The 142,809-nt window shown below is 41.2% G+C and overlaps 2 protein-coding genes across 2 annotated transcripts; one reads left to right on the forward strand and one right to left on the reverse strand.

Annotated features, from left to right (window-relative positions):
* Positions 1–3,183: 3,183 nt before the first annotated feature.
* LOC122780684 (cadherin-2-like) lies at positions 3,184–99,876 on the reverse strand. The gene is given in 17 exon segments (XM_044043833.1): positions 3,184–3,398; positions 10,391–10,552; positions 15,881–16,020; positions 19,859–20,092; positions 21,997–22,230; positions 29,347–29,380; positions 29,382–29,490; positions 33,662–33,915; positions 40,937–41,122; positions 42,111–42,248; positions 43,920–44,092; positions 44,999–45,143; positions 47,163–47,318; positions 51,930–52,103; positions 59,074–59,303; positions 90,300–90,435; positions 99,699–99,876. Coding segments are annotated over 17 exon segments (2,769 nt in total). The 5' UTR covers positions 99,756–99,876; the 3' UTR covers positions 3,184–3,191.
* A 27,156-nt stretch (positions 99,877–127,032) lies between these two features.
* On the forward strand, positions 127,033–139,271 carry dsg2.1 (desmoglein 2, tandem duplicate 1). Its single transcript, XM_044044364.1, has 14 exons — positions 127,033–127,154; positions 130,664–130,792; positions 131,840–131,995; positions 132,119–132,260; positions 132,463–132,623; positions 132,710–132,844; positions 132,948–133,133; positions 133,381–133,772; positions 133,881–134,023; positions 134,670–134,891; positions 135,234–135,476; positions 136,141–136,271; positions 136,521–136,844; positions 137,043–139,271. The coding sequence occupies exons 1-14, from the start codon at positions 127,107–127,109 to the stop codon at positions 138,144–138,146; spliced, it is 3,516 nt and encodes a 1,171-aa protein (XP_043900299.1). The 5' UTR covers positions 127,033–127,106; the 3' UTR covers positions 138,147–139,271.
* The last annotated feature ends 3,538 nt before the right edge of the window (positions 139,272–142,809 follow it).

Consider the following 142,809-nt stretch of genomic DNA (forward strand, 5'->3'; position numbering starts at 1 on the left):
ACTTTTTTGAGCAGTAGAATTCACTTCTGAAATTTAAACTTAATAAGTCTTACAAGACAAAGGCAGGACTTCACACTGTTTACGTACTTTAAAAGAGGGATAGTGACTCTTCTTTATACATTCAGATTTGAGAGGTTTGAAGGACATGTAATGTGAAGACGTTGGCCTTCCCTCCGTCTCACATACAAACTGAAAGCTCGAGAACTTGTCCTCTCATTGAGAATGAAGGTGAAGTCTGAATTTCCTCATGATTCAAAACTAAATTCTTGTAAGAGCCTCGAGTGCTTTAGTGCGCTGAGAAAAATTAGAAGTTTAAACAACGTAAGTGAGGACACGATGTGTTGAACTGGTCATTAAGCCGCAGCACTAAATTCTGGCCGACGCTCAGTCACTTCCCTTTCTGTTAATGTTCTGTTGTTGCTCATTAAATAAACATATGCGTCTGTAAATATAATCTCTGTACAGCGTGGGTCTGCTGAAGCCGCACCAGTCTCTGCCGGTTTCCATTTGTCACTCTGTTTTCTCCTCGCGTCGCTGTTGCCTCAGTTGTGTTTGATTTAGTCTCGCTGTTGACCCCCTTTCATTGTTGCTGCTTTCAGTTTATTCTGCCTCTCGTCCGCGCGAACACACAAATAGAAGTTTTATTTCATTGCCGTGTGTTTATCACCACTTTGATTATTTAATTTGCCATTCAGCGAGTAAGTTGAATGACTTTCCGCTCATGAAAGCACAAGGACACGACCACAATATTCTGACCGCACTCAAAATAATGACTTCTGCGTGATTCAGAAAAGTTATTTGAATTCATTATGGCACTAAATGTCCTCAACTATCTAAAATGCAGCTTCCTTTCATTTATATAAATTCGATCAAAGCGTTGGCCTGTGTGTGATATTGAATAATAAAGAGTGTGGGAGAGCGGAGAGAAAATGAAAACGTCTGATCTTGGCTTTGTTAACGCAGACGCAGCTGGAGTTTTGCTGTAACACTAAGAACGGCATTGAATGACTACGTTATACAGTATATGATGAAAACACCTGAGAACGGGGCCAGAATGTCACTTCAGGGACGAATTTGTTAACGTGTATGTTTTTTAAAAACTATCTCTGAATCCGTTTACACCCTAATGTTAACCAGATTTTGTTTTGAATTAGATTTGACTAAGAACAGAAGAAACACGTCAACTCCACACACAAAGGCCCACATTTGAAACAGCTTTAGTTGACAAAGTGTAGATATTAATTTTCATGTTTTGGGGGCGAGAATAAATTTAAACCAGTGCCCTTTTTTGTGACGCAACAAAGCTAACCACGATGCTAACGTATGGCCCTGAAAAACCCAACAGACAAAGAAGAAAACAAATGCAGCTACGGTGAAGCTGTAATACTCAGTTTTCTCACCTCTAAACTCATAAATATCTTATATCATAAATATCTTGAGAGCTGCTTCCTGTGTTTACTTGCTAATGGCTACTAGCTGTCGCTAACTCTTCTTCCACAGGAGGCAACTGTGGCTCAGTGGTGGAGCTTTTTTATTCTTTTACTGAACGACAAATTGTATTTAATCTTTCACTTGGAAAGTCAGGGTTTGAGTCCACATCCTGTTGCATACCTGTTGAAGGCTTTTAGAGGTTTAGGTTTGTAAAATGGAGATAATTTCAGTACAGAAAGTAGCCGTTGGCGCTCAAAACAGTCGCTAGAAGTTAAAGCATTTTACTTGACGTGAGGAAAAACACCCTAAATATGTTTAGATGAACTTTCTCCTGTCGATTCTTGCCTCTTTTTTGTTTGTTTCCTCCTTTATCCCGGCATTGCATTGATTTATTTTAGGTTGTGCGAGTCATTTGCAGTCTGGACGCGGAGGACTGGTCCACCTGGTCTCCAAAAGTCTCCAATAACACCAGAAAAAGTCGCTATACTTGTCGCTAGTCGCTTTTTTTTGTACTCGCTAAATATACTGACAAAGTCGCTGCACTGCAACATTTAGTGGTGAAGTTTCACGTTGCAGCTGTATAGGTCTTTTGTAGATGAATGATAAATGATAACAGTTAAAGGCAACAAAAAAAAGTATTATTATTTTATCTTCAATTTCACCTAAATTTTACACACTGGGCCTTTAATCTCAAATTGCCACTGGCATGTCTGACGGATGCGTGATAGAAAATGTGCTGCTGTATTAATGTGTGAGTGAACGCTATTAAAAAAGCAGTGTAAAGCTCTTTGAGAGATTACAGACCATTTACCGATCGATACTTTCTTGACGTGTTGACACCTGAACTATCATGTGGTCAATCTGAATGACATTTTAATACAGATGTAAATGGATTATTGATCACTTTAAATCCATTTTCTTTTTTTGACTTGCAGCTTTGTGATTGATTAATTCATCATACATGAATATGTGTGTACGTGCAGCTGTCACTCTTTTGACAGGAAACAGAAGCTATTACACCCAGAGCTGTACAGTAAAGCTAGTTTTTTTTTGTTTTTTTTTTCTTGCTGGTTAGATCATCCAAAACGTCTTATGTCTTATAGTAGGCATTGCCCTATAGAGCGTCCATCCAGTGTGTCTCCGTGGAAATGATTCACACACTCTCTCACATACACCCACACACAGGTAATGAGGTGGGAACCCAAACGCACACATGCACTCGTTATCATGGCAAAAACAAAACTAAAATAAGAAAAACAACGCTCCTCCCAGTGCCGTCGCGGAACAGCAGGAGCTTTAAAGCAACATAGAGAATTCAAGACGGAACACAATCAAAAGAATGTACAAAAAGGCACATTTGACCCCAGTGCTCCTGTACTGTGAGATTCAAGTGTAAATGAGCGTCTGTAGCGTGGCTGTTGTGGCTCTTCATCATCACAGAGACAACGTTCCCTCTGAGCGCTCCGTTCTGGCTGCTCACACATGTTTTAGCTCAGGAACTAATGCTCAGACGATAATGATAATTAGCTCGAAAGTGTCCTCGCTGACGGGCCTTGCCAGGCCAGGAGTCAACATGGTCCCAAGTGTCATCGACTGTCCTTCGAGAGGCAGCAAGTCTCTTTACAAGCTGTCCTGCGGTTAATACCCAAGTGCTGATCCAAAACCCTACATTTATCTTCACAACCCCACCCACACCTGAGCTGCAGAGCACAGGGTGGGGAGGGTGTTTTTTTTTTTTTGTCGGTCGGGGGTTGAACGTGTTAATCGTCCCCTCCTCCGTACAGGTCGGCTAGCTTCCGGAACCGAGGCCCCCAGTCGCCGAGGTAGTCGTAGTCCTGGTCTCCGTAGCTGGAGGCGGAGTGCAGGGAACTGAGGGAACCGGCGGTGGAGCCACTGCCTTCATAGTCGAACACCAGCAGGGAGTCGTACGGGGGAGCAGTGGGGTCGTTGTCGGCCGCCTTCAGGCCCTGAAACGATAAAGAACGTAGACAATGGAAGGTGAGCAAACACTGTGGTGTTTTCATTTGAGAGACCACCTCTTTCCAGATGATAAGGTTACATCACAGGACGCAGATTCACTTTTAGGCATTTATTGGATTTGTTTCAGAGAGTTCTAATGATGAGAAACAACAAGAGCAAGGGTTTCTGTTATACTAAACTGAAACAGGTGGCAGCAGAGCTTTTGGTTCACAGCTGCTGGTCTTGTTGCCTAACTGCATCTTTGTTTTCAAAGATTTGTCCAGAAGGAAACACGGCGAGTCCAGAATGCTCGGATGCAAAGTCGCTTGAAAACATGGCGACGGTCAAACTAAAGCTTATAAAAGCTCAAATTGTGGCTCAGTCGCTATGTATGAGAATTTCTCCTGACGATTAATAATGAGTACGAAAAAAGTTAGTTTGAAGTTGGATATGTTGAATAAATCCACTCCTCCACATGCAGCAAATGAAAAACACTTAATTACACATCAATTCATTGATTTGCTTTTCTCCCGTGGGGATGAGCCAATTAATCGGCTGTTTTGTTTGTTTTTCCCCACGCTTCAAACTATTGCTATTATATTAGCCTTTAAAAATGAGTTGACCTCAAATTTAAACACGCACAGATGATTTGGAAGTCCCTTCACGAACCCCTGCGATGGAAACGTGAGAAAAACAAGATGACTGGAAAATAACATTTCTCATTTTAACCATATTTCTCTTCCATTACGATAGATTCATGATTAGATAGTGACAAGGCGCGGCGCTACATGGTTGGTGCTCACTTATCAGTCACTGCTGAGGCAGAGGAGTAATATTACGAATAAAGAAACCTTACAAACGAGTGTGTGTGTGTGTGTGTGTGTGTGTGTGCTGGCAGATAGAAAACCTGAGGAAGTGCATAAGATTGCGTTAGTAAATGTCCAACCCACGGAGCATTATACGACACGTATGCTAAGAAGAGCCGTCAGCTCTCACCTCATTAAAATGGACGCCGCATCACCGCTGCTCCAGAGATTTAGCAGCAACCCACGCACTCAGGCTGAAGTAAGAGGCGAGAGTTGTAGGTTGAGGAGGTTACAAGACTCTAGAGCCAGACTGCAGTATTGCAGTGAAAGTAATAATGTGAAAATAATGTTTCTATGGAAACTGTATCGTAAATATGCTCCATAGAGTGCAAGTAGTTCCTCCCCATTACAGCCAAATGCTTTCAAATTAAAGGAACTAATGTCGGGTTGATGGCTGATCTCAGCTCCGCTCCATCACTGCGACCCCTGCATGACCCAGCTTGTGTTTCCTCCTTGTTACTCCTGGTTCACAACTGTGCGTTGTCACAAATGACATGAAGAAGAAGAGGAAGAGGAGAGAAAGTGCTGTCAGTTCGAACTGCTGAGACACTGGGTTCACCTGTGGTTGTACGGTGGGATTACAGAATCCCTGCAAACATTTCATCAACCCAGCGGCTGAAGGCAGGTCTGTGGCACAATGTCTCCCACGACACCGGCTCAAATGATGAATCTACAGTAAACAAAACAATTCAGCGGCTTTGTTGGAGCCGTTGTTGTGTCGCAGCCACGGAGCCGTGCTTTCATACAAAGGCATGAAATCGAAATCGAAAATGAACTAAAGTCAGTTTGCAAACAGCTCCACTTCTCAGCATGCTTTGGTTTTCAGGCAGTTTTTGTGTTTTGTGAAACGTTAAAAAAACGACTTTGCAGACATCAACATGTTTGTTGCGGTGATGCTACTGCTCTCACGGTGCCTTGAGACTGAAGTAAAACACACTAATCTGTTACTAACATTACAATTATTAGTATTATTTGAAATTTGTTAAAAAACTATGTTCAGATTACCAGGCTGAAGTGACTAATAGCTGATTTTTTAAGGGATTGATGTAGGTCAGATATGCATTAGCTCTGTAGCACTTCAGTATTATGCTCCTAAATCACATAAATACCCGATATGTGACCACGTCAGATGAGTGAAAATGTTCATATCTGAATCAATGTGCCAGTGCAGGCGTGTGAAACTAAAATTATAATGCAATTTCAAAGTAAAAGTGTTTTTTTTTTTAAATAATCACACATTTTAGATGCAAAATGAACTTATTTATTTCTAGATGAATTAACAATGTGGACAACTGTAATTAAAACACCAAATTGAATGTCTTATCATTTCTATTACACAAATGTGTTGAAAGGAAAGAGGAGGTTGTGGTCCATGTTTTCATGATAACAAGATATTAAGTGGTGTGCCACCTGTGGCCCGCGGGCCGCCAGTTTGACACCTCTTTGCTAGAAAAACATAGGTGTTAGCCCTTTGACAAAGTGCCACCGTCCCGGTGTAAACCTGGTTCCTAACAGTAGATCTCACAGCCACACGTTTTTAAATATAAATAATTATTGAATTTTATTGAACTCATGATATGTTAAAAAAAAAAAGTTAATGAGATAATCAGGGTCGGTATATATATATATATATATATATATATATATATATACATGTATATGTATATATATATCCGAATCCGACCCTGTATATGTATGTGTATATATATAGATAGTGTTTGTTACGCCATAAAAGGCTCAACCTCAGTATCTGTCGTATTAAGGGCGTCTCTGTGATGTGTTTACTGAAGAAAGGTCGGCGTCAGGTCAGGAGTCGGACGTGCTCACACGACGTCACTGCAGCGGCTGTAATCCCTTAACATCGCAAAACTTCCCTCTTTAACGTTTGGCGGAATTTTAATGAGCCGACTCCCACATTATGTTTTTACCTCTTATTTTTTGACTCTTCTCAACATTTGAAAGGAGGAAAACTCTTCATAGATAAGTGAGATTCATCAAATGTCAACGTGCTTATCATAAATCAGCCTCTGCTTTTGCAATCCCCAGCTTATCCAACACAAGAATGTGTGTGTGTGTGTTCCAGGTATTACCCATGTTGTGGGGACCTAAATCTGTTTACGCCAGTGGCCAGTAACTGGTGGCCCATGGGCCAAAACTGGCCCGCCAGCATCAGTATCAGAGCCCGGCAGATGATTTAACAAATTTGATTTTAAATGATTTGCTTATCTTCACAAAACAATAGAAATTTCATAAAAACACTGCTGTTGTCATGGAGACGGCCATGTTTGGGCGAGTAAATGTCCGTCAAATAACTACTTGCCCGTGTTAGGCTGAAAGAATAAGCTGCACAGTAAATATTGACAGCACAAGGACGTGTCTCGCACACATTTGTCTTTGCAACAAAGCTGCTGATTAAAGACACAACGTCCACATTATTGAGGCAACAAATAAGGCAACAAATGTGGGTTTTTGAAGACTTTTTAAGGCGACTCTTGTCTGATGAAGATACAACGTTTTGGCCCAAATATTCAATCAACCACATTCACTCGATGATCCCTGGTTGATATAATGTCACATTATAGGGACAAAGACAAGTCCTCACCATGAAATTATTACAATTTAAGGTAACAAAAGGTTGCATTGTTCAGATTAGGCCAGTAGTCAGAGTTAGAGTCACTCCTCCAAAACCTGGACCTAGTGAGACAGAACCTCTGGTTAGAAGATGTTTGGAGCTAGGATTTGAATTGTGGTTCGGTTAATGTTAGTTATGGTGAAGGGTGAACGCAGTGTCCTAGGAAGAATAGCTGTGCAAACCTGCTTGTGTGTCTGTGTGTGTGTGTGGAGATGGACAGTAGGGAGTGCGCGGAGAGTTAAGAGGAAAGGAGGGATTATGGTGGAATGGACAAGAGGGGAGGATTTGGGTCACGTCTGACAGATGCCGCCTCTATCTCTAGGAAGAGAGATTCAGCAGATTACCCAGCGCAAGCCTTTACTTAAACACACCTCCCACACATACATGTTTCATGTCCACATTTGTCATGAGCTCGCTCACGCTGTGCACGAGTTCACCATCAGAAAAAAAAAAAGAAGAAATCGTGCCCCCTGTCTAACAGTCCGGAACACGGGCGTGATTCTGCTCGGAAGTGTTGAGATGAGAGCGGTAAATCTGATAAGCCGTGTGAACATTTTATGGGCCACGTCTGACTGAAGACGTTCTTGCTACTTCGACACTCGGTGGGAGGAGAGAATTAACGCCGAGAGGGAGAGGCAGGGGCGAGAAGCAGCGGCTTGTCATGTCTGCCGGATTAAGCTGTCTAGATCGGCTTGCAATGTCTGATAGCTCCTGCTCATTATTCAGAGCTGTGCTTGGCAGATGTCTTTATACGCATCCCAAACAAAAAGGCACACACACACACACAGGATATTGGGAGCAGGTAGCGCACGGGGAGCAACACGCATTGACAGCAATTATTTGTCACGCACGACATGACACGATGTCACTTATCGGCACTGTTGACAGAAGATTTCAGTCTCATTAAATCTGTCTGTTCATCCAGGGGAGAGTGAATACGGCTTCCAGGAGGGAGGAGCAAGCAGACGCTGAACAAGAATAAGACGTCTTCAGACACACACTGTTCACCTCTGAGACAAAAGACGGACTCGTCTGCATCGGCTACATTTAAGGCAGAGCTCAGGTCGTTTAAGGTGCTTCTGCAGAGTCGCTGTGTGTCACATACAGAAGACGCAGTTCAATATGCCGCCTGTCTGGAGAGGGAGACGGGAGAAATGGAACACGATTTACTGCTCTGAAACACTGGGGGATGCAGAAAACACACACACACACACACGTATAGACATACGTCTTAGTGGGGACCAAAGCAGCTGAACACCAGCTTTTCTTTGCAGCTTATTGACGTAAACGCTCCCTTATCCAACGTCCTCTTCAAAAAACCTTTTTGGATACATTTTAAACAACATACTGTACATAAACACAGTGCGGCTCTCTGTCTCCCTCTGAGTCTATCAGTGGTACTGCAGCCTCACAGCAGGAGTCGGCTCTTCTTTCCAACTTCATTTCCTCATCTTTAGGAATTTAATTTCAAAATAAACTGGTAGAGCTTATGTGTGTGTTTTTTCGGGACAAAGACATCTCAGCTGCCTCAGTTAGTGTCGGAGCAGGTGTAGTAACTCACAAGTGAACAGCTAAACTGCAGCTAAAGCTCGATTGGGGTTTTTCTATCATTACAGTGTTTAATTAAGGAGTTATGTTAACTATTGCTCTGGAGTGTCATCGTTATTTGCCATATTTCAGACACTAAATCCACAGTTGTAATTCTTTTCACACGCTCTCAGACTCTTTTCTAACATCTGCAACACGTGAAGTGGAGAAACTCTACATTTGCTTTGCAAGCACTTTAACTGTGGGGGAATATGTCGAGAAAACACTGTGCCAAAGAACAGGGTTGTGTGTGTGTGTGTGTGACAGCACAGTCTTTTTCTTTCCCTCACTTGCTCCCGATTAGGGGCTGCCACAGTGGATATATCCGCATTTTTGATCTGGCATGGATTTTACGTCAACACTCTCTATTTATCCGCGCTTTGGGACGGGCACCAAGGGCACACTAGTGCATTACAGTGGCTGGATCGTTGTTTGCGCTGTCCTTGTTCAAATCAAAACAATGCAGAAATCGTCTCCCTCTCCAAACAGGCAGCGCTGTCCACTGCGTGTAACACACTGACTCTGCACAAGTGCCTCATACACACCCCTACTTGAAAACAACACATCCTTTTAACACCTGTCATCCACACTTTACGTGCCCTAAAACGGAGACACTGCTCGAAAACTGCTGGAGCTGCATTTCAGTGCGGACAGGCAGAAACAAAGACCTTTTAAAAAGTGATGGTGCAGTAACTTGCGTTTGCTTCCTAGTTGTTTATCAGCTGTGAGTGAACCAAAAGCAGTGAGTGAAAAACACACTCATGTCAATAACAGCTGCAGCTCACGGAGGTGACGACCGCGTTAGTCACGCGGATGAAGCCTACATTTAGAAACTTTGTGAAACGCCACCAGCATTTTTAGTTTGTACACTTTAGAGTGAACTCTGGAAATAATCACCCTGTCACGCACATTATCCTCCTGATTGAGTGTTACCAGTCATGGTCCAACTATCTGCAGGGACTGCAAAGCACTGCCACACTTACGTTTAGAAAAGCCATTCCACCGCATTGTCTGTCAAAGCAAATAATCCCGACAAATGTCAGCTTCTTTGCATATATTAAGAAAATGGAGCAGTTTCCAAGGCTTTCAGGAGGTGTGAATGTTCTGCAGCCAGTCTGTGAGATTACTTAAACTCAATGGTTTTACCGCTAATTAGTTATCCAAGCTGTGGCCACGTCTGAGGCCAGCTAATCCTGACCATTAGCAAAGCTCATTAAGAACTACCCCGGCACTGTTGTCTGTGTTTATGTGCCTGCTACTCTCTCTCTGAGGTTGTCTGACAGCAAACACCGCGCATACTCATCCATTTTACATCAGTGATACTGATAATCTTTTATACCGGGGCATGGTACAACTGAGCGTAGACCTGAAGAACATTTTCAAGTTGCATCCTCTTCGTGATGGTGCCAATGTAAGCTTCCCTGTTTAAATATAGGTTCTGCATTCTGTTTTAAGTAGCAGTCTTCAAAGTCTCTGAAAGTTACATTGGATGGGTTTCCATACTGGCAGCTCTGCTGTGAGCTATGAGCAGCAGCTGTTTGAAGAAGCGTCTGAACTTCAACATCCCTAAATCCTGTAAGATGATGAGGTAAACTGCTCACATCCTGCTCACGTCTTTGATGCTTTAAACCAAAGTGTTCAGAAAAGCAAAAAGATCTAACATTGGCGAATCTTTTTCTGGAGACAGTGCTCGCACACTGCCCTCAAACACATCCTGTTTCACTCATGTTGATTCATCGCTTCCTGTGTGCCGAGAAGTTCGTGTCCTTCACCAGAAATGAATCTCTGTACGCTCGTCCCTTGCAGATTTAGACACAAGCGCTGACAATGAACAGAAACATGATGTAGTAGGAGTTTAAGTTGCTTAAAGTAAACACGTGAATTCCTTGAGTCTGGTGTGCGTGTGCTGTCATACCTCATGGATGAAGTCTCCGATGTCCCCTGGGTGCGGTGCAGCAGAGCGGACTGGGTACTGGTGGTCATGATGGAGGGGCCTCTCATCCAGACGTCTGATCCCCACTTTGACACACTCTGGCTCCAGGGCATCGGGCTGCTGCAGCTGACTCAGATCATAGTCCTAAAGACACAAAAGCACACATTCACACGGGGCTTTTACAGTAACATCAATTCAGATCTATGATTGGACACCCAGGAAACACTGCTAACCACGGAATTCACATAATACGTGTACAATGATGTCATCATCACAAAGACCAGCAAAGTCTGTACCCAACTGGAAGGCCTGGACAAGGGACACACTATTGAAATCCAAAATCCTTTGCCACCTTCCACTCAAGTGATGAGAAACCACACTGGCAAAGCAAGAGTGAAACAACAACAGCAAGGCTAAGGTGATCCGCAACATCACATGCGAGCAACCAAAAAAACGACTGCCCAAACAATGTGATGAACTTTAACACACTTTATATTAGATTGGATCTCCTCAATAAAACCTCAGCAGAAGACCTGCCAGTGTCCACGGCAGACGTGAGATGAATTCTGTTGAAACTGCAGATAATTCATCCAACAATGGGTTCTAAAAACAGATGTTATTACTGATGTTTCAGAGCGATCAGTGTCACGATTGCCATCTGACCATTCTCTCTGTACCAATCCAGTCTGCAGGGTCTGGTCTCAACAACAATTTATCTGGGGCTTCCACCTCCGTTCTGATGAAGAGCTTTGAGAAGCAAGTTCTCCAGCATCTCAACGACAAGACTCGCTGATGGCAGTTACATCAGTGCAAGCAAAAGTGCTATATTTTGAAGAACTGTATGAGGGATGCAACATTTCCAAGCAGCAAGAACCAAACTGTTGCAATTTCTACAAAATTGCATTCAGAACCAAGTGAGGATGACATTTCCACCGTCCTCCACTGTTTTGACACCCAGGCCCAGTTGTATGACTCCACTAATCAACAGGTTTTCAAGGACTGCGTGGTTTAGACCATTGAACTTATTCCATTCATATCTGAATTCCTGAGTCCAAGAGGAACATTCCTGCCAAATTTGAAAAAAATAAAATTCTCTCAAGGCAATTTTTTATCACAACCAACCAACACAACAAAAAAGATGTGTGAGGTCACTCTAACCTCAACATTCGATGACTGAGTTCATTGTTAAGTCTTTGAAAGAGATTCTTGCGATATCATGTTCACAACATTTGAATGGATGAACGGACAATCCAAAGGCAGGCATCAAAGTAGAAACATTGAGGCGGAGCTGGTGATCAATCTCAGGGTCAGAGGGAAACTGTATCTAATATGTCCAACCTGGGAAAAAAACTTGACTTCTGATCTTGATCACTGAATGTTGTCCTTTCAAATCTGAAATGTTCATGTAGAACATTTCTGCCAAATTTGAAAAGAAACTCTTGAAGCAGTTTTCTGAAAAGTGCTGACACACCAAAAAAAAAGTTTTGTTTGACTGACACATTCAAGCTGTTGAAAGGATCCTTAAGGAATTCTTGAGATATCATGTTCATACAATTTGGATGAATGGACAATATCTCCAACCTGGGAAAGGATATTAAGAAATGACTCAACTTCTGATCTTGACAAATGAATGTTGTCCATCAAATCTAAGCCGTTCATCCATGAGTCTGTGGAACATTTGTGCCAAATTTGAAAAGAAACCCTTATCAAAAGACACCAAAAAAGGTTTTGGTGAGGTCACACCAATCTCAAAAATGACCAAGACTGATTAATTTAATTTATTAATAAGTTGTTGGAAGGTTTCCCTCAAGAGTTTCTTGAGATATCATGTTTATAAAATTTGGATGTATGGATTGTTGTCACATGTCTAACTTGGGAAAGAATACAAAGAAATGACAAATGACTTGACTTCTGATCTTGACCGTTGAATGTTGTCCATCCAAATCCAAGCAGTTCATCCATGAGTCCATGTGGAACATTTCTGCCAAATCTGAAAAGGAAATAATCTGAGGTTTCCCTCAGGAGGTTCTTGACAACATGTCCAACCTGGGAACGAATACTCTGAAATAACTGTATAATTTAGGAGGCTAAATTCTCACGCTACATTCTCCTTCTTCTTATTCAGCCATCAGATGAATTTAAACTGGAAACATCTCAAAGTGGCGCTTTAATGTGCGCAGGGCCAGGACAGGAAGTGTCTGCAGTGTGTCATTAAAACAGAATGTCATCAAGAATTTACTGAGCAAATGTGAACCAGCAGCCAGTTCACCCTGCTGCCGTCTGACAAGTGATACAGAAATATCCACTGCTGTACCACCGCACTCCATGCCGTTCATTTGTTTTACAATTTCACTCATTCATTAGTGAGAAGCATATAGTTACACTGGTAAATACTACAATGTTGTTTTGTATTATGATAACTGAAGTGAAGCGTGACTCTAGGAGGCAAATAAACACCTCAGGGCAACTTCAGTAATCACTCCAGTGACAAAAGCAATCATTGGTTTTATATATTTACTGCATTACATGTATGATTTTGTCTTATTAAAGGTGCTAATTTTGAGACTCGTCGTCACGAAGCTGTAAATCATAACACACCGAGACATGGACACAGCGTTCTGAGACACAAATCCAGTTTCAAACACAGAGATAATCTGCTTTAAATTAAAGTCTGAGGCGGAGAATTAATCGCCAGCTTGAACTCCGCGACGTGACAGGCAGGTTTATTAACGTTTGCTAATAATGTATTCTATCTAATGTCAGGTGCGCCGCGTGTCACTGGCTGTGAAATACTGAAATACAAAAAGCGGCGGCGCTCATAATGAACTTCGTTGATTGATGAAAGCACTGGTCTTTATCAGGACACGGAACAATTCACTTTAAGTAAATAGAACCGTCGCCATCCCTGTGCTTACTCTCTGTATTGAACAGTTGATGTAGTGAGAATTTCAATGAATCATACGAGCTAACGGAGATCTGATGCAACCAATGTTCCCTGCAGCCTCTGTCCTGGGGGGGGGGAGTCAAGCCGACGCTTAAGCTATCTAATTAGCATCAGCGCCGAGAAAGACTGTGTCTCACCTTTACTTCCACAAACATCAGCAGAGAGGAAGTGAGTGTCACGGCCTCCGATTAGTTCATGTTGACTGGTACTGAGTCACTTCAGTTACCATTCAGCAACCATTCTCATGCTCTCTGGTCTCCATGGAAATGAACTAAAGCAGGACCGCTTTCAGCACAATCGCAGCATGCTGTGGACTGACCTTGGACTTTGTTCACAATAATGGGCAAACCAATAGAACTGTCTCCACTGAAGAGCAGCTAAGAGCCCTGCAATAACCAGGCAGCCAAAAAGGAAATGATGTGTCTTTCTTGTATTTAGAATTCCCAGAAGAGACATTTTGTCTGTCCTCACGTACATAAGGTTTCTGTTTAGTGAAAGAGCATTTGTGCACATTACTGCGTATTAATCATGCGTATGCTTCACAAGCTTTTAGTTTTTGGATTATTTGAGCGCTGATGTTTCCCATTAGCAGGTAATTAGTTGTCATTTCGCTGATTAAGTCAATTTAACCCTGTGCCGCATTACCACACATACCGTATGTCATACTATTTCATGACGTATATATAAAATACTGAATATACTGTATCTAGAAACAGATACCCAATGCTTGTGCTCATTAAAATGATGTTATACAGTGCACTGGTGTTGTGACAATTCATACTTTTTAATTATGAACTAGTTCACATTCATTTGTTAAGTGTTTGAAACTTTTTTCTTTGGCAAACCAATAACGTCATCATTTTGACCATTTTAAATGTAATAAAGGCAGTGAGGCAATAACTTGCCAATAATGTAATCATGTTTTTCATTTTGCCAACAATGTCATAAGTTATGACTAAAAAAATCCTTTGAAAATGCAATAACTGCAGCCGAAAACTGCATGTCTTTTTTTTGTTTTGCAGTTTCTGTGCAGAAGGGAGAGTGGATCCATCGTATTCATCACATTCAGTCATTCATTCATCAAGGATACGTACTATGCAGCACTCTCTCTCCTTAATTATGGTTGTAAGAGCTAATTTGAGAATGACTATTCTGAGCAGAAAACAGAAAAAAATAAAGAAATATGCATATATTATTACATTATTGGATTTGTCTTCTAACGCTGAGCGAGTATATAATAAAAAGATTTTTTTTCAAACGCTAGGCCAGTAATGTAATAAACAGCAAATAACCTAATGAATTATGACATATTTTACTTATTACATTACCAGCAAAATGTTAATATGTTATTTGTTAAAAAAACCTTATTACATCATTTTTGTTTTTACATGGTAAAAAAAATAGAATGACTCGTGCTTGGCATTTTTATAGTGTAGCCAGGTTAGAGTATGACGGAAAACACAAAGAAGTGTTCACTTCTTGTCTAGAGATACACAATACTGGACTTTTTGCCAATATCCGACCTGCTGATATATCAGGAGTTCTTACGGATATGGTTAAACATAATAGAGGTCAAGGTGGTATCTTCACCCTCCACCCGCCTGCTGCACTGCTGGTGTACGCACAAACACAGAGTCAGAATAACATAAAAACAACAAGAGCAGCAGTTACACACTGCAGCTTTAACTTCCACCAGCTTTGAAACTGAAGGTTGTCTTCATACCTTCAATGTCACAGTTCCACCTGTGACTCCACGTTTCAGTTCTTTTATGCACCGACGCCACAGGCTGCTTGTTTTCTTTTCTTTCTTTTTTTTAACCAAAGCACTTTGCAGTCCAGTTAATGGTGTTGCTCAAAAGAGACAACAAAGGAGACGGTAACCATGGAAATGTGCTTGAGATAATGCAAGCAGGCACGGCACGGCACGGTTGGTTTTTGTCCGTCTGACACAGTCACTGAACTGAAATACAGAGGCAGGGGTTGTGATGCTTTGTTGGAGATTAAGATTAGTCTTTTTAACTTTAATCTACAGTTCGGCATTGTTGGCTTTGATTCTTGTGCCGGACGTCGCGCTCATGACTCTTTCAGTGACGACACTCTCTGACCAATCAGTGGCCCGCAGTCGTATGACATCACGCATAGAGCAGGTACGTGCCGTGCCGAGGCGAGTCGAGTCATGCTGGGACCATGTAGCAGCAATACATACTTCACACACTGGTATAGTGAAATTAGATGGAGTGAGAGATAAGGTGACTCTAATGACTATTATTTAATAACAAGTTCTACACACTCCTCAGCTCCACTCTGATCACATACCCCGGTATAAACACGAGAACAGTATTTCTGATCGTACCGCCAGAGGAAGCTCGCGTACCACGAGTTTATCTTCTAAGGGAACCACGTCCATAGAAGATAAAATCAGTCGAAAAACAAGCACAAATCTAATCAAAAGTTAACCTGTGGTCAGCAAACAACCACCACAGAGAACAATATATATATTGAGTGTGTGTGTGTGTGTGTGTGTGTACCTGGTCTTCCTCTCCACCTCCCTCCTCGTCATATTTGAGGATGTTGTCCCGGACGTCGTCCTCTGGGTCGATGAGGAGCTGCTTGGCCTGACGCTCCTTGTCCCTCCTCTTCATCCACATCACAAACAGCAGCACCAGCACTGCAGACGTGGGACAGAGAAGATGAGCACAGAAATCTGTCTGAAAAGTCTTCACAGCTCCTGTAAATCTCACATGGGGAATCAGGGGCTGGTGGATTTGCAAACTGTGCTTTTCATCTCTCACACTCAGTCAGGTCTTGTTTTATACATTCACTCCTCTCTGACTGAGCGATGAAACGGTGCTGATGCACCATGGTCGGCGTGTTGCATCATTTCTGATTACCAGCGTCGGTTAACGATGGGCATTTCGTGCAAAGCTGCTGATCGTCAGTGACTGGAAGTGGGAACTAGTGGATGAATAATGAAAGACGAGAGTGTTGTTTGTTGTTCTGTGGCTGCGAGCGGAGCTCCCGCCTTCTGCTGAGTGCTTTGTTCTAAAATGACTGTGCACGTCCATTGTCGACTCGCGATGGAAAAAGTTGCACGCAGTATTTTTTGACAGCCGCAGTCGTCTCTGCGTGTTCCTCCTGTGTGGCTGTGGAGCAACATCTAAGTCAGTCATTCCCACAGACGGTGGGGGGGGGGTCGGGTCCCAAAGATGTGTCAGGGAAGATATTTTTAGGTCACCAAATTGTGATTTATTCAGTAAAATGCATGAATTAACTCTGGATTAACTTGTCAAACGTATACTTGTGTCTACGTGTTTAGAAACGGGTGTAAAAATAGAACCGTGTGCACAAATTTGCTCTCGTCATGATTTCTATCGGGGAAATGGGTCGCAGAAAAAGTTTGCTGTCTTTAAAAAGTGGGTCCCCCGTTTGAAAAGTTTGGTAGACACCGACTAAGCAATTCTCACATGTACCGTATGTGGCCGAGTGGAAGGGGCTGTAACTGGTGGGTTGCCAGTTTAAATTTCTGCCCAGGTCAAGGGCGCTGGTACCCCTGAGCAAGGTAACCCAATCCTCCCCAATGTTGACTGGACACTCTGATTTGACCCCAGCGGTCCCAAGCCTGGATAAATGGGCAGGTTGGATCAGGAAAGGGCCTCTGGTGTAAAAATATCTGCCAAATCAAATCAATCTCGGGGCTGAGGCGACCCCGAGAGAGGGAGAAGCCGAAAGCAAAAAAAAATAAACCCAAAAAAGTATGTCACTGCTTGTTGCTCTGCAGCAACCAGAATTGGCACTTGTGTGTGTGTGTGTGTGTGTGTGTGATATACACAGTGGAAGGTTGCCTTCATTTATTATTTTAAGCACTGAACCTGAAATAAATCTAAGATTATTAGCGATGGGATTTATTACAGAACTCTATAATCCTGTTCAGAACCGAGTTCTTTCATGTTGTTGAGCTGGTACATTATCATGAAAGGAAAAAGATCTTTATTGTTATTATTCAAATCAGAACTGCGAGGTCAGGTGGAGGAGGGTGATCACAGCCGCTGCGTCTGAGCGAAAACTAAAAAAAAACATTTTCGTTCACTGATAAGTAAAGACGTTTATAAAACAAACTAATATTGTAGTGAAAATGTGCTTGGTTTTGTCTCTGTAAATGTGTTTCATCCATAAGGTTCATATAAAGTGTATTATTATTTATGTTCATGTCTGTCTTTAGTCTGTTGGTTATATTTTGTTTTACCTTTCACACAAACTGCATCCAACCTGTTATATTTGATTCAAGGGTGGTTGTTCAACTTTTTAAAATGGCATCTTTTTCTGGGTTTTTTGTGACCCATAATACTTATTATGTCCCTTTTACATCTTGCACCTGGCAAATATTCCACATTACAAAAAACTACAACTAAAACTAAGCATTTTCAAAGATTAAAAACTCAAACCCACTCTAACAACTAATTAAAACAAACTAATTTTATCCAGAACTATTACAACGTTGGTTGGAAACCCAACAGAATTAGCACTCAGTGTGATATATACTCAGTGGAAGGTTGCCTTAACCTTTAGATTTCTTTTTATTACATTACCTTTATTATTTTAAGCGGTGAACATGAAAGAAATGATTTGCTTTGCTATGGGATTTATTAAAGAACAATATAATCCTGTTCGGTACTCTGTTCTCGTGTTAAAATAAGCCAGTTTTCTGGGAGACGTGAAACGTGATCATGAAAGGAAAAGATTTTCATTGTTATTATACAACCAAAATGGTCAGATGCAAAGTTGATCAGAGCCGCGACGCCACCGGGGACCAAACCTGAGCGAGTGTGTCTAACATTCATTCATGTGTTCACGGTGGGAGGAAACCCACGCAGACACGGGGAGAGCATGTACAGCATCTAACCCAGCACCTTCTTGCTGTGAGGCAATAGTGATAACCACTATACCACCGTGCCAAAACTGCAAAACCTCTCTTCAAGTGAAATCTTCTTTTGGGAGTTATCTAAGGAAAGACACAGCTCTTACTTTTGACAGATTTTAAAAATTTGATGCGGAGCTTCACTTGGTGATGCCATAGCAACAGTCAAGAAAATCTGACCTGAAAATTCACATACTGACAAAAAAAAAAAACCCTCATGAAAGAAACATGCAGCCCTGGAGTTTATCCTATGATGCTTCTCTGAAACGCAGTGGTACTTAATTATTTGAAGTAATTGACTGCATGTGCGTTACACTGTGTGGGAGCAGAAGGCGTTGCTCTGCAGCTCATGGCTGTGGTTTCTTCTCTTCTGGCTTCCACTGTTGGACTTCATCATCGGGCCTGTCACTTGCTGCACTGATAAGTTAGTGCCGGAGCTCACTGGAGCCTGCAGCGCTGGGTCTGTTTTCAAAAATTCATTTTGGCCAGTGCTCTTTGATTCTGACTGTCTAATTAATCAACATGTTGATTTGATTTGGAAAAACATCCATCAGACCAAACCATTTATGAGTGAGACAACCGTCTTTATGGCTCGCTCCTGTTTTAGAAATGTGATACACCGACGTCGGGGTGGTAGCTCAACTGAACACTCATCATTTTCTGCACAAAGTTTTTTTTTTTTTTTGCTGACGCTCTTATTGTCTGCTACATTAAGTCTCAGTCCACCGTTATTTCATTATGACTGTGCATTCACACGTACATGCTGTGTAAGAGACAGAGCTCACAGTGGGGGCTACGTGAGCTAGAACACGTAGCCCTGCTAGCATCATCAATCCAAACGTTGCCGATGTTTCTGGGCCACAGGCAGGACACAGAAGGGACAGAAGGACAACAGTGCGCTCATAACCTTCCTGTACGCAGCTGGGTCACAATGCTAGGGGGGCTAAACGAGCTAGCATGTGCACTTGCAACGTTCCTGCCCACAGCTGGGAGACAATGCTAGCTGGGCTAAATGAGATAGCATCGTGCACTCGTAATGTTTCCACCAGCAGCTGGGTGACAATGACGTAGCGTTGTGCACTCACAACATTTCTACCCACAGCTGGGTGACAATGCTAGCTGGACTACAATAGATAGCATTTTAGCGTGTTCTGGAAACCATAGCAACTACAGTGTTTTGAATTGGGATTGCCTTAACCATTTTAAACTCTAAAGGTCACTGTTGTACACATTTATAGTATATTATCCTCTACATGGCTAGATTTATGTGAATTGTGGTAAGGTTAAAGTTACGACTAGTCAGTCACTGGTAATGGCATGGTCCTAACAAGGGTAGCTGTGACAACCTGTGTGTGAGAGAACTTTTATTCGTTAGCTCTTTAGGACTTTTTTTTTTCTGGCATCAGTCGGTCCTCAGAGGGACCAAAAACTAATGAGGCAGAATCTCATTTCTGAGCATCTGGTTAAGTGTGGGGCTAAGATTTGAATTGTGATGAGGGACAAGGATTTGTTTAGACGGTCAAAAAATGATTGGAATTCAACTGCGTGAAACTCTGAGTGTGTGTGTGTGTGTGAGTGGGTGGAGGTTCACCTAGTAGGCTGATAATACAGATGAGGATGGCAATGATGGCTCCAGTGCCAAGTCCTGTGGCAATGAATCGTTCCATGTCCACGCAGTCTCCGTGGTGATCGCACTGGCAAACCTTGACCCTCAGGTAGGATGTGTTGGACATGGGAAGGTTGCCAGAGTCTGTGATGGTGATCGGAATCTCGTAGATCCCACTGGCCAAGGAGCTGATCCTCAGTCGAAGCTGAGCATACTCGCCTACATCGTGACGGATAAAGACGGAAAGGGTGTTAAAAAAAAAAAAGAAACAGTGGTGGTTCTTCACCTGTCATCCTGCTTCATATTCATACTGTTCCACTCAGTCACTCACTAGGAGACACACAGGAAAGCCCAAGTCTGCTAATGATCCTTGTGCTTTGCCAAAAAACATAACAATGGCAGATTCTAAAAGATAAAGTCCTGCATATTTTCCTCTTCACAACTTTAGTTATTTATTTGTTAAGCTGGAATACCAACAATAAAATTAATAATTCTAAATAGGTTGAAAAAAGCCCCATAATCTATTAAACACCTCCTTCCTGCTGCTTCCCACCTCTGCATCATAATTATCAAAACCACTATCTACCATGCGCACTAACTCTGGGACATTGTGTGCATTATTTTTATATTCACACATTTATATTCTCATGCCGAAGCTCTGAACATTACATTTTATGTGCTATTTATGACGAATAGATGCGTGTGAATGAGTGTGTGTGTGTGTGCATGTATAATGATTTTATTGGGGCGTTGCAAAGCAAATTTCATTTCAATTTCGATTTCATTCCACGCGGTGACGATAAAGTTTTCAATTAAATTAAATTTGATGGTATCTTGAGTCAAAACAGCTTAGCAAATGTGCTTATGAAGCTGCAATCTCGAATGCCTTTGTGGTTAAATTTATCCGCCGAGCATTACAGAGTAACATAATATGAGGTGTATCATCTCATCAGAATGCAAGAGTAGAAATGTCACCGCTGCAGCTGCTAACAAGGCTGCAATTATTCATGTATGAGCTTCCAGTGACTTTGAGTGACAGTATGTAAACAGTAGGATTTGACTTCCCTGAAATACTATCACTTCTCATTGATAATAAAATTTTAGCAATTTTAACAAAATTTAACAAAATTCTCATGTATGAAACCGATGCCTTCTTAAGTCTACAACATCTAAGCAACATCTACAACATTCAACTACCTCCTTTGACTAAAATGTGACCGTGTGTCACTTTATAAACCCACTGCATTATTAAGCTCAAATGTGTGATTTGTTTGACTTTTCTGTTTGAAATGCTTCTGTCGGACTCATTAAACTTGGCCCGCGATGGATTTGAGTTTCACACCCCTGCCATAGAGAAAATCAGTGTTTTTAGTTTGCCAGGACGCAGGAGCTGCTGGTCTTTTGCTGCCAGTTTGGTAAGATTTTGTCACTTAATAAATTTGGAGTGGTCACGGGCCAAAACAAAAATTTATTAAAACACCTGTTTTAATTTGGCTTGTTTTTGTCTTTCCATTAGACATTTGTAGTTCAGCTTTTCCGTAGGAAAAAAGACTATAGTTTTGTATTAAAATTATTTCTGAAATAAATAGATTTTCTACATATAAGTTTATTATTTAAAAATTAAAAATTTTGTTCTACTTTGCTGCTTGCTCAAACATTACCTCAAGTTGAAAAATTTTGGGCTCGATCTAATTTTTAAGATATGATATCTGATTAAAATATTGTCTAAACATAAATGACCAAAAAATTAAAAAAATTGTATGTGGTGTAAAGGTAGTACTCTTTGATTACCAACACCGCCTCATACCTCAAAAGAAATACCCTTTTTTTTTTTCTTAAAGCACAAACATATTTTGTCTTTCCATTTTTCATAAATCTTTTACCTCCTGAACATTTAAGGATCATTTGTAATAATAACATAATTATAGTCAATGCACTATTTAAAGTAACATAGATTTATTATAAGGCAACTTTTGTTTAAGATCAATTCAGCAATCGTAGCCACATAAATTGTGCAGTCCCGTCATACAACTACACTACAAAAAATGGAAAGTGATGATTGAAGGTAGTTCAAAGTTCACACACACACACACACACACACACACACACTATCCTGAGCTGACCGTTGTGGCGACTGAGCGTCCAGTTGCGGCGAATGTCTGATGGGCGACTGGCGAGCTCGAAGGCGAAGGGTCCGGCGTTGTGGGTCAAGTCGGCGTCACTGGCTGTGATGTTGATGCCGTTGGGATTCGGCCTCTCACACATTTCCACCTCAGGTGGGTAAACATGAGGGGCGTTGTCATTGATGTCCAGCAGATACATCTGAAGGGTGCCTGTCCCACTGGCCGGCGGGACACCTGCACACAGAGAATATGAAACATCCACAATATTCAATTTTTTTTAATAGTAAAGGCACATTTATTGCACCAAATAAAAAATGAAGTGTTTTTTTTGGAAGTTGTACGGGTTAAAAATGCCACTGCTACAGTCCAATTTTTATTCTCCCGTCAGTCCTTCCTTGACACCATTGGCATTGGTGAAGAACACATTCATGGTGCAAATTATTTTCACTCCACGAATCTAAAGAAGAAAATTAGTACAAGTTTAAAAACCTCGGTAATGCTGCTCATTACACGCCACAATGAACCTCATAATAAAATATGCCCCGAGGATTAGCGTTAGGTTGATTAATGTACCGGTTATTAATGCAACAAGCAAATGGCAAATTACATCATACGACATCATTAGTGCATTTTGGCCGGGGACAGGCACGTGGTGTAAACACCAGAATACGCTTCCAGAACCAACACATATGTGGATTCATTCTCTGGGGGTGACGGCACGGAAAAAGTCGACATCAACATGACGCTATACAGGAGAGGCCGGTTCATTACTGAGATCACTACGGGATAAGACGACGCCAACGTTTACTTGGAAAAAGGCTGAAAAATCCACAGTCACAACTTCCTGATAACAAATATAGTAACCAGAGAAACCTACATCACGTGTGTGACAGCTGCAACAAAGGCTGCTCCTGACTGAAGTCTTACTTTATGCTGTAGAATGTAAGTGATAAACACAAACAAAGAGAAAGATCAGCCAAAAAACAAGCAGGTGCTCGACGGACACAGGAACAAAAGCACAAAATAACGATGAAAATCCACCGAACTCTGACATGACTTAACTTCGATTTATTCATGAGCTCATTCATGAATAAATCGAAGTTAAGTCATGTCAGAGTTCGGTGGTTTTTCCATTGTGATTTAATAAAACAAATGTCTGTTATATTCAAACCATTGTCAAATGACTTCACGCAATGATGATTAAGTCTGTCGGCTCCACACGACTCTTTCATGATGTTATAAAAAACAACAAAAAAAACAGCTTATTGTGTTAGTCGGACTAAAACCAGGCCTTTTCAGGGCCTTTAGAAAGGTTTTAATATAAATATCTTTACAAGCCTATATCCATGTCTCGAGGTGTCCTGTGTGAACAGTTTAACAGTTTAACTCTTTTACTATTGTGGTCTATGGGAAAATTGCTTTTTGAGCCCCTATTGCAGTGCCACGATTGGCCACTGGAAAAAAAGAGCTGTGGTTGAGTTTGAGATTATATTTGCATCTAATCTTATTGTTTTAGCCAAAGATTATGAGACAATATACAATATAACAACTATATTTAAGTTCCCATCCTTCTAATTTGTGAACATTTCCAGTTTATTCCTGTTAATTCCTATGGAAAGTTTGGAGAGTTTTGTAGCCCTACTGAGGAGCAGTGTTGGGCATATTACTTAGTTCTGTCTTAGTTAAAAAGAAATAGTTATAATTATTTTACCTCTCCCAAAAAGTTACTGCGTTAGCAGGGAAAGTAACTGTTGCTTTACTTACTAAAACATGTTCACATAGGAACAATTCTAATATCTAATCCTTTGACATATGCTGTCAAAGAATCAGGATTTGCCCTTCCTTAATGACACTTATTATTAATAATTGAATTATTTAAATATATTAATAAAACTGAATATTCAATATGAGTGAAATGGACACACTATTTCGATGTGAGACAATTTGAAACAAGGCAGGGTTACATTATACATTCTTGGCTTTTATCTCAGTGAGGGAAAGGTAAAGTCTGTACTTCCAGTTTGAAAACGCTGCCGCAGAATTCTCTGGACAACATTAGAAAAAAATAACGGCCTTAATTTTGATGCCGTTTTTCCCATCACTGCTGGAGGAGTAAGAAGAGTCAGTGAAGAAGCCGCCTCGAGAGGTGTCTGTGTGGGTGAGTCACAGAACTGCAGCTCAGCTCATGTCTGTTTTTACTTCCAGCCGTTAGAATTTGTAATTGCCGTGAAGCGATCAGGAGAAATAACTTTCTTCTTTGCCTCTGATTCTCGGCCCGCTCTGATTTAGTGGAAGAAGTTACTCACCGCAGCTTTAAAGGAAACATTTTAAAACCTACTTAACAAAGTGAAAGTACACACACACACACACACACTCACACACACTCTAACGACTCAATGAGGCAAATAAATGCAATTCGTTACTTCCCCTGCTTCTGTAATAACTCCTTCTGGTCTAAAATATTAATGAAGGCAACATTAGAAGAGAAAGTCTCAGTTTCTGCTTTCTTTTTGTGTGCAGCAGGCAGATAATGGAGAGGAAGAGTGCAACATGTATTTATCGGCAATGTGCTGCCTCTTACCTGCTGTTTTTGATCTGTGAATAATAATCAGTGTGTTCTGCTGTGATGGTCTATGGAAAAACAACCACGTCCTCCCTGTGATCAGCACTCGGGAATCATTTAATATTGATACCGCTGAAACACAGCCAGTAATGATGACATTTGCGGTCGCAGTAATAATAATAAATTACACTTATTGCACTGTACATAATGGTGTTTTCCCCGTCTGCTTTTATCCTGAATGCAATAGTCTCAGGGAGGAGAGAGGGGATGTTTTTCGGAAAATATGTATATTCATTTTTGTAAATGTGACTCTGTGTGGGTTGAGGTTGGATTTCTATAAACAATGTAGATGTATAACAGTATAATAAAATCAAATGTATGGTTCACACTTTACTTTACAAACAGACGATTAAAACAGCGCGATCTTCATTCGTCATTCTTTAATTCCAAGTGATTTAATTGAGTTTATTTGTTGATTAATGTATTTCATTTTGAATTTTTTGTCTATTTTTCACATGATTTCACATCTGCAAGACCAACACCCAACTGGCTGATTACTACATGTGATTTATGATCATATTCTCTCCACTATTATGATGATTATATTGAACCACTTTTATCCACATACAGTAAAAACACAGTAGAGATACACTGTCACACTGGGTCATATGTTGTTGTTTTTGTACATTACCACACACACACACACACACACACATGCACCGTCCTACTGACCCAGATTGTCCCTAAAGCGCCAACGAGCTGCTAAAAACTGTAATAAATAGCGAAAAATGTCCTTTTTTGTTCTCACGGATTAAAGACTGAGCAACTTTAAATGAATTAATGACAAAATGTTATCAATAATTATGCATATAGATACCATTCCGATTAAATGGATAAATCATGAAGTCACCCGGTGATACAGTGGCTGGCATTGTTGCCTCACAGCACAGGGGTTTCAGTGAATATGTATACTTTTTTGTCGGAGAGGCTTTGTAGGGGACCAGAAACTTACAGTCCTGGCATATGTACTACAGCGCCGTGTTTACAGGGGTAAGAAAAAGATTGTTTACGTTTCATGCCGTTTCCATCTGGACGTGGCCTTTGTTAAACCCCTTTTTTGTGGAATTTGCATGTTCTTGTTGCGTGTGCTTGGGTTTCCTTCACAAAAACTTCTATTTCCTCATCACAGGTTGCAGCTGATCGTGTGAGATCTTGCTTGAATAATAATCATGACGTTATTCTTGATCAAATTTTGGTCCTAATACTCACTCTAGACTGTTTCTTTTTCTTCTTTCATGGGGATTAAAAGACAAAGAGAACACAGAGACAATCACCGGCCTTATTCTTTAAGCGAGTTAAAGTTTCAGAATGTGCGAGCGCATTAAGTTAAAATCCCTCTGAGTTGATGAGTGAATGCAGCAGACACGAGGGTAAGCAACACTGTGAAACGCCAATCTTCACAGCTGCACATTTTTCCACAGCAATTTCAAAAGAAAAATGGAAAATACATATATTTCTATACGGTTTAAATAAAAACATCCTTATATATAAAGTCCACTAAGCTGGGGAACGGTCGGCGCAACATACGGCGGGAAACACGCGGCAGAGGTTGCGTGTTTGTCCTCGTGTCTCAGTGAGTCTCTGTGTCGGTGAATGTGCTCCGACGAGCACAGAGCTGCTCTGTGTGCAGACAGTGCACGGCTGAGACGATGGACGGACGGACGGACGGACGGAGCCGCTGCTCAATCTACATTCCTCTTCCTCAACAATTTTCCACTTTCAACAAAGAATCCTCTTTTCTGCGGCAATAAAGCACAGCTGTGATCGCAGCGAGAGGGACGACTCTGGACGGACAGGAAACCAACTCCATTACAGATTAGAGCGAGGAAGTTACAGGACTAGGGAATAGTAATGTAATAAAAGGTGGACAGTGCAACCTGTTGTTTAGAGGAAGACGTCTTCCATAATGGAATAAGTGGAATAATCTAAGTCATGACATTTGTGAACCCACACTGAGGCAACAAGAAAGTGTCAATATTCCATCAATGGGGGAGTTGTTTCAGTGACTTAAAAATAATAAAAATAATTTAATTTCACAGAATCGACAAGTTTCTAGCTGAACACGATCATTGTATTTATCTTCATCCACGTGGAGCAAATAAAGCAGAAAATACTCACATTTAAGAAGCTGAATGAATTTCGTGGGGGATTAAAAGTTGCAGCTCTCCTGTTTTCTTCAGCTGCTGTGTCTCATGTATCTCATGCAGCACAGCTCTGTTAAACTCATCACTGTGATATAACACTCGTGTTGCGGTGGGACAATTTTCACTCTCAAATTTATGCCTCTGCTCATTACATTATACATTACACAGTATATTGCTTTTCTCCAGGTATTTCAGTCCAGAGATGATGCAGAACGGAGTTAGATTGGAGACCCTAAAATGACTCTGGCGGGAATGACTGTTCTGTCTTTGTATGACGGTCGTGTGAGGGACTGATGTGTCTCAGCAGTGAGGACATGAAGTGTCTTCAAACGTAACTACTGAAGAGTCAGACCTGATCCTGAGCGTCTCTGCACATGAGTTTAGGAGAATCTGCAAAAGCTTTGCATGGTAGCAGCTTTTTATCGACATAAAACCAGTGTTTTAGGAGCCTTAAAATCTTAATTTTGGAAAACAGAGTATTGTCGACCTGTCCACAGTCTTCCCCGCCTGTAGCCCTATATCAGTCCCCCGCAATGACCCTCATGTGAAGGGCAAAAGGATAGAAAATGGATGGTAGGGTGGGTCCCAGAGTGAAAAGCTGCTTATATACAGTAAATGACATTGTAGTTCTATAAACACGTCATCACTGTTTTTCTCTAAACTTACTAACTTGATACAACTGTTGTATTTCTGCTCCCCCATGTTTCCTTTCACCCCAACCTGTCTTGGCACATTGCTGCACATCTTTGAGTCTGGTTCTGTCAGAGATTTCTTCTTCTGTTTTTAATCTCCACTGATGCCTCTAGTGTTTGATCATTGTGTGAACTGTTGGGTTTCTCTGCTCTCTTTAATGTTGTTTATGTACAGAGCCTTGAGATAACACATGTTGTGATTCGGCGCTTTACAAATACAATTGAATTGAAAAAAGTGAAAATTGCAAAATACACCTTTTTCCATTTTCATGTACAGAATCTGTCATAGCTCCTCCTCTTTCATGCTCTTCTTCTTCTTGTGTTTGAGATTCTTCATGTTCTGTGTCTTAATTTGTTAAGCTTCCTGTTTCCTGTTTTGCTGTGCAATTGTCTTTATGGAGGTCAGCCAGTCGGCTGGGCGGAGCCTCTGAGTCACACACCTGCAACCCATCACCCTGTCATCACCTGCTGCTTCATATACTCTGGTTTCTCACCAGTGTGTCTGGTCTTCATACACGGCCGTACCAGACTTCCTCAGTGCAACTATGTGTTTGTTCTTTTGTTACATTTCCTGTCCTCTTTACAGTTTCCTGACTCAGAGCTCTTTCGATGGGACTTGATTTTGTGTCCTGTAGCTTTTGTTCTTTTGTAAATAAATCCTTTTGTTCCCTTACTGTGTTTTAAAAAGCAAGTCCTGCTTATTTGGGTTCAGTCAGTCTTTTACTTTTCATGTTTTGGAGGGGTTTTGCGTTTGTTGAAACAATGAAGCTTTTGAGAACAAAAGACAAGAAAAAGACCATGTGGGGAAAGTTTTGTTTCCATGCGGATACGTACACGTCTTTCTGCCCTGAAGCCATCCTCAAATCCAATCACAAAATCCACATTTGAAGGTGTTTTTAAGACGTATGCATGACTACAATCTCTACTATCTCTAGGATGGATTAGAGGCCGTCTCCTCTCATCTGGCCAGCTACAAATCCCCTATTTCCTTCACTAATCAGCTCCCATACATTAATTTATTTGCACCCACTGCAACATTGGTTTCCGATGGTCACGCTGTTTCTTTTCACTCTCATGGGTAAAATCTGATGTCATGTCACAGCAGCATAAGTATTTGTTTGACTCACTCGGGCTTCTCCCAACAGACAAACATCAGACAGATCTGTTCGGTCTGAAAAACTCTAGTTTTGTTCTCTCAAACAGAGCAGAGGTCAGTGTGTCTTTGAGAACAGGATCTGACGTGATCTGGTCACACAGGAGACACATCCAAAACGCATTACAATGCCTGATGCAGACGTAGTCATACTTGCCGTGATGCGATCACTGAGGACGGATGTTAAGATACGATAAGATATTTCTTTAGTCGTGGTGGAAAATCACAACAAGTTAGAAAATAGGAGAAAATAGAAATAAGGTACGCTGCATTGGTCTTTACCAAAATAATTTGGTTAATACGCCAGTATGTAGAAGCTCTTCAACCATAATGATATTTTTAACGCTAAAATATAATAATATTCTAAAGCACATCATTATTTCTTGATTAAGATGTCAAATTATAGTCATTTACTTGCATTCCTGAACAGAAAAAAATTGTTTTAGAGGTTGAATGTTGTGCTCGTCTCAGAGAAGAAGCCCAGTGAGCCGACACAAATGTGGGTATTAAAAGGTGATTTCACCAAATAAATAAATAACAGGGTTTTTTTTGAAAGATTTCTAAAACGTTTAGGTTTTACTTATCAGCAGGTCTGAACGGGGCCCGAGTTTCTTAGCGTCTTGGAATCGGCTCCATCGTAAACCAGCACTTCTGTTGTGTCGTGCAAAAGCCACTGAGGCGCAGAGTGAAAACAATCCACCTCTGTCTGAGGGGGAACAGGGTTACTGCGTGTCTCACCGCTGTCTGAGGCCATGAAGGTGACGTTGTACAGGGTTGTTCTTGACATAGGGAGACTCTCGGTCGAGGATGGCGATGGTGGAAATCCGACCGTTAACCGGGTCAATCTCCAACCAGTTGGCAGGGTCGTACAACTTGGAGTACCTGAATCCAGACAGAGAGGGAGAAAAGGGGGGAGAGAGAGAGAGAAAGAGCATGAGACAGCAGCACAGAGAGGCTTCTTTATCTGCTTCACTGGCTACAGGCCAAGCTCGTACTGGGGAGTTGATATAGGGAGCACTCTCACGAGGCAACTCACCACTCAGTCATTTATTCTTGCTGGAAAGGATTCTGCCTTTACCAGACAGATTGAATTATATCACATCATAAACTTGTCTGTAGAGGCAAAATTAGAATTGTCTTTGACGCTTGGCAATTCTCTCTGCAATTGGCTGATGAAAAGTGCTTGGTGTATTTATCTCAGTCGCCCGCTCTGCTGTGACAGAAGTCACGTTTCCAAAACAGAAACAACTTGGAAAACGCCGCCACCACCAAGCACCCCATGAATGGGGATTATTAATCGATGTTGTGCATTTTTAATTGGAGAGAAAAGGAGAAGATAGTCACAATTATGAACACGTCCAAGAGCAGCGGCGACGACAGAATGTGAAGCCACAAAAAAAGGAAACAATCCAGAGACCAAGCGGCTCTTCCTGGCCCGCTCTATAGTCACAATACACTTGCTTTCTGTGTGCCAGCATGTGTGTGCGCGCGCTCTCTTGGTTTTGTGAACACTGTGCATCCACCATTGGCTGTTGCTAGGCTACAAAGACTTCAGCACTACATTTAGAAACAAATAGTGGGATGCGAGAGAAAGAAGGATGGGGACAAAAAGCAGCAGTCCTGCAGGCTCTCTGTGCTCCGGGGCTGCTGGTGGTTGGGCTGTTAGCTCAGTGCAGTTTCCTTTCCTTTGAATAACATAAAAAAAAGAATTGAGTTGCAGCCATCTTGTCTGCTTTTCTTCTCTTTTATTTTTTTAATCAGAAAATGGAGTTACAGGGAACATGATGTCCCTTTTTTTGTGAGAAAGGAAACAATTGCACCAACAAAATGAAACATAAAATAACACAAAGTGTTTATGTGTGAGGAGCTGAAACTCAAAAGTTTCAGTTCAGACAGACTTCGGGGCTGTTCACATTCATTTCTTGAATGTTCATCAGTTTGAATTTAAATAGACATGGGTCATTGAAAGTGCTTTAATTTTGTTCAAGAAAGAAGTGAAGTTGATATTTTAGGTAAATGTCTCCCTTGTCTGTTACAACGCCACCTACTGTCTCATGCCCTGCATTGACAAACATGGAGTCACAATCACTAGCGGCGTTGTGGACACTGTTGTCTCTCTCTCCACCGTTGACGTGAGATCAATGCGCGCAGAACAATGAGCAAGTAAAGTTAAAACAAGAGAGTCTCGCCAAACGAAAGACTGACATTGACCCAAGTTGCCCTCCAGTCTTAAACTGTGTCGGCATATTGGGTCCTTGAATTTGATGTCAACCAAGGTGTGGAAACCCTGATATAATTTTCACTAAAAGCTAATGAACAACACAAAACTCAAGTGCTTTTAGTGCATCAACTGATTTGTGTTCTATCATCCAAACAAAACTCCTGAAACCTGCAACTAACCAACATTTTCACAAGGGATTAATCTGTCGATCATTTTCTCGATTAATTGAGGACTTGTTTGGTCCTGGAAATGTCAGAAAATCAATGTTTCCCAAACCTGGAAGTGATGATGTTCTCAGAAGACTCATTTAGTTTGAATGATTTCTTAGGAGCAAAGAAACTGGGAAATATTCACATCTAATTAGAAGCTGGAAAAAAACCCCTGACTCAAAGCAATCGAATAGGTTATCAAAATATTTGACATTTGAAGTTAGTAATTGATAAATAATCTATTTGTCACTCAGGAAAAGCATTGCTGTGAAATCTTTGTTTTGATTTTATTCTCAGTTACATGGTGCAATTACCTCAGTGAAGCTGCAGCAACAATTTCGGTTGCTTAATAACCACGGACACTACACAAGTGTAACCTGACACTCATTCTATGCACTTTTCAAGCCTCTTAATCTGCTACATGTTATTATTTAAACTGTCCATGTGGGGACAGGCGTGATTTCATGAAAATGGTGTTAGCTCAGTTTTTGAAAACTCCAGGACTCTTTTCGTCTTGGGCGGACAGAAACAAAGACCTTTTGAAAACGAAAATGACTGAAAAAAAAATGTCTTGGTTGCTTCTTAATGGCCACATTTCTCCAATCAGCTGTGAACAAAAAGCTCCCCAAACAGTGACTTTCTGTTCCAGTTTCCCCGTGTAATTGGCCTCATAACAGAAATCATTCCTCTTAATTTTCACCACGGTTGTTTCTCATTAGTAGTACCTTCTAAAACTAAGAAAACAACTGCAGAGGAGAGAATCCGGCACAGAACATGCCCCAGTATACATGAATGGCCATGTAATTTACAGTTACAGGTATGTTTGAATGGATGCAGATCACATTTATCTGCAAATACAATTTTAAAATCTCTCTCTCTCGCTCTCCCGCATACAGAAGAAAAGTATTTCTATCTGGTCCCTAAAGAAACAGACAGTTTTCTGACAGATCTGCAGCCGGTCACACCAGCAAACGTCTGCAATTTGTCTCCGCCTTGTTGTTTTTCCCTGTCCAGGCAATTGAAGGCTGTTGCCGAGACCACACTTGATCAGCTTCAAGTTGACTTGCTTCCTGGAGTGGAGAAGTAAACAACTGTGTTCTTCAATTTCTGCTGGAATCAAGTTCATTATTGGCTCCGGCCTGGCATCCGCTCGCACTGTGTCCAAGGACATAAAGTTGAGCCTCTCTCAACATTCCCCTGTCGTGTAGCTGTGAGCTTTTAGTTGAACTCAGAGAGGGACACACGGGCAGGAGAGCCAGGTCTCATTCATAATGAATGGCAGCCTTTGATGCACCAGCAAGTTATTCTCATCCTTGACTGACTCTCTTTTCAGTCTGAAATAGTCGTGGATGCACTTTCTCTCCAGTCTTGTCTCCACTCCCCTGCTGCTGCTGTCCCTCAGACTCTCTAAAGCCAAGTTCACACCACACAACTTTGAGAGTCCTGGGATTCTTGTGCACCCGACGCTTGACGACACACTGTCTTGTGTTCAGCAGTAGCTGTGAGTTCACGCAACACGAAGGTTGTGATTTACAGTAGTGTAATCTGGAGGTGATCAATGCATCAATAGGTTTTTGGAGACATGTCTGTGCTGCTGGAAACAGGATTTGACAACTGATTTCATGTAAATGACCAAAGTAACAAAAAAGTGAGTTACTGTCATGTAACTGTCATGACCCACAATTGAAACGTCAGTTCTGAGGCATCCATCTGCGGATATCTTACAAACAGTAAATATATGTTGAGAATTATTGATATTGTGTCCATGCATGAAATGTAATGTAATCGAGAAATGGAAATGGGCCCAGTACTGAGCCTTGGGGCACTCCACACTGGGTACTTATAGAAAACCTGACACCAGCTTTACCTTCACTAAAATACTGGTCTTTAAAGTTGGATTCAAACCATAAACATCACATTTTGCAATATATTAAATCACAGTTGTATTTAGTACACGAGTGGATGTGTTAGCTAACCTGCAAGCCACTTCACAGAACTGTCATCTCTACGTTAAGAGTTGCTCGCCCTTCGGCTTGTGTGTCATTTCTCTGGACCTCATATATTATAGTTTAAACCCAGCAGAGGGCACCCATCAACCACAACACAAGCGTAATTAGCTAAATAAGATGAATGGGACTTCCCAGTTTAAATAGAAATTGCTGTTAATTCTGTAGGGATTTAAATGAAAATGTGGTCGATTTTACACTTGGGTGATAAAAAATTCAGATTGATCCGTGAAAAATGTGGACAGGGATTTGTGAACAGAAGGACAAACAGAAGAGAAGTGTGCCACTTATGTGATCACAGCATTTCTACCATATGAAGATATAGACTGCACAAATGGATAAAATGTGGTGGCATTCATGACGAGGTTAACAAGGTAAGAAGGTTACGTTACACACTTAGGCTTTTAATGAAACGCTGCCAATGTCAGTGGCAATTCAGAAACAACTCCATCCAATGAATGCAAGGCTAATTTCAAAGATGACCAGAAGAGAGGGTATAGAGACATTCAAGGGTTTTCAAAAGACTCTTATCAAAGGATTAAAACTGGTGGCATGAACGCACACACACACTGAGCAGTACATAAAATGAATACTCTAACTCATGATGAGGTTCTTACCGGACAGTTTGTCTCATGAAGCGATCGGGGTCTTGCGCGGTGAAGGTGGTGAGCAGAGACCCGGCAGGTAGACCTTCCTCTAGTTTGATGGACTTGGGGTTTGGGCTGAACTCTGGACTCTCATTGATGTCCAGGATTCGCACGGAGACCGTTGCTGAGGACTGACGAGGCAGGTGGATGCCTCTGGCCAGCGGGACCTCATTCTCCGCCTCCACCGTCAGCATGAAGGAGCGAGTCAGCTCGAAGTCTATCGGCTGGACAGAAGAAGAGAAGGAGATGGTGAATTTCTCTCCTGGCAATAAAAGAAACAACCCCGCTGTATGCTGCTTGAATGTTGTATTATAAAACAGACAGCAAATTAAAAAGACATTTAAGAGATATTGAGGTCATGGTAACACAAACTGCAAGAGAGGGAGCAGAGGTACAAGTGGGTGGAACAATAAAAAGGGGGTTACGCCCCTGACCTACAGTTACATTGACCTCTCTACAAGAGTGAGCGTCAAACTTTCCTTTTTCCTTTTCTATAATCTACCAGCGCGTGCTGATTCAGGTCTGTTTGGACCAGCTCTCAGTTCTGCTGTTGTAGGCTCGGATCGTCTGGAGACACGGCACATTGAGCCTCTCCTCTCTTCTCTCGCTCTTCATCACATAAATGTTTCCTCACAGTGCCGGTGCTTCATCGCTGCACATCAAGGATCATGGATGCAGCCGCGGCCGTGCATCGTTGACTGAGGTGGCAGCTGATCTTAGATAATGCTCATAACCAGTTTTTAATATAAAACGTCACATCTTACTATTATTAGCGGCCGTATGGCTATCAGCACCACTTTATCTGTCAGATGTTAACTTTTACGCTAATGCTTCAAACACTATTTTATCTCTAGGCACCGTTAAATCGCCCTGCATCTAATTTTACACATTTATGTTCACTGTTGCCACTGTTACATCTGCACACTGCATATGTATCCATCGTTAAATACATCGTCAACTAAATAATTAAAACAAGCTCTCAGATTTTTCAGCTGCTTAATTGTGAATAATTCGTTGCTCCATGTAGCAAAGAAATCGTTCAAACTGATTGATTTTGGTTTGTCAAAACAAGACATTTGAGAACACCATCATTTTTGAGGTTTGGGAAACACGGATCAATATTTTCCCAAATCTTCTGACATTTTATGGTTCCAAACAACTAAACCATTAATCAACAAATTAATAATTCATGAAAATACAGCCCCGCCCTAAGCGTTTAATCAAACAATTTCAGGGAGGAGATTCCAGGGATTTGGTTATGGTTTTAAACAAAGCGTTCCCGTTCAACTCGCTCTCATTGGTTATTGCGGGTGTTTTGCTCACGCCCCCCAAACGCTGTTGGGTCGTAAATATCAAACATGTTTAATACTTATGATTTCAAATCGATAAACCGTAAAACTGCATAAACTATGTACAAAGATGCTGATTCTCCGGCTTCCTGCAACAGCGTGAGTGAAATGACCGTAATAACCACACGTTGGCTTTGACGTGCAACTTCTCTGCTTTCTGTTGGAAAAAAAAAAAATCATGTCAGCATCTGGACAAACTCATAAGGAGGTAAAAACTGTTGGAAATCTGTCCAATTATCCTCTAATGTGGGGTGGAGCTTAAGTGTTAGTTACAGCCCTGCATACAGTATGTTAAAATGTGGTTTGGTAATTCTCATCAATGCAGCCTAACTTGGCTGATAACGGACATGAAGGTAGGGTAAAAGCAGCAGGAGATGGTAAAAAGGTAGTTAATTTTAAATTTCTGTCATGTCAGAGGAGTAAAATGAGTAGGACCTGCACATGTCGCACACAAGAATGAAGAGTAAACGCTTCCTCCCACTGAGCTCAGCTGCTGCGTGGAAAACTACTCTCAACATGTGAGCAACATGAGATCAGGGTTCCTCACTGTGATGGTAAACATTCACTTTGTACTCAGACAACGTGAGACAAAGTAGCCTTGTCAGAAAGGTGTTACCGACAGATGTACAAACATATCTGTGTGATGCCAGGAAGGACTATTCTTCCTGCTTTCCAACAGGACACAGACAATTGCTGATTGCTCTCGCCTCTGTGAGCAAATTTGTTTCAAAAAATGTGAAAATCATGTGCAAAGAAAACAGAAAACACTAACATAACATCATTCAAACTGCACCCAGGGTCAAATGATTTTGTGAAGAAGCAGTCTGAAATTGTGAGATGAGACTGGAGTGATGTGTTGAATAGATTTGTTTCTGTGAACGCTGATGTGTTTATCAGTGCTTCTCTACCGCTAATCAGAGGAGAGCTTCAACAGACTGTTGGTACTGAAATATGACTTTCTGCTGCTTTTATTGTTTAGTCAGTGCACTACATTTCAAACTGGCGTTTGAAAAACAGTGTTCAGAAAGTTTAAGGTCACCTGTACCAAGCTTTAATCCTTTGAAAGATCAGACCATCATTCTCCTCCGGCCGGAATTAGCCACTTTAACTTCTACTCGAGGCTAATGTTGTGCACTAGTTGTAGCCGGAAGTTGAATTTCCAACTCAGAAACTAGCAGCAACCTCGCCAACATGGGGACACAAGATGGCTGCCGATGCTACTTTTCACCATTAATCGCACCTCTGTCTCATTTGTTTCACAGTAAATCAGTCGCACACGTAGCGATGTCAAATTTAGAGCGTTGTTATGGTCTGTATTTTTAAACGGAGGTGACGTCAGTACGGACCTCTGACTTCCAATGTAAGTTGAAATCCAGCAAAGTTCTGTTGCTTGTAATTATCAAGGATTTAGAAAATAAATTAGAAATGCTGAAAGAATGGATTGATGGAGAGAATGAAAAGGCAACTAAACAAAAAAAGTGATTATGTTAACGTTACTGCAGAGCTGGGTCAATATTCTCCTATTTTTCATCTTCAATGAATGGGAATGGCATGATTTGCTTCTTCTCCTTCTCTTTGGTTGGATCAGTGGAACTTCTAAAACATGCAGGGTTGAAAAACGTCAAATTTGTTGAGCTAAAGTAAAGTGCTTGATTTTCATTTATTCTGTAAAACGACGTTAAGACAGAACTGTCTTTTGAGGACTTGTTTCTGTTGGACATTCTGTGAGACGCAGCTTGATGAAGCTTGACAGTTATCCTGGTAGGAAGCAGGCTAGTCCAGAGGCATATGTTTCCATGGTTACTGAGCAGAGACACGCTGGTTTCACACATATGCGGTGGAGGCGTCAACTGGAACGCCTTCTCATTCACTCTGAATAGAGCAGCCTCAAGCATTGCAGAACTGCATTGTGGGTCCGTTACTTTGCTTTTGCATCAGACATGTTTTTATCTTCCAAACAGCATCAGCCAAATCAGAACATGTCATGAAATCACATCAGCACTGACGCTAGCCAATCAAATCATGTTTAACTGTTAAACTCCAACACGACACGGCTCAAACAGAACTCTTTAAAACGATTGTTCTCACAATTGCTGATTAGGTAGTTAGCCATGACAGGCACTGCTCTGCTAACCTCAGCTAGCTACCTTTAGCACTGTCTGACACACACACACCGTCAAGTGTTGACGCGAGCAAATTAGCTTTCACTGAAACGAGACAAATTTATGAGAGGATTAGCCAGTTAGCCACTTCATATATCCTCTGTTTAACTAGGGAACTGGTGATATACATCCTTGAAGAAATGCTCACCCACTTTAAGGCCAGTACACACTCCCCAAAAACAGAGAAGGTGGTAAGAAGAAGAACAAATCCTCCTCATCGACACTACAGTAGATCTACATCAGACTGCTTTTTAGATAAAACAGATCAAATTAAATTAAAATTAATTCAAATTTGGCCCAGCCCTCAACAATATTTACTGTTTCTCATGTGGCCCCTTGGGGAAAATAATTGCCCACCCCTGATCTACATTATCCAAAGTTGACCGTTCAGTTTCTCCCTCCCCTCAGGTTAAGAGTCTGGGAGTCATCCTCGGCAGCTCACTATCATTCCGACCCCACATCAATAATATTACCTACATTATCTATGCAACATTATCCGCATTATTCCCCATACCACTTCTATCCTTGTCCTCAGCCACGTCCCCCCCTTTTCACAAATCCCTCCATAAACTTCAACTGGACCAGAATTCAGCTGCCCCGCATCATCACCAGAACTCCCTCATTTCACCACATCACCACTACGCTACACTACAACAACTCCACTGGCTCCACGGTTAAAATTCAGAATCCAATTCACATTGCTCCTGTATGCTTTCAAGAAACTCAAGTGCAGAACTCCTGGGAATTAAGTTCTCATATGGAACGACAACATGTCTGCATTAAGTTGTCGGACACACACCACACAAGAAAAAACTTGATGTGTCAAGAAGAACCTGTAAGAACTCCCAAAATAACGACTTTTCTCGCAGCCCTGGGAGAGAGAATGAATTTCTCTGTAAAGGCCTTAACTCTTTAACTCAACACAACCACAACGCTCCACAACCCAGTTCTGATGTTTTAAATTGAAGATTGGTTCAAGCACCGGTGATCTGTTCCATCGAGTCAAAGTGAAGCTGGTAAAAGAACAAGAAAGGAGTCTTTTTGTGACTTTTGCTCTGGTGAATTCTCCTTCTCCAGCTTTGTTCCTAAATATCTATCATGTATCTTACTGAGCTTGTGATGGAGCCCACACACAACAAAGGGCTTTGAGCTGAGTCATATCCATGGGTCTGAACAGTTCTAAGGTAGCAGTGTCTGATGTTGTTCTCTCTGATCATTCCTGCCCTTTTTCTTTCTTGTTCTTCTTTCTTTTTGTAGGAAAGCACTATCTCCATGCACACCGATGTTTTGATCACATAATATAATATATCACTGAACACTCCAATAAAGTATTTATTCAGGTTTCCTCTCCCACATCCGCCCTTGCTGCTCTCTCTCAGGACAAATGCCATTAATCCCACTGCACCTGTGAGGTGTCCACGGAGAAATGCCACCATACAAAAGAGCAAAGCAAGCCAAACGTGGAAGGTGGAAACATGGAGATGAGAATTGTAATTTAACACTCATTAACACTTTGACATCACTGGCACCAAAAATCACATGGCACAAAAACGATTGTGCCAGTAATCTGCTAATCTTCTATCTGCAAAGGGCATGCAGTGACTTTTACTTCTTCTCTGACAAAACATCTTAGAGCACAGATACCCTGGTCTGACCTGAAATGACCATGTTTAATGACACATAGAGTAAAATACGGTGAAAAGACAAAATCTAAAAATTTCACTCTATGTTTGATTAGATGTATAACAAGTACAAATGAAATTCGGTGCAACTTAATTTTGTCTCGCTTTCAACTTAGGGGAGTGCTATAGAGCACGGGCACCATGCCAATATTGATTTTTTTCAAAAGTGCTGGTGATGACCCATATGGTGTGTAACAGTAACTTTTGTTTGCCACAGCCAGAAATAAAAGCTACAGCTTACTTTAACTGTATTTGTCTGGGTAAGTTTTGGTCAATATTCCCTGAGAAATACAGCCAAAGCCACAATCTAATCTGTATTCACTTCACATCAGTGTTCGTTGCATGACGTCATTTAATACTATTAATCAGCCAAACTTGGAGAGCGTTGTCAAACATCTGAAACTCTCCACCTGCTGCCATGATATTCTGCCAACAGACGTCCTCGGAAAATGTTTCTAATTGCATGTTATTGCACCACATCTGACTCTGTCAGGTGATTTTTCCCACAGGCCCCGAAAAGTGTGAAAACTGCCGTCATCAAGCCTCTCCTAAAAAAGAAAAAAATAACAGCCCATATCAAATCTCCTGTCTCTGAGTCGAGGAAATGAGAAAGCTGTTCCACAGCAGCTGAACAACTTCTTGGCATTTAACAACAAATTTGATGTCTTTCAACCTGTTTTTTTGACCACAGCACAGAACTGAGGCGGCTCCTGTCGCGGTCTTCAGAGACAGCCATACAAACACAAACAGTGTCTCACTATAACTAGATCTCACTTATACTGGCAATATCACGGAGACACTATAACTTGACACAGTTGGAGACACTACTTGGAGACCTCAGAGGAGCAAACTTTGTCACATTTTTTTGATATTACTTTGTAAAACTCACTTTTATGATTTGGTGTATCTCTAAAGATAAAGTGTGTAGAGTTTTGCATCATGCAGATCTCACCTCAGCTTTCCCCTCCTTGAGTGCTGGAGAACCCAGCTTTCAAGTGTCACTAAAACTAAACAGATGTTTCACAGAGAAGACCCACTGATGCTAATATAAAACATTCATTCTGGCTAATGAAAACAAAGATTTATACAGGCTGGTGACTGTGCACTCATAACAACTAATATTTGACAAAGGGAAATGATTTCCCACAGAAAATGTCGATATTTTCATGTTTTAGCTTTTATAACTTATAGCATCAATTGATCTCTTGTAGCCCTTTGTAACATTATATGAAAATGTGTTATCTGAATCACTTTATTATATATTTTTTTAAGTAATTGCACCTATAACCGCTGTCTATATATATTTTTTTTCCTGAAAAGTTCCCAAGGCTTCATCCTGGGGCCTTTTCTGTTTAGCAACCACATGCTGCCAATAGATCAAAGTATATAAAGTATGTATGTTATCATTATTCTGGAAAAAGCCACATATTTATCTAACCATATCACCAGGTTACACAAACATATGTATATATATATATATATATATATATATATATATATATATATATATATATATATATATATATATATATATATATACATATGTATATGTATGTATATACATATATTTATATATATGTATATATATATATATTCATATATATGTAATGTATATATATAAAGGGATTTCATAGAGAATAATCTTGGTCTAGTCACTGGACTAGACTCCAAGTAACAACATGGTAATTGTATGGTTATACCATCTTATTATTAATGCTATTACAGCAATGCCATGTTTATTATTATTTTTTAATGTAATTTACAATGAATAACTTGGTAAGAGAACTACCATTATCGCAATGTAATGAACTAATATAAAAATGTTTGGGAATCAAAATATAAGATAATAACCACATCATAAAGTTGGAACTGATCCTCCCTCATTTCCCAAACACATTTTTCATTACATGATAGTTACCACAATATTTATACCGTTTTGCAAATGACCATACTTTCCTCCTATTAGTACTGAAGGAGAACATGACACTGGTTTTCTTTAAATAAAGTTTCACATTCGTTATTTAAATGTATGCGTGGAGAGCTGAAGCTCACCTTGACCACAGTGAGCAGGCCCTCGTTGGTCGTCGGGTCAGTGGGAATGGAGAAGCGCCCAGTGGGGTCTCCGGCGATGATGCGGTACACGGCGCTCCAGGCTGAAGTGTGAGGCTGATCTTTGTCGGTCACGGTCAGGTTAGTAACGATCACATTCACCCTGTTCTCATGAATCTCCCCGAAGAACTGAGGGAACGAGACACACAAAAACACCACCAGTATGTTACTGTCAAATTCACAGTAATATACATGAAAAACTATTAATGTAAACTAATAAGATCGTCACAGACATGACACTGCTCCTTATTGTCCAACCTGCTGAGGAAATTGAACATATTGGGCATTTCATTGGGGTCACACAGTAGAACAGTGGCTATCATTGTCGTCTCACAGCAGGAAGGTCACTGGTTTGGGGGCCTTTCTTTGGTTCTATGTTCTTCCTTTGTGTGTGTGTGTGTGTGTGTGGGGTCTTTCAGTGTACTCCAGCTTCCTCCCACAGTCCAAAAACATGCAGATTGGGGTTTAGGTTAACTGGAAACTCTAAATTGACCATAGGAGTGTGAGAGTGAAAAGTTTGTCCTGGATTCTTTGACAAAGAGAAGAAGAGGACTGCTGCTTCAGAGTCATTCCATAACCTCTATGATGTGTGTGTGTGTGTGTGTGTAAAAAGGATTAAATCCAAAAGTGTGTGTTTGTGCGCTCGTGTGTATATATTTATATGGAGGATCGATAAAAAAATATCAACCATTTTGGGAACGTGAGGACATTTTGTCTGGTCCTCACAACTCCCATGTCTTCACTAAGCATGCAATACAAGAATTCAAGTGTGTATGTTCCTCATGAGGCAGATAGGGATGGGTATCGGTAAGTATTGGTATCGGTCCGATACCAATAGTCAAAATCACTGCACCGGATGCTGGACAGATAAAATACATTTGTGCTGTTTATTTCTTCCTTTTGGGAAAATAATAGGACATTTTGGCTCGTCCTCATGTTCTGTCACTCGTTAAAGGGGCTTTTTTGAAGGTTTTGTGGTTAGAATTAGGGTTCGGTTAAGGGTTAGACATTTAGTTGTGATGGTTAAGGTTAGGGTAACGGGCTATTCATTATGTCTCTGAGTGTCCTCGCCACGAACATCTGTGTGTGTGAGTGAGAGAGGAAAGAGAGGACCTACTGTGTCTGTGGTGAACTCCGGAGGGTTGTCATTGACATCAGTGATCCTGATGACAGTGGTCGCAGTGTTCGACAGACCATAAGTGGGGTTTCCCTCCATATCTGTGGCCTGGATGATCAGCGTGTACTGAGTCACTTTCTGGAAACAAACAGAGAACAAAGACGGTAAAAGGAAATCTAATTCTCTAGTCTAAGTTAATGTAGATGAAGTAAGTATCCCAATATTTATTATCCTTTGACAAAGGTAAATACATTTTTTTACGACATAAGCCACAGTTCAAATATTGCAGAAAGTGTCATGGTTGTATAAATGTGTTTAAACCACTGTTACAGTTGATGACAGAGTCACGACTCTTTAATGAAAGTGTTGGAGAAAAACATTAAAGGTATCATTAAACCCACATTTGATAATTGGTCTCGCATTAAATTTAATGTCTCCTTAACTCAAATGACGCCAGTGATTGTGAACCTGCAACAACAAAGTCAACATACACCGATCAGCCGCAACAATAAAACAAGGGAACTGGCTTTAACGTTGTGGCAGAATGGTGTTTGTCTTTTTAACCATCTGTAACGTCATTTAAAACTTCAACATTTCAAACGTTTCATGACTCGGCAAAGTCAAAAACACAACGATCGCTAACAACATTAAAATCACTCTTTAATTTTACTGCCGTGGCTGATTCGTGGTGTGTTTACAAAAAAAAAAAACAATAATTCACATTAAAGGCGTTTGCACATGAAGAGCGAAGTAAATAAACAACATTCATTGAGAGTAAGTCTGAGGAAAATGTGGACACGCCCCCAATGTTCACATGATATAGTGTATCTTAATATATATAGTCTGTAATGTAATATATTAACAGACATAATACATACAAGATGTGTATATATATATATGTATATATATACATATATATGTATATATATATATACATATATATATGTATATGTGTATACATCTTGTATGTATTATGTCTGTTAATATATTACATTACAGACTATATATATTAAGATACACTATATCATGTTTATGCTAAATATATTATATGTAATTTTCTATTTTATTTGTATCTATTTTTTCAGTTTCCTTTTCTGTTTTTTATTATCAATATAAATATGCATATATATCTGTTCATTTATATGATAATACCATATTAAATAAAATGATATAGTAGTATATACATAATAATGATAATGATAATAATAATAATAATAATAATAATAACAACAACAATAACAATAATAATAATAATAATAATAATAATAATAATAATAATAATAATGATACATCTATTATAATATAACATAATACATCTTCTGTGTGGTGCTGTTATTTAAATTGTATGGTGCTTTTTTGCTGCTGGAGCCTTCATTTCCCAGAGGGAACCTCCCGAGGGGATTAATAAAGTTCTATCTCATGTAATCTAATCTAAGAATGTAAAAATATCTTCATATTCTTGCACTTTTGCTCCAGGAAGGACAACTAATACCTAATTTCAATGTACTTGTGCGATGACCTTAAAAGTTCTGTCCAGCTCTAAATCCATCTGAATCTTCCACAAACTTCAGAGAAGCAGATTGCAGACGTTCAGGAACTCAGTTAACAAACAGCAGTCATGTCGCACAGCCTCGGACCACACACACTATCTCTCTGTAGGATCAAGTGACGCAAGAGACAAACTACAAGCTGTTGTCCCTCTGCAGGACACACTGCAGGCTGAAGACACACTCACAGGCTGAGGAGCATCTGCTCCATATGGGTTTAGAGACGCAAAATGTCCACACACACACACACACACACACACACCTCTCGATCGAGGCCCGCTGCCACCGTGATGATGTCACCGGTTTTGTTGTTGATGGTGAACATGTTGGAGGAGGGGCTCTGAGGATTCTGGGAGAGGATCTTGTACCGCAGCATGCCATTGGCCGTTTTGGGATCGTCTTTGTCTACCGATGTCACCGTCATCACAAAGGATCCTGGGAAGAACAACAGCAAGTCAGCAAGTGACCTTCATGAAATCCTACTTCCTAATTAAAAAGGATTACATACACAAGTGTGTGAGCGTGTGTGTACTTGTATGTATATCTCTGTGAGGACCAAAACTGCATACAAAACTAAATAAACTGGAGGAAGCGGGGACATTTTGGCTGTTATTTCTATGCAGGGTTTTCTGGCGTGAACAGAGAACTTGTCAGGACCACCAAAAACCTGGTCCTAATGAGGCAGAACCTCATTTCTGACATACGGGTTTGGTTTCGGGGCTAAGTGTTGAATTGTGGTGAGGTTATAAGTTAAGGTTAGACATTAAGTGGTTATGCTTAAGGTTTGAGATATGCACAAACCTGTATGAACTTGTGTGTGTGTGTTCCAGGTCTTACTCAAGTTGTTGGGACCTAAATCTCTTTTCACAGTCACATTATGTGGACTTTCTCCCTTCCGGGGACACAAAGCATGTTGTGAATTGTTGGGACATTTTGGCAGTTCTTCACTCTTCACAAATTTAAAGGGCTTTTTCAGAGTTTAGACTTGGTTTTGGGGTTAGGGTCTAAAGTTCTGTGTGTATGTATATCTTTGTGAGGACCTACATATAAACCATTGGCAGAGAGGACATTTTGGCTGGTCCTCACAACTCCTGTGTCCTCATTAAGCATGCTATACAAGAATGTCAGTGTGTGCAAACCCAGTTGTGTGTGATCCAGGTAATACTCATGTTCTGGGGACTTAAATCTGTTTTTACACTCACGTAATCCTAATAACGTGAATTGTTGCTTTTGAGATTAGGGTTAGGATTGAAGTGATGGAAACCAGACTGCGGTTTAGGTTGTTTTTTTTTAAGAGTTAAGGCTTGGGTTTAAGGTATAGGTGTGTGTGTGTGTTGGTACCAGGCTTGGATCCTTCCGGGACAGACCCGTTGAAGATGGTGTGTGTGAACTCTGGTCGATTGTCGTTCTGGTCGATGACGTTAATCACGATGTCTATGGGATTCTCCACCTGGTTCCCATTCAGGTCCACAGCATGAGCTCGCAACTGCACACACACACACACACACACACACACAGCACAGAATGAACGTTAATGTGACTGGGCCACTTTTAAATGTTTAATATTCAGGAGACAACATCCAAACATGTTCCACTTACACACAGCACGCTAAAAACGCTAACTGATGTTAAACAGGTCAGTCGCGGAAAAACTGGGTTAATTTATTCTGCGGTTGAACCGTTATACATTTTCAAATTGAAATGATAATGTCAAACAACACAATTAGCAAATCTATTTATAGCAAATTGTGTCACAAGTGAATGAGATAACAAAAAAAAAGTGTTTGGTTCCAACCTTCGGGTTAGAAGAATCCCTGCTCTACCACTGATCCACAGTGTTAAGAAATTCCATAACTTTGTGACTTTAATCAAGAAGAATTTACAACTTTCTGACATTAAGAGAATATTTATACAAGGTTTGAGTTTTCACATAAATCTACCATTTTAATTTCTAAGAATTTTGTGTTTGATTCTCTTTTTTCAAGGATCACCCCGCGGCTAAAATGAGCTGAAAAAAAAAAATCCATAATTTACAAATACCTCTGATGTTTCCAATAAAAAAACCCACTCCCGAGAGACACAATTTAGTACACACTGTGTGCTATAACGGTCAGACGAGCTGAATATACTGTCGCGCTGGCTGTAACACAGCTTTGGGCCCCAATAACTCATTCCTTTACATTCCATTCTTGTACAGTATCAGGCTCAAAAGAGAAGCAAAGCCTCCCTCATGAATAAACATGCGGCCAATCCCAGCTCCTCGCTCTGACAACTACATCCAATCACATGAATATTCATGAGACAGCTTAAATGCAAATCACCCTGCTGCGACTCCAGATTTCCACTCCCCTGTGCATGTGTGTGCGTGTGTGTGTGCATTCCAACAGATCAAAAGGTGAGACACCGCTCTCAGAGGTGGATGCGACTGTATTAGATATAGCGAGCAAACAGCGAGAGCTCTTTTAAAAGAAGGCCTTCTTCATCTCCCCCTGCATGAAAGTGGAAATGACAGCAAAGATGAAAAATAAAAACAGGGGAATGACATGTCACCGAGATGGCGAGGCATGCTGGGAGCAGAGTCACACATCAAGAGCAGCAGGAGATAAATCATTTCAAAAAAATGGCCTTATTTTTCTTGGTGCATGCGCTGATTTTCATGCATGTTTTTCTCTGGGCTCTTGAGCTTCAGTGCATCAAATTTAAAATATTACAATTGTTGCCGGGGCTTTGGAAAAACATCTAAACTAATAAAGCCACGGCTGCTTAAACGAGGTTATTGAAAACAAAATGAGGCATCTGAGTTTTGGGGATAATGTATGATTTATTTTCCTGAAAATGTCAAACGTCTATTACAAATCTGCAGTGAAGCCGTCATTTTCTGACTTTAACAATTCTGACTTCTCCTCAGGATACTGAATTAAAGATGATTCTCAAAGTCAGGATTCTGAGAAAAAAAAAACCCAGATATGACTGTAATCTAAATAATTCTGACTTTAATTCTAGAATTCTGAGATTGAAATTGAAAAATTCAGTTTCATCCCAAACTTCAATCCCAGAATTACTTTTTTTTTTGCTCAAACTCTGACTATAATCATAAAATTATGACTTATTTAATACAAATATTCACTTATAGTGCTAATCCTCTTCCGTACATACCACAAGGGAAATTGTATGAATTTAAAAACACCCAACCAAAGCAAAGCTCTGCAGCAGACTGGACCATGCAATGACCACAGTATCTCCACAAAACACACTCTGTGAGCTAAGTATGTATTTTTGAGTGTAGCATTATGCTTTAATGGACGTAATCTAGCAAATGTGCTAATTCTGTTGATTTGTTGATTTCCGTGCACTTATGTTCCTTAAATAAATGTACAAATATATACAAAACGTCATGTTTCTTAACACTTTCAGTAAATTAGAGGAAGAAGAAGAACGTCATTATCGATGGAAACACTACTAATTGTGAACAGGAGAACAGAGAAAAGCATGTTCAGAGTCTTACGTGAAAGTTGGAGATGTGCTCTCTGTCCAGAGGCTTAGTCACCGACAGCTGGCCTGTGATCGGGTTGATGATGAAGATGCCGGTCGGGGGCTGATCGGCCCCGGGGCCCGTCACGCTGTAACGCAGCATCCGGCTCTTGTCTCGGTCTGAGCGGATCTGGAGGAGAGACACAAGGACAAAGGTCATTGCAGCGTTTACAGTTTATTTGCGAAATAAGATGATTTTTGGCAAAGAAACTGCCAAGAACTGAATGTGGGTCATGGATCAAGTCAGAAAGTATTAGATTTTCATGGTGGTAATAATCTGGATGAAGGACAAATATTTGTCAATCGTTTTTATTCCATTTTATTTCTAAGAGTAGCAACTTTTTGTGTATTTCAGCCTCTTTTAATTTGTTAATATTTTATTCTTTACTCTTGTATTATTTCAATCTCTTTGGGTATTTTAAGATGCTTTTTTTGCTCTTATTTCAGTACCTTAATACTTAATTTTTCTTACTTTTACCTTGGGCTGTAATGTTTCCTCATTGATGGCGAGGTGATCGTATGTGAATGGACTCTATTGTGCCTTTTGGAAATTATTTTGTGCCACATAAATAAAGTTTGAGTGATTAATAGGGGCATGTATTTGGAGTCGCACAAACAGTGACGTCAGACTTGACTTGGATTTAATGACACAGGTAGTTGCTTGGTTACTCTTTTGCTATATTATTCTGCGACAATAGCTCAGAGATCAAAGTGCACAAGCTCTAAAAAGTGTGTTCACACTGTGAAAGTCAGGTTTTTTTTGTGTTTTAAAACTGTTAAATGTAAGGAAATAAGGAGGTTAACTGCTGCAAAGCCTCTGGGGCTAATTTAGCTACCTGGGCTGCTCATAATAGCTGCGTAGCCTTGCTGTATTTTACCTTCTCACTCTTTATGATTGTTAAATATCAATAATCCTCATAATCCACATTCTTTCACACCCAACTTTATTCATTGATGCTTCATGGACATGAAGAGGATTTCAAACACATTTTAAAGTGTTTTAGAGACCAATTACAAACTGAATTCATGTTTAAAAACACTGCAGGCTCAATGGCAAAGATCAGTGGCAAAAGTATTTTAACGACAACGTACTCTTGGGGTTGTTCAAACTGAAAGACTCTGCTTTCTCAAAGGGATTCAAACATTTCTAATGCTGTGAAAGGTTAAATGAGTCCATGAATTAATTAACTGATCTACTCGTATTAAGTCAAAAAAGAAACATTGTTTTCAACATTGGTAGATTAAGAGTGAAAAGAAGACAATGCGTGCCGTATAAAAACAGCAGTGGGCAGCACATGTAGACCACAAGGTCTGAATTATTACTTTTCATTAATTCATTAACTTCTCAAACTTTGTCCCAACAGTCAGCAGACATGGGATCTGGCGTCTCATCAGCACATAAATGAACACGTCATTTAAACACCTCAGTCAAGTGTATACACCAGCTGCAATGAAGGCTGCACATAGTTTGAAAACTACCATAAACTTTATATTATATCGTTACATATAGTGTCCAAAAAGGCCTTAGATTCAGAAACAATGTGGTTATTTCAGCTTTAATCCGTCTGTCGAAGCTACAAAACAAGTCTGGGAAACAGTTAAGGATAAATCTTAGTGTTTTTATTTTTGTGTCATTTCAGATCCTGCCCTTCATGCAATCACCTCATCCTCTTCACCTGCCGCTCCTTCGCCCTTCACCTCACCTGCGGTTCATTAGCACATTAGCTCCCCAGTCTATAAATGAGCCCACATTCACTTCAGTGCTGCCAAACGTGTGTCATAGGCCAAGCTACTCTGGAGTCAGGGGTTCTGTCTGCATGATTTCTGGTTCTGGGTTGTTGCCAAATGTTTGTGTTTGTTTGCCTGTTGGATTGATGGTTATCCTGGTTTTGACCTTGTTTTGAGCTCTGACCAAGTAAACTGAACTTTTACCTGATGTAAATCCAGTTTTCTTTTAGTTTTTGTTACGCTTTACATGACAAAAACAAGAAGGTTTACAGGTTGATAGGACACAGAAAGAAAAGGTGTTTCCAAATGGTCATTCTGTGGTTCCAACAAAGCTGAGACAAAATAGTTAGGGCTACAAAAATCAAGGCTGTAGTTTACGATGCATGTCATTCAGTGACTTGGAGCCAGGCTTTGATTTTACAGCATCCTTTATCATCTGTTTCAATGTCAGATATTATTATTACATCATATTCAACAGTGTCATATTGATGTTCTATTTTTGTTTGTTTTACGCCCTATACCAGAAAACCAAGTGTGTTTACATATATTCTGAAAGTCTAATTATTCATCTTTGCAATAGAATAGAGAATGGAATATATTTTTTGATGGTATCTCACATAATAAATAAATCCCCGGCACAAATATAACAGTCTAAATCACATGTTTTATCAGAAAAATCTATTAGAAATGTTCCCAACCAGGGTCAGAACTTGGATATCGTCGTATCTAAAGAACCAATATGTACATATTTATATATCAGAAAATGTTTTGGCCGGATTTACTGCACCCTTTGTCCTCCGCCATTCAGATGCAGACGTGCTTCATTTATCAAGCAGACAAAGCAGTCTGGAGTGTAGCAGTTTGTTTTGTGAGCGTCCACAAACTGCATCTCTCATCACTGCATTGAGGGATGATCATGTAAATATTACTGTGACACACTGAGGCTGTGCTGGGAAAAAACTCTCCTTAACGCAGCACAAAATTTACAGCCGACAAAGACAGAAAGGCTGGAGTGGTGAAAGCCTTGACTGCAGGTATGATGTGTAAACAAAAGCCGACTCTGAGGCACAAAGTGACGCCTGAATATTAATGAACGCCACATCACCAAGTTAAATAAAAGCAGGCTGCCTCAAACGCCTAACTTTACGTGTGGCATCTATTGAATGCTCCATCCTCTGTGGGTTTTTCTAAGGTTTATTCCATTTTTTTTTACAAATGAAAGGGCTTTTGGCGAGTTATTCTTTGTGCTAGCCCCACAAATAGAGGATAATGAAGGCTACATCTGTCCATTATGACACTTGTGGGGGCGTGCTGATAATTTGAGGCTAGTCTGAACAGATTATCTGACCAAATTTTCCTGTCGTGTGAGGGTTTTACCAGCGCGCCACACGTTTGTGACGTTTGTGATGTCAACGGCTGAATAACTGTCAGATATGGAACGTGAAAGTTATCTTGGAAAAAAGGAGGAATTCACTCATTGAACATTTTCTGAAAATAATACAGCCATAAAATCGGCAACATTGGGGAAAAGGCACTTAATTGGGCACCAGAAATTGTTAACTATTTGACATTTATTGTAATTTTCTTCAATAATCAATAAATCAATGGTTACGTAAATAATGTACATAAAGATGTCACATTTATGCGCAGCGCAAACACCTCTGTATTCACTCATTTCTTTAACTTTCAACTCAATCTTTAATTATCTGATATTTTATGGTGATAATTCTGGATATCGACAGATTTGAAATCTTTTTCATTGCGTTAAAGTGAAGTAAAGACCTTTTTCGGTGCATCAGCAGACACGTGCAATAAACAAAAAGAGTGAGTTGACCAGGAAGCTCCACCAAACAGATGTTGCATCGTTAGCTTTTAGCGGTTAGCTAGCACTAGCTCTGTTTGAGACCAAAAAACAAACCTTTTTATTGTTAACTCACTTTCAGCTCAAGCTGTTTCATCAAGTTTAAGCCATGTTGATTTTGTCATCCCAGTCATGATTTAATCCACAGTTTTCTTTGTTTTTTGGCATATTTTTCAGTGTAAAACATAAGAGAACTACTAGCACACAAGAGCTACTAGCTTCTGAAGTGCAGATTTGATCATGTACGTTTCTGGCGAGATAAATCCCTAGAATTGTAAAATAAATCATTTTAAACTCACCTTGCCTGTATTGTTTTATCTGTGTTTTCTCACATGTAAAACATATTCAGTTTTGTTGGTGTCTGTGGCCTCCCACGTTTCTGAAATTGATTATGTACAGATAATAAAGCCCAGAGAGAAAAACTGATTGGTGAATGTGGGCATTACAATTAAAATAGAACCTGACAGACACATTTGCATTTTTTAAAATTGTTTCCGGAAACAAAGTTGACTGTTGGGCTGCAATGATTAAGTCATTGCTAAATGAATCTATTTTGATAATCAATTGCATCTAATTAAGTGTTGTTTTTCTACATAATTAGGACAAGCTCTGTGATTTTTCAGCTTCTTAAATGTGAATTTATTTTGGTTGTCTTTGCTCCATTTAACAAATAAATCATTAAAAGTGATTGATTTTGGTCAGAGAATGTCATAATTTTTGGCAAACAATGATCAACTATTTTCTGACATTTCGTGGACCGATCACATACTCAATAAATCTTGAAAGCAATCGACAGATCAATCGATTAAGTTGTGATACTCGTTAGTTGCAGCCCTAGTTTGTTGAAAGGATTAAACAGGCGGAGCTGCTTTTAGTTTTTAAACTCTCATTTCTGCTTCAGTAATCTGTCAGATTATATTAGTTCTGTCTGAGTTGAAACAATAACATTCCTTTGTGCAATTCATTATCTTTATTATCCAGCGGATGTCTCACAAAATCATATTTTATTGTTTTAATCACAGTTAAGAGACGATTCTGTCATGTTTTTTTTTTTATCTTGTGTCTGAATATTGTTTTTTTTTTAACGTGTGTTGTCTTGTGTTTGTAACAGTCCTCACCGCTACAGTGAGACTGCGTGTGTTTGTGTCTTACTCTGACGAGGTCTTCGGGGAACTGTCCTCGCGAGTTCTCAGGGACGTTGATCGGTGGAATGACCCAGTCCCTCTTCACCCGCCTCACTGTGCCGTCGCCCCCGACAACCACGCTGCGCCATGGAAACAAGATCTCTGGTAGCCGTCGAATCAGTGTTGCATCACTGGGCTTTACCTGCTGAGACAGTAAACAAACACTGTTTAGTGGGCTACACACACACACACGCACACACACACACACACACACACACGCACGCAGCGCACACACACGCACAGAGCATGGCTGAAATGCAGAGCCATCGTAGCGGGAAGGCTTGGTGACTCAGGGTATTTCTGACCTCATTCCAGTGCCTTGGATTAATGCTCTCATTATAGTCGGTCTGATAAATGACCACCACCTGCCTGTGTGTGTGTGTGTGTGTGTGTGTGTGTGTGTGTGTGTGTAAGGAAGGGCCTCTCATCTCCTCTGTCCCCAGGCCCCTGACCTTGGAAGAGAAAGTTGGTCCATTTTTTTATTTTTTTTATTCCTTTCAGAAATAAACCCAAGACTCAAATCATCCATAATTAACATGAACTATAAATAATTAAAACAACACATTAAGTAATTCAAATGAAACTCTAAGAGGAGTAATGAAGACATTAGAGTCATGACAGCGAATTTGCTTAATTAAATCGGTAAATTAAATTAGTTACAAAAAGAGAGGAACGGGAACTCGAAGACGTGAAAAGGAAAATAGTTTCTTCAATACGTCACACCTAGATTAATGAAATTAATTAAAACTAAAAGGGTCAGGTTAAAGTAATTAAATAATAATAATAATAATAATTTTTTTAATGTAAATGTCAAAACATTTGTGGAAATAATTTTTTCCAAACTTGTTTTTGTCCCCTGTCCACACGTTTAATTTGCTCAAATCTACCGTCACATGAAATGCAGGCTGCAGTAGAAACATAGTGGGTCAAGATGACCGCCTTGCCTTAAGTTCATATAAAAGGCCTTATTTTAAAGGGATCATATACCCGACTACAAATCGGGTATATAAGATATATAAATATTGTCCCAGGTAGTTTTTCGTATTTGCTTTTCTTTCACTGTAACAAAGTCTGTATAAAGGATGATATTCACGGAGCATATACCTCACAGAACAGCGTCTCTGTACCTCTGCTTCCCCGAGGTTTCTCACTAATTGTAAAGCTCTGCCTCATCACTGTGAGTTACGCTCCAGGGTAGGTTTGCCTGCTCGGGCCACCCGTGGACTCAGTCACTGCTATGTTTTTATTTATAAGGCGATTATTGGTCTGCTCCCTTATTACCTCTGCGTCTTGCTTTATTCAGAAAAGCACTGGTAAATACTCTTTGTGTCCTCCAGAATTATGGGTGTATTTCGCACCTGCAGCCTGGACTGAGCTGCGGAAGGACTTGAAGTTTGCTGAGTTAATCTCACTAAAAGCTTCTAAACTTGGACTGAACTGAAAATAGAGGAGGATTTACTGTGATGTTATGAAATGAGATGTTCTTTTCTTTTGTCTTGTGTTGTCTTTCATGTCTGAAAGCTTGTGTTGCCCGCTGTCTTTGATCACGTTAAATAAAGATTAAACTAAACTAAAACACATCGTGAATACACTGGACTTGTAATACATGTTTTGATGTTGGTGTATTTTTTGTACATCAGTGTAATCGCCGACGTGACTCTAGCAGTCGATGTTCGGTATGTGCGACTGATTTTACTGACATTTGAGTTCTCAGGGAGAGGTGTGAATGTGACGCCTGTTTGCCTCTTCACTTTCATTTGATAACAACACTGGTGCGACCTCTCAGTCGAAGGCCGCTGTGCATACATTGCTCCGCTGGCAAATGACTCTCCGTTAAGTGCCGAGGCTGCACCTCTGGCGGTTTTTCTTTTCCCCTCTATGAAGGATTGTTGACAGCTTCTTTCACTCTGTGATTCCACTCCTCAACCCGCCCGCCTGCACTGCAGCGAGCATATGCAGCCAACTGTTCCAGGTGAACAGCCAATCAAAGCCGGCGTCTTGTCTGAATGCATGCAGGCGGCCTTATCAAACTTATACATGACACATGAACAGATGGCTGTTTGACTCCTTACGCTCTCTCTCTCCCTGCAATCACCGCCTGGCCAACCTCAGATGCCTGCTGGGCTGAAAACACTGATTTTATATCAGCACATAGTTCATCCAACATCAGTGAAGCCATGAGGGAAATAAAAGCCCATCACGCTCAAATGGTTTAATGATTCTGTCTGTCAGAAATTACAGGTCTGTCTCAGAGGGCTACACACACACACACACACACACACTGGTATTCTCAGACGTGCATCCAAGTGTAGAGCTCTGGACGACATGTGACTCAGTTTGTTTACATCACCATGTTGGCAGAAAAAGCTTCTGGTCAAGCAGAACTTTTGCCCAAATTTACCAAATTAAATGTCTTGTTGTGGGGAGATTGGGGTCTGTCTCCACTGCCCCCTACTGTCTGCTAGAGGAAAACCAGCCTTGCAAGATCAGGGCTGCCGACCCGGAGAGCCAGGTACAGGCTAAAAGATCAAGGAAGCGACAGTGTTATTTTAGACAGAGCTGGCGAAAAAGAAGCAGTGAAAACAGTTGTCGGAGGAAGCGAGGGAGAGGAAACGACTGTCTGACCGAGCGAGGGACCACACGTGCGTAAACATCTGAGAGAAGCGCGCAAAACAGATGTCGACCGGCATGGACATGGCTCTACGGCTTGTGTGCGCCAGCTCCATTGAAAACATGGCCAGGAGAGAGAGAGCAGTGAGTTTTTAAAACCATGAGGAAAAGCTGATGAATAAAAACATGTACTGTAGGGGGAGCTCTGTAGAGAAAAAGGTGGAACAAGCGACTAGACAAGTCAAACTTCTGCTTTAAAATGAACATCGCCAAAGCGTCAGAATATATTGTGTACTTTAAATCTACAAAGATCAAGCAATACATCGCAGAACTTCACAGACTGAATCTATCTGACTGGCTAGAACAGTCTTTTTCCAGACCTGCAGTATTCCGACATCTTCGGCTTTCTGGTAAATCTTCCCCTGATCCTACTCTGGAGAACGCTTCCACATTACAATGAAAGTAAGCATTAGTTTCTGTGCTTGATGTGAAGCGATCACTGCACAAGTGGAATCCATTGTTTCCATCGCTTTGTCCTCAGTGTTGGAGTTATGGTCGTGATCCATCTCTGCTGTCTTTGGGAACTTTGGTAAAATGCTCTCTTTTGTCATCGTTTTACGCTGGAAATGATGTTGGAGACAAAACATCTTTTATATGAGCGCCTGCGTAGCGTCAATATGGACAGGACGTCAGCCATTCTTCATTTCCTGTGTCAGTTTGTATGTTCAAGGATTTCCGTGCACAACAGAACCACAGAACTGTCTTCTGTGATGTCCTCGCACGCCAAAGACGGTGACGGTGCACTTCTACATCATTAACTCCATCCTCACTTCCATCATCACCATCTGGCATACGCTGCCGCCGCTGCCAAGGACCACGGCCGATCTTTGTCTCTGCAGAGAAGGTGATTGGCCACAAACTGCCACCCTGTCATTACCAGTACTGTACATCTCCGTGACCCTGAGGTGGGCAGGAAAGATTGCAGTTGACCCCTCCCACCCCACACACAAACACTCTTCCTCAGCAGGAGTCAGCAGCGTCCCATCAGGAGCAGGGTGTGTCTGACCTTTCCCTCTGACGCTGACCTCATCATTAAGTTCAGTGATCCCGCCCCCCCCCACACACACACACACAGACCCATGGATGCTATGCATTAACTTAAACATATTGTGCATAATTTGCATTATGCAGTGCGATGTCTTTCAAGCTAGCTGAGATTAGCAAGATTTCAAAGTTTCAGGGTGAGGATGTTAATGATTAGCCGTCACGTCTAAGTATAAATGAATATCTGCAAATGAGTTCACACGACACTGATTAGACACTCCCTGTCTCTCTGAGCACAGGGAGTGTTGTTGTTTTATGTCAAGACTGAATAAAGGGAGGAACAACAACGGCAACATAGTGCGAGTAAAGCGCGTGAAAACACAGAAGTGTCCCTGTGATGGACTGGCGATCTGTCCAGGGTGTGACTCCGCCTATTACCCTATGTCCGCTGAGATTGGCAAAGCTCATGTGACGGATAAAGCGGCAGAAGATGGATGGACAGATAATTAATTAGTTCAGTAGGTGTCATTTCTCCACACCTCACATGCTGTGTAATTATGATTTATACCAGCAGGGGGCACACATCAAACAATGCAAGTCTGTGTAACTTAACAATTTGTGGCAAAAGCCTCATTGTCATTTTCGGCTATTACGGTATACTGCTTTGTGATTAATTATGTTACTGCCACACAACTAAGTATGTCTGTTGTATTTTATAGCCTCTTGTGAGCAGTTTTGTCTTTTTAATTTTGTAATTAATTATGTTGTTTATTTATTATTGTGTACAACAGCACTTTGGTCCACAGTGGGTGTTTTAAAGTGCTTTACAAATAAAGTTGGATTGCAATTTAAAAGAATATGAGCTCAGGAAAAGGCATAACTTTCTTTTAATTATTGGCGATGAATAAAGACTTTTGTTTTATTAACCTGCTTCACTATCGTTTCAAGTAACAATTCTTAACTGCAGACACGAGACAAAAAGGTTTCTGCTGTGACATAAACGTATTGATTTGTGTGATGATAGAGAGGGAGAATAAAATACCACTGTCTGCGAGCCAGATCTGACATTGACAGGGTTGAACTCTGTCATAATTTTTCCATGAATCAAAATCTGGTGAGTCAAACTTTACTAACAACAGTTTGGCATCCTTCCCCACACTTCTCTGTCTCTGGCAGCTCTCTCCAGTGACTAAAACAGTGGACTGAAGCCATTATTTTGAGTTTAAACTCTTTAAAAAAACCTGAACAGGGGCAAACTGCAAGCCCACACACCTTCAGGAAGTGTTCTTCTGAGACAGAGGAGACTCTTTACTGACAGAAGTGTTCTGCAGGAAGCACACACGGCGAGGCCACTGCGTGGTTTGCACACCGCATGACTGACTGTACCTCGTGGACGTTGTTGTTCCCATTAAAACTGAGCTGTGTTTTATAGCCCGAGATTAGCAGCAGGATTTTCTCGACAAGGAGAGTGGGGAATATTAAAGGGGGCTCAGGGTCTGACAGAGAGAGGCAAGAAGAAGCAGAAGTTACAGAGCAACATGAGGGAAAAGAACAGTAATACAGGAGTAAAGGTTGAAGTGAGACCAATTAAAAAAAAAGAGAAGATGTTTGACAACCTTTGTCTTGCTGCTCCAATCTTCTTGGTTTTCACCTCCACAAAAAAGTCCCAGCTTTTTCTCCAAAGAACCACTGATTCAAATCTATTAGAAAATGTCAAAGGGGTAATATATATTTCAGCGCTCGTTTGAAGTTCCTGTTGTTCCTGCACAGCAGGGAGAGCAATATGTGCCTCTTACTGCTCAAAATAATTGGCCGGCAGAAGATCAGATGTTTAACCTTCTTTAAAACAGTAGCATGGAGGAACAACAGGAAAAATAACTCTCAGGAGCCACTGAGTTGCATTTATACTTGAGATGAGAGGGTTTTGTGCTGATTACACTTAGACATTTGAGCTTTGAAGTTGTTCTCAACGATCCCCACCTCGTCTTCAGGGTTAAGGAGCTCTGCTGCATGTTTGTTTTTGTGGATGGCATATGGAATTATAACGCTGAACGGGAAACGCTGCTGATTCTGGTTTGAGCCAAACTTTGCCAAACAGCATCATGGATTTATTGCTTGTGTTGCGTGAATCAGAAATTGAATAATCAAAGGGTCTCGGAAAATTCAATTAGGTTACGTAAATACACCAACAGATGCGAACAATCGATGCGAACATTACGCTGTCCAAAGAGAGCTCTTGGACAAGGCTGTTGGTAGAAGATTCACACAATCAAGGTATTCAAGATACCTTGATTCAAGGTATCTTGAATACCTTCCATGGGAAGTTGAGAACTTTCCAAGCAGCGGAGAATGTTGGCCGATCAAATTGGGTCACGCAAATATACCAACAAATGCTAGCAATCAATGCTAAAACGCTACGCTGCTCAAAGAGAGCTCTTTGACAAGGTTTTTTGGGGGAAGATTCACCCAATCAAGGTAAACAAGATATCTGGATTCAAGGTATCTTGTTTACCTTCCATGGGAAGTTGACAAATGTTCAACCTTCCAAGCAGCAGTGTGAACGTTGGCCAATCAGATTAGGCCACGCTAATATACCAACAGATGCTAATAATCAATGCTAAAACATTACGCTGCTGAAAGAGAACTCTTGGACCAGGTTGTCCAGGCGTCTTTTGTTGCACACAGTGCACCCACTGATGGCCACCCCAACATTATTATCACATTAGCAACATTAGCAACTCTTGCTATGTAGCCAACCGTGACAGCAGGGGAGTTTGGGGAATCGGCCACGAGAGGAGCATTTAATGTCTCCCAGGCTTTTCTTTTAGGGCTGGTGCCAGATGATTTCTACTTTCTATATTATTATCACACATTTCACAGCTTTGTGATTGATAAATACTGACACATACGAAATGTGAAGCCACCTGACACCTTTCCAATTCACCTGCACCTACAACATTGGTTTCTGGTCTGTCTCTTCGCTCCTCTCTCGTCTCTAGGATAAAGTAGTTCTCCGTATTTGAGGTGTTTTTTTCTTTTTATTGTACAGTGCATAGTGCACCCACTGATGGCGGACATCACATTATTATCACTTTAGCAACTCTGGCTTCGTAGTCAGCCGTGACAGCCTGATGGCAATGGTCCCCTCTGGCACACAACCTGGGAATCGGCCACAAGAGGAGCATTTAATGTCCCGCAGGCTTTTTTTTTAGGGACAGTGCCAGATGTTTTATTCTTGTAATTTCAACTTTCTATATTATTATCACACATTTCACGGCGTTGCAATGGATCAATATTGCCACATACAGTATGACGCGTGAAGATATTCTAATCGGCTATTATGCAACAGGTATACATTATTTTTTTGGTGGTTTACTCCCAAACAAGCGCTTCAACTAAAAGTTATTCTGGCTTCACAGTCAACAGTGTGATTAATGTCACTTCCGGTGCAGTTTTACCTGTTCAGGATTTGCGCCGTTGCCATGTGGACGGACGTGGAAGTGCACTCGGGTCTTCCACACCTGCTTGGACTGCAAGTCTTGAGCGTAGACCACTGTGGAAACTTTTTTCTTTCCTGCCAGGTTAAGGCACCGCTGGGCGTAGACCACACCATCTTCACTCACCCTAAAGTCCGACGAGCCTCTGACCATGAACCTCACCTCACCACCACCGCAGTCCATAAAGCTGACTGTAGAAGAGAGAAATATGGAGACACGTGTCAGAGTGAGTGAAAGGAAACATCAATCACCCGTGTGACACGCTGTGTGGGTGTGTGAGTGCTGCGTGCTGCATTGTGATGAGATTAGATGTCTATACACTCGGCAGTGAGATGTGTTTACATTTTCTCACCAGGAAGTTCATGTTTTCACACAGTATTATCTTTTTTATCTTTCTTTTTTTTTTAATACAGTGCTGAGATTGATGACAAATACAATTTTACAGCAGTACATCAGGCTACAATACACTGTTGTTGTTGTTGATATTCTGCCTCTGTTTGACCTTCATGAACAGAACGTTATTTGTCGCCATTGTCCTTCGTCTTCAGAGGAACTCTGTAAAACTATTGTGTGAATTCACTTGTGAAGCTTCTGTTTCAGTCACCTAACTTTGCAAGAACAATGTTTCTGTCTTAACGTAAAACAATACAACAATTACAGTCACCTTCTTTTGTTTTGTCTTGGTCTATAACATCTTCCCACCAAGTGTCGGGAGAACTCAATTTTGCCTCTGTTTTCATTTTAGGGGGCGCTATAGAGCCCTTGAGCAACACACGGGTCCGGGAACTATGCCAGTATTGCATTTTCGCCAGACCTAACCTCTATGCAAAGTTTCAAGAGTTTTTATGCACGTTAACCCCCTCAAAAATCGTGTTTATGTCCGTCAGATTACAGCAGTCGGGGTTTGTTAATTTACGAAGCGTGCAAATCGCAAAGATGGACGCCAAATTCAAAATGGCCAACTTCATGTTGAGTTGAGGCCATGGTCCCAATTTACTTTTTTGTTCGTCTTGGTCGATTACAAGTTCCCACCAAGTTTTGTGAAATTCGGAGCAACTTTTCGAGTTGACGTTTCGTCTCGGGGGGCGCTGTAGAGCCCTGGTGCAACGCAATATCGCATTTTTGCCAGACGTTAAGCCCCTCAAAAATGACCAGAACGATCTATACACAGCTATACAGTGAAACACCGCATCACTTCATCAGCTTCACTTGAGTGTACACGTCACTTTAAATGTCACAGCTGTTTGTTTGCATTTTAAAATGACGTGCTACAGTTTTAGGTTTAGCGCTCTGTGAAGGCAACTCTTGTTTTCCATTTCTCTTTTGACAAAGACACAAAAGCACCATCTGTGTCTCACACCGCGATTATGAGATGTACAGATAAGTGTGTGTGTGTGTGTGTAAGTTTGGCTCCATCACTTTTTCCCTTTGTCATATCACAACCTCGAGAATCCACAGATCCTGACACAGTCATTTCACACCATTTGTGTGAATCATGTGATTATGTAGGATTTGGGGATTGTATGACAAAACAGGCACAATCCAGAATTGGCAGATTTGTCGCCGCAGGGTCGAGCTGTTCCTGAACTCCTCAGCAGTCTGTGCGTCGCCTGATGTTGAAGCTCAAAGCCAGGTTTGGCGATGTGGGAAACTAAGGCTCTGACTTTGGCTTTGTTTGCCTTCAAATAAATAACATTGAGTCCCCGACGTGACTGACGTGATAGTAAAGACTGACTCAGATTCTTCACAGCTCCGTGATCACGACGGCGTTACATCGAACACCAAAACAGTCAATTTAATTAAATTAACATTATCATGTGGGGAATACAGACACAGACATATTCATACACAGTCTACACATGTGGTGGGAATTTGATGATGTCAAGGTGTAAAAGGTGATAATGCCACATGTTCAATTTTGCCATCGCTCTCTGTGACTCGCGTCCAATTACCATGGAAACTGCCGGCTGTGCTTCACCGACAGGAAGCGGCAGGAGTTGCACCCAAGTCGCAGGAAGCCCTGTCCTCACCGCTCATTCCTTTCTTCTCAATAATTCTCTTTCGATGTACAAAGTAGAGCAGTGCATAAATAATCTTTACAGTGTCTCCCTCTCTCTTTCTCACGCCATTTCAGACAGCGCTAAATGATGCTGGAGAATATTTTCATCCAGGCCTTGAAAAACACACACGGTTTAAATGATTCACCCTCCATGAAAACTTGTGAAGCTGTGAAAAAAGTGAAAGGGAAGATTTTAATTTACTACTTAAGGAGAAATGTATGGTTTTAAAAGTCGGTCGAAAGAGAGCGAGAGGGTGGATGGAAAAAAAGCGGATGCTGCAGAAATTGAGTGAAGAAAAAGTCAAGTAAAACCTGACTTGCTTTTCGATGAGGAAGATCGATGGTCCGGGCCGGCGAGAGTTTGGGCTGCCTCTAAATCCCAGAGCTGAGGACGGGATTTGCTGAAGTAAACCATAAACTGGCAGGTGCTGGAGCCGCTTTCAGCAGGCGCAGCAGGATCAGTCTCTGTCTGCAATTTTCTCCTCTCTATTTGTTTGTAAAGTCGAGTAGTCCATCACAGGAGAAGGAATGTTTTTCCTAATGGCATGGGACGTACACGACTGCGCGTACGTCACCGGAGAAATCTCCACCAACTCTGCGGCGGCGTGATTTTTGAGCACACGCAGCAGAACAAAGCAGTCAAGGGCAAACAACAAGTCAGCGCGTCCAGATCAGCCTCGACACCTTCAGCTGCAGGTGAGACGAGGCCAAGTTTCTCCCCTAAATATCTGAGGAGGCACTATGGTTGAATGTAGCATTTTTTAAAAGGTATTTTTTGGCTTTATTACACGGGGTAGAGTAGCATGAAAGTGGGGGGGGAGAAAGAGGAGAGCAAAAGACCCCAGGTGGAATCGAACTTCTTCTGAGATGAGTGCCGGGTCTTAACTACAGCATTTTTATGACCGTAAATGAACCTGTAGATTCCACTTTGAGCCCATAAATAATGCATCTCAATGTAAAAGATAAAAAAAAGAAAATCTTTCAATTCAGGAGGCAAAACTAAATAAATATGTTGTATTTTTTTGCCTAATAATTAGGAAATAGAGCACGTGCATGTGTGTGTTTTTAGGGTAAATGACACAGATCCATAAATAATGAATTTCAAACAAAAATCCTCAATTTTAAAGATGAAATAAAAGAAAGACCAACCAAGTCCTTTCATTTTAGAAGGCAAAACTCATGATATTTGTTTTTGTTAGGAAATAGCATACATGCATGTGTGCTTTTTGAGGTTAACTAAACACAGATCAGCTTTTTACACTGTTTTCTGCATTTTAAGGATAAAAATATTAAGTGATTAATCAGGGAAATAATCGTTCGTGGAATACACATGACATTACCACCACTCCGGTTTCCCATGGCAACCGTGCTCTGCTTAGAGGCAGAGAAAAACAGGCCCGTATCCTGTTTTTTTTTTCCCCGGTCTCAGTGGGCGGGGCTCCATCGTGCCCCTCACCCCCTCCTGAGAGACAGAGCACCAGGAAGCGTGCAAAATCAATGTGCCACGGCCCTGAAAGGCCAATATGTTGCTAATAAACACAGGCAGAGGCGCTCTCAGAGACCTGCCACCAGCGTTACACACTCTGCCAGAGTATTTCCATGTGAGAAAGCAGTGGCCTGATAGATGAATCACAGGCAATAAGAACTCGGCCGCTCTGCTGGACCACTTTCATCACCTGCTGTTTACAGCTCCATCCATTTACTGAGCCACCGGGCCCTTGCAGCTCAACAGCTGGCAGCCTTAATGTGCACAGATATGTGCCGGAGGAAAAACATCGCTGCTGAAACCCAGGCACAAAGAGCAGGCTGCTTCACACAGACGCTGTTTTAAATTTTCATTGTGGAGATTTTTCTTCTGTCTTCTATAGGTAGATGTGTCCTCGGTGACTCATCACCCTCCTCTCCCTCTCCAGTCACAGTGGATCACCTGCTTTTTCAATCCATTGTCCAATTAACCCCAATCACTGGGGACAAATGGGGATTTGGGTCCTTTGCTCAGAGACACCGGGATTCGAATAGGCAACCCTCTGGTTACAAGCAAAGCTCCTTTTCCATCTCATATCATGTGTTCCCAGTGAGAGGGTTTTTCCACTGCAGGGGACACAGAGGACACAGAGGACACGGGACAGTGTCAGAGAGCAAGCTTCTCACCAGACAGTGTGGACATGACGGTGTTTCTGACGCATTTCCGTCTTCCTTGAATGAACTCCCTGAAGAAAAGAGTTGTTAATTGACTCATTTTGTGGTTTATGGCACAAACTGCAGTTGTGTTCATTTTTGAACAGTGTTTTGTTGGAGAAAAAGATAAATGCTTTGCTCTGTTTTTTAACCATTTAATTATTTAAATCTCCGGTTTACAGCACAGTCTGGAAAGTCTGTTGCTTCAGAGTGTGGAGGAGATTATTTTGAACTATAATTTATGTCATTTACTCATTAGCTCATATTTAGTGCAGTATCGTTACAGGCCTGATCTATGCGTCGTGAGCGTACCTAATAAAGTGGCCGGTTAGTTCATGTGCATTTACATAGGCTTAACCACGCGGGTTTGCTTTCCCAGATGCAAAGTAGGCTGTATATGGTTCGTTGGACCCAGTGGGCGGAGCCTTTGTGTGGACAGGACCCCTCCCCCCAGTTTGAATAAAGAGCGGAAACTCTATTTATTCAAACTGTGACACTTCATTTAAGAACATTGGCCACAGGTTTAAAAACAGTTGGTGTGTTTTGCACCACGCTAAGTTCTTCTTTTGTCAGAAACACTCGGCGACGGCTGCTGTTCCTTTCTGTGTTTTGGTTTTCCTTTAAGTTGAATAGGGTTATTTCAGGCGGGGTAATTTAGTTTCATTGATTTTTCTTCAGACAATGATAGTTTAGCTCTTTCTTCTCCGCCGCATGTTTTCCATCCTGTTTTGTTCCAGTTTATTCTGTGACTCAGTTCTTTGTTGAATAAATTTTAATTCAACAATCGTGTATTTTTTGTGTTGCTTCCCTTTAAGAGCAACAGTAATATTTTTTTTTCACCACTTCTTAAGACAGGTGCATGGAGAGAACAACGCTGTCTAAACTTGCAAGTGTTATTTTGTTGTTGCAACGTTTCAGTCCTTTCAACTATTTTTGCACTTTAATGTTTGCAAAGCAATCATTAAGAGCAAGGATATAAACTATTTAACACATAATCCTCTTTCTCATTAACAAAAAGTTCATCAGGAGTTTTTCAAATACATAAAAAAGAAATCAAATATGGAGGCAGGTGTTAAATATTTTAAACCTGAAAACTATTAAATGGACTTTTCTTGACTTGACAACCAGTCACACCTGAAACTCTGAATTAATCTAACTTAAAGTTCAATCACTCACATAATTATTCTTATAACCAGGATGAATAACCCGTACTGTAACATACATTTTCAAATAAAAAGCCTCTTGTGATCATTAAATACTTGGCGTGGCATGAGACGCATTCTCTGGGATAACGAGGTAAACAGGAGGGCAGGTCATGTTTTCATGGATCTAGGTTCATGTGCTTCACTGACATGGATTTTTCTATAATCATAATGAGTTTAATTTAATTCCCGCGTGAGAAAAGTGTTTTTTTTATTGTGAAGAATGCTGTAACAGTCGTTATTAGTATTATTTTTATTGATTTATAAGGAGAAACTGGCGTGGGACGTGCACATGCATGGTTTTATAAATAAGAATATTTATTGCGTTTCCTACGTTTGCACACGGTTTATCTTTGCGGCGCAGAACGTTGCACCATTAACTGTTAATGCCGTACTCATGTAAGAAGTGTTGTGTTTACGGGAAAGTGATTTAAACTGCGACTTTAAACAGTTTAATAATAGCAACGTGAATGAGGGGATCTCATAATAACCAGTTGTTGGTCTTTGCTGCAGGGTGAAGTGGGGGTGAGTGAGAATTCACCTGGCCACGTGCATCATGTTCCATCTTTTTTACGTTTTAAAAGTGTTATATGGGAGTTTTATCACCTGCAAATGTGGCGGGTGGCGGGTGATGGTCACTCGCCAGAAGCTCCAGCCAGCGTTGCCTTTACAGGGCTGGAGATTTTTAATAGGCCCTGCATCGTGTTGTGGTGCATCAGCATAAATTAACGCGGTGAATTGCTGACTTGCTCGGAGACATAAACCTGCTTTATGAATGTGATATAAATCTGCTTTATGGTAGATTTTCCATTTAACCGACACACACACAGAGTGAGATGAAGAGATGGCAAGCTTACAGTCCGACGACACAGTCAAGTGGTTTTAAGGGAACGCCTCATCTTGACGAGCGCTCCATCTGTTATTCCTACAATGTTGGACGGGCAATCGATACGTGCCGCACATATCTGTGACAACTGCTGATTGTCCGGGTGAAATCTCACAGCTAAATGAGATTTACTTCATTATACTGCTCTATGCAATTGTAGAAGCGCCACTATACAACCACAAAATAGCCCCGGGGGAGATTAGAGTGGCCGCCACGTCTGTGGTCAAAATGTATGTTTCCAATCCATTTTTTAATAAAGTATTTCCAGAAAGTGTCGACTGATAAGAGCACAACAGACGGTGAATAATGTGTGTAATATACCTTGGGTTTTATCTGGGTCTCTGGGGCTGTTGGTGTGTATTGTATAAATGTGTATTTCCACGTCATTAAGACACAACACATTACACTCAGATCGAGTGAGAAGAAGAAAGAGGAGACAAATGCTCGCTGATGGAGTGAGCGCTGTCCTGAAGTAACCCCACACACATACACACTTTAATGTGCACCACACAAACTAACACTGGTAAAAACAAGACTTTTAATGACCGGGGGTTTTTACTGCAGTTTTCTCTTCGCCTCATTACTATCTGACGACCTCGCCGTATTTGGCCGCTTTGTGTGGACAGGTCACTGTGGACGCACCAGTCAGCTGTCAGTTCAACTCCTTCTCGCCGTGGTTCTTGTCCCACATCATTATTTTCTTCAGTCATTTTGAGCTCAACATCTGTGACGGTGATAACTCTTCGCTGTAAAGACATGAGCAGATGCTCGCTCGTCTCGCGTGACATAAGCGGTCTCCTCCGCCCATGTCTGCAGCGCGACGTGCCGACCATATGCTGAGGCTCACGTGCAGCTCTAAACTCTCTGACTCCGCAGATCACAGTAGGATGTGGGATGAGGTAAACATCTGCGGTACCTCATCGAAAATTTTAACCAGGAAGACATGTACAGACCCCAAGACCAGGGCCACACTAGATGCTTGAGGGCCACGTCTGCATCACAGAACATCTGGCTTTTCAGTCACCTATGTTCTAAGATCAGAGTGAACACGCTGCCCTAATGAGGCGTGCTTCAGCTGTCGCAGGTGTGTCTGACTCGTGAGCTCAGACAAATATTAATGATATGGACACATTCATTGTTACCCTTCAGCAAAAAAAGCACCCACAACTCTCTGTGAAATTAAAGTAATTGGCCTCCAGTTATAGTTTATACCATGTTTACCACAAATCAGGATTTGCTTTTCATTTCACTAAGTATTTGGTAAATAAAAGAGCACTCATATTTTCATATCACATTTACTTGCTTATAGCTTTTATCATCAATTTTCTACAACTTTTATTCTCCTAGGAGGGTCGCAGGGGGTGCTGTGCCAATCTCAGCTGACATAGGGCGATAGGTGGGGTCACACCCTGGACAGTTCGCCAGTCCATCACAGGACCTACCACCTAAAAAAAAGGGTCACATCGTTGGACCGCCTTTAGCTTTGATTATGGCACTCATTCGCTGTGGCATTGTTTCCATAAGCTACTGCAATGTCACAAGATTTATTTCCGTCTAGTGTTCTATGATGATGGGAGAGTCGGGCCACTGAGCAAAGCCTTCTCCAGCACATCCCAAAGATTCTCAATGGGGTTAAGGTCTGGACTCTGTGGTGGCCAATCCATGTGTGACAATGATGTCTCATGCTCCCTGAACCACTCTTTCACAATTTGAGCCTGATGAATCCTGGCATTGTCATCTTGGAATATGCCCATGTCATCGGGGAAGAAAAAAATGCATTGATGGAATAATCTGGTCATTCATTATATTCAATGTAATCAGCTGACCTCACATAATGTTGCTGAACATAGACCTGACCAACTGCAGCAACCCCTTACCTATTTGCTTAGTTAAATCCAGGTGGCGACTTCTTTTTTGGCCAGGCAGTGTATCTAATCCCTAAATTGCATGTTTTTGGACTGTGGGAGGACGCCGGAGAACACAGAGAAAACCCACGCACACACGGGGAGAACATGCAAACTCCATGCAGGGTCTTCTTGCTGCAAAGGCAAGAGTGCTAACCACTACCATCTTACATAAACATGACAACATCTTCCCCGGTCTGTTAAGATGTCGTTGGTTCCTTCCAAGAGAGCAAGAAACTTGACCAGTGGACCTTCACACATCATGTCGCCTCTGTCGCTTTGCACTATTCAATAAGAAAAGTCAGGCTGTACATAACCCCACAGGCTACCCAGCTCCTAGTACAGGCTTTGGTCATCTCCCACCTCGACTACTGCAGCGCCCTGCTATCAGGCCTCCCGAACTGTGCTGTTAAACCACTACAGATGGTCCCGAACGCATCTTCAATCAGCCTAAAAGGGCACATGTCAAATCACTGATGTTAGCCTACAAAGTGCTTCATGGGTCTGCTCCCACCCATTTAATTCTCTCTTAAAGGCTCACGTTACCCCTCGGGGACTCTGTTTGTCAAAGGATTGTCGTCTGGACATGACAATCCAGACTCTTTTCACATGTCCTACCGAGCGCTACCAGAACCCTGTTCTGTCTATCTTGAAGAAGCTCTTGAGGACTCAGCTTTTCCAAAAGCATCTTCTGTCTGAGCACTTACCTTACCCCATACTCCTTCTGTGCTCTCACCCTCTATCAGTCCACTGTTCTCGTGGATTTATTTTCCAAGACTTCTTTTAAGAAGCTTATTCCTCTTTTGCTAAATGCTTGAATGTAAATGATATACACATCTGAAACATGTTCAATTGAAGCTGCCTCCAAATCCTTATTCTGGATCAGATCTAGATGAAACTTAGTCTGATCCAGCAGAGGCATACCAAATTCTGTTCAATTCCGAGATATGTTTTTCTGGGATTTATTAAAAATGTGATCATCTTTTTTGTGGGTAGATTCTAGGGCTGTGCTATACTGCAAAGTATTGCCGATACCGATACCAATACCGATACTTTTTACTACTAACATCTACTTTTGTGTAGGGGGAGAGCAATGTATCATAATTTATTAAGTGAATGCATCATCAATATGCAAATTCTACTGAAAACTTGAATTTTCCTGATTATTTAATTATTTTGTAAGTTTTCCTTTAATTAATCATGTTTATGATGATAATAAAACACTCTGTAAATGCCTGGAGTTGTACTTAAGAATTGATCTCACCACATAAGTATCGATCAATACCCAATACCAACGTTAGTATCGATACTATCGATATTTTAGAACGATCCTCCCAGCCCCAGTAGATTCTTACAAAAACTTAACGGTAACATGCTTGGGTGATTTACTCACATCTACCATTTAACCTATCAATTTAAGATTGATCGGTCATAAACTGAAGACAGGAAGTTGCAAACACCAGGACAGACAAACTTAAATCACGTCCTTGGAGGTAGAGGAGGTAATTATAGTACAAATGGAAATGGCATTGACAAAAAATGGCCGTACTCTTAACTCAATATTTTATTGCACAAGTGTTAGCGGCAATCACTGCCAGCAAACCATCTCTGTAAAAACCAATGACACTCGAGCATCTGCCAACAGGTACTGTAGTTTGGCTCACTCTGCTTTAGCTGTGTCTGTTTGGAACGGTGCCTTCTTCACACTCTATTTGTCAACGGGATTAAGGACAGAACCCACAGAGGATCATTGCAGAATAGTTGTTGTTTTTTATTAGCATTAGTGATGTTGTGGATTTTAAATTATTATAATTATTCATGTATTGTTATAATATTTATTTTTGGCTCAGGCTGACACAGTGGAGGAACCGCAATGTTTTAGTGTGAGCAGTGTTGCAAGTTACATAGTTCACACAGGCAAACTGTAAATTAAGTATGTCATGTAATTTCCTCAGTAACAATAACAATAGGTATATTTACTATATATATACATATATATATATATATAAGTATGTTTATTCATTGTGTAAACACAGTTTGAGACACATCACATAATCATAATAATCACTGTGTGAAAAGTACATTTTGTTTTCTGTCCATGATGAAGACATTAATTGAAATGAACGGGTTTCACTCAGGAGCAAAACTCCATACTTCACACTATTTATATTAGAAAATAATAGCTGTGGAATAAAGAATTATGGTCTAAAGAATGAAAACTTCTTTGTTTAAAACCACCACCACCACACGTGACGACAGTTTTGTCCATGATAATGATGGTATATGATAAAACAGTGATTCTGAGGTATCCATTGCAAGAATATTTCATTTATGATGTATGGTCATACTATTTTGACGTCAACTATGAAGTGTTTTGGGGTTTTTTATAATTAAAACAAGTTTCTTAAATGTGAATATTTTCTGGTTTCTTTGCTCCATGTAACAAATAAATCATTAAAAACTGAATCATTTTGGTTTGAGGACAAGAACATTTGAAGACATTTGAAAACATCATCATTTCCAGGTTTGAGAACCACTGATCAACATTAACGGTTACAATTACAAACACACGGCCAATTATACAAATGAGGCAATGACGTCATTACTTTTTTAGTGTGTTTCATTCAGCCCATGTGTAAGCGAAATTCAAACTTGGTATCTGGGGAAGTTTTTCTTCTACAACATTAAGGACAGCAGTTATTTAGTCAAAGGCTTCAGAAACTGTTTCCTTTCCACTGTGAGTAAACATTCAGCCTGAGCCGAGCAAACAACCTGCAACATCAATGTCCACATCCTCATTATTAATTCTTAATGTTAGGTTTGTTAAGGCTTTAATCAAAGCCTGCATTGATCGGTCTGGAATCACACGACACGCACACACACACACACACACACAAGCCCTGCAAACAGACTGACAGATAAGCTAAGTGGTCTAGAAGAGTCTACTGCAGCCGTGTTGAGGCTGATCCACCCACCGAACCTCATCTGAAACTCCAGTGTGAGTCACAGGAGACAGCGAGAACAAGGAAAACCCTGTCTTTTTGCCAACTACTTTTACTTTGTGTTCTAGTTTTGAGGTAATAAAAAAAAAAAGTTGAGTTGTATAACGGTGTAGTTTTTAGTGCACTGAATCTCTGGACATTTGAGTTACTCAACAGATCCAGACAGAGCAGAGAATACAACTTCAGTGATTTAAATATACTGTATATACATATATATATATATATATATATATATATATATATATATATATATATGTATATATATATGTATATATATATGTATATATACATATATACATATAATTAAAACTTCCAAGTTTAATAGATAAAGAGTACCGTGGACCCTTTGATACTTTTGACAGCTATGAGAGGTAAGATATCCACTTGCGTTGGTGGACGTGCCCGCTGATGACCAGTTGACGTTTACATATCATGTTGCTGTTCAGTATAAGAGAAATCAGGCCGTACCGAACCCAACAGGCTGCCCAGCTCCTAGTACAGGCTTTGGTCATCTACCTCCATCATGGAGATGTAACCTGGATGTATGGCAAGTGGAAATACATATGCAACCCCTTTTTTACATGACTCTTCCTTACCTTGGTGACTGAGGAATTGAAATAGTACACACAAGTCAAGCACATAGGAACCTGCCTGTATATATATATATATATATGTATATATACAGCATATATATATATATGTATATATACAGCATATATATATAAATAAGTATGTACTGTATGTATATATAAAAATATATATATGAAGATTTTAGGAATCTTTCAAAAGCTAATTTCACTTTTTTATTTCGGCTAACTGGGCAGAAATTAATGAAGCATTGGAAACTAATTTTTCTTCATCTTAATCAATAAATAATAAAGCGCTTTACTGTACATGTAATATATTATATATATGGACAGATAGTATAAGAGTATAAGATAAATAAATAAAACATTTTAGAAACCTGCTTTTAGTTTTGTCAGTTATTTGATGATAAATAAATGCATAAACATGAATAAATAAATACACGTGAAATACACAGTGAAACATTGCGAGTGTGTGTGTGTGTGTGTGTCTGGGGGGGGGCTCTGAGATCTCAAAGGCAGTGGGACTGTGAAGAGATCCACTTTTAGATCTGTGCCTGCGCAAACATGAGACTCTTACCAATTATCACTTCCTGCACCTGCCAACATCCGCACAAACACACACACACACACACACACACACACACACACACTAGCAGCTTTGTTCCCAACCTTCTTACCAAGTCTTCTTTTCAACAAGGCTGCTAGGTGTTAATGAATCCATCTTCTCTGTGTTAATACGAAATGTGATTTATTTTATGTTTTCTCATCCTAACAACCCCTCTAAGGACACTCTTTGGCTTCTTCGTCGCACAAACAATAAAAGTATTTGCGAAAGTAAAAAACAACAATAATGCTAACAATAATAATAATCATTATACAGATGTTACATAACTTGTGCATGTTTGTATCGGTGAAATATTCACATTCTCTAGATAAAGCCGTAGCGTGTGACTTACACACGTAAACTTAAAAACCAACGTTGGCATCCTGCACACAGGAAGTGATCGGCGACTGCAGAGACACTGGACACACAAAGAAGAAAAGGGAATTCCCCTGTGTCTTGTCCCCGCCCACCTGTGCGCTGCTACTGTATACACACAAACGCTCCCTCAGTCAGGTCTGATAGTTTTGCTTGACAGAGCCCGTTTTCAGAAGGACACACACAAAAACAGTTGGAGCTCTTGACTACTATCCTCTATCCTGCTGCAGCTAACGAGTGTTTTCATCATCAATGAATCTACTCGGTTTCTTCATCAGCTGATTGATCGATTGATTAGTTTGTAAAAAAATGGAATAGAAAGAGAATCTCACTAAACAATGATTACAAAAGTCCTCACTCACGGACTCACTCACTCACTATGTTTGAGTTGAGCTGGGGGTCAGTATGTGTCTGTAGGTCAAAGGTGACAGACCAGACAGGCGGTGTGCGAGGTGGAAAATGTTCTATGTTCTTAATTGTTTTTACAGAATCCCGTTGTGAACCTGAGTAAACGTGGTTTTATCTGAACAGCGACATGGACACAACTGATAACAGTTTATTTGTCCTCAGTGATAGCGCCATATTTGCTCCATCAGCCAGACCAAAGCATTTTCCCTCACGTTAACCATAATCAGTGAATGTCTGACCCTAAACACGGTTCAAATCTTAGCCCTGAACCTAACCAGCGCCTCAGAAATCAGCTTCTGCCTCTTTTAGGACCAGGTTTTGGTCTCCATGAGGACGACCAGTCCTAACAAGGTCCTAAAAACACTTCATGCGTGTGGTCAACATTCATCACAGCTGTGAGGATTTTCTTTATGCTTCTTATATCTGAAGCAAATCCATCATCATTACAACTTGAGTTGACTTGTGTTTTATGGAAGCTGCAGCTGCCATCGCTTGTTTTTCCTTCTTTAATCACCAGACAAAAGTTTATTTCCTCACTGCTTCAGATGTTCATTAAGAATAAACTCCAAATCTCTGTCTTTTTGTCCTTAAGTCACTTGGTTTTATGGATTTGTTTACAGGAATAATCCATCATGAATAATAATAATCTATGCTTCAGTTTTTCATTATTATTTCTAAATCAAGATTTTATTTTGTCATATAAGAGAAACAACAATAAGAAAAATCCCATTGAGCCATAATCTACAAAAAACTTGTGAAAACTATGTGTTTCCCATTGTACTTGTGAGTTGTTCAAGGCTTAAACCACAGTGAATATTCAGTTAAGACTTATTTCTAAATGTAGGTTACAGTGACACATTATAATTCTGTACAAGCAACAACCAATAAACAAGACTAATGGAAATGACCGTGTTGAAATAGTAATGTGCGAAATACACCAGTCTTATACTGAGAAAACAACATTATTATTATTTATTCTTTTATACATACTTTATTAATTATTAATACGACTTCATTTGATACCTGCCTACACCGAAACAATACAAATTTGTATTCACTTGCAAAAGTCAGAAAATCTCAGGGACGGCAATAACGTCAATATGCAACCAGACAATACCCAAGACGCCTCGGTATAGAGCTGGGTATGTACTTTAATGAGGTTCTGAGTAGGCTGGCGGCGTGATGTTACACAGACGCACGCCTGCGTCTGGAGATTCTCCTCTCGCCATTGCTTGTGGACCGCAGAGTCTGGACAACGTTCACATGCACAACGCTTCGTGTCTGAAAAACTGCTGAAACAAAAGTGCCTCAAATGCTCAACAAGAGCCTCAGTGTATTTATGTGACAATCGGGAGGTAACGGCTTCTAATCTACATAGAACAGACATTATCTATCCGTTTGAACCCATGGGGGAACCTTAAGATCAAATCATACAGCCTAGAAGTACATCAGATGAGATTTTTCTAATTACCAAGGGTCTTGCTCGCGTCTCCCCACACAGTCCATAATGTCCCATGTTTCCATGTCCGTACAGACCTCACAACCTTGAGTATCTTCCGATACAGTCATTGTTTACCTTTTAAACTATGAAGCTCTGAACAACACATTTGTGCTCTTACAGTCATTTCAAGCTATTTCACAGATGTAATTCTTCAACTGTGGAACAAATGTTGTGCTACGATAAAGAAGACGTACATAGAGACAACACGACTCAGCTAAAATGCTGTTTGATAACGTAAAAAGGAAGTGTTGGACCAATACCGGTACCAACCAAGTATCGTTGACTCATTCATCTCTGCTAGAAAAAGTCATGTTTGTTTACTTCACCTGACGTATGATTATTACAGCTGCTGGAATAGTTTCAAAAGTGTAAAATGTATGTTTTATCATGAGTTCAGATTCGGCTGAGACGCTCAACCTAACGCAAAAGCTGTCACCGGGAACCGTGCGCGTCACGTGTCAAAAATAGAAGCGTCTGAGACGTGCGAACGTGTGAATGTGTGAACGTGTGAACGCTCTAAACTCTTAACATGGGCACCTAAATTAAAACGTGACAAAAAGCCGTGTGAACCAGGCCTAAGGCAGTGAGTGATGTTGTGTTGTTTTGCTGTGAAAATGGAGGACACAACCTAGACTTTTTCTCCTTAAAGGGCCAGAACTGTAGTTATCAGTTGTAGGTTTGTGTTTCTATTCTCACACATGGATAAAAAATCATCCATACAATCAAAACTAAGCTAACTCTTGATTTTTGCCTTGTTCTCTTTTGTACTTTTTCTCAAACGCGACATTTTGTTGGTCACAGAAGTTCAGTTCACTGAGCTTTGGACCATAAAATGGGTTTTAATGAGGCCGATACCGAGTTCTGATTATCCAATAGTGTGTGTGATTTGGGATTTTCTAAGTTTAATATACACAATATAATTTTAACAACATCACAACCTCAGCAGACAAACGTGATCTGTGGTGCCTTGAACCCCAGGTTGGGAACCATTCCTCCTGAGCAGACAATCATGACTCCAAAGCATCTGGATTCTAGACCATCGGCAGCAAAGTAATGAATAAATCTACATACTGGCCTGTTACCTGTTAATAAATAATGGCGTCGCATTTGTGTGTGGGTTGGTAGTGGGGGTGGGGGTGGGGGTGGGGTGTAGCAGGTTCCAATAATGTGTCGTATTATATTCATCTGGTAAAATGTCCAGAGTAATTGATAGCACTCGCGCTCACACATTTATTACACGGTGGGAAAGTTCCCACAGCGACCGTGACATTCTGAGGTATGAGTCACACTTAATGGCTGCAGGTCTGAGCGTTAACACTTGAATGTACGTAAGTCATTATGAGTGAAAATCTGGAGGCCAAGATTAGAAAGTCAGCCAGTTGCTGTTTGTCTGTGTATGAGGGGCGAGGGCAGCGAACATACGCACCGCACAACGCGTGGCTAATCCTCAGAGGACAGCTGTCGCCCTGTGCTGATTGATCTCATCCACACACACACACACACGCGCAGACAAATGAGTGGGGCTGTTCTCAGTCATATTCCACACAGTTGGATTATGGATGTAATGAATGTTGGCTTTTAAATTGCATTAACTTCGAATCAACAACCTCCTGAACCCTCCCCATCCCCCTCCTCCTCATACACGATCCCATAATCCTCTCTGAGCCAGGCCTTCCCCTGGAGAGCGGGACCACACCCGCTGCTCTGGACACTGGGACCAAAATATTTGTGTAATTTAAACGTTTTGCTGCTAAAACCTTCGCCGAAAAAAAGGATCATTTGTCTTTGCTCCGCTGTCTCTTCCTGTTCTATTTAGGCTGATTTATGCAGAGGATTTGCCAAAACATAACAGTGATGTTGCCCAATCTCAGGTTGGAGCAAACATGCAGGGTCACTGCCAAAGTGAGTTGTTTTAGCTCAGATTTAAGGCTGCGCCTCCTGCACACAGCACAAGTGATGATTTGCAAGAAAAGCACAACAAAATATTCACTGTGGTTTCACTTCCATGAGTCACGTGTGATCTTCACACTCAGCCTTGGTTAATAATGTGAGGCTCAGGGTGATAAAACAGCATTTATTGCTATATATATTTATATATATTATTTTTAATAGCAATATAATAAAAGACAAGCTGATAGAATGTTTACGCAGACACACTGTGAGACATAATCACTTTGAATGTTGTAAAAATGTTTCTCCATTTGACAACTGCTTGTTCTTTTTCTCTCCATAAAGAAGTTGTGAAACAGCTGCTTTCTTTAACTTTCACCAGGCAGACGGAGAGAACACAACCAAGAGTTACACACACACACATTGCATTGACTCCCATTTATTTGGACAGCCTAAATCAGGGGTGTCCAAATTCTGATGATGTGAAGTTTTATTAAAATGTCATTTTCCTTGTTACAATGATCATTTTTAAATGACAATGTAACCAAATTTAAGCCACGTAGGAGTGAACAAGTCATAAGACTTTGCCTTTCTTTCACACATGGAGTCAGATGTAATAACAGTAGGTGAATGCATGAATCTGTCTGTCAGGACTCTGGTTTCAAAGCACAAGTCCTTACCAGCTGAGGGACGACGGTGACTATGGCCGACTTCCTGTTGTGCAAAATGTGACCGAGGGCCGTGATTGGCCCGCGGGCCAGACTTTGGACATGCCTGACCGAAACAAATACCATCATCAGTTAATGCCTAACCCTAACTGGTGCTTTTCCATTATACAGTTCAAGCACGACTCGACTCGACTCGACTCGGTGTGGTGTCAGTTTTCCACTGCTTCATAGTTACCTCCTCCACATGGACGGGGTCATCCCTGCATGGCTGCGCGAAGCTCACGTGATGTCGATACGCGACACAAACGAAGTGACGGGCAGAGCAGTTGTTTTCCGCTGTAACTGAATCATTAGAATCAGCTCATTAAAACGGTTCGTTCGCACAGCCGCTCACAGACACGGTCACTGGACTAAAATATAATGGAAAAGCGCCATAAATCTTAAAGCCCACATAGACCGGAAGCTCCAATTAACGCTGCGTTTGTGTGTGTGTATCTGCGTCATTACCTTGTTTATGAAACCTTTAAGTTTCAGAACAAACAGTTCAGCCACTGCTGAGAAAATAGTGTTGTATTGTTTTCCTGGGCTCTGCGAAGCGGATCGGCACTTCCTTAATTTGATGTCGTCATCAGAAATCCTCACCACTCCTCTCACCACCGCAGTGCCTCCTGGTGCGGGCACTAGGCCGGGCACATCCGGTTGCGTACATTCAACCGCAGAAGAAGAAGAACTACTCTTGTTGTAGCTGCTGAGATGCAGAGCATCCACCGTGCCAGAAGGGGGAGCTGTGTATCTGAGAGCTGGCCTATCTATTATGTCACTTCCAGGTACCTGGCCAATCACAGGACAGTGGGAAAGCTCTCGTTGGCTGGCCAATCACAACACAGTCCACATTCTAGGGGTGTGGCTTTGGTCTGAAACAGAGCGGGTGACGAGAGCGTCAGTGAGGAGATATTTAGATCGGCTCGTTTGCAGCGATTAGGAGGTTTTTAACCATGAAAACAAGTTAATATATGTAAGTAGACCTCCATAACTAACATATATGTGTGATACAAGCATTCTATGTCACCTTTAACTTTAACCAGTTCCTCAGAAATGATGTTCTGACATTTAGTCCTGACAAGGTCAGTGTTTAAACCAAAAAAGCTCTTAAAGAGGCCAAAAAACATGTATAAACACACACACACTTATTAGCATTTTTATCAACAATGATGCTAATAAGGACACCATCCATTTGAACCGCCGAGTCAGATCCTCTGTAAGGGCCGTTTCACACTGGATGCACACACACACGTTAACTGAGGAGATCGTTCACACGGGGCCACGCGAGACGAGCAGCTCTGTTTTGGGCCTCTCACCTATTTTTTCACGTGAGCGTCTCACAGCGAAAGACACCAAGTGGAAAATGATCTTTCTTCACAGTTTCAGCATCGACACTGGTAACATGTCAGAAACACAGCGAGTGTTTCACAGTCACAGCTCCGTACAGAGGAGGAGTTCGTCCAACTTTTCATACCAAGTACCACTTGAGAAGATACTGAGCTCGACCATCATCACCAACGTTAAAATACACTGGTGTAAAGAGGTCGAGCAAAGTCAGCCTCAGACTTTTCACAGGAGATTTATAACTAATAAAATAATTTGCTCTCTCATCATCATCCTCCTCTTCCTCACAGATACTGCCCACACTGGTGTAGTGAAATTAGATTAAGATGGAGCGAGAGATAAGGTAACTCTGTCATTATTATTTCATTTATCGTTTCACTTTCCTCAGCTCCACTCCGATCACATACCCTGGTAAATACAGAAGAACAGTATTTCTGATTTTTCCTCCATGCACCGCTAGAAGAAGCTCCACTTGTGGCACGCGTACCACAGTTTGAGACCCATGGATTTAGAATATTTAAAAGTATGATTGAAGCTTTCGTCAATCTTGTCACTCAGTCTTCACACAGACGGGACAAACTCCCGACAGCGCGGCGGCTTCAACTTTGACGTTTTCTTGGAATCCGTCCAAATGAAAATGGAGGGCATGGAAGACGTCTCGTGTGTGTGTGTGTGTGTGTGTGTGTGCGCCGACTCGCCGTAGCCATTAGCTTGCCTTCACATTTCCATGCAGCTTCACATCTTGTGACTGGTTGGCACTAAGAACGCTGGAGTGCAGGAGTCTGTCGTTGAAGGACAACAACGACAATCCAACCACTCAAAGCACACAAGGTTCACTGGTGCGACACAAACTGACCCGATGAAGGCCACGGGCGGTCAGCGACAGCCTGATGTCCAACTGTCGAGGTGCTGTGTTTGTCATAGCTGTTAAATAAGATGTTTTCTGGTTTGGGCCTTTTAAGAGTTGGTTGTTCTGTCTCATCTGTGTGTTGTCTTTGACTTTGTTTACATTTTTGTTGATCTCTTCATTGGTGTTGTGTGGTCTACTGTAGTGAATATGCTACTGGGGACGATTGGGGACTTGGTTCAACTGGGGTTTGCGACATTCAGCCAAGTTTGCTTTCACACTTTGGCACTTTTCAAAAACCAAAGCTTTCGAAAAACGTATTCCCCTCCTCGCCTGAGGCGGCGCTGCACAGACAATTCGCTTCTTTGGTGCGCATCAGAATCCAGTTGCGCGTTCACACCTCCCCAAAAGAACTGGACTCCCTGTGCAAACTAGCACTCGATGAAGAAAGGCTGCTGTGAGTGCTCCCTCAGACTCTTCGAGCTGAGCTCGTACCAAAACGTGACATCATCAGACTGCCGGGCCCTGATTGGTCAGAGAGTGTCGTCACTGGAAGAGCCACAAGTGCGACGTCTGACACGAGAATCAAAGCAAACAATGTCCAACTGTAGATCAAAAAAAAAACATGCGTTCATGTCTAAAATGTCAATATTTAACAGAGGAGTCTGGTGTATTTAGCGACAGCACTGCTTAAAGCCGGCAAACGTGAGCCGAATCACAACCACGTTCAGACGGAGTCTGTGCTCCAGTCATGCAGGAAGTACTGAACCATTCTGTGAACAAATCTTTTTAATGATTCAGTTACCGTATGAAAACGGCATGTATAGCGGGGGAAAAGCGCCATTAAACACAGGCTTTCGTCTCTGTGAGGGCGACTGGTCCTGACAAGGCTGGTGTTCCTCTCAGAAAAGAGGCAACAAAAAGCAGCAGCAGCAGCAGCATTCCAGCTGTATCTGTGGAGCTGACAGCAGCCCTGCCTGGCTTTTATCATTCTAACATACAGACGTTAGAATGAAAAGCAGAGCAGAAATCTTCCTCCGCTCCTCTCATAAACACAGGACATAAACGTACACAAAGGCAAGTTGTGTTGTGTGGAGAAAAAGAGCAAAGAAGAACTGTGGTGGAGAACAGTTTCTGGTAATGTCTGCGTAATTGATGGATACAATTAGAGACGTGGCATGAAAGGGATGATCTGTGTTCCACCAACAAAAGAAGAGAAGGAGACAAGCGTTATCATGTCGGAAATCCACGGCTGCGTGGCATTGTGTCGTAAATGATTTAGTGTCACGTTAAAATAGATTTCATCTCACACGCGTACATGCATGTGTATATTTAGCCGCGCTGAGTCTCGACAAAACTCCTGACAAAACTATCTGGCTCTGCGATATTTGTTCCATTTTCTCCAGTAAGTCGACTCTGACTTTGGCTTTTATCAGCGCTGAACCATCTGGAAAACCCACAAACAGCAGAGGGCCAGTTATCATTCTCTGATCTCTTTTCATTTGCACTTTAAGTTTTTTGGGTTTTTTCCCCCCAACCTTTTTTTAATTTAGAAAATTAATTAGTGCGTATATATAAATAATAATTACAGATCTGGCAACACAGACACACACCATCCCTTGTAAAGATTCCTGTATGAACTGCAGATTCTCAACGGTGTAGAAGACTGAAATTATGATAATATGCAATATGATGACATAATTATTCTCATTTTTATTTGAATAACACGTTTAAGATGTGAGATCTGATGTTTTCTTCAGTCTGTAGAATATGATGAGCATAGATCAGGATATTTGGTCATTTTTCACACCTTTCACACACAATTTCGATGAATTGTTCAGCCCTAATGTACACTATAACTAGTTTTAATAGTTTATCTCTATACACTGAACGTACTTATATGTCATGGTCGGCAACTTTTGTTGGACTTTTTCCTGACTTGTACTTTTGAGATTCGGTGTTCTGCCGACAGCAGACATTTCATTTTTCCCCGACTTTGTTTTTGAGTCTTTTTTCTTCCCTCGTGTGTTAGTTTCCTGTTTTATTGCACAGGTTATTTTCTTGTGTGTACACTGTATCCACTCGTACTTTCTGTTTGTGTCTGCCCATCACCTGTGATGGTCTCTCTGCTCCCTGCATTATTGATGGAGAACCACTCTTTCCCATGTTTGCATCTATCTATAAATGCACAGAATATCTGTCAGACAGGTGGCTTGACAGGCTTCAAAACTTGGCAGGCCACTTGCTGCGGGCACCGAATTTGGGTCACAACTGCAAGACATATCAACAGAAATACAAGCGATGTATCACTAAATGAGCCACTCCTGCCCCCATCACATAATTCAAGTGGTATATTACAATACAGACCAGATTATTTTGTGATATCTGAGCCGATTTAACTCTTTTCATGTCCACCGTCAATAATCCTGAACCTGAAGCTCCATTTTCCGCTCATTCCTGCTCTTTGTTTCCAGCTTCGGCTTCAAGTTCCCCAGCAACTGAGACAAACTTTGCTCACAATAGGAAGTGAGCGAGTGGGAAAGATGATCATATTTATCAATCTGAATTTCAACAGATTGTTTCTGTGTTGAGATTGAAATATGGTTCCTTGCCAAAGAGAAAATACAAATAAAGTGAAAATGTCCTGCATGTCTTAGATGTTTCCATGCTCCAACACTCTTGATTGACTTCCTCAACGTTCCATCAATAGTCTTTGAGATTTAACCGTAGATGCAGGAGGAGACGGAACCATATGACCGTCTATGTTTTGCCGTCTTGGTCAGATTTCATGAAGACGCTGCTGGACCTCTGCTGAAAGGCTCGGTGAAAACCACGTGTTTCTCGGATCTCACGGAAACGTGCAGTAACGATATAGTTCTTTGCCCAGAAAATCAAGCATAAATCAAGCAAACATAACATGTTTCACGGCGCCTCAGAGCGTCCGTGTGCTCCGCTGTCATATTCTTTCGCTAATTCTGCGATAATTATGGAAACCAGACACCATTCCTACACCAGAGAGGAGCTGCTGAAAGCCAGGTATGCAACTCTGCAGGATTTATTCAAGCAGTGGCTGTGCACTCACTCCCAATTCCAGATTGCACAATTTGTACAGTTTTTATCTTCTGTTTGGACACATATTGTGTAATTATTATGATTCATATGTATCTTTTGCAGGTAATTGCACCCCAGTCTTGTCTTATTTTTCATTTTATTTTTCATTTTTCAAATTCCTTACGTTGCATAAGATTTTTACCTGGCAATAAACCCCGACTGATTCTGGTTTATGGCGCGCGCTGTCACTGTCACAGATCAATGAGATGTATTGCTGCAGGCCACTGGATTCACAGTGATAAAGCACCTTGATATTTCAGGTGGCTGATTTGTTGTCGTCGCCACCAGCGTTTACTGTATCACACATATAGACTTTCTATCATCATAAAAAATATCCAGACTGCCCAGCACCTAATTGGTGGCTGCCAGGATAACATTCCCTCAGAATAAAATGAATCATTTCTAACTGGCAGTCGGTGCTTCAACGTCAGTGCTTCCTCCAGCAGAATGTGAGACAATTACCAAAGACATGAATATTCCTTTACTAAAACTTTCAACAAGACAGAACAAGAGAGGGAGAGAGAGAGAGAGAGAGAGAGAGAGAGCCCTCATTCTGTATCTTGACTGCCCCCTGCCCAGATACAGCTGATAAGATGTGATATATGAGGAGTGAATAAAGTGGGGCAATCCCTCTGCACGACAACAGGGGGGGGGAAAGGACGGAGAGGAGAAAGAGAGGGGGATTTAGAGAGAGGAATGTGTTTAGTGTGTTTTAGATGGGGGTTTCCATTGCTGTGTGTGTGTGTGTGTGTGTGCGGCCTCACTGCTGACTAACACTCACTGCCTTAATAGGAAGGATGGATGGGGAAATGGAAAGGTCAGAGCAGCGAGCCTGACCCGAGCTGAGCTTCAGAGGAAATACAGGAGAATCACTGACCTAATTCTCACACACACACACACACACACACACACACACACACACACACAGCAAACACATAAAAACACAAATACACCCCGAACATGAAAAACAGGAAGAGGACACACACAAGCACGTCCACCAGGCCAATAAAAGCAAACCAAAGCCACGACATCTATTTCTTCACAGACAGATAGTCATTGAAAACACAAACACAAACACACCCACACACACACACACCCACACACACACACACACACACACACACACACACACACACACACAGAGAGAGAGAGAGAGTCCACTGAAATCACTTGTCTGGCAGCAGCTGAATCAACTTTCCATCCCCACCATTTCATTTTATTTCCTTTCCACAACAACACAATCTGACTCGGCCATTTCCCTGTAAGTGTCGGCTCATCTGAATTTCTGCCACTGAAAGAGTTGGATTTCACGTCAGTGAGGAACACTTGAAGATTTATTTTTTGCTCTGTGTCTGCAGCGGCACTCACATTAAAAACACCGGGGCAAAGAAAAAAATGTGTCAACGATTGGACTTAAATGTTTGAAGCTCTCCACCTCCTCGCTCCTCTCTTTCCTAACTCATCCTCCAGACACCATCTGTTGAGAGTGACGTCTTTTCCTGCTATCCTCTCTCCCCTCATAAATTATTCACTCCTTCCCTGCTCCAATTAAATAATTAACAGCGCCCAGAGCCTTCAAATCATAACCCAGCTATAAGACATTACCGTCTCAGAAACCCGGTGGGTCCCTTTAGCTTCAAACACGGCAAAAGACTGAGATGCAAACGCCCAACGTGACGATGGAGACTAACTCACATCTTACAAAACGATAACGCACCCGTTTGAATGTAAATATTCCACCGAGTCACTGAATTTCAATACTCAACAATTTCAATAATTTGATCGGTTTGAGTTATTTTTAATAATGAACTGAAAGTTCTCTGGTTTCTCGGCTTCTTAAATCAGATCAGAATCAGAATCAGAATCAGAATCAGAATCAGAAGAGCTTTATTGCCAAGTACGATTTGCACATACAAGGAATTTGTTCTGGTGTCATTGGCGCATAACAAGCATACAAAATTTTTAAAAGTGAACAGTAAACGTATATATACACAGTATATAAATGTTTTTAAAGATGAAAAAGAGATGTGAATATTTTCTGGTTTCTTTGCTCTAATTAACAAAAAATAAATAGATAAATAATTAAAACTGATTCATTTTGGTTTGTGGGCAAAACAAGACATCATCTGACAACGTCGCGATTTTTGGGAAAAACTCATCGACTCTGACGAGTCGAGAAAATGAGAAATTGTTCAAAACAGATCAAAAACAGGTCAAACTCTGTCCAATGCCTGCTTTTGAAAAATGCCAAGAGGTGGGCTTAAAAAGGGGGGAGGAGTCTGGGACAAGAAGGTAAAAAATCTGAAAGCAGAAGCTCTGATATGAATAATTTTGATACTAAACTGTGAAGATTTGCACCTGAATCAGTCAATATGTTGGGATGTTCCCTCCCTTGGTGTGGGCGTGGCCAAGTCTCCTCCCCCTCTTTGCAGCTGTCTTCAATCAGTCAATCCTCGTCACCTGCAGTATATCTTCCCGGCTCTTCTCCTCTACCGCTGCCACACTGTCAGTTTCCACAGTGTGGTAACAGTGTTTTCCAGCTCTCTGAAGAAGAAGTCTCTAATTTTTCTGTCTGGAATCCTGGAAGAATCAGCTCTCTCTGCCCTGACCGCCACCCTCCTCCTCCTACACTGGACTTCAGTTTGACTTTTCATAAGAAATTCCCCTTTAAGACTGCTAATCCAGCCCAAGGTCATTTGTTCTGCAAAGATGGGCCACTAAACTGAACTGGAACACAATAACATGGACAAAAATGTTTGGTTACACTGAAGAACTAGTGTACAAAGGCTGAGTCATTTAGTAAGAAACAACCAAACACATCATAAAGCAGGAGATTACACTCTTAAAAGGCTTCTAAATATTCATGTATCGGTGTGCAATGAGACATACACATAAGGTAAACGCAACATCCTGTCTTCTTTGTGTGCACGTTTGCCTTCATCTCTCCAAAAGTTGAAAATGTACATGATGTTACACCGTGCACACACACACACACACACACACTCGTCTCTATTCTCCGGCCCCTCGCTGAGGTTTAGTCACTGCTGTTGCCTCGTTTCACTTCATGGAGCCCAAGTTCAGTGAAGCACACAAACATGTGATCACACACTTACACACATTCCCACTCACATACATCACCGCGGCACAGCGTCGGGGATTAAAGCTAAAAAAAAAAAAAAAGAAAGAGGAAAAAGAAAAAGCCTCTGACAGGAAGCTTGTGTACACACTGTCCGGTGTTATCTCTAATTAGATGTTCAGTCGCTGTGAGACACACAAACGTACCCTGCAAGTGTTCGTGGACGAAGACACATTCTACACACGCACCAGAGAGAGAGAGAGACGTGAGCACAGTCTGTGTCGTACAAGCAGCCGACGCAACGCTAACAAAACAGAGCAAAAACCCGATTTTTAGCCTTAAAGCAACACCACGTGGGATTGCAACCTTCAAATCACGTCTCCCAGATGACTTTGATGGCACCTCTTTCAAAGCCTGAGCATGCCTGCATCGTCCGTGTTGGCACTTTCAGGTCAAAGCCTCAAAAGAACCAAAAGAATTCTACTTTACAGCATAAAAACCCAGCGAGCGTGAAGGTTTTCTCAGAGGAGAAAGAATGAGCGGGCGGACAAAGACTCACTCGCTGGAGTGAGAGAAGCAGACACTTGACCGAGGACGACCTGGTCCTGTTATTCTTGGACTAGTACGTGCAAATGGTCTGTTTGTCATCTGTAGCCGGTGTGTTTGAACTTGCTGTGTGTCAGGCCTTGTTACTAAAGTCATCAAGTGATTCAAACAATGCTCATGTTAACATTCCAGAGAAATCCGTAGAAAAAACACAGACACATTAGTAAGAACAGTGTTTGTCTGTTCATGTGTATTTTTTCCTGTATATATTTGGTAGAATTGTTCCCTTTTTTTTTTTCCCCGACTGTCACTGAACGCATCACAGCTGTCGCTAAGTTAGGTCTGTGTGTGTGTGTTTCAGCTGGTGATCTTCATTTGTTCACTTGCATGATTCTAATTCACGACATGATCGCGGTGAAATGGTCATAAATAAGTGCAGTCATTTCACAGGTCCTTGTTTTGACTTGAGTATTTGTCTGTGTGTCCTTCCCACCCTGCAAATATCCTTCCATACCTTGAGCCAACTCATCCACCAGCTCCCTGGAGAACCCAGTGATCCTTTTTTAATATTGCTAAAAGAGCTTCCTTACACCCTCTCTCTCTCTCTCTCCCACACACGGCGCCATTTTATGTTCATCGGGCAATTATTTAATCACACATCTCTTGAATGGTTCTCTTGACAGGCGTCAAACTTGGCAGGTGACAAACTGAAGAGCACAGTTAGTGTGCGCAGTGCTGAGTCTGATGGTTATTTGATAAGAAATGCAAGAGACATGGGTAGGAATGCAACAGATCTATTGCTAAAAGGGCTAATCCCACGCCCGCTCACAGAAAAATACACAAAAACAGGCACATGTTGAACACTAGAACATAAATCACTAAAACACACGGTTCACTGAGGGCTAGATGACTCAGTTAACAACTAACTTACAGCTTTACATTTCCTGTACAAAGCAAAAAGTGACTGCTCCTCGCTGCAATTCCTAGAACCGAAAGGTATAATTATTTCTCTTTGATAATTCCACATTTTTCACACTTGTTGAGCTCGTCATCTGAGGCAGAAATAATCTTTGGCTGGTTGACAGACTTTTCCCGCTGGGGAAAATGCACCAACCGCGTCAAGAGATGCTAAAAACGCACTGTTCTCAGCCCGTCAGAGACTCCTGCAGGTCAAATCAGACAAACACTTTCCAGGGAAAGTGTCGAGCAACGTTCAATCCTGTCCCTGGACGCGTTTTAAAAGTGTCCTACAACAGATTATAAATAAAACTTCAGTGCTGGGGTATTGGGTGGGACTTTGGCTCGGAGCCACAAAGAATATCTGTGTGGTCAGCGGGTGTTTTTTCTTCAAGCGATTCCTTTTAGAGTGAAATCACGAGAAACAGAAAATGGATTTTATTAAAGCAAGAGTGCAGTCCCTTCTCTGATCTTTAATTCTCTGAGGCAAAAAAAAAAAAGGAAAATGACATAACCCCTGCTTTATATTCACACAGTTCAATATGTTCACACTGGGACTCGCCCTGTTCCACAGGCGACACTTTTACAATCTAACGGCTGAGTACTGGCAACCGTCCAGTGCAAAAAAAGCCATCGCAAACAAACCTCATCAGAAAAGAATGTGTCTGCGCTGCACAGAGACTACGTTACCCCGGTAACGCTTAATAATAATAACGTGCCGTCATGCTCGAAGATGATGAAAGCACCTCAACACTTCCTGTAAGGAGTGAAGATGTGGAGGTATTGACTATCAATACACGTCTCGACCACTACAGATACATGTAAACCCAAAGCTGAGAGAAACACGACCGCGGGGAGCGAGTGCGGTTATTGATTACTGGCTGTGGAGCGTGATTGAAACCAAACCCGGAGCTTTCTCAGCACGTTTGTTTCTCCGCTTCACACTACGTGAAATCATCCGTTCGTTATCTGCTGCTTATCCTGGAGCCAGTCCCCCGCTGATGTTGGGTGAGAGGTCGGCTGCGTCGGGATGTAGGTCACATGACCACACACCGCGAACGCTCACGTCAACACAACACGCAATCATGGCTGCTGTGGTATTGTTTTTTTTTCTTTTGTAAAGCATCTGTGATATGAGCCAACATAGGGCGATAGGCGGAGTCACGCCCTGGACATTCTGGGCCACATTCACTCTCACAATTACACCTATGGTCAATTTAGAGCAGGGGTGTCAAACATACGGCCCGGGGGCCAGAACCAGCCCGCCAGAGGGTCCAATCTGGCCCACAGGATGAATTTGCTCAAATTTCACTCTACGATTACAATCTAAACGTAATGTCAAATGCAATATTTTTCACTTCCAGATACCTGTGACTAAATGTTTGTGCCTTTATAGATCCAGTGTGATGTGCAAATAGTACATTTAGTATATTGTTGCAATTGCACTTCTCACTTCTTCATTAAATGTAAAACAAAGGAGTTGTTGTTGGTCCCTATTGTTACTGGTCCGGCCCACTTGAGATCAAATTGTGCTGCATGTGGCCCCTGAACAAAAATGAGTTTGACACCCCTGATTCAGAGTGTCCAATTTATCTAATCCCCATATTGCATGTTTTTGGACTGGAGAAAACCCGGGTTCTCCATGCAGAAAGGCCCTTGTTCCGACGGGTCGCGAACCCAGGTCTTGTGGTGCTGTCAATAAATCCACATGGCAACAGAACTTTCCCGATATGATCTCTTTAATGGTTCTTGCATTAAAAACCTTTCTGTAAACACAGCAATCGTTTCATGAAACCTACATGCTGTAGTACATGTGCCAGGCCTGTGTGTGGCGCTGCAAGGCTGCCACAGAAGTAAACCAGAAACACAGAAGGAGACTGAAAGCACGAGAAGAAAACAGCGACAAAAATGGCGAAAACAAATACAAGAGCAAGAGAGGAGGGGCTATGACGTCATTATTTTTACGGAGTTCTCAAACGACGATTCGGTGAAGCTAAAAAGACGCTAAAAAACAACACGTCGTTCTCGTGTGTGCGGCCTCTGAGCTTGGCCGACTCAACAGAACCCGACAGAACGTATTGTGCGTTCCTTAAGGCTAAAGAAATACACATAAAACAATGAAAAATTTGTATAATTACACATGAGGTTAAGAAATAAAAGGGGCTGAAGCGCCGAGAAACATCTGACCGCTTCACCAGCAGACCAAATCCATACATACTGTACAATAATCCTTGAATTCTGTCATTATGAGCGTTTTAATGACGACTACGAGAAGGCCTTCTCAGCAGTCTCCCCTCATCCACACAGCTTATTGATCGGCACCACGCTGACGCCAGTGATGGTGATTCCTCCTGACACACACTCGCAGCACAAAGGAATATCATGTTGATGGACTGGAGCTGTCATCGCACCGCTGCCGCGCAGGTTTTGACCTGTGGGTGTTTCTGAGCCGATGCTCCAATTTTGGGGAAGTGTGAATGCAGAAGACATTCATGTAATCACGCCTTGGAGACGCATTAAGGCACTCATCCTTTCACAGATCCAGAGAGATGAAGTCATGACACACAAAACACACCCACGCTCAGCTCAGCACACATGGTTTGCGTTTGCTTTGCTAATGGCTGTCGTATGTTGTGAGGGTTTTAAAAGATGCATTTCTAACAGACTGCTTGTCTGGTCGCAGGAAAGTGGATCACTCTATCTCGGAGCTCTTGTTCTGCGCCACTGAGCTAACCTGCTGGTTTGTTTAAGAGTCAGCTGAGCGATCACCTGACTGCTCACACGTTAGCTTTCATACGCAACTGCTTGGACTTTGTGCTTGTGCTCAGAGTCGCTCATGCCTGAGTGTTTTTCTGACATGTGACCTATTTTCAGGGCAGATCGTCATGTGACGTGATGGATTGAAGCTGCTGTTCAACACCAACAACACAAGACAAAAACCTATAACTGTGATTTAGGGGCGCGCGATATTGCCGATATAGAGGTCATTTCTGCCGTGTTTCCGTCAAGTGGAATGGTTCGTTCTTTTTGCGTTTCCATTAGAAACGGTACCAAAATAACCAGCTCCAACCGTTGGGGCGCCACAGTAAAATGGTACTGTACCAAGTAAAGGTACTGTTCTCAGTCGACCAAACCATTCGGTTTTGTGGAGTGATGTCTGAGTCGTTCGGCCCATAGCAGCACAAGATGCAGAGTGGGATATTTGTCTCCCTCCAGGTCACGCTGAGCATCATAGAAGGCTCCAAAAATGACACTATAGAGCACTATTTGGTGTAGATGGAGTTAAAAAAGCTGATTTATCGACTTTACAGCGCCATGGATGGAAGCCCTTCACTGCAAGGAATGAGCTCAATGTCACTACTGTGAAGGTTTCAAACCTTTCATTCTCATGTGGGGCTGCAACGTAAGATTATTTTCATAATAGATTAGTTATTTGGTCTAGAAAATGTAAAAAAAAAAAAAATATGTTTCCCAAACCTCAAAGTGATGATGTTCTCAGATGTGTTTGTCATACAGGACGGACGAAAGGAAGCACAAAATAATCACGTTTAAGGAGGTGCACAATCAGAGAGCCTGTTTTAATTAGGACAAAAAACACTCAAATCCACTAATCGTTTAATTATTACTCCAGACCAAGTGCCATGTCAAGAGCAGCGATGAAAAAGCAAAGGCAAATAGTTAACTGAACCTTTTCATGTGAATTTAAAAAGTGCAAGTTCCTCTACAATCCCTGACACAGCAGAGACGATCCAAGCGACGGTGAGATGGAACTCTTACACATGTCACACACACGTTTCAATATTAGCAATCAGAACGAGACACTGGAGCAACTTCATCCCGACAGAAGGATGGTATCGGCTCAGTGTAATCCTACTCCACACTCATATGGCTCAGACACCAGCAGGAACTCTGAAACATCCCCCACCCAACAGCAGGAGATTATTACTGGAGCTGTTCCCGCCCCAAGTCTCTGTGTGTGTGTGTGTGTGTGTGTACTGACCGTTGAAGACAGCCTGTCCCTTTTCCAGCTCTTGGTCCATTTCGATGATGTACTCCTCCTGCGTAAACCCTCTTGTGCACGACGGCGACTCCCGTTTGCCTGACAACGACTGCACAGCCTCTGCACTGAGGACACACTGGGGAGCAGAAATGAAATGAAGTTTAAGGAAAAGAGAATATTCAGATATTTACATCACATCTGCCTTCACAAACCCTTTTGAATTTGCTCATTTTTCCCCCCCCCTCTCGCTTCCACAGGAGTGCTTCTCCCACGGGCCTTGAGAATGTTTCAACAGCCTCATTCAAAACTCAACTATGAACTCAGCAAATATTAAGCTTTGGTCTCTTATTGAAGCGATATGAAAGCACTGGCTGATTTACATCTCTATACCAAATATAGCCATCCGCGTTCGCACAAAGACAATCCAGCGCAGGGCTTAGGTTTCATGTTGCCACATATTCTTTAACAGGAATTCAAAACAATATCCTGCCCTAATCAATATTCCTTGACCCTGATGGAAAACAACGAGGTCAGGGGAAGACGTGGAGGAGAAACAGTCATGTGAAGAACATCCGACACAGAAGATACAGCGAGAAAAAAGTGAAGTCACATTTACAGTTTACTAAATTATATTTATAGAGAGTGGAAACATTAAGGCCCAATCCCATGCCACTTGCAACTGATTGGTAAAGGGGTATAGACGTCAAAATCTACCCCAACGAAATGGCACAACCCTTCAAGAACATCATCACATAAGCAGATGCACTGTGATTAAACATGCTGTCTTTAAACTAAAATAAAAAAAAACACGGGATTATTAAGCACTTGTTTGAAGTAAAGTGGAGACATGTCCAAAAATAATCATTTAAAAATATGCTGTGAAGTGACAGGTTAGGTTTCATGTTGCCACATATGCTTCAAAACAACATCCTTTCCACGTGGATATTCCTCGACCCTGAATGAAAACAACATGAGGTGAAAACTAAAGGTGTTCAGAATAGAGACGTGAAGATTGGTGTGAAGACCATCCAACATAGAAGATACAGCGAGGAATAATAAAATTCAACTCCGGCAATTAAAGCCAAATTTAAAGTTTACTAAATCACATTTATAGAGAGGCTGTGGAGACATGTCCAGAAATGACTTCAAAGTCTGGGACGGATGGAAAAATATGCTGTAGATCCTGCAGAAGTGATGAAATTGACCAGACTCTGGAATGACTCTCGCTTAGGTTTCATGTTGCCACATATTCTTAAAAAAAAAACTCCTTTCCTAATCAATATTCCTCGATCCTGACTGAAAACAACATGAGGTCAGGGAAGACATGGAGGAGAAACAGCAACGTGTTCAGACAGCAGACGTGAAGAACATCCAACGTAGAAGATACTGTGAGAAACGCAATACTGCAATTAAAGTTTCCAGTTAAAAAACTGTATTTATAGAGAAGAACAATAAACCCCAAGCCCGGTTCTCATTTTTCCTCTGACCTCTTGTGTCTTGCCCCAATCTACTCCAACGAAATAGGACAACCCTTGAAGAATGCCATCACATAAGCAGACGCACTGTTTTTACCCATAAATTAAATTAAATTTATTATAATTTAATAAAAAAAAAAACATGGGATTATTACATGTCCAAAAATGACCTCAAGGCTTGGGAAAAATTAAAAAAATATGCTGCAGGTCCTGCAGACGTGATGAAATGGACCAGACTCTGGAATGAATCTCACTTAGGTTTCATGTTGCCACATATTCTTAACAGGAATTCAAAAAACAATATCCTCTCCAAATCAATATTCCTTGACCCTGATGGAAAACAACGAGGTCAAGGAGGAGAAACAGTCATGTGTTCAGAATAGAGATCGTGAAGATCGGTGTGAAGAACATCCGACATAGAAGACACAGCGAGAAACATAATACTCAGCTCCTGCAATTAAAGTCACATTTGCAGTTTACTAAATTATATATAGAGAGAGAGAGGAAACATTAGGGTCCAAGCCTGTTTTTTATCATTTTTACTCTGACTTCTTGGGACTGAGTTACAAGAAGTCAGAGTAAAAGGGGTGGTGGTCAAACTCTACCCCAACAAAATGGGACAACGCTTCAACAAGGTCATAGACTAAATGTCCTGTCTTTAAAACAAAGAGTAGACATGACTTCAAGGCCTGGGAAAAACTAAAAATGTGCTGTAGATCCTGCAGGGGTGATGACATTTACCAGGGTCCTTGAATGCATTCTGTTAGCTCAACACACTGTGAACCCTGCATTACTTTCACTAGCTCTCACGAGGCTGATTTGGTAGCTCATCGCCACGTGTGTGAAGTGTGTCCCCAAATAAACATGTCGCCACGTAAATGGACAAAGTGAAGCGATGGGGGCAAGAGGTGAAGATGAGGAAGACAAATAGAAAAATAAAGAAATCATGGGGGTGGGGGAAGGCTATGTCTCTCTTTGAAGAGAAAGTCATTTTATAATCAAAAATACCCTTAAAATGTCTAAGAATTAGTGACATCTAATGGTCAGACGTCAGATTGCAACAACTTTGCCTAAATGTGAACGGGAGCGAAATGGGATTAAGCCTTAACCATCATTTACTAACAGGAAATGTGATTGAAAATAAAAGCAAAATAAGCTGAAATGAACTATTATAATGAAAGTAATATACAGAGAAAATGTATCCATTTATCCATCAACAGAAAACTAAATAAAAGTAAAAGAATAGATAAAAAGTAAAAGAAAAAGAAAAGAACTCCACAGTCCAGTTTTGAATATGTATTAACAGTTCTATACATATAATCTGTATTTTATGATATTGTCAAGTCTAAATTCAATATGTGTGCAGAAATAAAAGTGATTCAATCTATATTTATATTTAAAGATGTGGACAGTGTGCGGTCGTCAGTACAACACTGCATTGTTTTAAAACTGTGGTGACAGTGTTATCGTCTTTCCTGTTACAAAAGGACGCTCCGGTGTTTCCTGTGCCGCAGAACGTGCAGGAAGTACTGACGCTCGCTGCTTTTATCATTTAAAGGATTCGAGCGGCGCTCGTCACGGCTGCCACTTAAATCTTTCTGGGTCATTTCACTCAGTTAGCGGAACCTCGCTGAGCCGAGGAGGCGGTTGGACGGACTCTCTGCGGCCCCCATCGCCACGGCGAGCAGCACAAAAGTGGTTCAATTCATTTTTATAATAATTAGCGTCTAGACTTTTGTCTACATGACACCAAGCTACCCCCCCCGCACACACACACACACACACACACACACACACACACACAAGCTGAAAGTTGCAGCACTGTGCAGCGCTTCCAATTAACCCAGAAACTCTCAAGCCTCACATCTTCACTGGTCCATCTGATGTGTCGGAGGAGGAGGAGGAGGAGGTGCTTCCATAGCTTCTGTTTTATTATAAATAAGCAATGTGCTGTGCTTCAGTGGAACGTTGGAAGGTGTTGTTGAAATGGAATTTCAATGGAATTGATCTCCCCACAAGGTCATTTAAGTAGTAAGAATTGTAAAATTTGTGCATTATGTGACATTGTGTACATTTACAGTCATGTGTTTGTGTTGATTTGTGCCTTTAAAAACATTCTCTGACATTGCTGACTTTTGTTTCGTACAGTTTAGTCGTCATTTGACACCGTTCTAAAATTATGAATTAAGCACTGATTGCGTGGTAAAAAAAAGATTAAAATGACCATGAGTTCCATGTAAATCTGGCCAGTAGATTCATTCAAAAATCGTATGTTTTTAAACTGATTTTCTTCACAAAAATGAAAAAAAAAAAAATAATAATTATAAGACACGTGTAATAGTCTGTGACAAATATATGGTACTTTTTTAAATAATATTGAATAAAGTAGAAGAATCGACTCGCCGGCCCCTGATTTAGACGCAGCCACTTTAAAATGTATAATTAATTAATTCAGGTTTTTATTCAACATGTGAATTTGTGTAAACGTGTTTAATAATTAAGGCCTTTTTTCCCCAACAACTTAAAGTTCACATTGACTTTAGAAATAAAAGTCCATTCTTAAATACTCCTGACATTTGTAAGTACAATAGTCTTCCAGTTTGCTGGGTGAAGCTAACCAGGAAGTAAAGGTCTGCTGGTTCTCTTTGATCTTCTTTTTTTACATGATTTATAATGTTGGTAAACTATTTTCTTCGATAGAACATGATGTCAATCTTGCGAATGATGTTCCCATTTAAAGGGAAATAGACGATAAACCACAGAGTGTGGACACCACTGTGATTGACAGCTGCAAAATAAAGTTCATCCTCTCACGCGTGAACACCCGACCCTATCATGAAGTGATGAATTTATTCGCAGTAAAACTCTTATAACCTTCAATAAGTGTTTGGAAGAAAACAGCAGAGAGAAGTAATGGAGTCAAACTCTCGCGTAACAGCCAACATTTGCAGCCTCGGGGGGAAAAAGCTGCTCTTTTGAATGCAGGGATAATCGTGATGCCAGCTTTCACTGTACTATACGTTTCAATGATGTTCAACTCTACTGTCAATACGAAAACCCGGAGTTTCCTTAAAGGCAGAAAATGTGTTTGCCTCCTTCTTCACTCTTCAGTGGATGTGAAGTGGGCTCTTAAATCAACTGAAATCCTCTCACGCTCAGACTGACGAGTGCCGCAGCCTCACAGTCTGACCTCTTTATCAGAGGCAGCGCAGGCTTGGAGTGAGCAGCGTCTCCATGTACGAGGAGGACGAGGAGGAGGAGGAGGAGGAGGAGGAGGCGAGTCAACGCCGCGCCACACACACTGATCGCTCCTCATTCAGGTAAATATAATCAAAGATGAATTGATTTTAAACTCCTTTCAATATCCAAGTATCACATCAGCTCATCCTTAGAGTTAACAGTAGATGGAATTGATCCAACCACAAGGTCATTAAAGAAGAAATAATTGTAAAATGACTGTAGTTCTGTTCCATTTCGTGCATTATGAGACATTGTTGTGTACAAAACACAGACACTCTTCTGAAATGATGATTGTGTGGTTTAAAAGTAGATGGAAATGACCATGGGGTCCATTGAAAGCAGTGGACAAAACTGCTAGATGAATTCAAAAAAATCGGATGTTTTTAAACTCATTTTCTTCACAAGACTGAAAAAAAGAAGTCGTGCAGAATTCAGGTCGGTACACAAATCACCGCGCTGATGGGAAATATGATCGAAAACCCTCAACTAACTCTCGTACTTCACTTCATTATCGCACTGAAACAAATGTCAGAAAACAGGAAAAATCAGGAGGACGTGAGTGTCCAGAAGTCAGAGGGAGAAAGAAAATGTCCCAAATGTCAAAGTGTACAAGTGATCAAGGCAACGCTGCATCAATGGTCGCGTGAATTGACTTTTTAAAGGGAAGGTAGTGGGTTTGATTCCCGGTCTATTGTAAATGGATATGATGGATGTGTCATTCTCTTCTCTTCTTCTATATGTATATATACATATATATATATATATATATATATATATATATATATATACATATATATATATACACAAACATATATACATATGTATATATGTATATAAATATATACATATATACATATATATATATACATATGAAAGAAGAATTCATCTTAATAAATCTGCCCCTGTTTTAACAAAACAATCGTTCAAAAAAAGCAGCAAGAAAAGAAAACTACAGTAACTGCATTCATTTACTCCATTCTACCCAAATCAAATTCAGCTTGGGGCCCCAAAAAGGCTTGGGCCGGCCCTGCTTCAGTGCAACAGAATTGTCACCGAAGTGCATTAATAAGCTCTCGTTTCTGTTCAGCGCTGCAGCTAACGATTGTTTTCATCATGGATTCATATGCCGATTATTCGAGTCATCGTTTCAAAGTCACAAACTGTCAGAAAATGTTGAAAAACGCTGATCGTTCTTTCTCAAACTTGCTATTAATGATTGATTTCTTTTTTACTTTGTGGAGCAAAAAAAACACCAGAAAATGTTCACATTTAAGAAGCTGAAAACTTTAAAAACTTTAAATGGTTTACAAATCACTTCAACTGAGAGATGACGAATAATTTAGAAATCGATTAATGATCAAGTGATTGTTTCAGCAGCAGCAGCAGCGGAGCTGTGCACATGTGAGCCGTGCAGCTCTAACCACCACATTCATTATTTACAAGTATTAATTATCGATGATTTCATTATGATTATGTGAACAAACAAACTGTGTATTTATTGTCCTTATTCTGAGTTCATGCCGTTAAACAGAGGTCGTTTAGGGGTTAAGTTTGAAAAGTGATCGTCACACGCTGTTGATTTATTCTGTATGTTTTATTTTTAAAGTACTTATTTTGTCATTTTGGAGAATAAATCTACGACATTTACTGTGATTAATCTGCAGAATGTTTTATTTTGACATTTAATCTACTGTTTTGATAATCGATGAATCAGTTTGAGTGTTGTTTTCAGATTTTTCCGCTTCCCTAATGTGAATATTTTGCGGTTTCTTTGCTCCCTACAGCAAATAAATCATCAAAACGGAATCATTTCGGGATTTGGACGAGTCAAAGCATCATTGATAAATATTTGTTCACATTTTAGGGACCAAACAAGTACTAAAAATAATCCAACAGATTAATCGTTAATGAAAATAAGCCCTGGATCCTTGGTTTCTGTCCTGTCCACTGAGATATTTAATGAAATCCTGCCGTGGCACCAACAGAGTCAAAACAATCAAAGGCTCCTTTCTTAAACGTGACTTCTTATCTCAGTCAGACTCAGCAACAAGGCCGCTGAGTTCAGACTCTAACCTTTAACTCACGACACCGAATAATGAAGACGAGCAGTTTAACACCGACAGGTTTGCTGTGTGTGTGTGTGTGTGTGTCGTCTCAGGAAGCTCCGCGTATGACGATGATTCTCCACAATAACACGGTTCCTTTTAGTCCTGGAAGTCAAGTCATCGTTTTTGGAGTGAAAAGTGCGTCACGGGAGCCGGGAGAGAGAGAGAGAGGAAGAGAGAGAGAGAGAGAGAGAGAGAGAGAGAGAGAGAGAGAGAGAGAGAGAGAATAACACATCATGACGACCAGTTTAAAGAAACAAAGAGAGATCTGTGAAGCCCTGTCAGTAAATCCACTCACAGCATCTGGCTTTTGTCAGCAGTGAGAACAGATAAGATCGGCATTTACTCCCAGAACACATGACACCCGGGTTAAGACGGTGAATTAATCTTCTCCTCGTTTATTTTGGCAAAGTCTGCACCTTTTCCTTCGCGTTCTCCCGTCGAAACAATCCTTCGGGAAGAAATCCACAAATGTGAAATCGCTGCTCCATTTTGTTAGCGTTGTCTTTGGTTGTGTTTCCACTCGTGAGGTGTAAAAGTTGGCATGTTGATAAAAAAAGTAAACGCAAATAAGGACAAACGGGAATAGAGTCAGCGAATAAAGGGTGACATTTAGACTCAAATGTCACTCCTGCTTCATGGTTTCATTCACTGGACGTGGAAGAGAAACCGCGACTGAAACAGGATCAGTCAGGAAGCTCAGACCTCCACCTTTTGTCACCTGTGTTTTCCAGAAGAACCAGAAGAACTTTCTGGAACTGTGTAGAACTTCACCGGCTTCTCGCTTCGGCCATTTTACATAAACATGACAAACTGAGTCCTTATCTGTTAAGATGTTGCTGAGGGAGCCACGTCTGAACCGCGTCACAGTGAAATTGCCGCCAAATCCGTACTCTGGATCAGATTTGGATGAAAATGAGTCTGATGGTAGGGAATCTGATTCTGTATCCACAACTCCAAATTTCAAATTTCAATATTCTCATTATAATTTGGGAAGAATCTACGGTGGCCTGGAAGTGCACACCAGTAGAAAAGATCCAGACTTTCAGTTTAGCGCCACCTACTGTTTACACTGGTGAACTGTTATTAAATTTTCCTTTACAGGATTCATGAATTGTTTGACGCATTTCAGTGAAAACACGTGCAACTGAACAATGAATCGTTTTCAGATAGATGAAATTAGAGATGCGCGATATCGGTATTATCGGGTAACGACTAAAATAATCGGCTGAATGAGCTCCCGCCTCCTACAGCTGTTACGTCTTTGACGCTTGTTTGTTTCGTCTGATGCCGCGTTACGTTGATTTCATCTTCTAAAAGGAAAGTCATATCAGATATCCTTACATTAGAAAATAGACGAGGGTAATTCTTCATCACGTTTCAAATCCATGACAACAGGAGAAAAAATTGCAATTCAATATTTTCCACAAATCAATCAGCCCGAGAAACCTAAAAAATGCTGAAAATGTTCCAGTTTTTCTGACTGAGCATTGAGGAATATCACGTGTGAACGTATGGATCGCTTCATTGTGATCATAATTGCCTCAATTAAGTCTTCACAAAATGAAACAAGCTCTTGACACACATGTGTGCTATAATAATTACTGTGAACTCCTACTGGGGTTGTTTCTCCTCCTCTCCATTGCTGTTGTTACCCATTTGATTTCATATTAGAACATGAAAATAGACTTTAGGGCTCCAACTAACGGTTATTTTCACAACCTTGTGGAGCGTAAAATATCATAAAATCATGATCTGCTTTTGTCCACAAACCAAAATGCTTCAGCTTGAGTGATTTCTTTGTTTTATGGAGCAAAGAAACGGGAAAATATTCAAGACACTGAAGCAGCTGAAAAATCACAACGCTTGTTTCAAATCATTGAAAATAAGACTCAAGATAGTTTTTGAGGCAATTAATAACCAGCTTTTCACCACGACACTCGGGCGACAAAGAGCACAAAATCAAGCACCGAAAAGGAATGGAGCTCAAATTGCACTGGACAGAGGAAGTGTTACCACACATGCACACGTATGTACAGCCGAAGAAAACACACAGGATATTTATGATTATTCAAAAATCATATTCAAACTGCTCAACACATGCAGCTGTTTGAGCTCATTGTGTCTGTCATAGCTGAGGATGGATGGATGTTTATTAACACACACACACACACACACACACACAGAGAGAGAGAGAGGTGTAAAAGCTCTCTTGCTCTTTCATACTGGTGTGAATGCATTTCTCTTATAAGGTGATGTATAGATGTGTGGATGAATGAGCTCAGCAGCAGATCTCCTCATAAACAGGCTGCTTTCATCCATCCTTACTTTAGTCTAAAAATGTCTTCAGAATGAAATAAATGAGTTTCTTTTCCCTGCATCGTCTTCCGCTCTTGTTTCTCTCCTGTCTCTCTGTGTCTCTGTGTTCATGGAGGCTCCATCCTCCTCCTCCTCCTCCTCCTCCTCCTGCAGCTCCTGCAGCTCCTGCTGCTGCTGCTGCAGCCTCCGACAATCACAGCTGATTCTGTGCGTAAGAAAAAAAAACCCCGAACGCATCACACATGAACATAAACGCTCACCTGCAGAGCCGCCATCGTCAGCATCAGCATCAGCATCCACATCCACGACGGATGCATGTTTGTTGTTGCTGTTGTTGCTGTTGTTGTGTTTTCACTCTTCTCGTTTTTAATTCCCGTTAAACCGCGGCGGCACGAGGCTGCTCTCTCTCCCTCTCTCTGTCCTCCACCAGCGTTTCTGACTGTGTGTGTGTGTGTGTGTGAGCGCCTCCTCTCTTCTGTTCTCTTCTGCTCTCTCTCTCTCTCACTCACTCACACACACACACACACACACACACACGCCCGCGTCTCAGTGCTGCCCTCTGGCGGAGAACAGCAGCTCTGCTACTGTCATGCAACAACAAAGGCCTGGGTAGAGCTGGGGTAAATGTTAGGAACTGGGTTAGAGAATGACCTGTTAACCCTTTAACACCTAACCTAACCTTTATTTGCTTATTTTAACCATAAAAGGGACAGAAAATGTCCTGTAACTAAGTTGCCTTTGCCCCTTTTTTTGCAGAATAACCTCCAAAATCGGGCAGTTCTGTACAATTTACTGCATGTTAAAGTAGAGTGTATTTAAAAAAAAAGCTGACAACGGTCACAAAGCACAAACTGTTGTGTGCGTACTCCAATGCAAAGTGCACTTGCGCTAACGTGTTGTGCATGTGTGTGTTTTCATCAAAGGATTGTCGCGTGGCGGTGCCAACACCACGCACAAGACAATCCAGACTCTTCATGTGTCTACCGAGCGCTACCAGAACAGGGGGCGTCCCAGTCTCTTTTCAAGAAGCTCTTGAAAAACCAGCTCTTCCAAGAGCATCTTCTGTCCTAGCACTGACCTCACCCCTCCCCCATCTTGTGCACCCTCTGCCAGACCACTGTTCTTTCCAAGACTTCTTCTATGACGCTTATTCCTCTCTTGTCCAAAGGTCACTTTGGATAAAAGCGTCTGCTAAATGCTTTAATGTAAATGTGTACTTGTGTACTAAAATATGAAAAACCTCTTTGTGGGGACATTTTGATCTGCCGGGACTGGAGTCGGGGTCTGATCCGCCCCGGCTGGGTCGCCTGGGTGAGGGTGCACAGTTTTCATGATGTTGTGAGACCCTGAAAACACCCAGTGACCCTGGGACACATCACTGATGAAGCATTACATTACATTACATGTCATTTAGCGGACGCTTTTTTCTAAAGCGACTTACAAAAGTGCATTTAAACATTTGGGTACAAATAAGAGCTAGAAGTAAGTAAGAGCTTCAAGTAGATCAAACTATGAAGTGCTAGTCATAAGTGCGATGTACAAGTTTTTTTTTGTTTTTTTTGTTGTCGTCTTAGTCGAGGTAGAGTCGTAAGAAATGTGTTTTTAGTCGGCGGCGGAAGATGTGGAGGCTGTCAGCTGTCCGGATGTCGATGGGGAGATCGTTCCACCATTTGGGAGCGAGGACAGTGAACAGTCTGGAGTTCTGCGAGTGCCTCTGCGATCCTCTCAGTGAGGGGGCAGCGAGCCGGTTTGCCGATGCAGAGCGGAGTGGGCGGGCTGGGGTGTAGGTTTTGATCATGTCCTGGATGTAGGCTGGACCAGGATCCGTTTGTAGCATGGAACGCAAGCACTAGAGTCTTGAAGTGGATGCGAGCAGCTACAGGAAGGGACCGGAGGAGCGGAGTGTAGTGTGGGAGAATTTTGGTGAAGTTGAAGACCAGTCGAGCTGCTGCATTCTGGATGAGCTGCAGAGGTCGTATGGCACACGCAGGGAGACCAGCCAGGAGGGAGTTGCAGTAGTCCAAGCGTGAGATGAATGACAAGAGCCTGGACCAGAACCTGTGCCGCCTTCTGGGTTAGAAGAGGCCGTATCCTTCGGATGTTGTGCAACATGTATCTGCAAGATCGAGCTGTTGCAGCAATGTTGGCAGTGAGGGAGAGAAGCATCCTCGTGCATCCAGAAGATGTTTCTTGCATCGTTAGGAAACATTTAATGTTGCAGCCAAAGAAAAGTTTCGCTCTGTGGGATTCAACATGGTCTAAAATGCTTTTAAATGTCTATATTTTTCTTTCCCATCTTTATTCCTTGTGTTGTGTGAGCAGCTGTGACAAAATGATATGACATTTGACAGAAATATTGATCCGTCGGTCTGTTTTTTCTTTGCTTGCATTACTTCACGCATGGAGATACACACATTTTTATGGACAAAGACTCCTATTGTGTGAATAGTGTGCATGACATTTCTTTCCTCTCCTGTGCCTCCTTCATTACCTCGTGTTGTACTTTGTGGACAATTGTAATAAAACATCACTCCGCGCTGTGACACTGGCCAGACGGAACGTTAGAACGCGAGCTGTAAAAAGAAAAGTCAATGCCATGATGGCTTCCCGTCAGAGTGATGTAGAGGTTATAGAGTCTGTGCACGAGGAAACTCAGCGTGCCGGTCAGTCCGACAACGGAGACGATGCAAAGTCGGCCTCAGTCGGCCAGCGTGATGGTACCGATGGGAAATGGTGTGAGGATTCTTCAGACATGCTTCGACTGCTGACAGCGTATGAAACGCTGCGAGCGCGGGTCACCAAGTACACCAGTGTTTGAAACCAAAACTGTGTATACAGCTCCAGCTCACACATGGGCATTGGGCAATAAATGACCCCAGCTTTGTCCGACATACAACAACCTCAAAGGAAAAATAAAACCGCACCAAAGAAATCAATAAAAGCCACTAAATCCACAAATTAAAACTTCTACAGCACCCTGAAGGAAACATGAACAAGCACACAGGAACAGAAGGGTCACTTTTGAACTTGGATATTTTTTCTATATACTGGAGGTAGAGATGTCCCAGGTAAACAGGAAATCATCGCGTTTAAGAGAGGGGTCGGCGGCTACATATGCCGTGTTTCCATTGTGGCGTGGTTCGGTTTGGAATAGTAAAGCCCTGGATCAGGCTTGTGTGTCGACTGAGAACAGAAGCTTTACGTGGTAGGCGGGGGTGTGGCCTGTGCCCGATGGCCGTGTAGCGTGACGTCGTACCGGTGCGATGACAACGAACGTGACAACAATGAAGGTCATTTTTCTGTCATGGGTGGAGCCTATCCACCTGTACCATATCACTTTATAAAGAACTCTACTATTGGTACTATTACTATTACTATAGTACCGCTATAGTACCGGTGGAAATACGGCTATAGTGCTTGTAAAGTGAGGTCACTGCTTATGATTGGACATTGGCTAAACCTGCCAAGTATATACAGTTTCCAAAGTGGGTTTTCCTGCTAAAATATAAACTATATTAACATATTTTAATCACAATCACAATTGTCTCATGAACACGATCGCCTGGTACTGAAAATGAATGTTCAGCCAACTGAACGCAAACGAAGCGAGGCAAATGAAGTTTGCAGCTTTTGCTGTTCCTGCACCGCGCAGCTCCAAGTTTCCTGAACGCAACCTAGACGAGTAAAGCTACACAGATATGACACAGTGAGTGAGTGAGTGAGTGAGTGAGTGAGTGAGTGAGGGAGGGTGGGGGTAGTAAGAGAGAGAAGCAGCCATGGTTTGCTAATTACTCAAAGGTCCCCAGGGAGCAATGGAAAATCCGCAGTGGAGCTTTAAATGACTCACAGGATAATTTCCTCATACACTTAAATACAAACCAATGAAATCGCCCCCTGGTGGCTATTCAACATAATATAGCTGTCTGACACTTCTGCGTTGGCTTCACTTTGCAGATCCCGAAACTGCATTCACCTTTTATCTCCAGTCTATGAATTGAATCTGTTCATTCCATCAAATGAATGAATAATGAAATAAATAAATCAATAAAATACTGTACATGTAATTATTTTTCCACTGAATGGAAGCAGCACACACGCACAGTACAGTGTGTTTGCAGCTGTTTGCAGAAGCAAGCAGCTGCGGGAAGAGAGACATTAGACAGTGAGTGGAGACAAAAGGAAAAACTGGAGCAGAGTGGAGGAGAGAGAACAGACAAACTAAGATGGAGGAGAAAAAGACGCCTGTGGCTAATTGGACAGATAGAGCGGGAAAAAACTTAAGGGGAATGACGGCCGCATAAATGGAAGGGACAGGAGCTGTGAAGGGAGAAGCTGTTTGAGATGAAGACAAAACAAGGAGAGATGGGCAGATAAATAATCTGAAAAAGCTGTAGAGAAAGGAGGAGAGATGAGCGGAGAATGGAGGAGTGCAGTGATCAGTGCTGGGCTGCGATCCCACTTAATGCAGACTTTAAAGTGCTCCACTTATGTAGCCTGCAGGCTGCACACCTCACATAATACACGCACACAGTGACTGGTGCCAGCTTCAGTACAGTCACACACACACACACACACACACACACACGTGCACATTTTTACAACACAATGTAAAGCCATGCTAAGCAAGATTTTTGGATAAAATCCCAGCTTTCTTATCAGTCCATATCACAAAATCAGGTTCAATCCCCGCTAATCCCACACACTCCTCCTACACACACACACACAACGTTAAATCCCACTTTTATTCAGCATTTGGAAAGCTGATCACGCCACGCAGAGGAGTGTGAGAGAACGATGGCAGTTCTGATTTCTACTCTTCAGGAAATGTGAGTTCTGTTTTGTGCCTTTCAGAATAAAGGTCACCGTCAGCCGTCGACTACGTTCCATAATATTGTTAGTGTACAAGTTTCTAAATTACCTCTCTGTTCATGTCACTTTTGATTTTCACTTCCCCTTTTATTTTGGTAAACGTTCATGTCTTCCTGTTGCGTTGTCTCTTCATCTGTCTTGACACATCTCCCCTAATTCCCTCATGCACTTCACCTGGTGATCCTTAAGTAATCACTCGCACCTGCCCTTGATTCCCTCCTCCCTATATAGTGTCCTCAGTCATGTGGTTAAAGGAGACACAAGTCTGTGTCTCCTTTTGCTTAGTTAGCTCTCGTGCCTAGTTTTGCTTTGTTTGTCTTTTCAAGAGGACAATAAAACTCTTGAATCTTTCATCGTACCTCCTGTCTTGTGCATTTGGATCCAAGCAGTGTATATGTGTGTTTCCATCATGGTACGGCTCTGTTTGGTGCACTACGGCCATGGTTCCCAACCTGGGGTCCGAGCCTCCCTTGGGAGGGACGCAGAGCTTTGTCTGCTTTGAGGTTGTGAGGCTAATAAAATCATATTTGTACATGTTAAAAATAGAAAATCATGTTTTTTGGGCCACGTTTAAACGTATTAAGCTATTTATCCTTTCACCCCAACCTGTCTTGGCACATTGCTGCACATCTTTGTGTCTGATTCCGTCAGAGATTTCTTCTCCTGTTAAAAGGGAGTTTTTTTTCTCTCCACTGTGTGAATGGTTGTGTTTCTCTGCTCCGTGATGTTGTCTGTGTAAAGAGCCTTGAGATAATGAATGTTGTGATGTTGCGCTATACAAATAAAATTGAATTGAATTGAGCTGAAGCCACTTTTCACTAGGGCCGGGAAACGGTGTCTGGTCAAAATCACTGACAGATATGTAGGATTCGGTTTAATCCAAAAACCCTTTAAATCTGACTGTAAAAATGTAAATAAAAATCAGCAAAACCATTTTAGCCGAGTCATGTTTGGGCTGTACATTTCTTCTTTTTGGGAGAACAATTTTTGTTACACAGTTGGAGAATTATGTCTTTTGAAAATGACTCAGCACAAACTGTTGTTTACAGCTTCATACGTTCGTAAATGGTCTAAAATGACTGTATTGGAATAATATCGTTATCGGCAGATACTCGTCCCATCCCAACGTTTCACTAGTTCTCAATAGCAACTTCTCCGACATCTGCTGCAAAAAGCATCTTTGAAAAGTTCTCTGTCTCAACGGTGCAGCTACATATGGAGCGCATCACTGCTCTCATTGCCGTTTCAATCAGGAGAGATCCACTAGCAACTGAATTAACCTTTAATGACATGCACAATGAGAGGACATTGATTGTGATTATAAATTAGTCTTTTTTTTCTGTGATTAGATCCAAACCTGATGCCATCACGATAAGACGTTGGGACGAGGTTGGGACGAGAAAACCTGATTGAAAATAGTGGTTAACGGTGAGACTGAGGCGATAATGAGATTTGGCGTACACATTAACCTAATGGTCAATATTTGATTCCGATCAGCAAGATAATGAAAATGTAGCACATCCTTGATAAGTTGAACTTGCTACGTCGCACAAGCCTCGGGCAGACGAACCTGCGGCTGGTACAGCGAAGCAGGATCTGCAGAAGTGGAGGTGATTTTGATTTTTAGCTCCGAGGCTGACACACAGTCAGAGTTGTCAAGCTGATTTTAATCACATGTAATTCGGTTAGAGAAGCTGACAGATAATCCGACAGAGTCTGAACACAGTTCTCACCATAGGTTTCTCTGCTTGTTGATAGGTTTTACAGGTTGTGGCTAATTGTTCTTAATTGGCTTATAATAGAAAGTCACTTAGTGTGAAATATTGAAAGACGAGGCCCTGCGGGACAGTTCTGAATCTGTGATGAGTCGAGTCGTGAGTCAGAGACCAGGACGGGCTCAAAGTAGTGAAACCTGAACCCAATCACAACTGCAGTTCACTAAAGAGAAGAAGAGGGTGAAGGAAGATAAATATAACATGATAAAAAAAACAGCTCCAGGCATGATCCCAGTATAATCCTGTGTATAGTTTTGAGATCTTCTGACAGAAGCCTTCCAGATTCTCAGCTGCAAGCTTGGAAATACTTTGAGGGGATGAGAAGAGGGTGAGACTGAGGTGATGACAGGATGCACCTGTTGGTGTACGCTACAGTACAGTCTGCTGCAAAGTATTATGATTACTATTATTAGAAGAAAAAGATTCTTAGCTGAAAGTGAGACTGTGGAAATTTGACAGACAGAGTCAGTGGTTTCCTTTAAATCAAAACCTATCATGTTCTTTCATCGCTCTGCCTTTTGGTGCTAAAAACAAAGCCAGCTGGACCTCTGTCGGGTTCTTTATCTGTTAGGTTGTAAGGTTCTTTATCGCTCTGCATTTCCAGATTTCACCTGACTCTTTATGTCCTGTTGTTTTTATTCTTTCTATTTTCTTATTACGATGTCTCTTTTGTCTCTCTTTTTTATTTTACGTCTGTTAATTTGTGTTTTTATTAATAAACACTTTGTAACTTTGTTTTAACAATTGCTATAATTATTATTATTATTATTATTATTATTATTATTATCGTAAGTGATATGCAAACTGCAGGAACAGCGTGATCCTGCAGCCATGCAGCTGCCACTGTCGCTTGCCGGGTGAAGCCAATCTGGAAGTAAGAATGAATATATATATACATATATATATATATATATATATATATATATATACTGTATAACTCTTCTACTTGTCACTCAAACACTAATTCCTAGTCTTTTTCAAAAGAACATGATGTTAAATTGTGGACACCAGTGTGATTGACAGCTGCTATCAAGAGCCTGGTATTTCTGTGAACCTCATCGAGGCACCAGTCAAATGGCCAATCTTAAGTCCTCACCATGTTAAATTCTGATTCTGGGGACCAGTCGCCACTTGATCTCCTCCCACTAAATTCCACATGAGTAGGAAACAAATCAAAAGAAACTTTGTGGAGCAAACAATCACAGTGCTTGTGAGTGATGTGGAGGAGAAGAAAAGCCATTTTGGATTTTGTGGTGCTGCTGTGAACGTAGGCGCAGAAAGGGCAGCCGTAGAAGTGTAAAAAGAAACGGTTCAATCTGAAGGTGGAAAGAAAAAACAAAGCACACACTGCATCACATCAGCAGCACGGGAACACGCGTACATGGCATTGTGAGACACAGATGCTGCACTGACCACAAACAAACCCCACATAGTAGAGTTTTAATTGTAATTGCATTGACGTTAATGAAAAAAAACACATTAGCTCAATGTGCTAAAACACAACGGCTAATGCATCGCGTTGTAAACATCATTAGTTATCCCTGAGTCCGCAGCAGCAGCCGCAGAGCGTCCAGCAATCACCGGCACCGAAGCGTCACATGCACGCGCGGCCTCTGGAAGTGGACACGTCCTGACGGATGCCGTCTTTAAGACGCAGGGGGAGATGCAATTACCGCCAAAAACACCCCCCGGGGCAGACGAACTGAGGCAAACGTTTACTGCCTCAACCACATTAAAAGAGCTTGTTAAGCATCGGTGTAATTTGTGTCCTAAACGCTGCATTACATTCACACAAATCCTCGCTCCGAGCCTGGTCGGGGTCATCGCGCTGGAGGGAGGACAGGAGCGAGCGGAAGGCTAATGCTCTGTGTCACACAGCACACACACACACACCCTGGTGCACACCTTTTTGGGTTTTGAATAAAAGTTTGCCGCCTGAGGCTTTTGAGGAGGCTAAGTGCACACGAGCGTTCACGGCACGGGGGTTTTTTTTTTTTACTACAATCACCCGCAGGTGATAAGGGAAAGTAATTATTCATCAGGCATCAGAGATTTGACATTTTTACTGTGGCTTTTATTAACTTACCACGAAATCAGCCATCATTCACGGCACCTGTTCCCATTATGATAACAAACATGTCACATGTCACGAAGAAGCATAAATTTGATTTTCCAGGACCAATGATCCTGTCAGGCGTTATTACTCCCAGGGACATGTGTGATTTCCCAGACTTACGGTAGAATTTCTCAGTATTAGCCGACTTTTCTCAAAAGGAATAATAGACAGAAATATACGCGTTATTTAGCGCCACTCATGTCAAACACATACCTGTCGCTGTCGGCTAATTTCAGCTGGAAACAACCACTCGCCAGAAACCCCAGCGTGGTCAGCAGCTGGACTAAGATGGCACAGTTCCACCATGTTGTTCCATCCAAAGCTGGACCTGGTTCAGCAGCGATCCAGGATCATTGCTCCAGGGAATCTAAATTGGCGTACTGGTCAGTCATCATCATGGTCCCTGAATGGTCCCCCATGGTCTCTTTCTTTTTTACACAAATCAGAGTGATTGTCGCCACACTTTGTCATCGTGATAATGAAAATTTGTGATATTTTCAACCCCCGGGGGGGGTCGTTTGAAAATGAACTGTGAAACACAATTTATTATTTTAAGATTTGTTATGGTGGCTTTGACCTGAATAAAGACCGGAGCTTACGACGAGGACATGGAGTGCAGTGATTGCTCGAGAGCTGCCAGCTTCATTATCGCGCTGGTAATTTATATTTCAAGGTGACAGGAAACCACGATTGTACTTGATCATGCTCAGTGGGGAATTTGACGGTTCCCCTGTCAAATTTGTTTTCATAGATCACAACTTTGGTAAATGGCATCTGGTGTATTTTACAAAGCGGGTCAATGTTTATTTAATGGCCCTTTTTTGGCATTTAATAGTCACAAAATCAGCACTTTAACGCTCATGTAGTCTGGTCAGTGGGTAACACTGGAGCTAATAAATGCAACTGTTCAGTAAAGGTGAGTGATTTGCGTTTGTGTTGATAAGGAACGATATATCGCTCACGATAAAATTGTATTTATGCGACACACATAAATACCTCATTATTACTCAATACTAAGTTTGGGGCCAGATGTGGCCCACGGGCCGCAGGTTTGAGCCCCAGGATTGATGTTTCCATTTCTCATCCACACTTTGTCTGTTCTTCCCAAATAGTTTGACCAATAACTTTATCCCCAACTTCAGAGTCTTCATGTTTCTTTACTGGTTTAGTTTTATCTGAAATAATCAAAGACGAGAGACAAGGTCCCACGCGAGGAAAACAAACGGGTAAGAGTGGACTCACACGTGACAAACTAGCAGGAAGTAAAAAATGAGTCTAAATGCATTCATAGTAATATTAAAAAAGGTATAAATTCTTTTTAATCAACTGAAGAAAATCCCCAAGAACACGAGGAGCAGGAAGAGAAAATCAAACAAAGAGAGCGTGGAGGACAGAGACGTTTAGTCTTGTTGTAGTTTGGCAGCTTTCCCCGCTTCATCTCATCTTTCCGTCTTGGCAGCGACATCGTCCCCTGGAACCCGGTGTGTTCTCTGGCTCTGACTGATCCCAGTCATTTCTGGAGTGTCTGTCTCTTTGTGCTGTGAAAGTATGGGGGTAATTGATGTGAGTGGCTGTGGCTCTCGAGGTAGAGCGGGGGATCCTACAGCCCTGTGGTCATCTGTCCAATGCTGTGACTTTAGAAACTTGCTTACATCGCAGTGATCGCTAAAGTAAGCGTTTAATCTAAATTTCATGTTTAAAATATTTTTGCTAAACAATTTCCCCTTGGGGATGAAGACTGATGAACTTTCATGTCATGGAAAAACCATAATAGCACCTGGACCTGCAGGGAGGGTCAACAGACACACAGACATTAATGAAACAAGCCAAGGGCCACACGTTAAAGGTTTTTAAAAGAAATAATCGTCTTTATTTTTATATGCAACATGCATAGCATTACCATTTTAAAAGTAAAGCTGCTGTAGAAGTTACCTTATTTATCTTGTGGGAACATGAGATTTTTCAAAATAAAAGTCTGATTGATAATGTGAAGGTGTGAAACTGAGTTTGTTTGGTCTGTGTTTGCAGTGACTTTGTCCTTCACTCTTTCTCATCGTGGCTTAGCTTCTGTCATCACAACATGGATCCGTCACTTCAGCTGAGCGAGAGACGAGTGTAAGGATGCTGTGGGTCGGATAAAACTGTGGGACCCGGCCCCCAAACCAGCCCGTGTGTGATTTAGAGAGTCCAGTTAGTCCACTCCCACAGTCGTCACTCATCTTCTGGCGGACGCGGCGGAGAACATTGTCAGCAGAGAGGAAAATGAACGACCTAAGTGGTCAAAAGCAACAACGCGAGGTGCTGATCCGGCTCAGCTGCACGAGCACCTGAAGAGCAATCTGTTGGAGCCATGGATTCACGGGGAGTTTTCGTCGTAAGTTCATTTTAAAATCGACAGATTGTCGGTTATCAAAATAATTGTTAGTTGCAGACCTAGTGAGGAGAGCGGAGAACCCAGAGAAAACCCACTCGCACACGGGGAGAACGTGAAAACCCTTCTTGCTGCGAGGAAACAATACTAGCCACTGCGCCACCGTGTCAACCCTGTTATGCTCTCTCTCTTGTCAAATTGAAAAGGATTTGCCTGAAGCGCCCGAGACATTACGCTCTGACAAAAGTGATGTTTCTGAAACACTGTTATTTTGTAAAGTATGGGCTGTGAGACAGAGTCTTTGTTCACACACGAGGCATCAATATTTCATCCTAACATAAGTAAACAATCACAAGCTGACGTCGTTCTGAAGACGATTCGAGTGCCTCCAGTGCGAGTGAAGGAGAGAAAAGGTGTCATAATATCAACAGACAGGATTTTTTTTTTTTTTTTTGAAGGAGTTAAAGAGACAACAAGCGGGAGAAATAAAGGAGAAGAAAAGAATGAGAGGACGGAGGAGGAGGTGAGAGAATCGGAGCCGCTCTCCCACCGGGGCTGTTTACCAGGCGACAAGCAATTTACAGGGAAATCACACAATTAGCATTGGAGACTGGCGTTGTTGAGGGCGCAGGGCGAGGATGGAGGTGTGACTCCGAGTTCAGCTTTGGTTCCCATCTCGTGGTCATGAATGATTCAACAATTCTCCTCAATCATTTCCATTTCAATTTGTCTTCGGCCGCACTCTCTCGGACAAAAATAGCCTCATTTTTATTTGACTTCATTTTACAGAGTCATGCTGAGACGCTGTAGTAATGTTTCAATGCTATTTGATGGCTATTTAAATCAATCTTATCTTGACGCGGGCGTCAGTGTGGCGCCACAGTCTCAGAGACTCAGAGCTGCTGCGCTGCGAAGCATCCGGCTTCACCCAGAGCACTTATTAATCACCTGCTTTATAATGCGATCCCTCACGGGAGATTAAATTAGTCAAATGCGGCATAATCACGTTACTTTCGTGTAGTTATAATACCAAATACGTCCATATGTCAACCGTGATTATGTTATTCTGACTGACTGCGGCTTCTTTGCTGATTCATTTATGTTAAAGCAACAGAAGAACAAACATAAACACGGTGTATTTAAAAGAGATATTGAATTTATTTTATCATTATGCTTCATCATTGACAAAAGTAGACGGTACCTGGAGCCTCACAATTACATTATAAATGGTAAATGTGAGGTTTTATATAACTTTTTTCTCCTCTTGACAAAATCCTTACATTATTGTCACTGACAATAATTCTATTTAAACATAGCAAACAATTCTTCTTCTTCTTATTATTATTATTATTATTGATCATGACAACAGCAAATTTATGCATAATGTAATAATTACTAATTTGTTATATGAAGTACGAACAATCCGCCAACGCTAGCAGATGCAATTGAGTTTTACTGGTAAACACTTTTCTCTAAAGTGAATTATTTTAGAGAATTAAAAGTCGGTTGTTTTACACGCAGCATTTTTGTTAAATTTATCCACAGAAATTCTGCATGTGACTGGTTCTGAGCTCTTTTTGTGGATTCTAATGTTAGGTCTATAAGCCGCTGGAACTTTTACAGATGTTTAGAAGTCACAGTCCTTATGGAAATGGAATGTTCCAAATGCTGCAAGTGACCTAAAAGTGTTAAAGTGAGCAGTCAATTCTTATTTCTTATTATTTGACAGTAAGACACATAATATTTAAAGTTGATATCAATAAAATACAAACAGACAGGAATAACGACAACAACAACCAAGGATATGTAAAAAAAAAAACGACATTAAAACGTTTATTTTATTTTGTTCTATAGAATTAACGAATAACTGTGGACGTTATGGCAAACGTTTCAAATAAGAAGTCGTAAAAGGCCAAAGTCGCTGGCTCTTATTTTGAAAGTCAGGTTGAAAAGAAGTGGTGCTATATAAGATTGAGTGAGTTGTTTATTTTATTTTACCACGTAAGTCAGTTCAGGACCACAGCAAACATCAAATGAACTGAGTTTTAGTGTCTCTAGCTCTGAGAATCAGGTGAGACGACCGAGGGCGGAGTTTCTGGAGTCAGAGATGAGTTCAGTTGAAAAGCCTTTGAGCAGAACTGAGACGATGCACAGTGGATGCATCCACGACATAGGAAACAATAATGTCCTACAGCTCAGAACAAGCGCCAAAATAAATGATATATGTATCAAAAGCAAAGGTAGCAGTGATGCAACACATCAATTATTGCTGCTTACTGCCAAGCCACTTCAAAGGAATTCATCTGTGATGCTTATCACACGTGCGAGACGATTGCTAGTGATGAATTAATAAAAATGACAGCGTTATTATTTATTCATGCTGTTACTATACGGTAACGTGTAAAGCATGGCATCCTGAAAAGAGAGAATTAGTCAGAGGTGATTGGAACTGGCACCTGTGAGCAGAACCTCGCAAACAACCAATAACCAACGAGAGTTTTCCGAGATTCCGTCTTCTCAGCCATGACTTCATCAACACTATTTTTTTTGCGTTTCTCAGCTCAAACCATTCCGTACACAACAGCTGTTAACTGACGACACAGATTGTCTGTTTATATTCTGAAGTCGCGTTAAACCTTGCACATTTCTGTGAGATCCCAAATCCCCGAAATGGTTTGGTCCTGGATCGAGAAGTTATATGTGATTATATTATATGTAATAAACATGTGATTGGGAGTATTTTTTCTCTGAAACTGAGACTGTCGCTGTGTGAAGCACAACTATCAGACCTGCAGCGTATCCTGCAGCGCCGTTCTTCTCCGCCTACAGCTCCTCCTTCTTCCAATCCCTGAAAAGAAGCTGAACATTTTTAATTATTTAAAAAAACAGAAAAACAACAACAGCCCTAAAACGAATCACTTCCTGTGTGCAGCATGGGCATGTCGCAGGTCAACACGGGAAATAAACCCAGCTACGCTCAGAAAACACAGCACGATGAAACATTGGGAGAAAGAGATGGTGACGGAGGAGCGGCTCCTGCGGCCTGACGGCACATGTTGGAAGTTCCCTGCTACAGAAAGAAAATGACATTAGCAAACCAACACAACAGCATTATCATTTAGAGAATCTCTGTGCTTCCCTGCAGTCGCAACAAAGAGCATAAAAATGATTTATTGTCATGTCAGGCTGAAGTAATCTCTTTAATCAGCGCAGTCTTATCGTCTAATGAGGAAGTGGTGCTGCACAAAACAGTTTATCCTGCTGCTGTGTGCGGCCCCCGAGCTGCTGGTTTGGGGACGACGGGAGAGAAAACTGATTTGGTAACAAGGCCGCGATAATAGAGTTGATTATCATGCGTGGAATAAAGTGTTTACTTGTTGACAAAAGCCACTAATAAATACACACATGCCCTAATTACCACCGGTGGACTATTATCCCACTCTCAGCAAACGTCAATGACTGACGTTTGGACAAAATGAAACAGTACTTGTGTTAAATATTGTGAAGTGAAACTCGTGCATGGATGTTGTTGTTTTTTAGGTGAGAAGAACTCAAATGAAAACAACTAACAATTATTCTCTTGGTGAATTGAGTATTTCTTTGAACACATGAATATGATGCTCGCGCAAATGTCCCGAGTCAAAGTGAACGTGACGTGCTGTGTGTGAGAGGGAGGAGGGGGGATCAGTGAGGACACAAGAAGGCTGTTTCCACTTTGAAACATGAGGGTTTGGACACTCCCCACACATCTCTTTGTTCCCGCCTGTGTGTGTGTGAGTGGCAGGTTCCTGTGTGGGCGTGGTCTCCACACCTGAAGCAAGTTACTAATCAAGCCTCACTCTTTAATGACCAGACTCTTCCACGGCCGGTGGGAACACGAGTTCATCATCAGTGATGAACTTGCGATGGTCCTGAAACTCTTGGGTTTATTTTTCGCGTGGGTTCCTCTCTGTTCTGTGTCGTCATGATGTTGTTTTCTGTTTCCAGTTACTGTTTGTTGTCCAGCGTCACAGTCTGAAGCTCTTTGATGACACAGATCGATGTCGTCCTTCACTCGTTCCTTCATCCTTCCGGATCACTGGTCTTGGTGCTTCTTCAGCACCGAAGCGCTCAAAGCTTCCTTCCCATCGCAGATCAAAGTCCTCCTTCATCTAAAAACCTGTTTCTGTGGCTTCGTGTTCGCACTCTTACGTACAGTACAGACCAGTTGCATGAAGAAATGCCAACAAAGCCTTCAGGCCTGAACGTACAGAGAAAAGCATGAAAAGAATGACGTGATTATATTCTCAGCTTGTTCTTGTCACGTCTTCTGGGCACAAATTAATACCAGAACTAACTTTGTTCTTGTTCTTACCACCTTGAGAAAAAGAGTACGTGCAGTGAAGATTCTTCTTTTTAAAGGAAAAACAATAAATGGCATTTTTTTTTGGCTTCTCCATCAGTGGTAGTACCTGGTGCTTTTTTTAAATTTTATTATTTTAGTACTTCCAAAGGAACTGAGTCGATACTAAAAATGTGGCATCGACTGAGTGCCGGCCACTGATTGATCAGAGAGTGTCGTCACTGGAAGAGTCACGAGCGCGACGTCCGACACAAGAATCAAAGCCAACAATGACAAACTGTAATTCACTTAAAAACAATTAAAAATCCCTGAAAACGTGTGTTAATCTCCAACATTTAGCAGAGGAAATGTCAGTCTTAGACGGCGACCGTGAGCCCAATCACAACCACGTTCGGTGGTATTTCAGTTCAGTGAGTACTGAACCATTCTGTGAACAAACCTTTTCTAATCAACTGATTCCGTGCTGTGCCGAGTCGTGCTGGAACTGTTTAGTGGGAAAAAACGCCCAAAAAATTAAAGCATGTTTAATTGTCTCTGGATGTCAACAGCGTTTCCCCATAATTGTCAGATTGCAGGTTAATCCACAATGTCCCGCTCTCAGGTTCAGGTTCCGGTCTGATTTCTGCATGTGTACCAGCTCCTACTTCTTGTGTCTCACTCTGGTCTAAATGCAGTAGCAATTAAAGTCCCGATCACATTATCTGGGTGTTCGGACTAACATGTTTCCATGTACTGCAGAGAGTTCTGTTGTTTCATGGAAGCGTGCTGACTCAGCAGCTGGATGATTCTCAGGAGAATGTGTGGTGTGACATGAGTGCATTCACACATACAACACAGTGCACACACTCTCCAGGGAATATGTGGACTTCAGTGCATGTCTGAAGGTACTGTGGGTCATCTGTTTGCAGCCACAGTGTTTACACACTGTCCAACATGTCTTTACTGTCATGTCCTCGGTGAAAACCCAAGACAGAAGGAGGAAATATTGTGTTTTTTTTCTTTGTACCTGGGAAACAAGCTTTGTTTTCTTTAGAAAAAAGAAAAAAAGATCACAGCTTCAGAGTCTGTGTAACTCTGTGGGCGAATGTGTTTTATAAATCTCAGAGAGCAGCCCAGACAAATATTCACCGAGCTCACTCCTACATAATTGTGTGAAGACTACAAAGACCAGAGCTTAAAAAAAACTTAACCTGGACAAAAGAAAGATGGATGTAAAGTTTACTTTGACAAAGCCAAACATCATCATAACCTAACACGCTGGTATCTGCGTCAGCAGGAAACCAAAATCTTGTCGAATTACAGCACGAGAGGAGAGCACTTAAGAGATTCACCACGGCTGCTCACTTTCCCTTTCCCGTTTGAAAAAGATTCTGATTCTGGTTTTCTGTGAAGATCAATGTGATCATTTTACTCTCGAAACATTTCACCTTTTATTTAACGAGCGACGCTGCTTTACAGACAAAACACAGCCTCCTCTGTGGAGGTAATTAATATAACCCCTGTGGGAAAAGACATAAAACAGTTCATGACAGTTCATTAGATAGTTGTCAAGATATTCAGACAGCGTGCAACAGTAAGTCACTGTGGGTTTTTTTTTAATTGGTAGAAAAGGCCGTAAAGTCAGAAGCTAAATGTCTTGGGTAATTTTGTCCATATGATGTTCCGTGTTCTCTTATATAATCTGAATATTCAATGCTTTTTACACCTTTTAGAAAGACTATTTTGTCCCGTTAAGCGTCCTCTGTTCAGCGTCCTCTGCATCTTTGGTAGGAAAGAGTCCTGCTCCCTGCGTCCAGATCGCCACCTGATGGTGAAGTCAGATACTGCAGGACCCTGGCCCACACAGCATGTGTGGGGAAGTATACCAGGGCCTTCAGTGAAATGCTACAGCTGTATACGCACAGACACTCCCTCAGGCAGGGCTGATAGTTTTTTCTGTTCACAAAGTTACAGACTACAGCTTTAAGCTTTAAGCATATTTGCCACTGTTGTCCACTGAGAAAATGAAGTTTGTGAAAGAGCTCACTCTCCTGCACTAAAGTCCTCAGCTCCTCACGATACATCCGATTATTCTGGGTCAAATAAATCACAGGAATCATCTCGAATCATAGAGTCTCTGGCCGCTTCATGCAGAGTGAGGCTGGTTCCACAGGGTGTGACAACAGCGCCATCTGCTGGACACCTACATGAAGTACAAATCAACTCGATTCATCATGGAATCATGTTTTTCCACCGTAGGAACGAAGTTAATGGGTCGCGTACGTGTTAACACCTACACAGGCTTTTTATTATCCATCACTAGCCATTATGAAATCATTATATCTATTATAAAATCCATCTGCATTCATTACAGCTCACACTCTGCTGAGAAATCTTTCTAAAAAAAGATCTTTGAGTGAGTCTGCTGGGATTTTAACCTCGAGTCATTCATTAGAGCATTTGTGAGGTGAGACAATTTCCATTTTAGTTCATTCCAAAGGCGTTTGGTGGGGAATCAGGGATCTGTGTGGGGGTCAGTCAGGTTCTTCAACATCAAACTCTTAATGGACTGGTACACACCAAAGTCAGAACATGGCATTAATATCACAAGTACACGTCGTTCTGTATCATTTAATCCACTGTGTTGCTCATAGAGCTTTGTTATTGAGATATATATATATAACACACTGGAATACACTGGAAGAGAGAAGGATCTTCTTCCACAAATAAATAACCATAACAGTGACAGCATTAAGTTTCCCATCACTTAAATGGCCCAGGGCAACTCCAGTAAAACCACACCAAAACCATCATCAAACATGACATTTGGCAGGTAATGCAGTCAGACAGGTAACAGTTTTCCCGGCATTTGCCAAACCCATATTTCACCATGAGAAACTCGTGTTTTATGAGTCCACTGGTGAGAGGGTCACACCATTTGTCTTGAAACTGATGAATTCCACCTTAAGCAAAAATGAAAAGTCTTTTTTAGTTTTGTTGGTTCCAGTTTGAGTTTTGTTTACAAGTATTCTTCGCTGAGAGTTTGGCAGAAATAGTCAAATATGTGCAAAAACTGTACAAAACAGCAGTTAGTGATTGAAAACAAAAAACAAAAAAGAAAAAAAAAAGCTAAGGGAGCTGAAAACAATTATTTGGATGTGAAACCATTGTGGTTTTGAAAGCCCCAGCCACTGCCTAGATTCTTCACACCTGGATGTGCCACAAAACATTCCTGAACTTTGTGTCACACACTTGCCGGACGGAGACAAAACTTTCCCATGTGCGGAGCAGATACAGTCGCACATTTGGACAAAGGAAACAGAAACCTGTTGTTCGGCTTTGATGTCACCATGTGACATGATGTGTCAGTTTCAGTCGTACAACAACTGTAAGTGAACCACACCAGGGTTCACTCGCAAGCAAACCCGGACCCACGTTGTCAGGTGGACCAGGATTTGCTTGTTTACGTTTGGATGAGCTTTCACGCCTGCCCAAACGAAGCGACTATCCGAGGAAACAAACATTTAAAAACATTCCATTAACATTTATGTATGATCTATATATAGTATATACATATACAATCTGATTTAGATGACACCTACAGTGGGGCAAAAAAGTATTTAGTCAGCCACCGATTGTGCAAGTTCTCCCACTTAAAATGATGACAGAGGTCCTGGGAAAAATCCTGGAAATCACATTGTAGGATTTTTAAAGAATTTATTTGTAAATTATGGTGGAAAATAAGTATTTGGTCACCTACAAACAAGCAAGATCTCTGGCTCTCACAGACCTGTAACTTCTTCTTTAAGAAGCTCTTCTGTCTGTATTAATGGCACCTGTTTGAACTCATTATTTGTATAAAAGACACCTGTCCACAGCCTCAAACAGTCAGACTCCAAACTCCACCATGGCCAAGACCAGAGAGATGTCGAAGGACACCAGGAACAAAATTGTAGACCTGAGCGAATCTACAATAGGCAAGCAGCTTGGTGTGAATAAATCAACTGTGGGAGCAATTATTAGAAAATGGAAGACATACAAGACCATTGATAATCTCCCTCCATCTGGGGCTTTAAAATGATCATGAGAACGGTGAGCAAAAATCCCAGAACTACACGTGAACCTGGTGAAGGACCTGCAGAGACCTGGGACCAAAGTAACAAAGGTTACCATCAGTAACACACTACGCCGACAGGGACTCAAATCCTGCAGTGCCAGGCGTGTCCCCCTGCTTAAGTCTGAAGTTTGCCAGAGAGCATATGGATGATCCAGAAGAGGATTGGGAGAATGTCATGTGGTCAGATGAAACCAAACTAGAACTTTTTGGTACAAACTCTACTTGTCATGTTTGGAGGAAGAAGAATGCTGAGTTGCATCCCAAGAACACCATACCTACTGTGCAGCATGGGGGTGGAAACATCATGCTTTGTGGGGCTGTTTTTCTGCAAAGGGGACAGGACGACTGATCCGTGCTAAGGAAAGAATGAATGGGGCCATGTATCGTGAGATTTTGAGCCAAAACCTCCTTCCATCAGTGAGAGCACTGAAGATGAAACATGGTCTTCCAGCATGACAATGACCCCAAACACACCGCCCGGGCAACGAAGGAGTGGCTCCGTAAGAAGCATTTCAAAGTCCTGGAGAGGCTTAGCCAGTCTCCAGACCACAACCCCATAGAAAGTCCGTGTTGCCCGGCGACAGCCGCAAAACATCAGTGCTCTAGAGGAGATCTGCATGGAGGAATGGGCCAAAATACCAGCTACAAACCTGGTGAAGACCTACATTAAACGTTTGACCTCTGTCATTGTCAACAAAGGTTATATTACAAAGTATTGAGTTGAACTTTTTTTATTGACTTATTTTCCACCATCATTTACAAATAAATTCTTTAAAAATGTGATTTCCAGGATTTTTTCACATTCTGTCTCTCACAGTTGAAAATTACAGACCTCTGTCCTCTTTTTAAGTGGGAGAACTTGCACAATTGGTGGCTGACTAAATACTTCTGTGCCCCACTGTATTTGGTTTTGTGAATGCATTCGTCCAGGGTCTCAGTGGACGCATGATGGCTGCTCACTCACCTGCTGCAGTGAGGAAGCTATGTTTTCAAAGCTTTTGCTTTTTGGAAATAGTCCGATTTTTGTCTTCAGCTGCAGGCCAGGACTGGAAACATGTGTGCACCTGTCGAGTCACCTCTCACTCTCTCACCCTCTCACTTTAGAGGCTTCATCAGTTCACTGACATGTCTTCGACCTCACCTCAAGCGCGTCCAGTCGCCCACGGCTAACTCCTGAAGATTTCACAATAACAGCCTGAATAAATTCAGATGTTCTGAATCTTCACAAACTCAAAGTAAATGTTTCTGTTGACTGAATTCATTCATTAAAGGCTCTTATTGTGAAATCTTCAGGAGTTTGCTGTGGGTGACTGGATGTGCTTGAGATGAGGTTGAAGACATGTCAGTGAAGTGATGAAGCCTCTAGGGTGAGAGGGTGAAAGTTGAATCCTCTATTTTAACTCCAGTGTTGCCCGTGGCTAATTCCTGAACATTTCACAATAAGAGCCTTCTTTACTTTGAAACAGGTACAGAAAGTGTTGACGAGGACAAAATATTTTCACCTCTTGAGCCAATTCCATTTTTATTCTGTCTCTTTTTGAACTTTTAAAAACTGTGGAACAGAAAACCAAGAGTTGAAATGTTACTTTTGTAATCTGTGTGTGTGTGTGTGGCCCTGAATCAATAAATATGTGAAGAGATTTTCTTCACACAAAAGTCCTTCCTCAGTCGTGACATTTAAACTGCAAATACCAGCAGAGATAACATTTAAAAGTAAGGATTATTGCAAGAGTTAAGAGTTTCCACAGCTCCTCGGTGTTCTGTGCAACAGAGCGGGTCTTTGTGTGAGCACCTGAGCGGAGCGCTCGTGTTACACTCGCACAGGTTTCCTCTGACTGAAGGATCACGTTACAGTTCAGTGAAAGCTCCAAGGAGGCAGAGAGGAGCCGACGGCGAGCACATGAAGGGCAAAGTGACCTGCAAAACTGAGAAACGCTCTCTGTTTCTGCACACACACACACACACACACACACATATTTGATTTCCACGTCTTCAGATGACACTGCATTGATAAACAATTTAATCACAACTATTAACCACTCCCAAATTGTCCTCATCTTCACATAATGTCCTCATTTCCAAAGCTGCATGTGCAGATACACAGCCTCACCCTAACCTTAACCCTCACAGCTGAGAGCCGAACCCTAAACTAAACCTCCTGCAACATTCCACCTGAGATAAACTGTTCAGTGGTGCAATCAGAAAAAGACCTCACAAGCTTTGACCATGCAATATAGCACAAAAACACGGTTTTACACATTTATTTATACACTTTCTTTCTTTTGTTTTAACCCTTGTACATAGTTTTCCTGTTTGCACTGAATGGGACTGCATATAAATACCTTAAAACCAGGTCTTAACCTCCCCAAAAGCCCTTTAAAGATGTGAGAACCATGTGAAACAAATGTCCACACACACACACACACACACACTGGCTGTCAAGCACCATAACCACAATTCAAATCTTAACCAGACCCTTTAGAAATGAGGTTCTCTGCTTCATTAGGACCAGGTTTTGGTCTCTATGAGGACGACGAGGTCCTGACAACATCATTGTAATATTCAGGGTGTGTCGCGACATGCTTCAACTGCTGTGTGTGTGTGTGTGTGATTGAGCTTGCCAATGCTTTCATGAGGTTTCCTGTAGAACCGGTTTCTCACCATGAAAACAACACTGCAGCAACACGGAGAAACACCTTCTCTCTCTCTGTTTTATTTGACTTGATCAGTTGATCAGTTTATCCTGACTAATCACCATGTGGCAGTGTATAAATCTGCAGGCCTGAACGCGATGAAAATAGCCGTGTTATTGTTCAAAAAAACCATATGCGCCACGTTGCATCATTTTATTTGCTGTGAAAACTCGGGCGGGGCAGGATGTTGGAATGTGTCGAGCATGTTTTATTTATTGTTTTAACCACCACACGATTTCCTAATGTATTTATGGTGCAATAGCATCTCCATGTCAGCGTCGCCAGCCATAACAAATTAGAGCGGGTGCCAAATTTTAATGCAGCACAGTTCATGTAAGGTTTGTGCGGCTCATCAACGCCAGTCTTTCGGGTTCGTTGCTCGAGGATAGGAAACAGACAGAGCACACATTCCACAGAGGACAGAGGACAAACACGCGCACACAACTATTCTTCATTCGTCTCTACACTGGACATTGGAAAGAAAAAACTAGCCTTAACCATAAAATCTTTCAAATCTCTTTCAAAAGGTTTGATAAATGATGTGTGATTTCATGTCTTCACACCTTCAGCTGCAGCTCAGACATGTCCAGCTTCAGTCAAACCTTCAGCTGCAGCTTGGGTTGCTATGGAAATCCTTCATGATGAGACATGAAGAATAATCCGTGTGTGTTGTTGTATCAAGACATTTTTGGAGGTCTCTGCAGAAAACCACCGCTGTCCCTGAACCACATCGTTATGTGTGTATGCGCGCACGCGTGTGTGCGTGTGTGAGGATTAAGTGAGACTCAGTCACAGGCTTTAATGACAGTTTATGTGTTCATACAGTGAATGCAGGTACTCGCAGGTACAGACATTCCCACAGACGATGGATGTGCAGAGCTTTTCTGTGAAATAGGCTGAATGTCTGTTTTGTTTTTCCTAATCCATGATTAGCTCCTGAGTCTTGGATGTGTTCAGGAGCAGTGGGAACATTTAAATAAGATTATAATGGCAGCTAAATTACTCACAGTATTCTACTGTAAAGTTTATATTCTGTAAAGCACAGTACTGTAATATTATTTACAGTAATAATCTGTTTATCCGTTTATGATTACAGTAGTGACGCTGTAGTAGTGGTTTTTTTGACAGTGTACATAAATGATTTTTAAACAAATATTAAGTCTTAATCTGCCAGTTCTGCAATCTACCATCTGTTAGTCTATAATATCTGCAATCAGTCTCTTTCCTACATTTCCTCAAACCCCATCAGTGAACTTCTCACAAACAATTAGCACAAAAAGCTCCAGATAATAGACGACAAGCAAAAGCCGCTCCGCTCACTTCCTCATATTCCGTGGTTTATGTAACGTTGGTCATTCAGAGTCACGAGTCAGCGACTCACGTTTCGCGATGTGACGACGATTATGTAACGATTTCAGATTAAAACTGAGATGAAAATGACTGAGATGCACAAGGTCGTTGCTGCGTAGGAGGATGAAGACATAGAACCAGAGAGAGATGAAAGGTGCAGTGCAGCGATATTAACCCAGGGCACTTAAACTGTGTTTAAACGTACAGTAAATATACAGAGGCTATAAGAACGTGCAATAAAGAGTGGCTTATATCCTTTTTTTCAGCACAACCTATAGGTCATCTTTTCATTTTCACCAAATATATAAACACACCTGACCAAAAAGTACTAAAAATCAAAATTGAATTGTACTTGAATTGTACTTTAAAATCAAATTGAATTTATGAAATTTAGAAAACACGTCACATGGCTCGTTTTTATGTCGATTTTATGATTCTGCACAACTATTGCTACTTTATATCATCACTAAAAACACAACATAAAATGACAATCAGAGATCTGGCGGCCTCTGTTGGTCATATTGGCAAGTGCGGATGCACAAACAAACAAACAAACAGAGCCACTAGAACAATACTTCACTAAAGTAAAGTGATCATAACTTTGACTCAAACACACAAGAACCACATGTTTTTTAAAGCCTGAATATGTGACCTACAAACACACACACACACACACACACACACACACACACACACAGGGTGTCCATAGGGAGTACCCAGGGTGCACCTGCAGCACAGATCCGTGCCGTGTGAGCAATAAGGGTTAAAAACAGCATATCGTGTCACCTCCTCCACATTGCCACGCCCTCTTTCGTTCCATCACGTCTTCTTTCTGAAAAAAATGACAATATGCATTTATTAAAAGTATTTCATGTGTTCATTTATCAACACTGTAGGTGACGGTAATTAGGCTTAAGCACTTGGCGCCACCCATCAATCAAACAGTTAAACAAGGAATTAGCTGCTGTTCCAATAGAAGAATCATACTTGTGTACTCTCGTATTTGGCGAGTATGTACTCCAGGCGTACTTCTCAAGTGCGTACTTCCCAAGTACTTTTCATTGTACATGTATCCTGTTTAATCCAAGTTTTACCGTTTGTTGTTTTTGAGCGCTCCGGTCAGGTGCTCACACCGTTTGTTGTTAAAGTGAATTTAAGAGCTCTGAAGATAATCTCTATCATTATTGTTATTATTATTATTATTATTATTATTATTATTATTATTATTACTACGTCAACATGGGAATTAATATAAAGTCCACCAATTCAATACAAAAAAGAAAAGGCAAAAAAGAGGAAAGAAAATATAGCATAAGCTATTAAAAATATATAATATTAGGTTAAAATATGAATAATTTATTATAAAAATAAATGAATAAGTATGAGATTTTGAGATAATGACTGCATGATTTGGTGGAGTTTATTTCACGCTGAGCTGGAAGTTCAGGGTGCGTATGATTCGTGCACCACCCAGGCGTCGCGCTCTTTCTTATCCAGCCAAATCTGCTTGAGCGCACATGTGACAAATTTTGCTACAGGCATCAACAGACAATCTCGAAACCCGAGACAGTCACTTTTCATTTTCCCCCACGCCAACTCATCCACAAAGAGGCATGACTCACAGACAGACAGACAGGCACACCCGTGTGGAGAAAACACCACACCCTGCCCATCTGTTTCATACCATGTGTGTGTGTGTGTGTGTGTGTGTGTGTGTGTGTGTGTGTGCGCGCTACAGGTGGCACAAGCCAGTGCACACCTGGTCACCATGGTGACAGGAAAAAGAGGAGTTTATTTCCCGCTTTATTCTCCCTGGCAGAATATCACCTCAACCAAGCAAAGTACAACTTTAAATCTTCATTCTTCTGGTTTTCATGTGATAAAACATCCGCTCATGTGTGTGTGAATGGTGAATGAAGAGAAGTCTTAGAACTGGTCAGGTTTCACCACTTTAACACCTAATCTTCATCACTAATGAGTTAATAATCTCACACAGTCAACTCCTGTGTGCTGTGGCGGTAAAATGGCTGATTTTCTCAATGGAGTTTGGTGCAGGAACACAAAAACATTTACAAAGTAGGACATTTTCTGGGACAGATGCTGATGCAGAGTTGATTAACAAAATTGCTTAACCCAAATATCAAAAAGAAAACTTGTGATTTTGTGTCTGCACTTTTATATAATAATATTAACAATAATAATAATAATACTACTACTAATAATAATAATAATAACAATAATAATAATAATAATAAAATGTTTTATAAACTTTGTCCAATCACCTTTGAATGGAAAATAAAGCTTGAGTGACAGTTGTGAAGTGTGTGAGAATAACATGTGTAAACTTAAATAGATGAGTCTCCGTTAGTCTTTGCCCTGGTACCTGACCTCAAACTGAATCATCACTTTGTTACAGGAGAGAGTTTCACCTGCTGCTGCTGCTGCTGCTGTCACATGACGGCATCATCACAGGGAGTGACACAAACACCTTTGTTTTAAGGTTTGGCGACAACAGTGAGTTACTCATCGTCCTCTCTGGGTGTAACCCCCTCATAGCTGTCACTCATTAGTCTGCTCGTCTTTCACAACGATGGGAACAACTTTCACTCCGAGTCTGTTGATCATTTTGTATTAAACGAGCGAATCTGACTTTGAATTTGAATTATTTTCAGATGTCAATGTATACAGAACTTTGTACAGATAAAGGTCTTTTTAATAAAGGAAAAATGACGGCTGGTCGACAACGAACGCTCCCACAGACCCACGTCTGTTATTGAATATGCTGGTGTTTTCATTTCTGCTTGTGTTTTGGGATTTGTGTGTGTTTTCTGTCTGCTCCTGTGGGCCACCGTACTTTAAGAAATGGTCTTAACAACAAAAAGGAAAGGATCGTAAAGGGAAAGTTCTGTTTCCTTTGAATAATAAATCAATCAGACTTTATGTATAATATAGAATTGTTAATGTATGTTAATGAAAGTGTTAAAAACAGGATCTTAAAAAACCTCCTTCCCCCAAACTAATTATATACCAATACAAACATATTCATGTGTAGTAAATTCATTTTAAAAGCACCAACTTATTATTATTACTACATGATATATTTTAAACTGGCAATAGATAAGTGATAGAAATGTTGGCTGACAATAACATAAGGATAAAGTTATAATACATTTTATTAAATTGAAATTAAATCTTAAAATCCAGACTAAAAATATAGGTAAGAAAACTGAGATTATGATGTGACAAAATTGGAAAAATAATAAAGGAGTGATGAAAATGTGGCAGAAACACTTTTCAGTAATAATATGGAAACAGTGAAATAACATTTGAATGTAAACATGATCGTGTTGCAATAACAAGAGAAACAGGTAATAATAACTCTGTAAAACAATGTGTGTGTGTGTGTGTGTGTAACAATAACTAAACACAGCTTTTACCTGGCAGTTACTTATATATAAGTAAAATAATATGGTATTATTGTGATATTATGTCCTTACACTATTACATTACTGTTATAGAGAAAAAGAATAAACTATTAAATAAATGAATATAAAAGCTTAAGGCTAAGACACATAGATGCTACGTTTGCTTGTTCAGATGCACCAAAATATCAAATATGCAAAACTGACTCAAGTATTTGATCAAGTACAGGCGTGTGTGTGTGTGTGTGTGGTATTCCTCATGTTGTGGGGACCTGTGGTCCCTGTGTAACGTAAATGAAGGTGAAGACATGTTTTAAAGTAAGGTTCAGGTTAAGATTAGGATTAGGATTAGGCCAGTCGTATTTATTAAGGTTAAGGGTTAAGGTGAGAGTTAATCTCCAGGAAATAAATGTACAGTAAGTCAATGCAATGTCCTCAGAAGTCATGGAAACCAGTTTGTGTGTGTGTGTCTCTCTCTCTCTCTCTCTCTCTCTCTCTCTCTATCCCTCCTCCCTCTCTTCTTTCATAAAGTCCCTCTCCCCTCCTCCCTCACACACACACACACACAGGCGCTGCTCTCACCCGGACTGTATTGTTTTTTACCTGACACGGATATTCGGACCCTTCTCCACTCATGAGTCGGGTTTCTCTGCCCGAGCTTCTGCTCCTGCTCCTGTTTATGGTGAGTTTTTATTTAAATCACCTGTTTATGTGAACCTGCTGCACTTGTCTGTGGTCTGTGACTTTAAAGCCGGTGAATTGAATGTTTGTGTGGACACACACACACACACACACACACACAACTTCTGCTCACCTGTCGCCACTTAAACACTGTGTCAGCTCATTTTAAAGTCAAGAAACCAAGAACAAGCTAAATATTTAAGATGAAGAAATTATTCAAATGTCATTTTTGTGATGACACAAATCACAATTTTGCCAGAATAGAATAAAAGAAAAGAGAAAAACTATTAAGTCTATAACTATTAAGTACTATTCTCGTCATGGGGAAATTCATGTTGTTGTCAACAGTAGTGGCTGCCATGGCAACACACATGTTGACTTTGCTCCAAGGAATCCCACAATAGTTGAGTGTGAGTTTATTCCCCTTTTTAAATGTCACACGTTTATGAAACATTAAGACGGGCCAATGTAACTTTTTTATTTCAAATAATATAAATCAGTATGGAGTGATTGACTGGCCTGTGTTATGTCATGTAATGTGGAGCAGATGTTTGTGTGTGGTGGTGGCATCATAAATAAACTGTTTCATGAGCGGAATCTGCATCGCATGATTATGATGATGATGATTTTCTCGTAAATCTTGCACGGTTTGTTGCCACAGAATGACGAAAGTTATCACATGGCGCCACAGTCGGGTTTGAGTTTGAAATACAGTCGCTGCTGCATAAAATCAGGTGTGGACATAGAGAAATATTTAAGCAGGGTGTGAATAATAACTGAGGTTTTAGGAGAATTAACAGCGACTCTTTGTCATTAAGTGTCGATTCTTTTGTGTTCAGCACTTTTCAAACGTGTGGTAGTGAGTCACAGTCAAACCCGACCACTCCCTTCTCCTCCTCATCAACACAGGTACAGATACAAGTCCAGGGAGTGGTCGGGGCGGGTGGGAGGGTGTGTGTGCGTGTTTGTGTGTGTGTGTGTGTGTGTGTGTGTGTTTGTGTGAGAGCGGAGCAGCAGCAGCAGAATTTGACCGATACTCTGAAATTCATGCTAAACATGTTTTTCATGTAGGAAAAGACACACACATCAGTTAGGTCAAAGGTCAAGTGTTCACTCACTGATGTCTTAACTTCCATTTGTCTGTTTGACCACAGGACAAACAGTGACGTATTTGTTAAATGTTTCCTTTTTTTTTCCACAATTATCTTTAACCAGAATAATTGTGATTCAAATTATTTTAATAATAACAGTAAAAAATAAATAAATATGGACAGAAATTGGAATGGGCGTAGCCTTTTTCTCATTATTTGTTTTGTTCAAATAAAGACAAAATAGATTAAGCAAAATATCACCATTGTTACCTAAAAGTGCTCCAAAATGTCACGACATTACAGAAATGGTGCAGTAATGTTACAAAAACATTTCCACAAAAATGATGTCAAATTAAATCTTGTCTAAATGAAATAATATTTTTATCTTCTTATTGGCTTTCACTTAAAAGTCCCAGTATTTGCTGTAAAATGTATAATTGTGTCTAATTTTTTGAAACCCAGTTATGGAAATAATTGTTCGAGTTGAGTTTTTTTTTTTTTTTATCATGATGTGCAACAGCATCACATATTTTCTTAGCCATAATTCCTCACATGACAATAAAAAAGAACATAAAAGGCAGAAAAGTGAAGCGTTTCATTCATTCATCAGCAAAAGTGGCTGTCGATGTTCATCAGCTCACATCAGACAAACTTACAGTGAGTACTTTGTGGATAATAAACCGCCGCCCCACCCTCTCTGTCAGCACTGGCTCCGATTTCAACTACAGACAGAGAATGCAACACAACTGTGTGGGTACAAAAGGTCAGGTGTCCTCTCAGGACACGTAGAACGTGTTTGACTGGCAGCAGCTCGTCAGCAAATGTTGTCCACTGAGACAACACAACGGCCCAGAGCGTTCATTCTCTTCAATACATGGACTTTTATGACTTCTATTGAAGCCTCATTGAGAACAGATACGTAGACATAGTACGTATACATAAAGCTTAATGCAACACGGCAGATAAAAAATAATTTGTCTGTGTTTGTGGACCCAGAGTCGTCCAATCACAAAGATCTGCAGACTCACCTGAGGCGTGGGTTAATCCCGGGGGGATTAGCAACGCTAGCAGTGTTTTGACAAAACAAGTTACATACTGGAGCTTTAATTCAACATGTTTTTTTTTTTTTACGAAGTTGTCAGTCTCACAATTCCTTTTCAATTTCAGCGGCACATGTAAGTGACAACCTAGCATCAATGCTTCTTCAGGTGCTTGAAAATCTACCGATGATATATTATGAGATACGCATATGGGATTGGTAGTATACGGGGAGCGTTTTACCCACAAATGTCCCCGTCACTGTAACTGACGTTGTCCAGTAATGATTACTGACTGATAAATAAGACATAAGATTTGAAAACATTAAGTTTAAATATAATAAATATGGTCAAGCTAAAAAAAAATCCATCAAAGATTAAGGTCGGTAATATGGACCGAGAGTGGAAAGTTTGGGGATTAGTGACACTTAAGGGCTGCAACTAACGATTATTTTCATAATTGATTAATCTGTCGATTATTTTCTCAATCAATCAAGTAATCGTTTGGTCTATAAAATGTAAGAACATGTTGATCAGTGTTTCTCAAAACTCAAATGTTCTCACTGTTCTCAAATGTCTGGTCTCGTTATCTTTTCCAAAAAACAAACATTATTTGGTTTGAATGATTTCTGTGTTGGAGACACAGAGAAACCAGAAAATATTCACAGTGTAGAAGCTGAAAATATCTGAAAACTTGCTCTAATTCTTTAAAAACACTCAGGCCGATGAATCGCTTATTAAAATAGTTGACGATCCATTTCGTAATCGATTATTAATCGAGTAATTGTTTCAGCCCTGTAGTACTTAAAAGTCAAAATTCCTGTCCAGTTTCACCAGCACATGTAAATTACTCATCATGAGAAGCAAAGAAAATTCAGAAAGACTGAGAAATTAATTCAAAATGGCAGAAACAACAGAAATATGATAGAAAAACAGGTTCTCGAAAAGTCTTTGAAAATTGTCAGAATAGAATAGAAGGTTGGCATTTTATACTTTACACCCCATGGTTCTCAAACTGTGGCATGTGTACCACCCATGGTACACGAGCTTCCTCTGGTGGTACTTGGAGGAAATTCAGAAATACTGTTATACCGTGTTATACCAGGATATTTTGAGGAATTTTGAATATTTTCTCAGGTTGTACTTGGTATAACAAGTTTGAACATGATACTAATGTTGAAGGAGAATATGGACCTAGAGTCGTCTTAAATCATGAAGCACATTTAAAATAAGTGATAGAAGATTTTTAATAAGTCATGAGATCAGATAATTTAAGTAAACAATGTGCTACAGAGCATTGGTAGTTACTCCATAATATTGGAAACGATGAGTGAAAACTGTAAATAGGACAAAGTAAAGTGTCATTGTGTGTTGTTTTCCAGGTCCAGGTTGTTGTTGTGGTCAGAGCCAGTCCTGGAGACAGACTGGTGAGAAAAAGAAGAGAATGGATCGTTCCTCCAAAAGCTCTGAAGGAAAATGTAGACTACACAGGTCAGACCTCAATCGCCAGGGTGAGTTACTGACCTGTATTTCAGTTTCATTCTACTTTCTAACTCTGCAAACAGTCACAGAGAGGACAGACGACAGTCTGACAACAGCACTGAGAACCACAATGACTGACGAGACAGTGGGGACAACCAACGACCAAATGTGTGCTTATATGTATATACACACACTTACTGCCACCTGCTGGATTTCCATATGTTTGCACCCTCGCATGGCCATGTCCCAGTGGGAGATTCCAGTTGGTGGAACACCTCTCCTGTTCACGGCCATGACCGTGCCACTATATTTTATTAGTTTAAAATGTAAAGTGCCTTAGAACTTTTCTTTGATTCGGTTTCCCCTTCAAGAGAAACATTCATCAGTCACTGTCCCCACAGGTTTAGTATTTAGTGTGACCCTATACCCTTACACTCCCCCTGCAGTTTTGGAGCACATATTTTTAAGACACCACCGTAAACATCTATCTATCAATCGTTTACCTCGTTATCCTCACTATCAAAAAACTCACAGCTGATAATCCCCGCCTCCCTTCCCCTCTCCAGGCCATGTGCATTTGTTTCCTCTTCCTTGTATTCACCCAATGCAATCACTGTCTTGATCTTAGGGGGCGTGTGTGTGTCGTGCCGTGAAGAAAAGTGTTTCTCGCAAGGCCCGAGAATTCACAAGCTGGGGAGTGGAGACAGCCAGCAAACTCCCCGCAACAAAACATTTTGACCATCACAACGACTCTAAAGCTGTTAAATGGCATATTTGTGCTTTAAACCTTGAGTGAAACTCATAAAACCTGTGTTTGTCTGACTCTTTTAGTCAAACAAATAACTGCTGTAGAAAAAGTCTATTATTTCTACATACTTGAGCGTTAAATACACAGCTTTAAGACCAACTTTCAGTCACATCATTCCAATTTTGCACAGGCATGGATTTAAGAAAAGCAGCCAAAGAAACAAAACAATTACCTGATGAATTTCCCTGCATGTTCCGTTGTGCTCTGGTGCTCTGGTGCAAATGTGAGCGAGGAAATGATCACGATCACGTTCTGCTTTGTGTTTCAGATTCGATCCGATTTTGAAAGCGGGGCAATTATTCGTTATTCCCTGGAAGGAGAGGGTGCAAACAAATATCCCTTCAATGTGTTCATCGTCGACCCAATCACTGGATACATCCGTGTGACCCAAAAGCTTGACAGGGAGTTAATTGACACTTACAATGTGAGTGATTTCTACTCTCTCTCTCTCTCTCGTTTCTGTTTTGCTGTACTTTACTGACTTTTATATTTAACGATGATTTGGCACCGATAAAATGTTAATATTGTTTGTCTTCTGCTGTTTCAGCTGTCGGGTGTTGCTACATATAGTGATGGCAAACATGCAGAGAAAAAAATTGGCATACGGATCAAGGTTGTGGACGAGAATGACAATCCTCCAGTGTTTGGACCGGTCCAGAAGGCGGAGGTGTCCGAGAACAGTCCTCCAGGTTTGTCTTTCTTCTTGTGGCTATAGTTCTCTCACATGTCTGTCCTAAATATGTTTAAGTCCATCCCCTTCACCACTTTTTTAAAGTTAAATTCTGTCGTCATACATCGTCAAAGATCCTCGAATGTTTGCATTCTCTTTGTTCAGACTGAAAACAGTTTACTGTGCCTCCACTCATTGTTCAGTGTCCTGTTTTTTCACAGGGACTTCAGTTATGAAAATGTCAGCAACTGATGCTGATGAACCTGGGAACGTGAACTCTAAAATTGCCTACAGCATCATAAATCAGAGTCCACCCGGTGACATGTTCTCCATTGCCCCTGATGGGACAGTCTATGTCAAACAACCTTTCCTGGACAGGGAGGTGCGTCATCAGCTTCTGTCTTTTCTTTAAGCTTAACTAAGTCAAAGCTTAACTGGCTATACAAAATGTATGACTTCGCATTTCAGAAAGACGACCGCTACACTTTGACCGTGAAAGCTCAAGACCTAAATGGTGCACCAGGCGGACACAGTGCCACCAGTACTGCGACCATAATGATCCAGGATGTGAATGACAACTTCCCAACTCTGGAAAAAGAGACGGTAGTTTTTCTGTTCACACAATTTTAGGTCATCACGTGCATGATTTGTGGACGCATTGTTGAAAAGAACCTCATGACTTTGGTCTCATGTGTTCTACTGACAGTATTCGGGCAGTATTGAGGAGAACGCTGAGGGTGTGGAGGTGATGAGAATCAAAGCAGAGGACCTGGACGTGGAGAACACAGACAACTGGGAAGCGGTGTATGAAATTACCCAAGGGAACGAGGCTGGGTATTTTAGCATTCAAAGAGACCCACTCACCAATGAGGGCATCCTCATGCTCAACAAGGTACAGCATTTTTATTATATTATATACTGAATGATACCATAGCCTGTAATTTGCTTTCAGGGTGTGAACACTCCTGCCCCCCCACTGAACTATGTAGAAAACAAACTAGACTGAGACCTGTCTCCATCTCTTTGGTTGTTTTTCCCAGAACATACTGTATTTGAGGTCAACCTAAAAGAAACAGTTCAGGTTTTATTAACAAATCTCTCTGATGTTTGTAATGTGTGTCCTTTGTGTCATTTCACAGGCTGTAAATTATGAGGATGTGAAGGACCTTCAACTGGGACTAATCGTGAAAAACAAGGCTTCAATGTTTTTTGGATCGGGAGGAAGTTTTGGAGGTGGAGCAGGTGGAGGTGGTGGAGGAGGAGGAGGAGGAGGTGGAGGAGGAGGAGGAGGAGGAGGAGGAGGTGGTGCTGCTGGAGGAGGATTTGGTGGAGGAGGTGGTGGATCATCAAGCTTCAGATATAAAACATATCCCATCAAAATCAACGTGAAGAATATGCCTGAAGGGCCAAGTTTCAGCCCCAAGATCAAAGCCATTCCAATGTCAGAGGGAGGCAAATTCAACATGCAAGAAGTCATTACCCGTTATTATGCAATAGACCAAGACACTGGGAAACCAGCTGAGAATGTCAGGTCAGTGCAAACACAAAGATGAACACTTCAAACACTATACATTCAAAATGATGAGCCATAACCTTTGCCACTTAATAATGATAACCAAACAGCTCACTGCTTCACTAGGTATGCAAAGGGCTTAGACCCTGATAACTGGTTCACCATCGACCCAAAGACAGCTGAAATCAAAATGAACAAGATGCCTGACCGAGAATCTCCTTTCCTGGTCAATGGGACATATCTTGCCAAAGTCCTGTGCATCTCTGAAGGTACAGTATATTTCCATATACAGTATATAGTTCCAGATATTTTACATGTAAAGTATATGTGTGTGTATAAGGGATTTGTTTTATTTGTGTACAAAAACCTGTGAAACATCCAGCAGCTCTTTTATCCTGTTCAGTTTGTGGCTGTCTCCAAAAAACAATAGAATGCGGGCATTGAAGAAACACCGGTCGCAAGGGAGTGACGTTTTTCTGTCGCCATATCAGCTGACTGTTGCTGTCAGTAGTGCACCTTTTTACTTTGGTACCCGAAGGGAAGGGTTCCCAAAGAATGGAACAGTTGGGGCCGGTTATTTTGGTACTATTCCTAATGGAACAAGTACCGTAAACATGTAGCGTACAGTTCCACTCACTGTGCCGTGCCAATCTCAGCTGACGTAGGGTGAAAGGCAGACAACACCCTAGACAGATCCCCAGTCCATCACAGGGCCACATATAGAGACAAATAACCATTCATTTTCACACCCACACCTGTGTCCAATTTAACTAATCAGAATATTGCATGTTTTTGGACTGTGGGAGGAAACCGGAGAACCTGGAGAAAACCCATACACAGAACAAGCAAACTGCCTCTCTGATCTTGGAGAAAATGCTGACTGCTGCGTTCTTATTTGTGTTTTTCTAATAACAGACATGCCCTCTAAAACAGCCACTGGCACTGTGGCAATTCAGGTGGAAGACTTTAATGACCACTGCCCCACCCTGACCAGTGATGTAGAGACCATGTGCACCACAGCCACTGGTGTCACTGTGGTTGCTAAAGATGAGGATGTAGCCCCGAATGGACCTCCTTTTGACTTCACCATTGTCCATGAAGACACTGTGGGAAAGTGGAGGGTGGAGTATCACAATGGTAAGAGTTTCATAATCAACCTCTGGTGTATAAACGGTGGAAAAGCATAAATCAATTGGACAGCACAGAAGATCAAAGAGTGGATGTTTTTCAAGACTTCCCGAATGCCCAGAATCCTTTGCCAAGAGTTGTGACCCAAGTCATTTTGTGTTGTGATGTAATTGTCATTGGCTCCTCCCAGTAAAAGATTGTGTAGTTTAACAAGTTCAGACTTCCTGTCATTGTTCAATAATGTAATGTGCCACATTACTCCTCAGCATCACATATGTGTTGTCATCCTATGACACTGAACTTCTTGTAACGTGAACTTGAAAGTTGACATTGTTCTCTTACTACTTGTAGATACTGCAGCTATCCTCAGGGCCCAGGAGACCTTGTGGCCTGACATATATGAAGTGACAGTTTTGGTGAAGGACCAGCAGGGTGTGGCCTGTCCAGAGCCACAGAAAGTAAAGGTCCGTGTTTGTACATGTGAGGATGGAGTGGTGTGTGGAAAAAAAGGCTCCACTGGTCAGCCAACCAAGACGTCAGAGTTGGGGCCTGCAGGCATCGGACTGCTGTTCTTGGGCCTGCTGCTGTTAGCGCGTAAGTATGACATGAAGTGTCATTCTGATAAAAGGCTGGGTTAAAGGCAAATGTTTCCAGAGTTCCATGTTCCAAGTTTGCTGTAGTGATGAGTTTGGTTCAAACTGACTTCAGCTTTTACTCACATGTGGAGAACAAAGTTTTTCATTTATGTTGCCTGTGTGATGCTGTGGAAGTGTTTGTGGAAGTGGGGAAAGTAAATCCAGCCTCTTCTTCTTCTTCTGCTTTTACTTATTTTCTGTCAACTACGATAAAAAAAAAAAAAGAGATTGGTCTTTCATTGTCTCCGTTACTGCACAAGTTTCCCTTTTGAAATCGCACCATGCCCCACCCCTCAAAAAATCCCACCAGACCATGATGACCACCAGGGCCAGCCTGAGGCATAAGTGAACTAAGGGCCTCCTGGCCACAAGGGGGCCCCAATCAGGTGTCTGGTGGCACCACCATGGCATTACTTGCAACCCTTCCTGGGCTTTCAGTTCACTCTGGTCTTGGATCGCTCTGTATCAGCACTTGTTGTTGGTGCCTTTTCTGCCATAAACGTTGCTGCAACTGTCTTGTGTCTCACTGAATGTTTAGCAAGCTAGCATATCCACATCATCTCCCTCCCCCTCGGTGTATGTCAGTGTGTTAGTTAACTTAGTTGTTTTGTTTTTTTTAACAGTAATCCCTCTACTGCTGCTCTTCTGTCAATGCGGGAAGGCTGCGGGTGTGGCAGGGGGCTTTACTGAGATGCCTTTCGATACCAAATCACACCTCATTAATTACCGCACTGAGGGCCAAGGAGAAAACACGGTAAGATCAATATCTATTTTTCCTTTTTTGGCAGAAAATGTGTTAGAGGGGAGAGAAAGAGCAAAGCAAAAGGCCACAAGTTGGAATTAAACTTTTGGTTGGTAGTGTAATGTAGGAGTAATGTTTGCTTACTCATACATTTCAAACATAAGTCTATCTGTAATTGCAAGGAGCATCTGTCTATTAATGGCATAACTGTCAAAAAACAAAAAAATAGGTTCTAACTTATGGATCGTTGGTCTGTTTTAGGAGGTTCCACTGCTGACCATGCCAACACAAGTAGATGCTGGTGATTTTAACATACACAGAAATTCGATAAATGCAAATATGGCAGGAATGGATTTTGTGAAATCAGTCACTTCAATGGATGGGATGAACGGCGGCGTCTATGAAGATGACGTGGCACGTCATCTCAGAGAAGAAGGATGGGGGACAATGAACCAGCAGATGAGAGGTAGTGGTGGTGGTGGTGGTGGCTTCTACTCTGAGTACGAAAGCAGGGAATCTGCAAGAGGAGGGATGTTTGACGGAATGGCTCTGCCACACCACTTCCTTGGACAATACTACACTCAGGTGAGGAATTATTTAAATATTTATTACCTTGAATTTCCTGTAACCCAAAGATAACATTTAGCTGTCCTGCACATAATCATATTAATGGTCATTCTTTTATGTCAAAACATTTCTTAAACCTGCCGCGAGTAATTTTGGGGGATTTTTGTTTGTTTGAGCAGCACATTTTAGTGATTGATTATCTTTACTTTAATACAGAGATTGGCCAGTGGAACTGAGAACCTTGCAGTGAAGGACAATCTGTTGGTTTATGACTATGAGGGCCAGGGTTCGATTGCCGGCTCAGTGGGCTGCTGTAGCCTTCTGGAGTCTGACAATGACCTGCAATTCCTTGATGACCTTGGACCAAAGTTTAAGACCCTGGCTGAGGTGTGCCACAACAAGAAAATCCCCTCCGAAGTCAAGAAGCATGAATTCACTCCTCCTCCTCCTCTGCCGAGTGTCTCCATCAACACTCATACCTCAGTTTCAAGTTTGATGGATCCCCCACAACTACCACCTCCAACCCAGGTGCAGCCAACCGTCACCAAAACAGACCACATGGTGATCAAGGAGTCAAATCGACATTCTCAGGTGGTGAGGGAGAACGTGGCCACACAGAGAGGGGGAATGGCGAATCAAGGCCAGGTGCTCTTGCTACAGCAGCAGCCGCAGCAGCAGCAGCCTGTGTATTACACCACCGCCCCAATGATGCAGCCGATGCACTACGTTGTCCAGCCACAAGTTCAGAACACCATGCTGCTGGCTGAGGCACCATCCACCAACCTGCAGGGCATGGTAATGGTTAATGGCACCCAGACTCTACCCACCCAAGGCATGGTCATTCAGGGGCAGACACTGATGTCGGGTGGACAATACCCAGGCCCCGGCATGGTGATGGTGCAGAGTGGCGGGATCCAGGGGGGAGGAACCAACCTGATTCATGCTGGAAACCTCGCTGGTTCCCAGACCATGATGGTTGTGGAGGAAAAGGTCCCTGTAGGGTCAGTGAAAGTGCTGAAGGAGGGCCAGACCCATCTCGTGCAGGGGGGAACTCTCAAGGGACAAATGGGTGCAGGATCGCAGAGAGTCTTGGTGGTCGGAGGATCATCAATGAGCGGCGGACAACTGGTCCAGGAAGAAGGAGGTCTTGGAAGTCTCTCCAAGAGGAGTGATTTATCTGGCTCTCAGAGACTCCTCTACAGCAAGGGTAGCACAACCACAGGCTCCAACAGCAATCTGGTGGGTTCCTCATCCACCATGATGAGTGCGACGCCCTCTGTCCGCAAAGTGGTGGTGCAGGAGACCAGAGAAATTCGCTGAAGTGCGATGTGAGGAAAGACTTTCTGCCATGACAGCGTTTCGAGAATTTTACTGAGCAGCACTCTGCGTGTGTATATCAACTTCTTAATGGTGGTGGATGTGTTACAGCAGCTTGATAAGGATTACAGTCACATATGCCTGCATGCTAAAGTTACAGCTTCAGCTGCAGTTTCACTGAAACAACTTTGTTAGATTTAAAGTCAGGCATAAAGCTTATGTTCACTTTTATCACACACTATTAACACAAAGCAAACCGTAATGTTTTTGTAGATAATGCTTTGAGGTCAATGTTCTCATTTATTCTGATAAACTGATCTAGTTATACTATATTGGCAGACGAAGTTTAATGTTCCCAGTATGTTGTTTATAGTAAATGCACTGATATTCCCATCAGCCAAAGCTGCACTTTGTGTTTACTGCTAAGTTATAATTGTAATCAAGTTAAACACACTCATGCTGCATTTTAGTATTGTCATTGTGAGTATGTGTCTAAAGAAGCTGTTCAGACCTGGTATAAACATGATACCACATCTCCATATAATGTCTCAGATCTCACTTAACACATATTTTCTTGGTAAAAATGTGTCTTCATATACTGATGATACAACGATGTGACCGCGTATGAATTAAGGTATAGAAAGCTTAGAAAATATTTCAGTTCACTCAGGTTTACACACACGCTGTTGGGAGAACTTCCAATGGGGTCTGAGTGACTGGATTTCAGACATGGCCACAATGCATCTCAGGTGCACTACTATACTTTTACAAGTGTAGAGCTTAACTACAGCCTCACTGTTAGCTGCCAGAAGGGCACAAACACTTACTTTCTACCTTCTATTGTATTTAAAGCACATTCTATTACCAAAAGCTAATTAAAACACAAATAACTTGATTAAACAGGACGTTTAAGAGAAAAGTTTAATAAACTATTGCCCTGGTTTTCTGTATTTTCTCGATGCACAGTTTTGAATGAGTTGCAGCTAAGCAGTATAGAGTGGTGTTTTTTTAATGTGTGAGAATGCAAGTGCTGGTCTGTGTCTTAAAATATTGTCATGAAAGGTAGGTTGTGACTCTTGTGATGCAATAAAAAGTCAGCTATGAAAGCAAAATGGCTTTAAAATTCAACGTGTTTTGTCTTTGTCAGTGGACAAGAGAGCTGCGAGGTAACGCACACTTTACCTGAACTGCTGACTATTTGTGTAAAAATGTAAATGTTTACCACGTACAAAAGGACAACGCCATTCAAACAAAGACAGGAAACCAAGAACAAACATGTACTCCAGTTTATTTCATGACCATGAAATAAAGTGGCGTACACATTAGATTAGTTCTGATACTGAGCCATGATTTCCTGTTTTTGACCAAAGAATGTTTGTTAAATAACCTCTGAGCAGTAATTATGTTAAAGTAGAACTTACAAACAAACAAACAAATATCATGTTGACATGGTTTTTGATTGATTTCTATGCACACAGTTGTTATTCTAACTGAGGTCATTTGTTAATGTTTGTCTCAGGGAACATATTAATCTCACACTTGCTCCTTTTAATAAATAGTTTGGTATGAAATGGCTTAAAGTCAGCAAGTGTTTAATGTTGTCGGTGCGAGGACAGATTATCTGAACGGTAAATATATATATATAGATTGGTGTAGAATTCACACATTTGCATAAAAGGACACAGTGTTGATAGAATTATTGATATTCCCTATTTTTTCTTACAAAATATCCAAAATGTAGGCACTCGTCATGGTGATATTTGAGTGCAGGTCACTGACTCACCAGCAGGTGGCAGGCTATGCTTAGATGAAGCAAATGGAGATTTCGCTCAAATCTGCTTCTCTGCTTCTCCTTTTATTTTAAAGATCAATATGAAGGACCTTCATATCAATAAATCTATGGGAACTAACTCGGGACTTTTCAAAGGAAAATTCAGGAGTTTCATTATTATACGACCTTTACCAGGCTAGAAACTTGAGTTTGTAAACAGCTCTCTCTTCCTGCACCAAAGCCCATAGAGATTTTACACACCAGCACACAGGAGTTCATAATCCACTGCTGTAATCCACTCAGTAAATTCAGATGTGTTATTTTGTGACTTTGGGATTTTAAATTTTTGTTTGTTTGTTCAGAATAACCACATTTGACACAAACATACATTCTCTAAGGTCTTTGGTGCAGGAGAATTAGCGTATAAGGTTTATAAAAGGCTGCATAATACGAGATAAAGTGACAAACAAATAAATATACAAATGTAGTGTTTTGAGAAGTGGCTTGAATCAGGAAGTACCTCATAGAACCACAACTGTGTTGCAAGATTACAACTGAATTAGTCAGTGTTGCTACTGTACTGCAGGGTTCACCATATTGTAATGTGCTGCTATGGTGAATTAGTGTCAAATGAATAAAGTTGGTGTCCTCGGTGGCGTCCAGTGGTGGTGTTTGCTGCTGAAGTCGCCAAAAATGAAAAAAAAAACTCTTCATCTGTGACAGACAAGACATTAAATTTACTTTTCTTGCCTTGGTTATCGTCAGAAAATGTCATGTTTTTAGTATTTTCTTACTAAAATTCTGAAATACTTAACTTAAGAATAAATAATAAATAAGTCCTTATGTGTAAAATAACTGTCATGTTTTAGTTTGAGTCAGGCACCTATGTATATATATACATATATATATATATATATGTATATATATATGTATATATATATATATATATATAGTGGCTAAGTGTGATTAGACATGGTGGCCAGCAGTCGGCACTCTAAACCTTGATATGACTACACCTGTTGATCTGCAAATCTGACTTATGTGTGAATCCAGTGGATCATAGTGATTCAAAGGTGTTTTACACATTAAAAAAGGGACATTTTCACCAAAAAATTATTTATATTTTAGAAACTTTTCTAACTTCAGCTCGATTAAAACCGACAAAGTAATGTAACATGCACACATGTATCCAAAATGCCAATATAGAATAATGGTAATCTAAACTAAACCACAACTTTGTGAGGGAAGAAACAACAAGCCAACCTTTTCACACAGAGGAAACAAGAATGAACCTTTAAGTTTATTGTCACAGTGAAAAGAAACAACAGCGCTTTAGACCAGACAAAGAAATGATCTCATTACCAAGTCTCCTTCACAAAAACTGTCAAATGCAGCATAAATGATTACACTTAGAATTAAATTAGACTAAGATTAAAGTAATTTTTAAGAAACTCAGAGCTCTGTGCCGACAACAACCTGCAGGTCTGGACATGATGGCTCCACCCATTATGTAAAACCTGAGCAGGATTGACAGGAAAGATCTACAGTTGTGTACATATGCATATACACTATAAGTGAGTTGCTGCTGCTGCTGCTGCTGCTGCTGCTGCTGGGCAATATATGCCTTCACCTAAAAAATGGAATTAAAAAGGAAGAAAATAACCACAAATAGGACTTTGCATGTTAAATTTAAATTCCCACCAAAACCCATAATCCATAGTGTGATGATAGAGAAATGAAAAATTAAAGATTTTCTGCCAAAGTCTTGACAAAGATGGGATTTTGTTGTCCATTATAGGATGATGAGAATGTGATTTGGGATTATTACTAAGATTCACTTGGAACATGTTGATCAAAAATTAAATCAGGCTGATCTGTGGAATCCAGAATATTTTTATTAGATTTTGAATTTATATATATAAATAAATATATATATATATAAATATATATGTATATATATATATGTATATATATATATATATATATATATATATATACATACATATATATATATATGTATATATATATATATATATATATATATATATATAAAATTATATTTCCCCTCTATCCTGTGTGCAAAAAAACAAGAAACCTGCAAGAAACCCTTAACTTGCATGTGACAAAATACGTGAGTCAAAGAGTTATAGATATTTTCAAAATGTACGTTGTTGTCTTTAATTAAAGTTGTCTTTAATGATGCAGGTTAAAAAAAAACTCCAAATGTGAGGAATTCTAACGCTCTGAAGCTAGAACATGTTGAATGAAGTCAAATAAAAAATGTGATCAATATTTCACTTATACTTACCACACACACAACCTCTGAAGAAGCAATAAATCAAATGAAATATATTGTAATGTCTCCTCAGGCGGGCACCCACATACAGCTGCAGGAAAAAGAACATCATTTAATAAAGCAGTGCAACTCATATTCATATTTGTAGGCAATATACAGCACAGAATTGTGTTAAAAAAAATGTGTTAAATCTTCAGTTTTAACTCCAGAATTCAGGTCACAGGTGTGTTTGTCAATCAGCTGCTATACTGGCTGCACCTGTGTTTCCTGAGTGGGAGGTTTTATAGTCAGGCGGAAGTTTCTCTGGTCATTTGTTTCTTTGTCTCCAGAGCGTCAACATCTGTACTAGACTCGACTGTCTGTGTGTTCCCTTGTTGTGTTGAAAGCAGCGCTGTTCTGAGATGAGCCGGGAGTGCACAATCTCACAGGAGTGTGTGTTTATGATACAAATAAATGTGTTGAGTTAAACAAAATTACAAATATATCAGTAAAAGGAGAAGAATGGGGGCAGTCTGTGTTCACTCACTCATCTTCTACCGCTTTTTACTCTCACACATGTGGTCAATTTAGAGTGTCTGATTTGCCAAATCCCCAAATCT

This window comes from Solea senegalensis, linkage group LG14 (assembly GCF_019176455.1).
Source record: "Solea senegalensis isolate Sse05_10M linkage group LG14, IFAPA_SoseM_1, whole genome shotgun sequence".
NCBI lineage: Eukaryota > Metazoa > Chordata > Actinopteri > Pleuronectiformes > Soleidae > Solea > Solea senegalensis.

What these genes read in the sequence shown, in the direction of transcription:
- dsg2.1 (XM_044044364.1), top strand. Translation starts at nt 127,107, where the DNA reads ATGAGTCGGGTTTCTCTGCCCGAGCTTCTGCTCCTGCTCCTGTTTATG. An exon ending in GCATCCTCATGCTCAACAAG is followed by an intron (nt 133,134 to 133,380) that starts GTACAGCATTTT and finishes GTCATTTCACAG; the next exon opens with GCTGTAAATTATGAGGATGT. An exon ending in GAGGGTGGAGTATCACAATG is followed by an intron (nt 134,892 to 135,233) that starts GTAAGAGTTTCA and finishes TACTACTTGTAG; the next exon opens with ATACTGCAGCTATCCTCAGG.